General features: G+C 45.4%; 11 protein-coding genes, 1 long non-coding RNA gene and 2 pseudogenes across 14 annotated transcripts; 9 read left to right on the plus strand and 5 right to left on the minus strand.

Annotated features, from left to right (window-relative positions):
* Window positions 1–15989: 15989 nt before the first annotated feature.
* LOC133922803 (peptidyl-prolyl cis-trans isomerase-like) lies at window positions 15990–16941 on the minus strand. The gene has a single exon (XM_062368295.1). The coding sequence runs from the start codon at window positions 16863–16865 to the stop codon at window positions 16347–16349; it is 519 nt and encodes a 172-aa protein (XP_062224279.1). The 5' UTR covers window positions 16866–16941; the 3' UTR covers window positions 15990–16346.
* Window positions 16942–23264: 6323 nt separating this feature from the next.
* On the plus strand, window positions 23265–27410 carry LOC133922804 (uncharacterized; annotated as a pseudogene).
* A 1366-nt stretch (window positions 27411–28776) lies between these two features.
* On the plus strand, window positions 28777–30219 carry LOC133922805 (glycine-rich protein 2-like). Its single transcript, XM_062368297.1, has one exon. It carries the CDS (start codon window positions 29167–29169, stop codon window positions 29887–29889), a length of 723 nt encoding a protein of 240 aa, XP_062224281.1. The 5' UTR covers window positions 28777–29166; the 3' UTR covers window positions 29890–30219.
* A 1725-nt stretch (window positions 30220–31944) lies between these two features.
* Window positions 31945–36782, plus strand: LOC133922806 (glutamate--tRNA ligase, chloroplastic/mitochondrial-like; annotated as a pseudogene).
* Window positions 36783–37242: 460 nt separating this feature from the next.
* LOC133922807 (bifunctional protein FolD 4, chloroplastic-like) lies at window positions 37243–39977 on the plus strand. 2 transcript variants are annotated; one of them, XM_062368299.1, is made up of 5 exons: window positions 37243–37612; window positions 37937–38250; window positions 38478–38714; window positions 38799–38966; window positions 39558–39977. In XM_062368299.1, exons 1-5 carry the CDS (start codon window positions 37408–37410, stop codon window positions 39726–39728), a joined length of 1095 nt encoding a protein of 364 aa, XP_062224283.1. In that variant the 5' UTR covers window positions 37243–37407; the 3' UTR covers window positions 39729–39977. The 2 variants fall into 2 exon arrangements, with proteins under 2 accessions (XP_062224283.1, XP_062224282.1); XM_062368298.1 differs by having other exon boundaries at window positions 37247–37612; window positions 37925–38250.
* Window positions 39978–42469: 2492 nt separating this feature from the next.
* Window positions 42470–46110, plus strand: LOC133922809 (rac-like GTP-binding protein 6). Its single transcript, XM_062368300.1, has 7 exons — window positions 42470–42958; window positions 43960–44047; window positions 44408–44517; window positions 44848–44911; window positions 45386–45450; window positions 45559–45624; window positions 45710–46110. The coding sequence occupies exons 1-7, from the start codon at window positions 42860–42862 to the stop codon at window positions 45809–45811; spliced, it is 594 nt and encodes a 197-aa protein (XP_062224284.1). The 5' UTR covers window positions 42470–42859; the 3' UTR covers window positions 45812–46110.
* Window positions 46111–46888: 778 nt separating this feature from the next.
* LOC133922810 (ubiquitin-conjugating enzyme E2 28-like) lies at window positions 46889–48421 on the minus strand. The gene is made up of 4 exons (XM_062368301.1): window positions 48242–48421; window positions 47600–47727; window positions 47396–47500; window positions 46889–47289 (listed from the first exon to the last, which is right to left on the minus strand). Exons 1-4 carry the CDS (start codon window positions 48309–48311, stop codon window positions 47146–47148), a joined length of 447 nt encoding a protein of 148 aa, XP_062224285.1. The 5' UTR covers window positions 48312–48421; the 3' UTR covers window positions 46889–47145.
* A 3584-nt stretch (window positions 48422–52005) lies between these two features.
* Window positions 52006–57822, plus strand: LOC133923272 (transcription factor TDR-like). Its single transcript, XM_062368677.1, has 9 exons — window positions 52006–52143; window positions 52234–52743; window positions 55504–55694; window positions 55789–55893; window positions 55963–56044; window positions 56108–56208; window positions 56436–56988; window positions 57087–57509; window positions 57616–57822. The coding sequence occupies exons 1-9, from the start codon at window positions 52006–52008 to the stop codon at window positions 57820–57822; spliced, it is 2310 nt and encodes a 769-aa protein (XP_062224661.1).
* Window positions 57823–59328: 1506 nt separating this feature from the next.
* On the plus strand, window positions 59329–61531 carry LOC133920731 (uncharacterized). The gene is made up of 4 exons (XR_009910164.1): window positions 59329–59606; window positions 60024–60704; window positions 61082–61201; window positions 61340–61531. It is a non-coding gene; the product is annotated as an uncharacterized LOC133920731 (long non-coding RNA).
* A 16575-nt stretch (window positions 61532–78106) lies between these two features.
* On the plus strand, window positions 78107–83736 carry LOC133922811 (serine/threonine-protein kinase STY46-like). The gene is made up of 16 exons (XM_062368302.1): window positions 78107–78560; window positions 78645–78759; window positions 79224–79309; window positions 79411–79530; window positions 80122–80176; window positions 80503–80613; window positions 80732–80782; window positions 81036–81211; window positions 81290–81397; window positions 81558–81631; window positions 81734–81909; window positions 82019–82114; window positions 82202–82282; window positions 82392–82445; window positions 83071–83205; window positions 83398–83736. The coding sequence occupies exons 1-16, from the start codon at window positions 78349–78351 to the stop codon at window positions 83467–83469; spliced, it is 1722 nt and encodes a 573-aa protein (XP_062224286.1). The 5' UTR covers window positions 78107–78348; the 3' UTR covers window positions 83470–83736.
* Window positions 83737–84226: 490 nt separating this feature from the next.
* On the plus strand, window positions 84227–87462 carry LOC133922813 (pentatricopeptide repeat-containing protein At2g17033-like). 2 transcript variants are annotated; one of them, XM_062368303.1, is made up of 2 exons: window positions 84227–84554; window positions 85267–87462. In XM_062368303.1, the coding sequence occupies exons 1-2, from the start codon at window positions 84282–84284 to the stop codon at window positions 86422–86424; spliced, it is 1431 nt and encodes a 476-aa protein (XP_062224287.1). In that variant the 5' UTR covers window positions 84227–84281; the 3' UTR covers window positions 86425–87462. The 2 variants fall into 2 exon arrangements, with proteins under 2 accessions (XP_062224287.1, XP_062224288.1); XM_062368304.1 differs by lacking the exon at window positions 84227–84554 and adding an exon at window positions 84563–85129.
* LOC133923274 (GDSL esterase/lipase At1g71250-like) lies at window positions 86548–88350 on the minus strand. The gene is made up of 4 exons (XM_062368678.1): window positions 88166–88350; window positions 87158–87323; window positions 86863–86995; window positions 86548–86738 (listed from the first exon to the last, which is right to left on the minus strand). The coding sequence occupies exons 1-4, from the start codon at window positions 88294–88296 to the stop codon at window positions 86548–86550; spliced, it is 621 nt and encodes a 206-aa protein (XP_062224662.1). The 5' UTR covers window positions 88297–88350.
* A 357-nt stretch (window positions 88351–88707) lies between these two features.
* LOC133922814 (choline/ethanolaminephosphotransferase 1-like) lies at window positions 88708–95404 on the minus strand. The gene is made up of 18 exons (XM_062368305.1): window positions 94958–95404; window positions 94031–94040; window positions 93892–93942; window positions 93333–93410; window positions 92866–92941; window positions 92759–92781; window positions 92581–92681; window positions 91964–92058; window positions 91722–91790; window positions 91444–91513; window positions 90641–90704; window positions 90517–90557; window positions 90289–90373; window positions 89985–90047; window positions 89824–89882; window positions 89688–89740; window positions 89271–89343; window positions 88708–89184 (listed from the first exon to the last, which is right to left on the minus strand). Exons 1-18 carry the CDS (start codon window positions 95092–95094, stop codon window positions 89163–89165), a joined length of 1170 nt encoding a protein of 389 aa, XP_062224289.1. The 5' UTR covers window positions 95095–95404; the 3' UTR covers window positions 88708–89162.
* Window positions 95405–96789: 1385 nt separating this feature from the next.
* LOC133922815 (uncharacterized) lies at window positions 96790–100845 on the minus strand. The gene is made up of 2 exons (XM_062368306.1): window positions 100207–100845; window positions 96790–97828 (listed from the first exon to the last, which is right to left on the minus strand). Exons 1-2 carry the CDS (start codon window positions 100687–100689, stop codon window positions 96986–96988), a joined length of 1326 nt encoding a protein of 441 aa, XP_062224290.1. The 5' UTR covers window positions 100690–100845; the 3' UTR covers window positions 96790–96985.
* Between the last annotated feature and the right edge of the window lie 12636 nt (window positions 100846–113481).

A 113481-nucleotide genomic window follows, 5' to 3' on the forward strand; every position in this document is an offset into this window, starting at 1 on the left:
ACGAGTGCGCTGTGCTTGCCGAATGTTCTCAAGATGCCTCGTGGATGTCTGACATCCGAGGGTACTTGAAAAAAAAGTTCCTACCCGAGGATGAGGCGTCTGCCGAAAGGGTTGCCCGGCAGTCCAAACGCTATGCCATTGTAGATGGGGATCTCTACCGACGTAGCGCAGGAGGTATCCTCCTGAAATGCATCTCTCGGGCAGAAGGCGGCGATCTTCTCGCTGAGGTCCACGAGGGCGAGTGTGGTGGCCATTCATCGTTCCACACGCTGGTCGGGAAAGCCTTCCGGCAAGGTTTCTACTGGCCTACAGCTCTCCAGGATGCTTCCGAGCTGGTTCGGCGCTGCAGGGCATGCCAGTTCCATGCAAAGCAGATTCACCAGCCAGCTCAGGCTCTCCATACCATTCCCCTGTCATGGCCTTTCGCGGTCTGGGGTTTGGACATTCTGGGTCCATTCCCCCGAGCAGTCGGGGGCTATGCATACCTATATGTCGCTATCGACAAATTCACCAAGTGGCCGGAGGCGGTCCCAGTCATCAAGGTGACCAAAAACACGGCGCTCCAGTTTATCCGCGGCATCACTAGCCGCTTTGGCGTCCCGAACCGAATCATCACCGACAACGGCACCCAGTTCACAAGTGCCTTGTTCGGGGACTATTGCGAAGATCTCGGCATCAGGCTCTGCTTCGCTTCCGTCGCTCATCCTCGGAGTAACGGGCAGGTCGAGCGCGCCAACGCGGAGATACTAAAGGGCCTCAAAACCCGGACCTATAACGTGCTCGCTAAGCACGGGAAGGGATGGGTGGACGAGCTGCCAGCCGTGCTATGGGCCAATCGGACTACGCCAAGCCGCGCTACCGGGGAGACTCCTTTCTTCCTCGTCTACGGCGCCGAAGCAGTCCTCCCCTCCGAGCTCACTCTGGGCTCCCCTCGAGTACATGCATACTCTGAGGGTGAGCAGGAGCATCAAAGGCGCGACGACGTAGACTACCTGGAGGAGCGCCGGCGGCGTGCTGCTGTCCGGGCGGCTCGGTACCAGCAGAGTCTGCGGCGTTATCATCTGCGCCATGTCCGGGCCCGGTCTCTCGAGGTGGGGGACCTAGTTCTCCGACGCATCCAGTCGCGCGAAGGAATGAATAAGTTGTCCCCTGTGTGGGAAGGTCCCTTCACCGTGATCGCGGTCCCCCGGGCAGGTTCTTTCAGGTTGGCGACGGAGGAAGGACAGCCACTCCCGAATCCGTGGAACATCGAGCATCTTCGACGCTTCTACCCGTAGATGGTCGTGCTCGTGGTTCAGGTTAGTAAGGCCGGGGGCTTCTCCCCGCCCGAGCAGTCTGAAGGCTTCGCCCCGTGGGGTAAGTCGATGTCACCCAACCTTGTAAATATTGCACATTAAGTTTTTCAATAAGCAATCGCTATATCAAAATACTTTTTCTGGATTCCGTATGTTTAATATGTCTGGTGAGGAGCTCGGTTGTGCGAGAAAAAGTTCGCTCTCTCTTTTTTCCCGCTGACAAAAGAATCCCGATCGGTATGCATGCGAGCAGTCGCCGCTGACCTATGTCCGGCATGGTAGGCTGTGGTGTTCGGTGTCGTGACAGGCTCCCGGGCACTGCCAAGTTTCGGGGTGCTCTGGGTAATCCAATCGCTCGAGCTGCTCGAGTAGTCCGGAGCTCGGGCCCTCGGAGCGGGCTGTCGGTGCTCGGTCTGGTCTGTCATACCCGGACGCCACCGAACCATAGGACCTCTAGGTTATGCCTCTATCCACTCTTGTTCGCCGGTTTGGGTATTCGAGAGGTCTCGGGTCAAAAACGAGAACAGTCTATAGCAAGTACCGCACTAACAGAGCGCACCAGACAAAGAAATTCTATATTCTCTCTCAAGTCACAGGCTGGCAATCACGAGCAGTTCGGCCGCAAGGGCTTCAATGCCCCGGTCCCTGGTCGGCACCAAGGGTCCTCGGATGGTCCTACCACTTAGGCTTGGGTGGTCGAGATCACCCGACCTTAGGAGCCTCGTATGCCTCTGGGCACTCGGGCGCTCCGTTGAAAGAATCAAGTCCTCGGGCACCCGAGCTCGGAAGCACATCCCTCCTGGATCGATGAGCCAGAAGGCCGACAGCTGTCCGGTGAGTGGTTATGTTCAGATAAGTCTGCTTTAAGTAAATTTATGTCCTCGAGCCGCTCTCGGGGGCTCTCGCGGTTTAATCTGTTCGGCGAGGTGGTCTCCTCGCACGCAAAAACCCTGCCGCGTGTCTACTTTTTCCCAGAACGACATAGCGGTTTGTAGAAAGGAGTACCGTGCGTGCGGTAATGTCTGACCGAAGCCCTTCGTGGTGGTCGTGGTGTTCGGTCCGCTTTTAAGGACCCCGAGCACTACCGAGTCCTCGGGTGCCCTGGGTAATCCTATCGCTCGAGCTGCTCGAGTAGTCCGGAGCTCCGGCCTTGGGGGCGGGCTGTCAGTGCTCGGTCCGGCCCGTTTTGAGCCCGGGCACCACCGGACCGCGAGGACTTTTGGTCACATTCTCGCCCGCACGCGTCTCCCTTCTACTAACTGAGTGGTCGCAAAGTGAAAAAGTGTTCACTGGGCACGGCGTGTTCCGAGCAGGATCGATCTATCTCCCGGGCAGGGGAGTCTGTGTCTTCGTTTCTTAACCTAGGCAGTGCGGACTCGCGAGAGCTTGAGGGCTGGCTGCGCCAACGTCAGCAATCGGAGCAACTTCATTTCTCGGGGATGGGAAGGTCGGGAACGGCCCGACTAAGTACTCCCCGGGACTTCCAGGCAGAATACCAAAAGAAACATCAAACACACAGAGAAATTGGAGTTGCGAGCCCAAGGAAAAGCTGCCATTATATTCACAAGGCATATACAAGGCGTTTTTCTAAGGGTTCACTCCTAATATTCACTCCTACATCTACAACAAAAGAAAAGAGGGCACAGAAGGCCTAGTCGGCGGCAGAGGCGTCGGCTGAATCCTCCGAGTCGTCCCCGGGGGCTGGTGGTGGCGGCACCTCTCGCCTGAAGCCGGCCGCCACCACGGAGGCGGTACTCCTAACCGCTGCCCGGGCGGCCTCCTCCTCAGCCTCGACTACTCCCTCTCGCGTCGGCTCCAATGGGAAGTTCGGGTCCCTGCTTCGGTAACAGGCCAGGACGTGCTCGGCCACGGCACGTGCCAAGCCACGTCCCTCCCGGGCGGCAAGTTCCTGAACTGCCCAGGGCAGGGTCTCGAGGCGCTCGCAGACCTGCTGCAGCCCCAACACTTGTCGTGCGGGGCCGTCGCCCTTCTTGTCGTCGACAAGCCGTCCAAGACCACCCTTCTCCACGGCCCGTCGCATCCGCCGGAGTATGTCCTCCAGCATATGCTCGAGGTTGACCCGCGAGACAAAGGCGGTCTCGAGCTTCTCCCTGGCGGCCCGCAGCTGTGCCTCGAGTCCCTGGTCCCCTGCCGGACCAGAAGAACCGCCAGCCACGGTGGAGGCGGCAGCCTGCTTCGTCTTGGCCACCATCTCGGACAAGGCGCGTTCATGCTCGGCCAGTTCCGCCTCGTGCTTCGCGTTCTCCTCCGCCCTGGTAGCCGCGGCGGCCGCCGCAGCAGCAGCTTCGCCCTCTCGGCGACTCAGTTCGCCTTCTCAGCGACTCAGCTCATTCTCCCGCCGGGCCAACACATCCTCCTGCTGGACCACCGAATCCTCCCGGGCACCGAGTTCAGACGCCGATAGCTCGTTGTCTACTTCCCGGATGGAGACTTCCTCTTCCCAGCGCTTGATTTCTTCTCTGATCTTCCGGAGGTCGTCTTCCCAGCGCTGGAGGTCGGCGCGCGTCTTCTCGGCCGCGCCCTCCCGGCGGGTCAGCTCGGCTTGCCGCTCCTCCGCAGCCTGCTCCCGGGCTGCGACTGCCACCTCCCTCTCCTGCGCCTGCCCCATCCTGGCAAGGGCCTCGGCAGCTTGCTGCCTCGACGCCTCGGCCAAGCGGGCGGCGTCTTCTCGTTCCCGCGCGGCTTCTGCCCGCGCGGTCTTCAGAGTTTCTCGTTCCCGCGCGGCTTCCGCGCGGATGTCTTCTAGGAGCTTCTGCTCCCGCGCGGCTGCCGCACGGGCCTCCTCCTGGGCGCCCGCCAGCTGCGCCTTCTCCAGTGCCAAGCGGGCGCGCTCGGCCTCGAGCTCCCCCTCCTTGGCGTTCACCACTGCGCCCAGCCGCCCAACCGCTACTTGAACGCCTTCAATGGCGGCCAGGAAAAGATCGGCGGGCTGACCGGGCACCGGTGGGGCCCAGGCTTCTCCGCAGAGTGCCTCCAGGGGGGCCGAGCTCTCCGCAGGGCGTTGCACCGCCATCCGCCCCGGGCTCTGCCTGCCCGGGGTTGGCTCCGCCGGAGCCAAGGTCTCGGACGGCGGCCGCGTTCCCGCATCGGCCGCCCTGTCCACCGGCCCCGGCAGAACATCCGCCTCCACCGTTATCCGCCCCGGGCTCTCCGCGCCCGGGGTAGGTTCCGCCGGCGCCCTTCTCTTGGTCGCCGCCTCCGCCTCTCTCCCCACGTCAATTGGCGCCTCCGCCGTTCCTATGCCGGCCTCCGTTGGCGCAGCGGGCGGGCTCGGCTCTGGCCCCGGCGCCTGTTCTCTCTCCGTCGCAGCAACGCCTGCGGCCGGCCTACGGGAGACAAGTGAAAATCGTCAAAACTTAGTTCGGGCCGGAAATGCCCATGGAAAAGCAAGAAAGAAGACTCACCGATGCCGCCATTTGGCCGCTGGAAGCCTGACGTCCGGGTCCGGCGCCGTCGGTCCGGACCCCTCCCGCCGCCTCTTCCGCTGGGGGCTCGGCTGAGCCGCTGCACGGGCCACGGGCGCCGTCGTGCGGGCCTCGGGCGCCGTCGTGCGGGCCTCGGGTGCCGCTGCACGGGTCTCGGTCTCCGCCGTGCTGGTCGCAGGCGCCGGCGCAGGCCCCATCCGCACCAGGCGCGGCTCCAGCACCGGAAATGCCGCCGCTGCCGTCGGCGACGGCGGAGAGTCTGGCACTAGGATCAAGGCCCGGGGACGCTTTCCCCGGTCTCCCGGCGCCAACTCCCCAACGACTTCAGTGGCGCCCTCCTCTCCGGCACGGCGGCTGCTGCTTGCGGCGGCCCCGTCGCCAGCCCGCGCCGAGCTACCAGCGACCTCCTCGCCAAGAAGTTCCTCCAGCCCGGGGAGGTCGGAGGCCTCGGGACTCCGGCTTCGTGGCCGGTCCACGGGCCCCTGGGCATCGAACTCCGGCAGCCCCGCCATGATGGCCACCCGGTTGGGATTGGCGCAGAGCGCCATCTCCGGCCACGGGAGCTCTGCCCGGCTCATGTCCTCCGTCCCGGTGATCACTCGGGTCATCCCTCGCAGCTTCGCCTGCCCCAGATCCCAGCTCGCGCCAATCTGGGTCCTGGTGATGTCCTCCGGCTCGGTGTAGAACCTGCTTGGTCGGGCCCGCTCTCGCAAGGGTGCCAACCGACGACGCAGAAAGTCCACAACCACCATGACTGAGGTCAGCCCGCCCTCGCGCAGTTCCAAGATACGCTCCAGCACCGGCTTCAGTCTCGCATCTTCTGGTGGCGGCGCCTCCCACGTCGATCGCCGAGGTTCCGCCGCTTTCTCTGGCAATTCGAGGCGCTCATGGGGGTCGATGTCGATGAAGAACCAGTCCCGTCGCCATTCCTCCCACTTGCTGCGCATCACCTGGGGAATATAATGGTCCCCCAGGCCTTCCCGGAGCCGAAGGTTGCAGCACCCCGCGACGTCCGCCGTGGAGTGCCCCCTCTTCTTCCCCACCGGCCGAAGGACGAAGAAGTGGCGAAGCAGCGTCGCCGACGGCATCACCCCCACGAACATTTCGCAGAGATGCGCGAAGACCGCCAACGCCACGACGGAATTGGGGCTTAGGTGCACCATTTGAATGCCGTACGTCTCCAGCACTTGCAGAAAGAAGGCGGAGAACGGCGGCACTAGCCCTGCCGCCACGAAAGAGGTGAAGAGAACGGTCCGCCCAGGGACGGTCGTCGCCGGCGTCAGAGTCACCGGCCTCACCACCACGGCACCTTCCTGACCCTCCGGTACCAACAGCTTCCTAATCTTATCCGCCGCTTCCTCGTTCCTCAGACGAGACTCCGGCAAGATGCTGTCCGAAGTCTTGTCCCGGCGACCTCCTCCAACCCTCGTCATCTCGTCAGGATAGAGGGTGTTTTTTAGTGGTGAAGAGAGAGAGAAGGGAGAACGCTCCGATCGCCTGGGAGTTTCCTGAGGGCTTCGGAGCACAAAGAAGGCAGGAGCGCAAGTGCGAGAGAGCGTAAAAAAGGGGAACGGTCCGATCCATTCCCCCTTTTTATAGCTCAAAATTCAAAAACTGCCGCCCCAGACGGTTCGCTCGGCGAAGCGTCGCCTCGATCGACGCAACTGTCAGGCGAATCTCCCGCCGATCGCGCGATGTCAGCAGTTGCCAGGCGTAGTTTCCTCGATCTGCGCGGCAACCGCGCGTGCCGCCCGTATGGTTATCATGCCCTTCGGAAGTTGTGTGGACACGCGTCCACTCATTTTCCCGTTGGAACGTACTTGAGGTCTAAGTCCGCAAGAGCCACCTCTCGAAAGCTTACCACATGGCGTCCGCGCCAGCCTTGGCCTCGGTCGCGACGAAGGGCCCCTTCGCAGTCTCCGTCCCATCGGCTACCAACGGGCCCGGGGGCTACTGTCGGTGTATTTAGAACCAGGGGTCCCTAAGTCCCGAGGCCAGGCCGGCCATCCGCCACATGCTCGGGAGAGAGTGCTCGGGGCTGCACGTGGCAGCCCCCGAGGACTCGGTGCCCCGAAGGTCCCACCGAAGTGCTCGGGAGAGAGTGCTCGGGGCTGCACGTGGCAGCCCCCGAGGACTCGGTGCCCCGAAGGTCCCACCGAAGTGCTCGGGAGAGAGTGCTCGGGGCTGCACGTGGCAGCCCCCGAGGACTCGGTGCCCCGAAGGTCCCACCGAAGTGCTCGGGAGAGAGTGTTCGGGGCTGCACGTGGCAGCCCCCGAGGACTCGGTGCCCCGAAGGTTCGCGCAAGATCATTCAACGACCCGAAGGGTCCCGTCGTCAGGGTGTCATCCAGTCAAAGGCCCAATGCCGCATTTAATAGGCACGCGCGGTCTGACATCCTGACATCCTGACATTCTCAGCTGCCCACGCCCCAGTGTCAGACCCTGCCATGCACTAGCAGGGGGCCGTGGGTCCATTAAATGCACGGGTCCCGTCCCATTTCATCCAGGTGCCTCGGGATAACGTTGCCAGAATCGAAGCACTCCGCCTGCCACCCTGCCCTGGCAGAAGAACAAGACAGGGTGGGCGCACTGGGCACCTCTGAGGCTGACCGGTGGGCCCCTTTTAGGGCGCCCCGAGGCTTCCGCAGCGGCTGGTGGTCGAATGCGCGCCGCATTTCTCCACCGCCCCTGTCACTTCACCAAGATGAAATGATTACGCCTTTCTCCATGGCACCTTGGCATTCGCGTCCCCTCTTTCCCATTCAGGATATGTTGAGGTCGGCGCGCCTATAAAAGGAAAGGATGGAGAACACTAAAAGCAAGGAGCAAAGGCCCCCGACCACCAGACGACCAACAATCTCCGACGAACCAGGCCAAAGATAGATCGACGGACACTCGAACCAGCTCAAGTTAAGTTAGAGCATAAGAGCTTCAAGCTCTTTGTGAACAGTTCTCCCCTTAGAACCAGATACCTCCTTGAAGAATTCCCTTCAAGGATAAATATAGTGCTCATACAGGAGTAGGGTGTTACGCCTCCGTGCGGCCCGAACCTGTCTAAAACCCGGCGTACCCACTTTTTCTTGCATTAGGGTGATCGTCTCCCGCCAGCCATCGCATTTATTTCCGTTCCCGCTTATTTCCCAAACAAGCTTTTCCAGGATCATCCTCCCGGCCGAATCTCTAAGAAGGGGTCTCTCGGGATCCCTGCGACAGGAGTTTACTCTCCGACAAACTTACTGATAAAGATTCACTTGTTCTTTGAAATAAATGGAAAGAAAAGTACAATCATCAGAAAATAGTAACTCTCCCCAAAGCTCATTATGACTTATTGAACTTGAGGTTGCATGATTATAAGAGTGTTTCTGAATACAATTCAACCATGTCTAGAATCACTTCATAATTATTATTATGTAGAGAAAAAGTTACTAATGAGAAAATATTAGAGAAAATATACTCTACATTAAATGCTTCAAATGTGCTGCTTTAGCAGCAATATCGTGAGAAAGGATTCAAGAAATATTTTGAACTTATTTCTTACTTACTAGTGGCTGAACAAAATAATGAGTTTTTATGAAAAACCATGAGTCCCATCCAAGTGGTTCAAGTTCAATCCTAGAAGCAAATGCAACTAGAAATGATAATCAAAATAGAGGATGTGGATGAGGTCGCAGTCGTGGTTGTGGTCATGGTTATGGATTTGGACGTGACTGTGGTAGAGAAAATCAGGGTGTTCAATTCAAGAACCCAGTCAATCCTCATAAAAAGCAAGAAAAGGGAGATAAAGATAAATGTGAAATAACTAAAAATGCTTGCCACCGTTGTGGAGGAAGAATTAATTGGGCACATAAATGTCGTACACCAAAACACCTTGTTGATCTATACCAAGAATCACTTGAGAAGAAAAAGAAAAAGATAGAGACAGACTTTGCAAGCGGCGGTGGTAATGATATTTTCAAAGATTATCTTATTGGTGTAACAGATTATAGAGAACATGGCTACGATGATGCAACTCATTTAGATGTTGTTGATTTCTTCACATAAGAATAGATCATCTAATTGTAACTTATTTATTCATATATGAATAAATATGATGTAATAATAGTAATTATAAAACATGTTGCACCTTATTTATGTATGGGTAATTTTTATTATGTTTGTATTTAGTATTCATGGCTATATTGTTTCAGTACTTATAAATTTTTTAAACGTATTAGTATTTATTAGTATATTTTCTTTTGAAGTGAATGAATGAGTTGTTGGCTCAAGAGCCTGTATATGAAGAAGATATATGTCTTATAGACAGTGAAACAATACATACCATATTAAATAGTAAAGTGTATTTTTTTATTTGTGACATAAGATGCAACTATTCATACTATACCTGGAAGTGTTAAATTGATACAAGGCTCTGGAAAAGCCATAATTATATTAGCTTGTGGGACAAAGGTAAACATACACGAAGCACATATTCCCCCAAGTCTCAAAGAAATCTGTTTAGCTTTAAATATATCCGACAAAATGGATATCGCATTGAGACAATATGTGAGGATAATTTGGAGTAGTTCAACATTACAAATATGTCATTGGGGAAAAATATGTGTTCAAAAAATTATTAGCATTGCCTTCTAGTTTATACTATACAAATCTCAATAAGAGTGAATCATATATGGTGGTAGAACAAAAGTTCACCAACTATAACAACTTTATTATTTGGCACGACCGGTTCGGCCATCCTGGATCTGTAATGATGTGAAAAATTGTTAATAATTAATGTGGGAATATGTTGAAGAATCAGAGGATTCTTTAATCTGTTGACTTCTTATGCATCGCATGCTCTCAAGAAAAATTGATTGTACGTCTATCACTGGCTAAAGTTGGATATGAATCCCTTGCTTTTCTAGAGCACATACAAGGAGATATATGTGGACTCATTCATACACCAAGTGAACCATTTAGATACTTCATGGCTGTAATCGTTGCATCAACTAGATGGTCATATGTCTCCTTGTTATCAACCCACAACCTGACATTTACGCGGTTGTTGGCTCAAATAATCAAGCTACGATCACAATTTTCGGATAATCCTATCAAAGCTATACCAATTGGATAATGTCAGTGAATTTACATCAAAATGTTTCGACGATTATTGCATGTTAATTGGAACAAGTGTTGAACATCCTGTAGCATATGTTCGTACACAAAATGATCTTGTAGAATCACTTCTCCATTCAACCAAATTTTGTCCTGGCTACGGTGATTTCTTAATCTATTACATTCATGAGACCTACTAATATATATTCTTGACAAGCATGTTAGTCTCATTGACTATGTTATCATTAATCATCAAAATCACAATCATAACCTAATAGGGTTATTTTCGCTATAGTGGTGCATCTATCTCATGATGCTTAATGAAACAAACTATAGCAACAACTTTATCTAACCATGCAAAAAAATTGGCAATTTATGAAGCCAGTAGGGAATGTGTGTTGTTAAGAAATATGACACATCATATTCACAAAGAATGCAATTTACTTTTTTTTTAAAAGCACCTACAGTCATACGCGGAGATAATATGTATTGCATCACTAAATTAAAAGATTGATATATCAAATGAGATAGAGTGAAACGTATATCGCCGAAGTTTTTCTTCACCCATGATCTTCAAAAGGCTGGTGTTATTATACTCCAACAAATTTGTTCAAACGAGAATCTAGCATACTTATTCACGAAGGCACTCTCCACTTTAGTATTCAAGAAATTAACTCATGATGTTGGACGGTAGCGACTCAAAGACATTAAATGATATTGCCATCAGGAGGAGTGAATATGTGTGTACTCTTTTTTTCTTAACCATGGTTTTTTTCCACTAGGTTTTTTCTTGGCAAAATTTTTAATGATGCATACATATTCATAATTAATGGACATCCATGGGGGAGTGTTATGAAATCTTCATTTATGTGAATATCTATAGCCCTTATACCATCAAATCTTTAACCTCCATAGCATTAGTGATGTAACTCTCCTAGCATCAATTTTTGAAATAATATATATATATATATAGGAGTTTGCATGCATCTGATAGAAAGATAATAAGAATATCTGATTTTATCTCTTATTTTTATCTATATTCTTGCATATCAATTTTTGATAGGCAATAATTAGTTAGTATATAATAATAATAATAATTTATCTTGTTCTTGGTGATCGAGGCCTTGCTTGGTGGGCTTCCTTCGGCACAAAATGAGCGAAACCACCTCCTCTAGAAGTAGTGCAGTGCTGCCCCTCACATCCACTGGAGTCCCAACTAGCTCTATTAAAGTCCTCTCTTCTCGTGTAGGTATGAGTGTAGTTGTGCGCATGTAACTTGTACTTGAAAAAGAGGAGGGACGGTACTGGGGAAGCCAAAGCCATCGCATCCTTTCCCTGGCATGCCCGTGCTCCGGATCATACTGTAATGATCCGACGGTTCTTCGAAAGACGAGCACTAAATTGGAGTCCACGGCCGCCTTGTCCAACAACACGTCAAGAAAACGACCCTCATCTAGAAAACAACAGGTTGCCGAACGAAATGTACTCATCGCTTAGTTAGTAGACGTAGTGGTTACTGGTACAAACCGCAAGGGATTAAGGAGTTCAAAATAAAAAAGAAACTGCAAGGAACAAGAGCAAGATGAACATGTAATCAATTCCCAGTGGCAGTAGCCCCAGTTGGTAAGCGAAAAGGTCATCCGATTGATTTCGAGACGTAGCACGACAAGGTTTAGGCCTGTTTTGTATCGTGGAATTTTTATAGGAATTTTGAAGAGTTTCAATCTTTAGAATTTTTTTCTATAAAGGTCATTTGTAACAAAGGAATAGGCTTACCAAATTCCTATGACAATCCTATGGAATGTCGAATGTTTTTTTCATAGGAATTTTAACATAAGGTCCAACCTGTTGGTATTCCTATGTTTTTCCCGTGCTTCGTTCAAACGGCTATTTCTATGGTTTTTCTGTATTTTCTTATTTCAAAGGATTAAAAATGCTTAGACATTCTAATCCTATGTTTTTCCTATCGTATTACTTTGAGAATCCTATGTTCCAAAAGACCATCGGCATCAGATTCTCTGTAGGCAGTGAAAGATGAAGTGGCGATTATGTTGTAATATAAGATACTTTTAGGTTTAATTTAATCTATAAATAATTTATGACCGTAAACTGCTAAACTAACATATTTTATAAGAATATAAAACACTTTTAGATTTAATTTAATCCATAAATAATTTATGAGCGTAAACTGATAAACTAGCATGTTCATATTATCATAGCATAATTTAGACATATGTATGAAAACACTATATATATATGTCTAGATCTATTATACTCAAAATCAAGAATTGTGAGAAATAAAGTAGGGCAACATGGTTTTTATGTACTGGTCATGCATTGTGTCAGTTGTTGAAGATGCTGATTGCACCGTGTTGATGACACGATCGATCCTGCTGACGACGCGCAGAATTTGTTGACGATGACAACGGACGACGTCCAAACAACTAGGAATACAAGCCTTTGTGAAAAACTTGAGCAGTCACATATAGCTCTTCTCAAAAATATTATCCGTCCTCTCTCGGTGTAAGATCTCAAGAGCGAGGGTTTCGGAGACCTACTCTCCTGGTTGTCGATGTACACTGACGTCGGGATGAAGTAGGCTACAACAGCAGCACAATAGAAAGAGAAAGAGGTAAAAAATTTAATTCTTATATAGACTCATATAGAAAAAACGTTCTTAATTTTAAGGTTACTCTCCCTTAGCTGTTTATATTATTTGTATATATAATAAGATGTGGTTCTTTTATATATATATATATATATATATATATATATATATATATATATATATATATATATATGGTGTGAAAACCTTCACTCCTATTTTTATTAGCAATATGATATTAATAGATAATGTAATTCAACGTAGACTAGCTCTGCATAATATAAATATTTAAATTTTATTAGAAATTATTACATATATATATATATGGTGTGAAAACCTTCACTCCTATTTTTATTAGCAATATGATATTAATAGATAATGTAATTCAACGTAGACTAGCTCTGCATAATATAAATATTTAAATTTTATTAGAAATTATTACATACCCCGATTCAATAATTATAACAGATTAAGGGAGGGGCGAGATGGTTGGAGTAGCATGTAGTCAGTCGTACTCTTCTAAGTATTACTCGAGCAAGGGAGAGGAGCAGTGCAGGTGAAGTGATGTCCTCTTCTGGGCCCGGGCTCGGCTCGGCATTTACGGCGTTGCCGGTAGCCGCGGCATCAACCCTCCGCTTACCAATTCCTGCTTCACCCACTCACTTTACCTACCCATCCTGTCTCCGTCTCTCTCAGATCTTGGCAGTTGGCACCCGCCAGCAGCGTTTTATAATTTTTTTCGTTCACAGCTAAAAAGCCAAAATTTACGAAATTTAAACCATTGTTTTGTCCTCTACTTTACGAGTCTCATATATATTAATGATTTTTAAAAAATAGATATTTAGAGGCTGTTTGGATCCTCAAGCAAGACTTGCCTCTCCAAGCTGAGTAAGGAATTGGAACTAGCTGAGTGTTTGGATCTCTAGCGAGCTTTCCTCAGTTGGTAAGTTTTTTTCTTGCTACCTCAAACTAGTAAATTTGGCTCTCCTTCCCTGGCAAGGCAAGGTTTGCTCGTGATAGCAAGTCAAGGCCAGTCTCGCTGCAAAACCACACTGACCCTTAGTTCTTCAAAATTTCTAAAATTCACTAGATTTTATCAGCCTACTGAAACAAGTACTCAACACCGGCGGCGATGAGACATCAACTTGCAACTGGTATTTAGTATTTGTTCCTCCTGTTAGGAAATCAACATGGCACCCTCCTGCAGCAGAGTCAAAGGTGAGCATGTGTGGGAGTGGTTGCTCTCAAGTGGAATCTTGTGTCTCATCTCTTTTGTACGTCCTACTACAGTACTACTCTTTCGCTCATAAGTATTTATTGTTTTGCTCTAGTTCTAGTAAAATTTTAACGGTAGATAGTTTTTTACAATATTTAGTTTGAAAATATAAAAATCGCATGTACAGATTTTTTTTAAAATATTTTCATAATATTATACTTTTATTAGATATTATAACTATATTTTAATAAATAATAATAATTAAAATTACATGTCAAAGACTAAAAAATTAAAAATTGTAAGTATTTATGATAGGAGAAAATATGTGATTAGGAAGGAATACGAGATAAGATTGGGGAGTTAGAACAAGACAGCAAGGGCATAATCGTTAGACCATTTTCAGCAGAATCGGCATTTTTAAGATCCGGTTACTACAGTACTTTGCGGCGTACTGTAGCAACACCAGCAGAGTCGGTTCCGGCGCTACAGTACGCTACAGTACTGCAGAGAGAGGAAACGGAGCAGCAAATCTGCTAAAAGAGACTGCCGGTGGGACCGAAGGGAGAAAACAATGTTTGTACTGTAGCAGCGGTATAGCAGTACTGTTCACAGAGGCTGACAGCAGATCTGAAGAGAGAAAAAGAAGAGTAAAAAGTAGAAAATAGGGTAGCTGTTGGAGATGAAAAAATAAAAGACGCTGTAATAATAATAAGGGATGCTGTAATAGTATTTTAAAAGATAAAAATTTAAGATAACTGATGGAGATGATCTTATGGCTTGGCACTGGCATGCGAAAATGGCTTGGCGCTGGCATGCGATTTGGCGCGGCCGCAGAGCTAGTCGTAGCAGTACGGAGCAACGATTATTTTGGTGGACGCCAATCATTTTCCCGTCCGGCACGGCAGGATACCCCAAATGATAAAAGCGAGCGACTGGGTGCGAACCCCGAGGCGAGTCAAAACTGCGTAGCACCAACGCGACCCTGCAGTCCTGCTGGTGGTGGCCCCGCTCGCCGTTCGATGCCGAAGGACAGAAAGGAGGAAAGACGCATCTGCCCTTCCCACGCCGGACATGAGCTTCTACTGTGCTACACGTTACAGTAATATATATAATTACTAATATGTGAGTCGATTTTACATGTTAATGATGGTGTAAGCCGATCCTTATATGGGGGTGACGGTTCTGACCATGCGATCGATCCCATTTCCTTTTGCTTCCACATCCACAGCACATGGATCGATCCTTCTGGGGCGTGCAGGTTAATTAGTTCCATCTTGACACGGTGCTTGGAAATTTGATCCGGTGAGTAGTTCTTCCAGAATTTGTACCGTGATTGCGTCAAGAGCCGTCAAAAGTGTGCATGGAATCGCCTGAGACAATTACACGGGGAAACTTCCTCAACTCTGTGATCCTGGAGAATTATACAAATGAGATCAAACGAAGCAAACATCATCCTCGCACAGGAATAAAAACAAAACGAATACTGGCGTAGCAACTGGATCGCAGCTCGACATTGTCGTGGTAGTAGCTCGTAGTTTTACATTAACACTGATCCATGCAGGGTTAGCATTACCTGTAAGCACACAAAAGTAAATGCGTGTCGACACAAGACGATAGCGGCGGCGGCGGCGGCAATGATGAGAACCTCCGTGTTACTAGTACACTAGCTTTTCACTAAAAAAAATGACCTGGTTATTCGGCTCCCTCGGTCAGGTTAGGTCAGGTCAGTCCTTCTGCTTTTTCAACAGATCAGCAGTCGACAACTCCTGACTGGAGAGAACCAAATTGAAGCTTGCAGGATTATCTCTTGTCTCGAGTACTAACACGAAGTAACTGAGCAATCTACACCTTTTTTTCAGCAGAGGCTGGCTGTGAGTATCACCATATGTTTCGGACAAAACGGTTTCAGTAGATGATCCAACGTTATGGGAAAACCAAACCCAAGATCACAACTTACTACATCCGGTTTCGTTTTAAAGCTTATAGATATAAAAAAAATTAGTATCATTAGATTCATCATAAAATTTACTTTATTAATATTATATACTTTTACATATTAATAATTTTTTAAAAATAAAGTTAAAATTATTATAGTAAAAAATCAATGATAAGTAAACAAAAATGGTAGTAGTATGCATTGCGCTTCTGACAACACCAGCAAGCAGCAAGGTTTCAGATTCCTTCTGCATTCTTGATAAAAATCTCCAGTTTTTAATTTTCAGATCAGATGCAGAAAGAACTCACAACGGATCGAATAACAAACACTCCAACAGATCAGATGCAGAAAGATCCAACTGCAAGTGCATCCGCGAAGATAAAGAGAGGAGAGCACGAGATGAACAGAACAGAGTTGGGTTTCTTTCTTTATTCCCCCAAAGACCACAGTGCTTCACGAGATAACAAACGCGAGCCTCTATCGCGATTCGCAACGAAGACCCAAGACGCATCCCACGAGCAGCGATTCCCAGACACCAAAGCGGAGTTGCATCATCATGGACACCAACACATCGGATTCGCAGATCCATCCCTAAACCCTAGTAGTACTTAAAAACCACGGACGCACACGCACCAACATGAGAGAGACTCGACGCGACGCGACGCGACTCGACCGCCCCAGATCACCATCTTCTTATTCCAGAGCGAACGGAAGGGACGCGGATTCGATGGAGGAGAGGCCGGCCGGACGGACAGATCTAGGAGAGCTGGCCGCAGTCGGCGATCTTTACCACCTTGGAGGTGGCTCCGCCGCGGGACCCCACCTTCTCGATGGCCTTGACGACGTCCATCCCCTCCACGACCTTGCCGAAGACCACGTGCTTGCCGTCCAGCCAGGGCGTTGGCACGGTGCAGATGAAGAACTGGGACCCGTTGGTGCCGGGCCCGGCGTTGGCCATGGACAGCACGCCGGGCACCGTGTGCTTGTGGATGAAGTTCTCGTCGGCGAACTTCTCGCCGTAGATGGACTCGCCGCCGGTGCCGTTGCCGCGGGTGAAGTCGCCGCCCTGGCACATGAAGTCGGGGATCACGCGGTGGAAGGTGGAGCCCTTGTAGTGGAGCGGCTTCCCGCTCTTCCCCGTGCCCTTCTCGCCGGTGCACAGCGCGCGGAAGTTCTCCGCCGTGCGGGGCACCTTGTCTTGGTACAGCTCCATCACGATCCGGCCCGCCGGGGCGCCGCCCACGCTCATGTCGAAGAACACACGGGGGTTCGCCATCTTGCCTAGGGTTTGGTTGGTGGAAGATTTTTTTTCCCCTTTCTCTGGCTTCTTCTCTCGGCTTGCGATCTGGGAAGGGGAGACCTGGTGCGATTAAATAGCCGGCTCGGAGGGGAGATATCCATGGCGGACGGGGCTGGCACCGTTGGATGCGGACGCGTGGCGTGATCTGACGGTGGGATAGTAACTACTTGGGTAAGGCGGTGGGGTTAGCGCAACCATGGTTAAGTCCCGGGGTAATGCGAGGGGCACGTGACGCGCCCGAACCATGCGTGTGACTGACAAGCGGGATCAGATCACGAGGGACTCTCTCGGTTGGGACCGCGAGGAATGACGCGGGCGTGGGGCCCGCCCGTGTATGTGGGTCAGCTTTGTCAGCCGGGGAGGTAGCGGTCCGAGAGGCCCTTGGATTCTTCTTGCAGTGACTCGGGTTCGGTTAAGGACCGGGACTCGGGTTGGGGCGGATATCTGTGTAGGTCGGTGGACGTGGTCCAGGAAAACCTGGCCACGCGGCACTGCGTGGTTGGCGTAACTGCGTGGTTGGCGTATGCGGCGCACGGATGGGGTCTACGGACGTGGCTACGTGGTAGGGACAGCACAGTAGAGACGGGAGGAGTGGGCGATATTCTCGGCGGGGAGGGCACGTGGGAAATAAATTTCTATTATCTCTTTCATAATGATATATATTTATTTTTTCTTTTTAGTTGAATTATTGATCACAGGATAAATGATATAGATCTTTCTATACATATGTCTATTTCTTCTCTCCTCTTCAATTTAACTATTAAATTATAAGATAAATGATATATATATATATATATATATATATATATATATTTTGAGAGAGAGAGAGAGAGAGAGAGAGAGAGAGAGAGAGAGAGAGAGAGAGAGAGGAGATCATTGGCTTCAACACACAAAAAACCGCGACCACTTGAACTTGTATTTTCATCGAACCGATACGCCCTCCGTAGTGTAAGTTGCGTTGCAAGTTGTAAGATTCCTTTCAACTTTCTCCCCAACGCGTTGCGTTTAGAATCCAAGACATTGCAACTGGTGTGGTGTCTGAGATCGCCAATTCCATTCTCATCTCTGGAGTCGGCATTTCCGATCGTCAGGTCCATATCTCTGGAGTTCTTTTTCTGATGTTCATATCGCCAGAATAAAGCAAGGTACATAGATGTTCTTTCAAATGGAATCACCCGTGATGCTAAAGATGCGGTACACCCGTTCCGTTCTTGCCTTTTGAATTCATAAATACATATCATTTGGTAAAAAAGTTCGCTCAAACTTTAAAATCTTTGACTAATAATAGTTTTTAAAATAATTAGTTTTAAAACCTTAAAATTGTATGAGTAGATTTATTTTGAAAAAAGTTTTTATAAAATTATAATTTCAATAAAATTTAAAAATATATTCTAACAAAAAATATTGATTAAAGTTGTGTATTGGAGGTCATATCTTATTTAAAATAATATGTATTTACGACTAAATGGATTATAATCTGTAGTTGTGTATGTAACCTTTGACATCAAACCTCCCGTGATTTCAATTGTCATCTTTCTGGACTAGCAACCACACACGTACTATATACACGTGAAATCAATAATATTGTGATAGAGAAAAAATTATGAGACAAATAATAATTAAAAAATAAAAAGCTAAGAATGCATAGCTAAACTTTCTCAACTTAAAATAGTGAAAACATACATATCTTTGCACAGAAAAACAAATGACACAAAAATGAAAGTAAAGAAAAGAGCAGGAACCTCTGACACGTAGCATGGCGAGGTTTGGAGTTGGATGCGACCAAGCTAAGTATGAGAGGTGATTGGTTGTTGCCTAGGAGAGAGGATCAATGAATTTAATTGTGTTATGTAATTACTATGGCCCAAGTATGAATTTGAGTCGTGTGACTAAGATTCATGAACAGTAGATATCAAAAGCTTTTGCACAACTATTGCATTCTATATCTAAACATACTTAAAAAGTTCATGATTTTCCTTCCGTCGTGCGTCCCATCCGCGTTCTAACTCCCAATTCTCCATTCCCCTACATCTCCTCCGCATCTCTCCTATCCATCTGGTAGTCCTCACTCGCCCCTCCCCTCTACCGCCTCCCGATCCCTTTCGTCACCACTTGTCGCACCCATCGTCGATGCAGACCTCAGCAGTGGCCTCCACGCCACCCACCCCGGCCTCCATGCCTTACTCACGCCTCACATCCATGCCATCATCCGGCCTCTCGTCCAAGCCGCCGGACCCCACGCGAAATCCACCTCATTTGTGTAGCTCCCCTGCCTCATATCTTCCTCTCGCCCCCCCCCCTCCACGACCAGATCGTGACACCGTGCGATCCGAGTGCTGACGTCGATGACCCCCTTGCCGTCGCCGGTCATGGCGTACGACGACCGTGTCACCACCTTTAAGGACTTCGAGAAGGAGAACGAGTACGGCTATGCCCGCAAGGTCCACACCTTATCCCCTCCTCCTCCTCCCTCCCTCCCCTTTATCCCCTCCTGCTGCTCGTATTGCTCCCACTTAGATCTGGCTCCTTGCTCCCACTTTGATCTGGCTACTCGCTCCTGCTTAGATTCGGCTGCTCGCTCCTGCTTAGATTTTAGCTTAGTCATTGTTTGGTCTGTGGTGTGTGGTTACTAACACTTATGGTTGTTGTGATTAGGAGTCGTCTCATGGGTTTTGGTCACTTCCACGCTTATGAATTATCTGAGTATTTGGTTTGTTTCGCTATATACTTAGCTGAATTATTGGGAGATGTGCAAAACTTTGCTGTTTTGATAGAAATTACACGTGTTTTCGAGCGAGGGAGGAAGCTGAGTGTTGACAACCTTCTTAAGTGAGGTGTGAGATCATACCATTGCATTTTGGCATAGGTGTACTACACAATTTGTGCGATCAATTTCCAAGATTACTTGGGGTAATTGATACGCAATGAGTTGATGTTTTTATCACATTGTTTGTACAAGCGATTTTTGTCACATGTAAAAATTTAGTACAAAGACAAACATCTGTATTATGTGAAATGGAGAGCATAGCATCGCTGTAACATCCCAGTTTTAGCCAAATTTTGAATATAGAAAATCTTTGCAAAAGGAATTAATTTCAAAGCCAATCCAAACAAAATGTTCAAATCTATTTTTCTCCCTCTCTCTCTCTCCTAGGCCAATCCCCTTCCGAGCTGGCCCATCCTTTTTCCCCTCCTCTTTTCCTTTTTACCGATCGGCCCATCTTCTTTCACCAACCTAGCTCACCCTCTGGCTGTCTTTTCCTCTCTTTAGGCCCACTCGCCTAGCCGGTCCGACCGCCTCTTTCTTCTTCCTCTCGCACGCGTGCACACGCACACGCCCGAGCTTGTTGTTGTTCTCTCCTGAGCTGTCGGTCACTGCAACACCGGCACCCTCCCAACCGCCAACCGCCAACCACTCCAATGTCGCCTCGTACCGCCACCGAGGTCACCGGTTCACACCGCCGGTCGCCGCCCCTCTTCCACTTTCGCGCACACGGTGACCACAATCGAGAGACCCGCCAGCACGAGCCACGTGCAAGAAGAAAGCCGTCACCGCCTCGGCTGTCGAGTCAGACTTCCTTGCCACACGTTGCGCGAAGTCTATTGTGCTATACCGCCGCTCTTTAACTCTCTTTGACAAAGCCTCACACCGTACCGCACGCGCATCGTTGTCGTGGACGCCACCGTCGGCCACTGTCGCTCCTCCGCCCCTCTATAAAAGCTAGCTATCCACTCGCTCTACTCCCCACCGTCGCTCACAGAGCCAACTGAGGCAAGCACCACTCCCCATCGTTTCTATCCCCCCCTCTCTCTCTCTCTCTCTCTCTCTCTCTCTCTCTCATAGCCACGCACCAAGCCCTCCCCATCGATCTCCCTCACCGGCCTAATTCCGCCACCATTGCGCCGCCCAGACCACCACTTCACCCCCTCTATCTTCCTTTGCACCCACGTCCCCCTCCATGGCCTCCATCTTGAATCTCCACAAGCTCACTGACCTGCTCCCATGGCGGCTCATCGCTAGCCAGTTCTACCCCCTCTCGCTCGGGTCTCCGCAAAAATGGACTCCCATCTCCCTTACTGTGCCTTCTCCGTCAAAGATGGTGGCCGAAAAGCCTTCTTTAGCGAGCTTTCAACGAGCCCACCACCACAAGCCAGCGATTGAGTGGCAGTGCCACTTGGTACCCTTTCAACCGGGTGTCAATGCCCCTGGGTCGGACGAGGTCGTCACGATCCAGCAATCTACTGAGCCCAGCCTAGCCCACCAGCCCAAATAACGGAGTCCAGTGAACAATGATACATAGTACCATTTCTCTATTTCCTGAAAATCCGATTTTTTTCTAAGGAATATCTCAGGGAATATTCCTCCCTTTTCTTTTTCTCAAATTAAATTCCCGACAAAATTCCGAAGCCCATAACTCCCATGTTTCAATTCCGATTTCGACGATTCTTTCATCAATATTCATCTAAATTTGTATGCTCTCACTTAGATCTGGCTGCTCGTGCCTGCTTAGATTTGGCTTCTCGTTGGTATCAGTGATTTGCCGACCACCCTTAATCCACGGTGAGGTGAGTTCAAGTTTCAAACCGCTTCTCTATCAAGTATCGAATTCTCGCATGAGAAATGGCTCACACTGAGCAACTTGATCTTAAGCCGGAATAGAACAAGAACTACTCAATACCTTGATTCTACTAGTGTAGCACTTTACCGCTCCGGCAATGCGTGCTCAAGCCTCTTACAATCACCGTTGTGGCTCCTTCACAATCTTCTTTAAAAGGCCTCAATAGCGCAACAATCTCCAAGCTGTCTAGGAGGCGGAAACCTCCAAAAGTAAGAAGTCGACGATACTTGCTTGAAGGATTACTAGTGCCTTAATGCTCAAACTCTTCAAAGTCATGCACTAGAAGCTCTCACACTCTAAAAAATGCAATCACTAAGTCAATAGAGTGAGAGGAGGAAGGCAAGAGCTCAAAAGAGTTTTAATAAAATGCTAGCTTACCTCCTTGAACCAGCTAAGCTCTTATTTATAGCCTATACTCCAAAACGTGGTAGTTGCTGCTGAAAAGACTGCTCTGCGACTGGCGATCTAACCTTAGGTCACCTGGCGGTCGGACCGAAGCCTTTACCTCTGCGAAATGGTGGAGCACAGCTTGCATGGGGATGGAGTTTGGGTGAAATTGGTATCGGGTCGCGTATTTGACATAGTATTACCAATATTTGACAAACATAAAAGAGACGAGTGACATTAAATTCAGTTTTGATAAAAAAGTCAAGGGCCTAAGTGTTATCTCTGGGTTCATGTTTTGTTAACCTTGTGTTGGGGAATAAAATAGATTTTGAATGTGATATTTAGGAACTGTTGTAAAGTATGGGTACTTTGTTAGTCTAAATATTATAGAAGATCTAGATTAATTTTAATTATTGTATATAGGTGGAAGGAAATAATGTCATATTAATACTTTTTAATGTGGATAATATCTATTAATTGTAGGTTTACAAGTAATTGAGAGTGCAAGAGACAGGAGTCCAATTTTAATTATAAACTGTTTGATTGTGTAAGATGTATGGTGAAGGTTATTCAAAATTTTCATAATTCGTCTATTTTATAAAAGTATTAGATATGTACTTGAAAAAGCCGATCATCAAAGAAAGACGACTACGGAGATGATGACTAGTTTCGTTAGAACACAAGTGGTCAACGGGGAATTAGAGGCTGATCATTTTTTTTTTTGGCCAGTGCAGATGCTGATCAGCTCATTGCTAATTCTCCCCTGATGTTTTCTCAAATGCCCCCCCCCCCCAAAAAAAAAAATTTAGAGGTGATGAAACATATTCTTTGGTGTTGAATAGCGGATATAATTTTTTAGGAATAATACTATAGAGATTTTATCGTGTAACTGTAACACAAATCAGTTTGTGTAATCAATCAATAAAAAACCCATGTTAGTAATCGTGAAAGAATCCAAAAAATATAATAGCATAGATCATATTATCATCTACCATCTAATAAAATTTGAGCTCAAACAACAATTTATATTAGGAGAGAAAAAAGATTTCATCTATAAATAGTACATACGTATGAATGGCTAAATAAAATGTAGTGATCCATACATATGTACTATTTACAGATGAATTTTCTCTTTTTTTTATTCCTGTACAAACTTATTGTTTGAACTCAAATTTTATCAGAATTTTTTATAACTCTTAACATAGGATTTTGCTTGGTTGGTTACAATAATTTTTTCATAATACTCCACTAGATAGATGATTGATAAGATGAATGGGCCAGGTCAGGTGCAAGTTTACAAGGCCCAGGAAAATCGAGCGGTACTCCATTTGCTCGCCGCCCGCGTCCACCGCCGCGCCTCGCTTCCCCGTGTGAGCGAGTGACTTCTTCTCGCCCAGCAGCTTTCAGGGCTCCACCCATTCTTCGATGGGCGGCGGCCGGAAGCGGCGGCGGCGCGACGGCTCGGAGGCGCCGTCGATCCACCCGCGGAACCGGTACGCAGCCGTGGCGCCGGACTTCGCCGCGCTGGCGGAGCTCTACCCTTCCTTCCGCCCCTTCGTGTCCGTCTCCGAGCGAGGCCGGGCGTCCATCGACTTCACCGACTTCGCCGCCACCCGCGAGCTCACGCGGGTCCTCCTCCTCCACGACCACGGCGTCAACTGGTTGGTGGCGCTGGCACCCCCATCACTCGCCTTCCGCCCTCTCCATATACCCTAACCTAAGCGACCCTTTTCTGCTAATTATACTGCACTTGCTGAATTGTTGAACCGCAAAGGGCGTTCCTGAAAATTTATGGATACATGAAGTGAAGTTGACTTGTTGCATTTTCATGTACTCGAGCTGCATACATGATTTTTGGCTTGTTGCATTTTTCATGTACCTGTGCCTAATCCGTGCTTCCTGAACTGCTGATGCTACTATGTCAAGTGAGTTCAGAGCTAGAGAATTTGACATTTAGGTTCAATTTCAGTATTGGCTACCACTACATTTCGTAATTTGGAAGATATCGTCTAGGTTGTTTTTCTGCGGTGCCCACATGAAAAAAATTGCTCAACACAAGCTGTCAGATGATATGCTTAGACTTTTTTTTTCACCTTGTTATCAGTGTCATGCTGCATTGTACTGTATTTCCATTGAATTGAAAAGCGTGTTCTCCGTGTTGGGTTCGTGGCAATTAAAACTGAGCTGCTTGTGTACATCTTTTCTGCCAGACATTTCAGAAAATATTTCACACTGTTTTCCAAGTTACATCGATCAATATAGAAATGCATGCTTGTATTACCAAACTGCAAGTAATCTCTTTCTTAAAAAAAATATCACCTTCCATAATTGCTAAAAGTAAAAGAAATTTGCTTGAAAAAACCCATCAAATTTTGTATGCTGTAGTGTGCACACTGTTTGTTTGTGTATGATGGAGAGGTAACCATCATGCAATACACTTTATGACTGGATCATTGTTTAATACAGTTACTTCTACTCATTTGATCATCATTTATATCTTAACTACTGTCAGGTGGATTCCAGATGGACAACTTTGCCCTACTATTCCAAACAGGTCCTACTACATCCACTGGATCGAGGATCTTCTCTCCTCAGATCTGATACTGCCAATACCCAACTCATGTGGGAGGGTGAGGGGCTTTGACATAGGAACAAGTGCCAATTGCATCTATCCTCTCCTTGGGGCTTCTCTACTGGACTGGAGCTTTGCTGGATCTGGTATGCTTTTGAGCTTGTGAACTAGAATTTTTGCGAAGCATTGGCCAAGGGTTCGTCTCTCTTAGTTAAATGAGAAAGTTGTATACTCAAGTAGGCAAGTGTCCTTTTGTTTGTAGATGTGACTGATGTTGCTCTTGAATGGGCTAAGAAGAATGTGGAGAGCAACCCACAACTAGTAGAGCTAATTGAGGTCAGAAATGCAAATGCAGCATCCTTTTCCTATGAATCTGAAACATTTTGCAGCGAAGCTGTCAGGGAGAACACTTTAGAGCCACTGGATCATGTAGCAACGTTAAAACCACCTATCCTTGCAGGTGTTGTAAAGGAGGGTGAGAGCTTTGACTTCTGTATGTGCAATCCTCCATTTTTTTGAGAGCATAGAGGAAGCTGGTCTCAACCAAGAACATTGTGTGGCAGGACCGCTGAAAAGATGGTTTGCCCTGGTGGCGAGCTGGCCTTTATAACACATTATTGAAGACAGTGTTTCTCTTAAGAACTCTTTCAGGTCACTCAAAGCTTATCCTACTATGGTAATGCATGTTATGTCTTTGTGCTAGTAATCAGTCCTTGACATTTCTGCATTTTTATATTCAGGTGGTTTACATCGATGGTGGGTAGAAAAGCAAACTTAAAATTATTGATCTCAAGAGCTCGTGAGGCTGGGGTCTCAGTCGTGAAAACTACTGAATTTGTGCAAGGTCAAACAGCAAGATGGGCCCTTGCTTGGTCATTCATTTCTCCAAGAAAAATGGTTGTTAGATCCAGTACTCCAGCAAAAACCCACCATTCCTTTATGCTTCCGGTTGGTATCTAACTTTATTGTGTGTTTTGTCATTCAATTTGAATCACCTCTATAAGTTTGCTTTAAGATATGGCGGGCGTTTATGTTCTTGGTCCTCATATAGTTTTATGTGTAGTTATACTCACCCTGTCCAATCCAGCTGACATAAACTGGTGCATGCATGTTGATTTTTCGCTGTTTATATGTCCTTTCCATCTACTGTACAGAATAGTTTTATCAAATGGAATGATCTGCCATGCGTAACTCTTGATTCATGAGATTTGAAATTTCAACCTGTTATTCCTAGTAACTCTTGCATGTCTCAAGGATGACGCCTTGCTTTTGTATTTGTAAATTGATGCTTTTAGGGCCCGTTTGGCAGTACTCAGAGTGAAATCAGTGGGGATTCTGTCAAACGGCAGTTTGCAGTTTTCAGCTCCCAGAGTGATTCTGTGGGAGTGATTATCTGAAATGAACTAGATGCTGAGAGCTAAAAAAACAGCTTCTCCTAATCCACTTCTCCTACAGAATCACTTCCTATATAGAGAATCACTTCAGCCATATAATCACTTTCTTTAGATAATCACTTTCCTCGGAGAATTTGGATAAGGGGGAGCTCTCTCAAACATGCCCTTGCTATGTCATGTGCACTGTATTCTAATGAAATCTGTTGATCGAGAAAGAAGGCTTGATGTGCAATATGGTGGCAAATGTACAGGCTCGCATATGAAAATCCTGTAGCATGTCCAGTCCAACTTTGCCAAGCTGTGCTGGGCGATAGTCATTACATGGTCCTGAAGAATAGTGTCTGGCTGGCTCTTGCATATGATTTGTCACTTGCTCTAGACAACTGCTAGTGGCTAATCCCACGATGGAGACATAAATGACACCAGGGTGTCTTAGGGACCATTCGAGGTTGGCTGCTGGTCTGTAGCAGTCAGATCCTGTAGATACGGATCATATGGCTTGTTGGTTTTCTAGTTCTTCTTTTGTTATGGACTGTCCTTGACATGAGGATGCAATTATTCAGGTTGTAGATAGAAGTTAACAAATCTAGAAAATAGGACAAGCCTACAAGAACCTCAATTAATTTCATGGCCGAATAGAAAAAAACATCATTTTTTTGGATGTTATTCTTCTGTTTTTATTGCATGATGCTGACACTGCTACAAAACGCCTTGTTCATGTGTACTACATAGGCATACGTTAATATGCAGAGAGACGCAGTTAGAAATTATGAGCCAAACAGCACTGTAATACCTCAGATGTGTTGTCTGATGACTTCTGTTGCTTGTTACTAAGGCACCTAAAAATCGGGTGGTTTTGTCCTGGTGACCAGGAAGCTTATTCTATTTTTTCTGCAGGTACATTCTCATCATTATTCTCGCAGCTGGAGGACACGTTAAAGTATAAATTCGTCGGTAAGGCGCGATAGTTGAAGGCCATCGTCAGGTCCTTAATTACGAGCTTTGAGCAGGCGAATGTGTCGGCTGCCTCTGCATGGATAAGTCTTTTGGACGCCAAGGAATGCGCAAGAGGAAATCATGAGACAACAGTAGCTTAGCCAGTAGCCACAAACAGAGATGCCGAGCTGTGATGGAAACATGCACCGCAGAAGCCCTTGTTGCTCACATCTTTCTTGATGTGTGCTGATGGCAAGGTTGTCACCTGTCAGGATGCCAACAAGTATGCTGGTGCGTTGGCCTTATTCCTTACCTGAATCTGGAAAACGACTTGACAGTGCCGTATAAGAGTCTTGCTTTCAAGACTCTGCAGTCGGACGCACGTTGCTGTGACAGATTAGGAGATTGGTGATGTATCCAAACCCTCTATAGAATACACTGTACTTGCCTCCGGTGTTTTTTTTTATTGGCACGGCTACGCAAGTCGATGCTTTTTAACATCAGTAAACCGGATGGTTCAAGAAACCGTCACTTGGAGTTGATGTGTTTCTGAAACATCTTTTGTATGGTACCTTGATCCTTTTTTGTTGATAGCCCGTGCGACTTTTGTGTATCTCCAAAATCTGAATTCGTGACCGTGGACTGTGACTTGTGAGCACCGGGGCGGGTAGCATTGCATGTCGACAAGCCCACGGTGCCAACAAGCACGGCTAGCTACACGCACATAGATTACAAGTGTTTGTGTGTTGTAATAAAAATATAAATATTGGATGTAACAAATATTAAGCACAAATTTTAGGTTTAAAGATATCGATATGTTATTGGAGTAATGTCGAACAAATACATAAGAAGCGATGCCGTGCTTTGATTTAGATAGGATCCGAATAAAGAAGAAGTACTTATCCGTTAATTAATTAATTTATTTTTATTAGTAAAATATGTCTTATATCTGTAGCTGGTCACGAGACGATAAATTTGAAGGATGAGAGTGGGAGTCAAAAGTAGATAAATTATTTAAATTTTAGAAATTTTTATTGATAGGAAGAGAGTGATACGGAATTAACTTATATTTTATATAGCACAGAATATAATACTCTTACAGCTTTTTTAAAAAAATGATACTATAGCATGAGGATACTTTCTCCGGGGAAAACGTACATGACAACATAGTGCTTTTTGTCCTCGGCATGATGTGTCTGGACCTGGATACCAAACCCGCCATGTGTTTATGATGTCGCCAAAATGAGCTCATCGTGTCAGTTCTCAAGTGTCAACAACCTCCCCGTCCTCAAAATGGATGCAAGGTCATCGGCATTTCGATCGGCCGCACGGGCATGGAGCAAAGGCTGGCGTACCTGCAACGGCAAAGCTAGCTCGGGCTCGGGATACCCGCATGTACGTATTCCTCCTCCTCCTCCTCCTTATCAAGTAGTATATGACAGGGAGTTTTGTTCTCCAACTCAATCCCCAGGTGAATCATTTGCACTTTGAGAGTCCATCTTATCTTAACTACCGGTAAAATCTAACAGAATCTATCATCCAACAAACTCTACGGAGCTCGTCTAACCTCGAGATATATCTTATCTCTAGTGTTATAGGTAGGGGGTCATCTTGCTTCCTAAATAACCTATTGGTCATCATACTAGACTATAGATTTGATGAATGGGTTATAGTGTGGTGGGATAATTATATAGCCATTTATATTATGATGTAGTATTAGATACTATAATATAGTATCCGATTATATAGATTCTTGAAGATAATGGTAGATCTAGAATCACCAACTAAGGATGTTCCCTAAACCCTAAACTCTGAGGCTCCTCCTCCTTCCTCTTTTTCCATGTTAAAAATAAGGGAAAGAAATGTGTAGAGGGCTCCGGGGAAAGAAAATTTTATAAAATTAGATCTTCCAAAAAATTCTCTCTTCTAACCTAACATGTAAATAAAAAAAATAGCATATCAAAATCAAAAGACCATTCTATAAAGATTCCTTCTGTGACCGTCAGGATCCTCTATGATAGAATTCATTCATCCGGTCAAAATCTCGACAGAAACCAACAGAGCTGCCTCCATGGCGCTGGCGGAGTCCACTCGGCCCGCTCCTGCCAGGTGGGCCACACCACACGTGAGACACGCGAGCGGAGCCCACCACACCACTGCTCGCCCACATCGCCCGTCCGTGCAAATCTCCGAAGCGATACCAGCCGTCCGATGCTCCCGCGAATGCTCTCGCCTTCCTCGCATGCCCCGCCGTCCGCTATAAATATGCTTCTCCCTTGGCCGTCCCGAGCAGATAAGATCATCGCGCGGCGCGGTGAAAAAAAAAAATTCCAACCGAACCAACCCTAGCAGTAGTTAGGGTTTCGGCGATGGCGGCGGCGGCAAGGCAGCGTGGGACGGTGAAGTGGTTTAACGACACGAAGGGGTTCGGCTTCATCTCCCCCGAAGACGGTAGCGAGGACCTCTTCGTCCACCAGTCCTCCATCAAGTCGGAGGGTTTCCGCTCCCTCGCCGAGGGCGAGGAAGTCGAGTTCACCGTCTCCGAGGGTGACGACGGCCGCACCAAGGCCGTCGACGTCACCGGCCCCGACGGATCCTTCGTCAAGGGTGGCGGCGGCGGCGGCGGCGGCGGCGGCTTTGGATCCCGCGGCGGGGCCGGATCTGGCGGAGGTGGCCGCAGCTACGGCGGTAGCTGGGGCGGAGGGAGGAGATCCGGCGGTGGAGGCGGCCCCGGCGCGTGCTACAAGTGCGGCGAGCCGGGCCACATGGCCAGAGACTGCCTCAGCGCCGACGGCGGAGGTGGTGGTTATGGCGGAGGTGGTGGTTATGGCGGTGGTGGTGGTTATGGTGGTGGCGGCGGCGGCTGCTTCAAGTGTGGTGAGCCTGGCCACCTGGCTAGGGACTGCTTCCAAGGCGGAGGTGGCGGTGGAGGAGGAGGCGGCGGCGGCGGCGGCGCCTGCTACAACTGCGGCCAGACCGGACACCTGGCGAGGGACTGCCAGAGTAACTCCGGCGGCGGCGGCGGCGGCGGCGACCGCTCCTGCTACAACTGCGGCGAGGCCGGCCACATCGCCCGCGACTGCCGCGCGTGATGGATCACATGGTCTCTCTATAGATCTCGCCTAATTCTTCATATTTCGTCGGACTGTTGCTTTAGTTTTGCCGATCTGGGTTCGAGCGCATGCCTCCTTCGTATAAAGGAGGCTTTTTTTTCTTTTCTTTTCCGTTCTTGTCTGGGATTTGGTAGGAGAACTTATCATCGTGTGGTGCTTTTGCTATGAGTTGGGTTTCGTCGTCGCTAAGATTAAGAAGAAGAGGTGAGATGGATTGTTTTTGTGTGGTGAAGACTGAGGAGATGACAAATCTGCCTCCTTTTTTGTGGTTTGCTCCAGATGAAGAAGGTGATTACTGTCCGTCATAAATCCTTGTGGTTGCCTTTGTATGTGACATGTTGTTCTACATGATTGTTGTTGTGATCTGCATGTGCCAAGCTTTTGTGGCATTTGTAGGGCGTGTGGTTAGATCATCACAGCTGATCTGTTGTGATGTTGTTACTCATCTGGTGGATGTGAGGGCCTGATGTGAGGTGAGGGAGAAATGCATTACTGCTCGTGCTGCGTTGCTACATGAAGCTGTTTGTTTGGGCGTGAGAGCAGAAAGTTCTTCTGCTCCTGCGGTTTAGCTTTTTGCCGCATCTTGGTATCTGGGTGACAATGGTGTCAGTTCGCCCAGCCATGGCTGTCATCATATTCTGTCTGGCTAATCTGTCGTGATCCTTCCTGCCTCATGGAGTCATATGGGTACGGTGGGTACTGGTCGTGGGTCTGTTCTTTGGTCTGCGGCTGCCTGAAGGAAATAAAATAAAATACAGCAATCAGTTGATGAAATCGCTGATATTTTTGGTGTTATCCTTGAAGCAAGAATAGGTTGGTAGGATATCATCGTATCGGAGGTTGCATTTGGTATTGTACCATGCTCCACAGTACAGGATATTGCATTGCTATTACCGTTTGATTATTGGAGAGGAATGCCTTAGATGCATCCTTTCAGAGCATATTGTGATTCACCTGTGATTTGTCTTCACTTAGGGCACCTCCAATCCATTCACCTGTGATTTATCTCCCGTTTTTTTTTTTTTTTTGCAAAATTGCTATAATATATGGAATCTATCTTGGTTTTAAATTGGACCCGCACCTCGATTAAAATATAAAAAATGTCCCTATTGTTGCCGTATTGAGAGGGGAAAAGAGTGTTGTTTTCTATTCTCTAAAATCAGATCTTAAGACTGCATTAAATGTTTAGGATCAAGTTTTCTTGCATATTAGAGACGCTCTTATATTTATTGATACAACACCTACGCTTAGTAAAGATCTGAAGTATTGATACAAGATGCCTAGTTTATCATCATCACTTTTGGCTGTGCATGATGAAGAAACCACTTGCATGGTACGGTACTCCAGTATGCGGTGCTGCAGTGACAATAGCATGCATAGCTTTGCAACTCTACACCACCAGATCTCAGGTGGCTATGAAAGTCTTTTGTTTTTCGGCTGAGATTTGGTGAAGGTGAAATACTCCTCACCTGCTTGCTATAAATGGTTGCTGTACTATTTACCCCCTGGCGATCTGATCTGATCTATGAGCCGTGGGGACCTTCATCCTCTGACCTTGCAGGTGGTATAGTAATTCGCGTGATTTTGAAAGGGTACTGCAGCAGTACTGTACTGCAAATTACTGCAGCACCTCTATCTTTGCCAAAGCAGTGGATTCCTCGTTCTTGTGCAGCCACGCACAGAAAGAAAACAATGGCAACACGAAGGAGGCGTTCCACAAAGATACTACAGTATGATGTAGCTCTTAAATTTTTTTTTAACAAAAATATGATATGTATAATGAGAAACAAACAAATATTTGTTTGAGTTGATCTTTTTAAAGCTATATTATAGCATCCCATACACCATACATTTTTAAATTTTTATAACTATTTTAGTAGTGTTCTGAATTTTGAAAGTATTGGAATACTGTTCTTTTTTAATTTTTAACATGTCGCCCTGTTTTTTTAAACCTGTCTCGCGTTGGAAGTTGGAACAATGACATGTGTTTTTTTTTTTTTACAAATATTCAATTTAAGAAATGTAAAAATAAAAAATTTCGGTTTCGTATGGCCTGCCTGTCGTTTGGGCCCCCAACCTAACCATTCCACCCGTCGTCTTCGTCTTCCTCCCTGCCTCGGTGGCCGTTGGAATCGCGGAGATGGCGGCGACCTCGCTGCTGATGGGCTCGCCGTGGCTGCGCATGCGGCTCCTCCCGGATGCGCCCACCCGCCCCTTCCGCCACCTCCACCTCCGCCGGGCTCTCTCCGTCCTCGCCGACGCTGCCGCGGGCGCCGGCGACGACGGCCCCGTCCGCGTCCGCTTCGCGCCGTCGCCCACCGGGAACCTCCACGTCGGCGGTGCCCGCACCGCGCCCTTCAACTACCTCTTCGCGCGCTCGAAAGGGGGCCGCTTCGTGCTCCGCATCGAGGACACCGACCTGGAGCGCTCCACCAGGAAGTCCGAGGAGGCCGTCCTCGCCGACCTCTCCTGGCTCGGTCTCGACTGGGACGAAGGTGAATTGCTTGCTCTCTCACCCTTCTCTTGCCCCGCGGTGTCATAATTCCGAAGTGCTTGTCGCTATTCCGTCAACTCAAGAGTCTAGCTTTATGCCTTTATGTGGTGATATATTTCGACCTCGTAGTTCGGCAGTTGCAGCTATCCTTAACTTGATTACTTCCTAGGTTTAGCTGATGGATTGCACTACGATTTTTATGCTGTTACCTCAAAGATCGGCTGCTAGTCTCATTTAGTGTGGCAGCTCTAGAAGTCAACATAAATTCTTTAGGCGCAGGGTTAACTTGTTTGGTGAATTGGTTCCACTTGAAGGTTTAAGAAATACTGTTTCCGTGCTTCTTCTCGAGTGTTATGTTCCCCTATGGTTGCAGAGCATTAGATGCAGCGCCGGAGATGCGTATTTGATTCTATTGGATCATTGTAAAGCATGCTATGTACGATGGTAGAGGAAATGACTGCTCCTGTGCATATTTGGTTAGGTCCAGATATTGCCGGGGAGTTTGGGCCTTACCTCCAGTCAGAGCGGAATTCACTGTGCAAGCAGTATGCCAAGAAGCTTTTGGATTCTGGTGCGGTTTACCGCTGCTTTTGCTCCAACGAGGTATTGTTCTACCCTCGCATGATTTGCATGATACATGTGTTATGAATTGCAGTTGATTTACATGATCTCAGCTTCACATGCACATGTGATTCTCCTTCTCTTTATGAACTAAGAGCCAAGTAAAGTTCTTCTAAGGACTTCTTTTGATTTTTTTACTAAAATATCTGAGTTTTTGTGTTTTAGAGAAAGAAAATTCAAAGTGATCAATCCTACCACGATTCACGACCCTAAGGAATAATCAAATTAGAAGTCATTTGACATGACATGCAGTAGTTTCTAGTCACTTTCTACTAGTCATATGTTCTCTGTTTCTATAATGGTTAATCATTACTTCAGGAACTTGAGCAAATGAAGGAAGTTGCAAAGCAGAGGCAACTGCCTCCTGTGTATATGGGGAAGTGGGCAATTGCTTCAGATGCAGATGTTAGAGAAAGGGATGCTTTATACCTACCGCTTCCGTGTGCCAAAGGAAGGGTCATTGAAAATTAATGACCTTATTCGTGGCGAGGTAATGAGTGAAAGCTCTAGAAAACAAGCTTCAGCTCTACCATGCTGTTTTACTACCTTTAAGCTTACGTTTGTTGATAGTTGCATATTGTCAAAAAGAGATATACATGCACTGATCATCGGATAGTTTCATAAAGGTCAGTTGGAACTTAGATACACTTAGTGATTTCATGATCATGAGAAGCAATGGACAACCTGTGTATAACTTCTGTGTGACAGTTGACGATGCTACCATGCAAATCTCTCATGTTATCAGGTAATAAAAAGAAGTGATCTTTCTTTTGAATGGTCTAGCACCCTTGGAGTCACGTGTTTACTGTTTACCTTATTTTCTGACAGAACTGAAGAGCATTTACCAAACACATTGCCGCAAGCTCTAATTTATAAAGTATTCTCCTCTACCTGCTTTTATCTTCTATATCATAATCTATAGTCTTGACACTTCAAAAATATCCCAACGTGATATGTTTTCTGTAATGTTATGATCTTCTCCATGCTCTTGGATTTCCAATGCCTTCGTTTGCTCATGTTTCACTTATTCTGGCTCCTGACAGAAGTAAACTGTCTAAACGCCACGGAGCTATTTCTGTTTGGCAGGTAACTTATTTATTATTTGCAAGACGTTGTTTATCTTCATCAGATTATTTGATTGGATGGGCATGCTCTTTGTGTGCTTCTCTCTTCATTTGTCGTTATTGCTGCTGGTTGCAGCTAAATACTTGCAACCTCACGTCTTTGCCAACATATCTCCCTTTAAAGAGGTATAATAACGAAATATGATGTTTCTTTTTCTTTGGAAAGTATAAAGAGATGGGTTATCTACCTCAGGCAATGGTAAATTATTTAGCACTACTGGGCTGGGGTGATGGCACTGAAAATGAATTCTTCAATATTGACGACCTAAGTTTGTTCTCAATAATTCATTCTGTTTTTTTTTTAAAAAAAAAATCATAATGACAACTTGTTTACGTATCCTCACATTGGTGCTATTTCTCATTTGCAGTTGAAAAATTCACTATAAATCGTGTCAATAAAAGTGGAGCAGTCTTTGATGCAACAAAATTAAAGTAAGGTCCTATCTGTCAAGTTCCTCTTTGGTAAAGATATTGTGACAAAGCTATCAAGATCATAGAATTACCTGAAATATTTAGTGCAACTGATTTAACCTATGAGTCTGCTATCACTTACTCTTTGGTAACTTTAAGTCTTATACTCATGTATTTGAATTGTGTGAAAACTATAATTATCAATAACTTGCTTGGATACTATTTTATGGACTCTTAAGTCTTAAGTAAGTTGCCTGCAAGCATCTCTAGAATCCTGATGTCAAATGAATTGAAGTGGACAGTTTTGAAAGTTGTCATGAGGATATCCAACGGATTGAGCTAGGAAGCATCTAAATTCTATAGCCATTTTCAAGATTTTGAACTGCTTGATGCATAAAATGGGCCCAATGTACACTTTTCTTGTCTGCTCTTTTTAGTCTGTTGAAGCACAACACATCAAACTGTATGCTGGGATTGACCCATAGGCCATAGTTTCCACTAATTGCTATCCTTTTGATACTCTCTTGGCCTGTCCAGTATTCCCTTTAAAAGGAACAATCTCTTTGTGCTTCACCGGTGTATTTTGGAACTGAACTTCTGTACTTGTATAGGTGGATGAATGGACAGCATCTAAGATCATTTCCACCAGAGGAACTCATCAAGGCTTTTGAAGATCATTGGAAGAAAACAGGCATTCTCCAGGAATCTGAAAGTGGTTTTGCTAAGGTAAATATGGAAGCCCTTTTTTCCTCGTGCACCAGGGGGTGTCTATATTTTGGAAGTACACATTAAAGGGATATATGCCAAATCATTTAGAACGCTATTTGGTTCCAGTAGTCGTTGTTCATTGTGACTATTACAAGAGTACAGCTACCAAGAAGAGAGTGTGCCTGTCTATTTTGAAAGCATAATCAACAACTCTGTTTTGCTTTCATTTCTTGTAATATTTGGAGTAATTAGGATTATATGCTATCTGAAAAGTTGCTATCTAGGAAACCACTAATTTTGGTGTACACGGTTGTGTTCAGGAAGTTGCCGAGCTTTTGAAGGATGGTATCAATTTGATAACAGATGCTGATGCAGCTCTTTCAAATTTGTTGTCATATCCCCTTCATGTTACTTTAAGCAGGTCTGGAAAACAATGTACTTTATTAAATTTAATGGCTTGTGATTCCCTTATTTCCCTTGCTCCCGAGACTTTCTTGTACATGGTCGCCAATGTTGTCATCTTGGTAAATTCCTATGATTGAGTTGCTTGCTGTGGTTTGCCACCTTCAGTAATAATCTACTCACATGCTTGTATTCTCCAGTGACGAAGCTAAACCTGTGGTGCAAGGCAAGATTTCTGAGGTTGCTTCGGGTCTGATTGCCGCGCATGATAGCGGTGAGCTCACTCAAGCACTAGCTGAGGGCCTTGATGGTTGGCAGAAGTGGGTGAAAGGTTTTGGCAAGTCTCTCAAAAGAAAGGTTGTTATCATCCTATAACGTTTTTTCTGTTATGATATTGACTTTGTTGCCACTGGATTCGTGACTTCGTATGTAAGTGATCTATCTCCCCTGAACAATGATTGTTAGGAATCATGAAATTGCAGCTGAATCATTTGATGCAAACCTTGACAGTCCTAGCAAGCTTTTATATACCAGTGAACTTATTAACAGCGAACATTCAACATGCCTTTTTCTGATTGTATCCATTTGTAACCAGGGCAAATCGCTCTTTATGCCGCTCCGAATACTGTTGACCGGGAAGTTCCATGGGCCTGACATGGGTGGCAGCATTGCCCTTATACACAAAGCAGGCATCTGTGGAGCGGTGACTCCTCAGTCCAATTTCGTAAATCTAGACGAGAGGTTCAGAATCCTCAATGAGGTCGACTGGGAGTCACTTGTGAAGGAGTCCCCTGCTGAATCTGCCGTCCCCGCAGCTTCATAGGTTATGCTTGTAGGTATTCACGTCTATCAGGGATAGCTTTCGTGTTGCGTAATGTCGAGCCTGAGGAGGTTTTTCCATTTTGCTATATTTTACTGCCTATATGTCCATCCAGTGGCAGCAGTTGAGTAGGTCAATAATGCGAAAATTTTATCACAGGGTGATGCTGTAATGGATAGAATTTTAGATGACGAGGATGCTTTTTTTTTTGTGGCATGTGTGTTCATACACTTTCATGTTTGCTGTATTAAAATGTTCCGAAGCAAGTTCAATATATGTTGCTGCACCTAAAGCTAATCTTTCTCCCGCATCTTGTTGGACTATGTTTATGAAACCTGCTGGTTACAAGAAAAGAATAATGCCTCACTGAAGAATTAGGACATATTTGGTTTATTTCTAAGTTGGTCATGATTAAAGTTAGTTATGTTAAAGATTTTTAGGTAGTTATTTATTTTATTATCTTAACTATAATAAATCATATTTTGTTAGTCTTCTGACTCACACATTATATATTCAATTTTTTAAACTATACTTGTGATTAAGAATTTTTTAATCATATTTTTTTATAGCAAGTCAGACTTAGCTAATCTTAGACGCTAACTAAACAATCCTTGATCAAATCAATGTAAAAAACCCTTAAATTTGTTTCAGAAAAACCTCAAATTTATGAAGAATGGATGGATCTTTTTTTATTTCCAATTGTAGCATATCTAAACCTTATTATAGATGTTAGTTATAACTGCGAACCCCTAAACCCTTGTTAGCCCCTGATTAGTCTGCCGTTTCGAGATTCGTGCCGGAACAAGCGATTTATGCCCTATATTTTTTGTGCGCCCACCTCTCCTTTCTTCCCCCGCGAAAACCTCGCCGCCGCCGCCGTCGCCTCCTGCGCAGCTCCGGGGCTCTAAATCCTAGCCATGGCGTCCTCCATACTCTCCGACTGCTCCTCCGCCCGCCTCCTCCCCCTCAGCCGGACGCTCCTCCCGCCGCTGCCGCACCGCCTCCGCCCCTCACCAGCTCTAGCTTTCCCCAGGCGCCTATTTGTAGCCTCCCCAGCCCAGCTGCTCTCGCGCCCGCGCCGCATGGATTCGGTCCTCGCCGCCGGCTCTTCTGCCGACTCAGGTGCGTGCGCTTCGCACTTCACTTGGCGTTCTCTTCTTACCACGCTAGTGTGTTTTCGTTTGCGTCGAATTGTGGGTTCGGCTCTTCATGTGTTCACCTTCTCGTCTTATTAGTGGTTTGGAGAAATTTCAGGTGACTCTACCGAATATAAGAATGCATTTTCTGCAACAAAATCTGGGTTATTTGTCAGTTTAAGTGTAACAACAAATGGAACATGTCAGCAGAGTTCTTTACATGTGTAACATTGTACGTCTTGCTATACTCCATATTATTCTGGTTTTAACAATTAATATATCTGTTCTGCATGTGTAGCAACCGTCTCAGCCGACACATCTTCCAAAGTGATTGACGGCAAGCTGGTGGCAAAGCAAATAAGAGAAGAAATCGCAGTTGAAATCGCCAGGATGAAGGATGCTATTGGGGTAGTGCCCGGCCTGGCAGTCATCCTAGTCGGCTCAAGGAAGGATTCACAAACTTATGTGCGGAACAAGAAGAAGGCGTGTGAAGCGGTCGGTATAAAGTCTTATGAGGTCAACTTGCCGGAGGACAGTTCCGAAGAGGAGGTTATCAAGCACATAGCGAGCTTTAACAGTGATCCATCTGTGCATGGCATCTTGGTTCAGTTGCCCTTACCTCGTGTGAGTTTGTGATTATCGCTGCTCTATTGACTACTATAACTTTATAACCCATGGAATTGAAATCTAGAATTGCATTTTTGCTTGTGGCAACTGACATTTAAATTTATTTATCTACCTAGATAGTATATGGCTTACCAGGATAATTTTTTTATGCGTGCTATATCTGGTAAAAGCTTCTAGAATGGCAGAATTTTGCAATCACATTTATATTGTGAAACCATTTGCAGCATATGAACGATGAGAACATTTTGAATGCTGTTAGTATTGAAAAGGACGTTGATGGCTTCCATCCACTGAACATCGGACGACTTGCAATGCAAGGTCGAGATCCGTTCTTTGTTCCATGCACCCCAAAAGGATGCATGGAGTTGCTACGCAGATATGGAGTTGAAGTAAAAGGGAAGAGAGCTGTTGTAATTGGAAGAAGCAATATTGTTGGAATGCCTGCCGCATTATTGTTGCAAGTATGAACTAGTTCTTCTTCGTTTCAAATTGTTAGAGCAACTTTACTGGAGTGTTCAATTGATCCTTATTTATCTGATTTTCAGAAAGCAAATGCAACTGTCAGCATTGTACATTCACAAACTAAGAACCCTGAAGAAATAACAAGACAGGCAGATATTGTTATTGCAGCTGTTGGAGTTGCTAACTTAGTCAGAGGAAATTGGATTAAACCTGGAGCAGCTATTATTGATGTTGGCATCAACCCAGTTGATGTAAGACACCTAACTTTTATTGCTCAAGGGATCTGTCTGTTTTAGGTAGATTCATATTTCTAGATGAAAAAAGTTTCACACATGAGAAATCACTAAAACCCCCTGCAAATTATCAATGCTAGATGTGTCCCATTAGTTGGTGCACCTAGCGCTTCTTGTTTCTAATGATGTTTGGTTTAAGATATGCGCAAATTTGGCTATCACAGAACACAAATTTACCACCCTCCTGCCAGGGATCCAGCTCGGATCAGGAGCTGCACACTCTTGTGGTCCTGGGAACTCATTCATGAATATTTAATTTGGCTTCTTAAATTTTATGAACCCCACATTAAAGTATCCCAGGTGACATTTCTGCACGTTGTATTATATGTTTTGGGTGGCATGTGATGATCAATAAATTGAGACTCTTCATATGTTTTGTCCTATACACGAGTTATGTTCTGGATGTTGTGTCCTAACTATATTAATCCCTAAGAAGGTGAAATGTGATCCGCTTCTTTCAGTGGTCATTCTTTCTTTTCTTGCCCTCTTTTAGGCGCACATATTACGGTCCCTGCCTGAGATACTTACTAGTGATTTGAAATGCTGCAGGATCCAGAAAGCCCTCGGGGTTATAGGCTCGTTGGAGATGTCTGTTACGAGGAGGCCTCCAAGGTTGCAGGAGCGATCACACCAGTTCCTGGTGGTGTTGGGCCGATGACTATTGCAATGCTTTTATCGAACACACTTGAGTCGGCTAAAAGGATCCACAAATTCAAATAACTGCACAATCCAACACAAAGAAGTTGGATGGGTGCCTAACCTTTGATGTAGACTAGAAGCAAAGGTTTTGCGCAACTGTTTTATACTTTTATGTGCCTTCTCTTGGACCAGAATAGTGCAACAGGAGTCATAAAATAATTTTTGACACAGATGTGACATGAACCCCGGCTTGATACAGTGTTGTATTTTATAATGTTACGTGGAATCGTATTTGGCCATCAGTAGAATTGAGGTGAATTTGGGATGTCAGTATGCTTGGGTGAATTTTACTGACTGCGTCAGAGCAAATCAGCAGTATTAGTTTGCATCTCTTGATTGGGTACCTGTGACTGGTGGGTGCCCTTGTCGATGTGGCAGGACAGTAGAGGGATGCAAACAAGAGCTCCAATCTAATCTGTCCAGTTGGATCCTGGATTTTATTAGCTGTCTCCATCCTTTTTATATGTTTTATATGTATGGTGTTTGGTTCTTCCCAACTGCTCCCTACTCACAGCTGGATTTTTTTTTGGGGGGGGGGGGGGGGGTTGCTCATGAGGAATGTTAGGCATGTGAATTAGCAGTACAGTACAGTTTTGGATCAAATAACATGTACGAACTGTGTGATAGTGTCGGAGTGCTTGGCCTATTTATCAATGGAACAGACAAAAGCATGCTGGTTTTCTTATGTGCATCGACATTTATTAAACTTCAAAATATCAGGAAGTGTGGATGCTTAGAGCAACTCCAGCGGATTCCTAAATCTCCCCTATATTTTTATATAGGGAGCCTATCTAAAAGATCCCTATATTTTCAGATAGGAAGCCTATCTAAAAGATTGTATCTTTATTTCTATAAACGTTTTAACCTATTTTTAAATCTTACTCTTTACATTCTACTCATATATATTTTATTAATATTTTATAACTAAGTAGATCAAAGTTTTGTTCATCATCACTGCTCAGAGAGCATAGCTAGAGAGAACTAGAGAAGGAAAAATTACCGATCAAATCACATCCATGCTACCGTATAGGCTTGTAATCAACACATAAACATAAAAAATAACAGCCCTGGAAGGTAATAGCCTCAGCCATTCGCACCAGAACCACCTAGCGCCATATTCCCATGCTCCTCCGCCTCCTCTCGTGCTCAACGGCGAGCTCGATTTGGCCAGCGCCTAGTTTCGATTTGCTGTGTGTGAGCTCGATTTGGCTAATTGGCTATTGAGACGTTTGATTTGGTGGAGAAAGAAGAAACCGAGGGGAAGAGGGCAGCCAGGGCCAGTGAGAATGGCGTCCGGATGATCTGGAGAAGGCTCCGGATACCTGCGGCGGATGAGGACTCGAGGACGAGGAAGCCGAGGACACCTTCGAATCGTGTTCGAGCCGATGGCAACCGATGGCGCGAAGGCTGAGGCGGGCGGATGGTGACTGAAGCGGAGGGCGAATGGATAGCTGGCGGATGGCGCGAAGGTGGCGCTGGTTGGATTTGGAGGCAATCGATGGCGCGAAGGACACTTCCGTCGATGCTCCGAGATACCGAGTTCGCTTGCCATTAGACGAAAGTGATGAGCCATGGGGATGAAATGCCGAGCCAAGAAAATGGCGAGGAGAGTAGGGAGCTTTTGTAGCCCAATCGCTATATCTAGCAATAGGAAACAAGGTAACAACTCAGCTCAAGTTACTCTTATGCTCTAGTAGCAAACAGAGCTCAGTTTGGAAGAAGTTTATTCTCATGGTTCATGCATCATCCTATAAGACTGTCCCCAACAATATTTCTTTTATTTCGTTCCCTTTTCGATTTCCTTCCCCATTTTCATTCCCTTTATTTCTTCTCATCTCCAACAGTTTCTCTTCGAGGGGAATCGTGAAAGAAAAGAAGAGAGAATCCCGACCTGGAGGGAATGACCCTGGGAATCCCTTCGCGACGGAAACCGTGAAGAGAATTCATTGGAGCGCTGAAAGGAACGAAAATCCTGTCGTGAAGGGATTTTGGTCCCTGAAGGAAAACCGTTGGACACAGTCTGAGATAACGTCCAGCACTGAATCCTGTGTTTTGTGCCAACAAACACATCTTACTTTTCCTATTTGGTTCTATATTTTTTCTATTATTTTTATTTTGAAAAAATATTTTCTATTGTATTGCCTTCTGGTGTTAGTTGGACGTGTAGCATCTTTATGTTGCAGAAATGTTTACCCAGACGTAATGGCAGCTGAGTCGTTTACTGAGAAGCAAGAATGCATAGTACCTAGATAACCCCAAATGGAAGACACAATAAACCAGAAAAATGATGGTACTGTATGGTAATAGTAATAATAATTAATTTGTGTAATAGTTTACTATTATATAAAACACAATCTGGTTATTGTGCCACATCTTTACATACTCTTCTCACATCTACTTAAAAACCTTTAAAATTTGAACAATTTATCCACTTTTATCATCCATCCTTATTACTAGCTACAGAAATAAGACATATTTTACTAATAAAAAAAAATTAAAAGAGAAATTAGCAGATAATTCTCTACTCTTTTTTACCACATCAGAAATCAAACTATAGCACCGCTTTTGACGTATTTATTAGATGACGCATCCTATATTAAGTTTTTTATTAATATTATTATATTTAATATTTATATTTTTATTGTACGTATGGTGCGTTTAATCAGTACTTTAATAATAATAATAGAGTGTAGTAGGAGGAGTAGGACAGTAGTAATAACGCTGGAGGGCAGGGGAGCAATAAAGAAGCAAATGATGCGCGCGCACGCCGGCTCCACTCCACTCCATCCTCCTCTCCCTCTCCCTCCGCTCGGGTCTGGCCCTCACCACAGCCCCACCCACCACCTCGGCGCCGAGACCGCTTCCTCCCCTCCTCCTCCGCAACCCTCTCCTCCCCTCCGCCTCCTCCGCGCTTCCCTCCATTTGTCCCCGCTTCCCTCCCTCCCGATCTTAACCACCCTCCACGCCCTCCCGCCACCCGGCTTTGTTCCCTTCTTCCTCTCTCGAACCAAACATTCGCCCCCTTTCCATCTCTCTTCTCGTTCTCCCTTTCCAAGAGGAGGAGGAAGAAGAGGAAGAGGAGGAGGAGGCTCCCTGCCTGGCCTGCCCGCCCCTGTCCAAGAAAAGGGTAGAGGGGGCGGAAGAGGAGGAGGATGAGCGCGTCCAGGTTCATAAAGTGCGTCACGGTCGGGGACGGCGCCGTTGGCAAGACCTGCATGCTCATCTCCTACACCTCCAACACCTTCCCCACCGTACGCCCTCCTCTCTTTCCTTCCCTCTTCTTCTTGGGCGCAGAGATTGTTGCTTTTTGCTTCTTTGAGAGGGATTTTGGTTGGGATGATGTGGACTTGCGGGTAGGGGAAGCGGCGTTCTTGATCTGGATGGATTTTGGGGGTAATAGGGGAAATTCCCTACCTTTCCTTAGCCCCTGTGCTTGATTTGCCCACCGCTTGTGAATTTGGCCCCTATTAGGACAATGCGGCTGCGAATTGCGATCTTTTTCTTGTTTAGGGTTGGGTCGCATACCGAAACAGCTGTCAGTTGGTTAGGGAAAAGGGGGATCTTTTGTGCAAAATCACCAAATCAGACCCAAATTGGTAGCTTTGGCAAATCGTTGCACGCTAGCGTTGACGGAGTTGTCTTTGGTGAGTCTCAAAATGATTCTTACGGCCGCAGCTTGATGGTAATTACATTTAGGAGTAGCGAACAACATTGGGGAAATGGTAGGTAGATTCTCTCGATCCGTTTCAAACAGACCAAGATCGCTTTCCCGACTTTTTAGTTACCCTGCCTGTACCCTCCTCCACCACTCACGCCTTCCGTATGGTTGGTGAAATGGATTGCAATTGTCTCACTTCACGCAAATCCACACCGGTTGTTGCACCAAAAGCATCGCTAGCTTTTTACGCATGGCTCCTTTCCAATTGAAAGTACGTTTCTTTCGAGGACTTTTTTTTTTCCAAAAGAAGTGATTTTCACGATTAGCTTAGAGCCCTAAGTAAGTGTGACCATGCTGTAGTGTATCCAAAGGACCACTGTGGACCGCCCAGCACGTCCGCGGGGGTCTGGTGAATCATTTTGGTTAAGGTTGTCCTCAGACAATCAGACAAACTCTCTAGTTGCTTTACGTTTACAATGGGCATGCTTTGTCTCTCCCATCCTCTTCCATGGGCCTGTTCCCATTTTTGGTTTATGAATTGGTTGTGCCTTTAGGTGATATGTGCACTTACTATTGTCACCATTGTTTTGCCAGGATTATGTTCCAACGGTGTTTGACAATTTCAGTGCTAATGTTGTGGTTGATGGTAACACTGTCAACCTTGGGCTATGGGACACTGCAGGTGACTATATATTTTTTCTTACTCCCTCCGTTCAGAAATAGTAGGCATATTTTTTTTGAAAAAGTCAAATTTTATGTACTTTTACTAACATTTAATCAAGTTATAAAAAAATGTCTAGTGTAAGTAAATTATACAACTAGGTTCACAATTCAAAATGGTTTCACACTATATAGGTTTTGTAGCTATAAATGATATATTTTGTGAGAAAACCTTAGTCAAAATCCAACTTCGAGCCTAAAAGAAATACGCCTACTATTTCTAAATGGAGGGAGTATTTTGCTACTTGTGGTGCTTTTCTTTTCTTGTGCATATTTTTGTTTGTTCAAAGTTGTAAAATTTCTGTCTCTGCGACTGCAACAGGTCAAGAGGATTACAACAGACTGAGACCACTGAGCTATCGTGGAGCTGATGTTTTCCTTCTGGCCTTCTCGCTAATCAGTAAGGCAAGCTACGAGAATGTTTCTAAGAAGGCAAGACTCTAATTTCCTCTATTTGTTTTTTTGCCCTGCAAGTTACATGTCCTGGTGTTCTCTATACATGCTTGTTTTTGGATCATTTATGCGATAATCTTCCTTAAGTTGATTATCTGATAAAATTTTCATGCTTCTGGCTTGTCCATCATGTTCGGAGTGGTTACCTTTTTCAGTAAAAGAAGTTCTACTAAATGGAACTGGAAATAAATCTCCGAAAACCAATTTCTGAATAGGCGTTAATACTTAATACAGGGGTGGCACCCAGACTTCTGTTGCTGATTATCTTGACTTCTTGTTTGCTGACTCTGAACTCCTTTTATTTTTCAGTGGATACCTGAGCTGAAGCATTACGCACCCGGTGTGCCAATAATTCTCGTGGGGACAAAGCTCGGTAAGAATGATGCAATCCCAAACTTTGAGAATTCCAACCTTCTGTGCCTATAAGGTTCATTCTGTTAGTTTTTGATGGAAGTAGTCATTGGGGTTTCTGGTTAGTCAGAGTCTTATTTCGTGGTTGATTTTTGATAGCGATGCATGAATTTGCCAATTGTTATGACATTGTGTGATGACAGTCTGCACACTATAAAAGCAGGGATGCTACTCGGATTACAAAATATTGTATATATACCTGTATGAATCGACTGTTTAGTTTCTATTATTGTTTTGTTGAAACCAATGCAACTGGTAACTGTCAGTTAGATTATCCTGTTGTGTCCAGTGCATTTATTTCTGCTTCTGGTGCTCTAACAGTGCTTAGGATTCAACTAGTGCCTTACCTTCTAGATGAACCAACATATCACATAATGCTTCAGATCGCCAGCCACGCTGCATCTCACATTTTTCACAATGTACATTGCACTACCAGATCTTCGAGATGACAAGCAGTTCTTTGTGGACCATCCTGGTGCTGTTCCTATCACTACTGCTCAGGTATGGTTATAGGTGTTTTACTTCCTTGTTTACTCTAGGAGTATTACATCCATACTTTGAAATCTTGTGGATTGTTAGACACTCACATGGTTACCTTGCCACTTGTAGGGAGAGGAGCTAAGAAAGCAAATAGGCGCTCCATACTACATTGAATGCAGCTCAAAGACCCAACTAGTATTGCTATCTGCTCAGTCGTCTGCGAAACATGCAATATCATGGGAGATACTAACGGATTTTTTTCTGCCCACTTGATTTTCAGAACGTAAAGGGTGTCTTCGATGCTGCGATAAAGGTGGTACTGCAGCCACCCAAGGCAAAGAAGAAGAAAAAGGCGCAGAGGGGAGCTTGCTCCATTTTGTGATCTAATCGTCTGTAGACAAAGAACAAGGGCGAACAAGGGCGAAGGTGGTACTGGCAGCTGCAGCAAGTTCTCTTTGTCGAGGCATTGAGCGATCCATTTGTTATATTTTCTTCTTCCTGCCTTGTGATTATCTCATGTGACTGACAAATCGTGGCAATTAGGTAACTTGCTTAGAAGGTATTTCCCGTGTTTGAGAAAAAAAATATCTTGTTATCTCTGTTCCATAAGTAGACATGATGTAATCGTACTAAGTTTATTTTTACTTATTTCACTTAAATGGAAAATTACGCTTCCCTTTATATGCTCATGCTTGTATGCGATGCAGCATTTTTGTGTGGCAATTGGAGCATCTAGTGTTTTGACTTGCTCATTTGGATACAACAATGATTCTAGGGTTGACAGCCATTTGGGGTTTACAGCTTGCACTAGAAATATGATATGGTACCATTATCTATCATATGATATCTGAAGGAACATAATCTTTAAGAAATGTATAATCTTGCCATGTGGGTAACAGCTATAGTCGGTGAATATGTGGTGCACACGTCCAGGTTTCGAATATGTGCATTCTTCTTGGTTGGTTGCCACTGACCAGAACCGGGCCATCATTGTGATTTCAAGATAAACTTGCTGCTGCTGCAGCAGACTGCGACTCAGTTAGTAAACAATTAATTCGTATTATAGAAAAACAAGTGTGGAACGCCACGTTGTGCGTGTCAAAATTCGCATTTGTTGGGGAAAAGAGCTGAATGCTTCAAAATTTCTCCTACCCAAAAAAAAAAAAACTAGACAAAATGCGCAATCAGGTCCAGAAGCTATACACGAAGCAGGAAAGAGAAGAATTTCCGTTGCCGTGACTCGGAGCTGCAACAGAAGGGTAATTTGAGGTTTGAGCTTTTTACACAAACCATCCTATTCCTGGACCAGCAAACGGCGCTAATAATTGAACTCCACCAAAAGCTCAAGAAAAGATCGACTCTTTCTGACCGTTCAATCGGCGATCCGCGAATCAGGTGCTTGATCGTTGCGACGATGTTTGGAACAAGTCGTTTGGCACCCAACTCCAGCTAAACTGACTAGACAAGTAGACGCCAAACTGAATTCACAACGATGACTTGTGATTCCTTGCAAAGTCTGAACTTTATACTCGACTCAAACGCAAAAGGGCCATCAAAATTTCATATTCTTAGTTATCCTTCATCAAGAGGACATGAATGCACTCATCATCAAATCTCAACTCTAGCCCTGGTTTAAGCAAGACTGTTAACAATTCATGGTTATTTATGTCTGCTGTTCAGTGTGATGTTGGCTCCCCTGCTCTCACGCTGCGTCAGCTAGCCCATGGCATACTTCTGCGTCCAGCTCCGCGCGGTGGACTCATACCTCAGCCGGTCAGTCTTGCACATGTGCGCGATCTCCGGCACCAGCGGATCGTCCGGGTTGGGGTCCGTCAGCAGCGAGCAAATCGACAGCAGAACCTGACATGATTCAGCAATTCTCTCAACCAGATTGTTCAGAGTGAGCAGAGAATTGAAGGATACTGGAATGATCAGTGAAGTGGTTGGTAAATGTTGGCTTGCTCACCTTCGATATGGTGAGGGCTGGGCTCCACTGGTCCTTGAGGATGTCCAGGCAGATGTTGCCGTTGCTGTTGATGTTCGGGTGCAACACTTTCGTCTTGAACGCCACCTGTTGTTTTTATTTCATCTTCCTTAATTACACAACTCTAATCTGAGATAACATTGTTCGGTTTGCGATTTCAGTCGGATGAACAGGTAGGTAAGGTACCTTGGGAGGTTTGAATGGGTAGTCTGGAGGGAAATGGATGGTGACAAGGAACACGCCCCCAGAGTAGGGGCTGTCACTGGGGCCCATGATGGTCGCTTGCCAGTGGAACATGTCATCAGACACAGGGCCTGAACAAAAACAACCACAGCAAACTCATCAATCAGAATTCAGAACGATCTTAATTTTGATTTTTTTTTTCTTGCTGAACTTGTTTATCTGATCATGTCTAGATCAAATTCATATACATATGTAGTAGGAGTGTGGTTTGGTCTCTAGGACACCTTTCAGTTTGATTTTGCCTGCAGGACACTGCAATTTTGTGGTTTTGTCCATGGGATACTAGAGGAGGGTCAAAAGACAATTATACTCTTAGCTTCATTATGCAAAAATTCCACGGAAAATCTGAAAAAAATCGCACGAATGGAGAAATAGTGTATTGCAACATTCTGCAAAATTTCAGGATGAATTATAATCTATGCATGGAGAATAATTTCAGGAGGGGTGAAGCTAAGGACATAATTGTCTTTTGCCCCTCCTCTAATGTCCCACTGACAACCACAAAATCGTCGAACTAAAGGGTGTCATAGAGACCAAACCACACTCTTTTAGTGTCCTAAGACAAAAATCCCTATGTAGTATCACCTGCACTGCATGAAGTTGGTGGATCCCTCTGCAGGTCCTTGAGCTCCTTGATTATTCTCCTCAGCGCCATCTCTTGCACTGGTTCCTGATCAGTCCTTGAAATCGACAGTGCCTTCTTTGAAGGTCTCAAACTGCAGAAATAATGGAACCGGTTTGTTTCGTTGTTCGGGAACCAAGGATCGCTGGGTTTTATACACACACAATTTTGTTCTTCACAGCCAAAAGAGCCTCTTGCAATGGTCAAATGGCATTCGATTCTGGAATGAGATGGGAGAAAGCAAAAGGTTAAACAATGATAATATCACACCTAGTATTCTCCATAAAGTTTAAACAAGTGGCTGAAAATTTGCGCTTGTGCCTGAAATGAAGCTAGGGCTCCAAGAGAATTCACCATGAAGCTGAAGAGGCGGGATTCTGACCAAAAGGGCAAGTGCAAGTGGGAGAATAGTGCCAAACTTTTACTACTGATGGCTCTAGTTCGTGGAAATAAAAGACCACCTTTGCATCTCAGATCGATCGAACAAACGATCGATGACTGTTCTTGATAGCATATGCTTAAGATGTGGAACTGTCGAAAATATTCGAGCTTATCACAAAAAGAATCTTGACTGTTTGAGGCCAAATCATATACTAGTACCTCTTTTGTCGGATCCTTTCTTTGAGGTCACCTCGTGTAGCTTATACCAGTCCTTGGATCAGCAGCTGTTACGCACGAACTCCAACAGAAGTAGACATCACAGTCATACATCGAATAAATACGATAATAGAGTACAACACAGAGTTCATTATAACAGAAGCCCGTATGCATAAAATTAACAAACCCTCAAAGCACAGCAAAAACACACAAAAGCGACCCAAGCCCTACAGGCAGCTTGAGTTCAGACGAAACCGACTTCTCTAATCTTCATCTTCTCTTTCGACGAAGTCAGCCTCTGGATCATCTGGATCCACAATTAGCAAGTGTGAGTACGTAAGTTACTCAGCAAGTCCTACCTCAAGGGGGGAAAATTAAATGCTTAAAGGTAGATCAAGGATAAGGCTGTAGAGTCTTTTAGGTTTTGCGGAAAGCTAGTTTTATTGATGCAGGGTTCATTTTGCAAGGACTAACTTTAAAAAAAACACTTCCGAAGAGGATACATAAGTTGAGCTTATGGGGGGTTGACGGTCCTAGGGGAGATACATCCGTCCCGTCAGTTCCCACAAATCTTTTGCCAACGAACACACAGTCCAGGAGGCTTAGAGCACAAAGCCAAAACCCTTCTTTTCGAAAACACGGGCACATAGCCCACTCACACACCAAGGAGATACTCACACCGAAAAGCTAATCATTGTGACCAAACCATAGCACGTCCTTGACCGAGGACACGACTATCCGGATAAGTTTAATACTCTGCAGAGGTTGTATACTTTACCCACAAGATATGCACATGCTCCCACCTTAGCAACTGGTGAAGCCGCCATAACGAGACACAACGACCTCACAACGAAGCCACAATATCCACCCATGGGGCACTAAGATACCAGGGGTCTTAGAAGATTCACGGGAAGGACCACTTAGCAATCCCAAGGCTTTGACATAGCCTCAATCAATATCACCAGCCGGACCTTGGGCTACACACTACCCAAGTCTTCTCCTGGTCCCCATTGCCGCTACCGGCCTCCGGGTGGGTAACGCACTAAGTCAGAGGGGTTAGGACAAATCCTGCCCATACAGGCCATGTGGTTGTACGAGTGAATACTAGGTGAGATGTCACAGCGAACCGGTCCTTATATGATCGAGGCGAGAGTCTCCCAGCAAGAACACCACAAAGGAGAACCTTGCTCCAAGGTAGTTCCCACCTTTGTGGAACACCTTACTCACCCTCGTCAACACTACTCTAGAGTTTCCCCAAGAACACAAGTTTTACACGCACATGCACCAAGCACAAATTACTCCACATTGTAAAGCATGATTATCACATGTAAATAATCTAGTTCTTTCTTTTGAGCAAAGCAATCCTAAGCATACTAGTAAACAAGAATTCATCCAAACAGTCATTATAGTTGATGTTGGGATCCTTCTAGAGTTTCAACGGAATAAAGGTAACAATGACAAGGCATGGGATAAACAAGCTGGGTCATAACTATTCTAGCATTTCTTTAAAAATCACAACTATTAATCTAATCATGCGTACTCCTATTGTTTGAAACAATGGCTCTACGGGTTGTATTTAAAAACATAGGATCAACATGATCAACGGTTGTAGGACTTGCCTTCGTTGAAGTCCTCGTCTGCTCCTTCTTCAAACTCCAGGTCCTCGGGGTCTTCCTCGAATGCTCCTTCCTCTAATAATCACAACAACGACAGAGGTACACAATCAATCAAACGATTAAAACAAGGACTAAACAATTTACAAAAATTATGAAATTGACATGATTGGATAGATCTCGAATTTAGATGAATATCGGTGGAAGAATCGACGAAAACGAAGTTAGGACGGAGGAGAAACGGGCTTCGGAAGTTTTGCCAGGAGAAAAATTCAGAAAAGAGAAAAGGGGAGAATATTCCAGGAATATTCTGTTTGGGTCGGCTCACGGCTCGGCTCAGCTCGGTTTCACGGCTCAGGCTCAAGCTCGGCTCGGGGCTCGGTTTTGGGCTTGGCTCAGGCTTAGCGGAGTCGGCTCGGCCCAGCTGTTGGTGGGCTCGGCGGCTCGGCTCGGCTCGGCTAATGTGGGGCCCACTCGTTAGCTGCGGAGAGAGAGGGGGTATAAAAGAGAGAGAGAGCAGAGAGAGGAGAGGGCCGGCCGGCTCGGCTGCGGAGAGCACGAACGAGTGAGAGAAAGGGAGGGGCAACAGGCGGCGGCGGCGCGCCGGTGGAGGGCGCCGACGGGGCGCCGACGGCGGAGGACGGCGGCAGGCCTCGCCGGCCGGATCTGGCTGGCGGGCGGGCGGCGGCGGGGAAGCGGCCTCGGCTCGGTGACAGGAAGGCGGCGGCGGTCGGGCGACGGAAACGGCGGCGGCCGGCGACGGAAGAGACCCAGGTACGCTCGCGAGGGGAATGGAAAGGAGGGAGAGGGAAGGGGAGAAGGGGGGCCGGGGAGCTCACCGGCGGTGGGGGTTCTCGGAGTTAGGCGGCGAGGTGCTCGGAGGGGCTCGGGGAGAGAGAGAGTGCGAGGAAGGGGATGGGGGGGGGGGAGAGCTTGCACTGTTCATCGCTTATATAGGGGTCGGCGACCGGGCGGCGCGCGAGGCGATGGCACGGGGCGCGAGGACTGCTGGGGCGGCACGGCGATGGGATAGCGCGGCGCGGCAGCGGCGGGACAGGCGAGTCACGGGGAGGGGATGGAGGAGAGAGGAAGAGAGAGAGAAAGGGGAAGGGAAATTTAGGGATTTGACATCTTTGTTAGAATAAACCTTGTGTTCAGTTTTTTTGTTTTGCTTTACTTAGTGTCGTGCACACGAGTTCACGAGCTTGTGTGATTGCCGTGCACAAGTAGTTTAGGCCGTGGCAAGATTAGCTCGCGTGCGTGCCCAAGTCCGAGCGGCCCGCAGTACGTGCATGTACACAGTCACGGCGTGGAGCGAAGGACACTCCAAGTAGTTAGGATTTCCGTTAAAGTACAGAGAGAAAAACAGAAAAGGCTGCAGCTTGTTCAGCAGCGCAAAGCTTCAGGTGTTCGACAGTACTGTGTTCGCGTGAGTTTCTTTGGTTAGATCGTGAGCGATTCTGGGAGTAAATCCAACATCTGGTATCCAGAGTCTGTGTGATCGTTCCGGGGTAGGCATGTCGCTCCCTGCACACAGTACCCACTCGAGGACGCCTCCCCAGCATGGCCTCGGACACTTGCCGTCTCCGACGCACCGACCATGGCACCACGACAACAGTGGCTGCCAGCTGATAGTCCAGCGCGTTGCGAAGGAGGTCGGTGGCCGCGAACCCAAGGAAGCGACTTACGACGTGCAACGGGACAAATAGACCCCAATTGTGGCAAAAATCAACCATTGGGTCAAGGACTACCGCCAGCCGAAGCGCAATGCTGAGGCCAACCTCGTGCAAGGGGAGGACGATGAGCCTGCTCTACTCATAGCTCAAGTGTGCTCTCTCACAAAGATCACTCGGGGAGCGACCACCGTCGTCGCGCTAGAAGAGTCGCGCATCCAAGTGCACCTTGACAAAGAGGGTGTGGTGGATACCGACGACGCATGCACCGACAGATGCTACCTCGACACCGATGAAACAAACCATATGACCAGGAAGAGAGATGTCTTCGTCAAGTTCGACACCTGCGTCGTGGGTATCATACAATTCGATGACAACTCCTTCTTCAGCATCCAAAGCTGTGGGACGGTGCTATTCACATGTAGCAACGACGAGCATCGTGTCCTCACTAGTGTTTACTACATCTCCATTCTATGCAACGACATTATAAGTGTTGGGCACCTCAACGAGAATGGCTCCCGCGTGCTGATCGATGTCGACGTTCTCCGCATCTGGTATCGACAGCTCCTCCTCTTCGCCAAGGTAACATGGGGACAGAACTGCCTCTACATTCTCAAGCTTCGTGTCACACACCCCATGTACCTAACAACACGTAGTGATGACAAATATAGCAAAAATGGTCATATTAGGTTATAATTATGATTTTGATGATTAATAACAACATAGTTATTACGACTAACATGTTTATTAAGAATATATGTTGGTAGATATCATGGATGTAATACATCAAGAATCCACCATATCTAAAGCAAAGTTTGATTGAATTGGAGAAGTTCCGGGACAATTGACCTCACCGGAAGATCCGGTGCAGAGGAGTTTGCACTTACCGGAGTATTGTGCACAGAGGTGATAGCCTCACTGGATAGTCCGGTACTCTGTGTGTTAAACTTACCGGAGTATTTCTGACAAAAGGGAAGAAGGTTGATGACCTCACTGGATAGTTCGGTGATCAACATCAGAGTATTTCTTGCAGAGAAGAATGCAAGTGCAGAAGACTAAAAATCAACATATCGGAAAGTCTGATACTTGATTTATGCACACTGGAGCATAGCACTGGAGTATTTCTTATAGAGGCGACTGCAATTATTGAAGAATAAAAATTAACTCGCAAGACAGTCCAGTGATCACAGAGATAGTTGCACCGAAGCATTTCCAGGAAAAAGAAGATAAATTTTAACTCACCGGATGGTCCGATGTGAATGGAATGAACACCGGATGAATGTATCGAAACACTTTACACAGAGAGGCTGCAAAGGCTCAGATGATTAAAGATAACTCACTGAAAGGTACGGTGATAGATTTAAAAGTACATCGGAGTGTTCGGTGTTCACAGAGCCTGTGAGTGAAATTTCAATGGTTAGTTTCTGAATTTGTACTTACCGGATGATCCGGTGTTAGTACTACTGTTCTAACCGAATCATCCGGCGTTAACAGTTTTTCTGAACCGTTAAAAAAAGGGCTAGTTGGTGGGTTTGACACTGTGTTGGCAGCGCAAAACTTCAGGTGTTCGACACTGTCTTCGCGTGAGTTTCTTTGGTTAGATCGTGAGCGATTCTGGGAGTAAATCCAACACTCTTGATTCTTTGTTATGTTCTAGAAGGACCGAACTGTAGCTCTCACCGTCTTGCTGATGCAAACTGTCATGGAACTCATATTTCAGTTTGGCAATTAGTTGTTTATGAATCTATGTTCAGGTGTAGTAGTTCACTGTTCTGCAGTGAGAATTACCATGAGCGTGTAGAAATTTCAGAAAGAACAAAAAATGAAAACTTAACATAATCACCTCGAGCATGTTTCTTGTTTCTCCAAAATTGTTTTGTCATCGTCATGTTTCCAATCTATATTCGCCAATCTTCGCGTAGCCCCGACCAGTTCTTCACTGAATGAATTTTCCTGTGCAGTTGTAGAAAGGAGGCTGCTGCTCTTATCATTTTCTGCAACTGTCAGCTAATTTAAGAAACAGCATGCTGTTTGTTATTAGTACCTGTTAACAAGAGGTTATTTTGTAGTACAAGTAGCAACACTGTTGCCTTTGCAATTCTCCTCTGATATATTCAGATCCCTCTTGTAAGTTGTAACCGTCCTTTCTGTTGTGCTTGCCCTTTTATGCCACTATTGAGCTGAGAACCCTGATGCATGGACATTGCATCAGCAAAGATATGACCAGCTAAGCTCTTCTCCTTCCAACCACCTCTAACGTTTGCTGTGCTGCCACTGAGAAGGGACCAGAAGGCTCTCTGTCCCCCTGCCCATTTGAACCAACTCGGTAGGCAAATTACCCCTCTCAGATCACAAGTCCATATATAATTCCATTGCTTCTGCCAGAAACAAAGCTCTTGGTTTCATTCATGGCTCATGAGAACTCATCAACATTGCAGGTTATTAACAGATTAGACACCAGAGTGCATTTCTATAACTGATCCATGAAGTTGACCTAGAGATGGAATTGGAGATTTTTTTTAAAAAAAAAACTCGTGCAGTCACGCCTTTCTTGCAACTGACCTACTCATAAGTCATAACAACCTTCACAACAATATAGGTGTATTAATTGAGTAAAGCATGGTCTGCTTTCAGTTAATCCCAAGATTGCACTAAACAAATCTCTTGTACGGAAGAACCCAAGGGGTAACTCAGAGAAGGAACACATATAAGCTGCCAGTGACTATATATACACACATGGCTGCATGATGCAACAGTCCTGCAATACAAATGATTCTTCAGTTAGCAATAGCTTTCAGCTGATTCACTTCTCTCCCTCTGTTGAATCATCACCGGATTTCGTCACCGTGTTCAGAATTCAGAGAGAGATCACCAGAAGCTAGAAAGGTAGCTTCTCTCTGCTTATTGCCATGGATTACCTAGGCAGGACTCCAGATATCATCATCCAGGTGAATCACAAGGATGCACCTTTGTTTCTTTCATCGCTTGCACATAAAAGTTACTCCTATTTGTAGACTTCTTCAGTTCAGAGTTATTCAGACATGAAGGCTAGAACAACAGCGTTAATTTTATTGCTTTTATTCCAAGTGTGATATTGTGATCATATACAGACTGTACTATTAAGTACTGATGATACATGAACATGACAGTAGTGAGCGCATGAACAAGTCCACTGGGCCTGATTGTACCCTTGCAAGAATCATACATCCTTTTCAAATTGATGACATCAGCAGATCCTATCCTGACAACATGAAAGCAACTCTTGTCCATGCCTTCACCTACATCTGCATGCAACTGACGCTTACGTTACATGGCTTGCCTTGATGTGCCTGCCACTCCTAGGATAAGGTGATCGGTCACCAGTGCACACTGCTCACTGCCATGGGAGGAGGAGATCACCAGTGCATGGCCGCCGTCGCGGCCGCTGCCGCTGCCGCCAGTGGAGGCACCAGTGTGGAGGCTGCGTTGAGGCCTCTCGTTGGTGCAGACGCTTGGGATTACTGCATCCACTGGAGCCTGTCTCCTGACCAGCGGTTGGTAGTATCAGTGATCCGACTTAACTTTTTCACTTAGAATCATGCGAGTAGTGTGCTGACCGATTGTGTCTGTGACTGACGCAAATGGCAGGTTCTTAGAGATGACTGGGTTCTGCTGCAGCCGTGAGTTTGAGGCGCAGGTCTCTGCACTTGGCGACCTGCCCTCGTCGATCCCATTGGACTCCTCATCCACTGGGTAATTAACACAGTGCATACTAGCTAATTACTTCTCGATTCCATTCTGACACATGTGCATATTGATCAGGATGCATGCCGAGGTAATGGTGTCCAGCCAGCCGATCTGGCAGACCAGCTGCGTGTCAGAGCTCCCAACAAGCTACTCCCATGTAAGCACACTTCTTCAGCTGTCAGGCACTGTCTGTGCACTGAACTGCCTGATCAAGTAGTAGCCATGGCTGCAGGAGCCCGGATCAGGCGGCCCGAGGACGCGGCTGCTGGTGCCGGTCGCCGGCGGCCTCGTCGAGCTCTTCGCCTCGAGATACGTATGCGACTGAACATTCAGGATTAGTTTGGGTGATCAGTTTCAGATAGGCTAAGGGTAGTTAGAGAGTGGAAGCGCACAGCTTCTGCGTGAGCCAACGACGCCGGCCGACCGGCCCGCCAAAATCTCTCGGTTAACCGCACGCAACAGCCACAGCCTTTGCATTTGCATGCGAAGGCACGCACAAACACGTGACACATCTGACTCTTATATGTTTGCGCGCGCTGCTGGTGCGTGCGTGCGCAGATGGCGGAGCTGGTCATGGCACAGTGCGGGGTGCCCGCCAGGACGGGCGCCGGTGACGGGAACGAGGACGGTGCCGCCCAGGCGTGGGCGGAGGCGCCGGGCTTCGCGTGGGACGGCGCCGCCGGGGGTTATGATCCGCAGCTGATGTACACGGCGGAGTCGTCGCTCAACCTGTTCGACGCATCGGGCAACGTCGCGGCGGACCCGTTCCTGGCGGTGCAGCAGGCACCGGGCGCGGCTGTCGACGACGCGGCGGTGGCGGGGTGGCAGTACGCTGCGGCCGGGAGCGAGCCGTCGGTGGCGGTGCAGCAGGAGCAGCTGCACGGGGCGCGGGATGGAGGCGCCGAGTCTGGGTCGGAGGGGAGCGACATGCTTGGCGACCCTGAGGACGACGGCGACGGCGAGATGCAGGGACGGGGCGGAGGAGGCAAGGGTGGAAGCAAGCGGCAGCAGTGCAAGAACCTCGTGGCGGAGCGGAACCGGAGGAAGAAGCTCAATGACAGGCTCTACAAGCTCAGATCGCTCGTCCCAAACATCACCAAGGTTCGCATCGATCGCCATGGATGCCATGCTTTCCTTCTTTGATCGATTCTTGCATGCGAACTGATCCTCGCATCTGCGCGAACAACATTGGTCATCAGATGGCCCGTGCGTCGATTCTTGGGGACGCGATCGACTACATCGTGGGGCTTCAAAATCAGGTGAAGGAGCTGCAGGACGAGCTGGAGGACCCCAGCACGCCGGCGGACGGCGACCCCGACGTGCTTCTGGACCACCCGCCGCCGGCGAGCCTAGTCGGGCTGGAGAACGACGACTCGCCGCGCACAAGCCAGCATCAGCAGCCGCTCGCAGGCAGCAAGAGGGCCCGGGTGGCGGAGGACGAGAAGGGGCAGGATATGGAGCCGCAGGTGGAGGCGAACGAGTTCTTCCTGCAGGTGCTGTGCGAGCACAAGCCAGGCCGCTTCGTCCAGCTCATGGACGCCATGAACGCGCTCGGCCTCGAGGTCACCAATGTCAGCGTCACCTCCTACAAGACCCTCGTCCTCAACGACTTCCGCGTCGTCGTACGTATAGTATCCCCTGCCTGCACCATTGATGCAGTTCGTTCGTACTCGTACTACGTCGCACGTACGCACCAACCGTTGGTTGGTTCGTGTGATTTTCCTGCAGATGCGGGACAACGAAATGGCGCTGCAGGCGGACAGGGTGAGGGAATCGCTTCTGGAGGTGACGCGGGAGACGTACGGCGGCGTGTGGTCGCCGGCGCCGCCTGGGGGGAGCAGCATTGATGTCAAGCTCGACGGGCAGGATGAGCCGCGGCAGAGGATCATTACGGCGGCTATAACCATCTTCTGCAATACCTCGCCTGAATGGTAGTTCAATCAGCTAATAAACTGGTTCCATGTAAACTGTGAACTTTTTCAAAAAAAAATTATATATAAACTGTGAATTGTGATTGGTGGCATGTTGTTGGTTGATTTAAATGCGTTTAATTTATATAAAAAATTATGGGTATTTCTGATTACTTTACACTCTTTTTTTCTCCTTTTGTTGGTTCAATGAGGACGGAATAATGAAGTTTACTTCGTATTGTTTGGTGGAAACAAGTTTCAGAGGTAATTTGTTATCGTGTTGCTCATTTATGCTAAGTATGTGTTTGGTTGCTTCTTTTTGTTCAATCTAAGGTTCTGATGTGATTATGAGAAAAAATCATTTAGCCATGAAAGAACGGAGGGATTTTGAAATCCCTCCGCCCCCTCCCCTCTCGTGGTGGATCCGCCCTTCTCCCTCTTTTGCCGACTATATGGTCTCAATTGGTGCTGACTCGGCCACTTTGCCGCCTAGCAAACTATAGACTTTTTGCTTGCTTCGTATATCCTAATTTCTATATTCTACTTCTTCTTAAATAAAAGAGCAGTGCCTCTGCTCAAGGTTAAAAAAAAAAAGTCTCAACTTCTAGCATTAACCTAGACTTTGACCTTAAACCGGTCATCCGGACATAAATTTGGAAGCAAAATCTAAAGGTTAGAAATTTTAGTGACTACAAAATTTAACTTTAGTGATGTATAACAAAATTTTCTTTATGAGTTCACTTCGTTCTCCTAGCGTGTGATTGATTGATCGTATGAATCGTATATGCAGGTTAAGGAGGAGCAGTCTGAGTAGAATCATATTTATTGAAAAAGAAAAGTATTTTGTTGGTTATATTTATTTGGATAGACTGAGCTGAGTTTTTGTTTGATTGATCAAATATAAGGCTACATAAATGAATACAAGAGTTAAGATTATGATTAGTTACTTGTATAAAGATGACTTTGTGACACTGACAACAGAATATAGTATTTGCGGACAACTAAACACACTTCTCTCTAAGATTATACGCATCCGCAATCCAGGAACCTTCCATATGGATAACCAATCACACCCTATTGGTTGCCCACATGTGTTGTTGCCTGTATAGACCATATACGCAGGTTGAGGGGAAGTATGTTGAGTAGAGTTATATTTGTTAAAAAAAAATATTTAGTTAGTTGTATATATCTGGATAGATTGAGCTAAGTTTTTATCTGATTGACTGAATTTGATATCGTGTGAGCGGATGCGAGAGCTAAGATTCTAATTTATTGCTTGTATGCATGTGATTTTATAACATTGATAGGAAAGCCCGCTGCACGAGGAAGGTTGCATCTACCGAGTCAGACTATAAACATATATTTATATCTACCTATCATTCATTAAAATAGACTAAAACAATACATACAAATACGTTTATCAATAAAATTATGCATATAATATATTAATGTGCGGGCAACCAGTCACCCTAGATTATATATGAAGCACGCGGACGTGCTTCCATGATTGTTGCATCAGGCGATCTGACGGTCTAGATGCTCCCATTCCTGTATGTGTGCCCCTCTCCCTTGCCATTGCTAATGCCTCAACTTGTCTCGCCGCCGCCGCCACGACGGCGAGCTCTGCATCAGATCGACCATGGACGGTGAGGCCTAAGAACCCCACTAATGGCGGAGGAAGCTGCAACCCTAGAGGCACCGCCAGTTGACATGCCCCTGCTGCAGGAAGCCGCCGTCAACGATGAGACGCGAGCACTCATCGTCCCCGACGCCGCTGAACTCCCCGCGTGTCCGCCCTCCGCCGTCGAGGTATGCTTGTTCTTAGAGTAGAGAGAGTGAAATTTGTCATCCTTGTAAGGCTATGGAAGCTTATGAATGTTGAGGGCTTACTTTATTTTATTATTATTATTATTATTATTATTGAACAAAGTGTTTAGCACTCTCTCGTGTGATTGAGTAGGGCCAGTAACATGGAGATACAAACACTGTGACAGTATCAGCATCCAACTTATTTCTTCAAGGAAATTTTTTGTGTCCCACATTCCAAATTGGAAAAGGATCATGGATTTCGTGGTTATTTTTTTTTCTTTTTTGAGCCTCTTATGTCTGCATTCTGGTTCTCTAAGTTTATACCATTACGTTGAGCCAGAAGAACAAAATGTTTATACTGATTTTAAGAATTCTGCTTCAATTACTCTAATTAGACCCCATCGCTTTCTTGGGCAGATTTTCTCAATCCAGGACATGATCAGTATGTGTACCGCCATCCAGACGGGTAGGCTTTCAATATCAAAAGGTCAATATTGAGCTTCTTAGAGAAAAAAGTTATAATGGATGATCTTTTGGTGAACTTTGCATTTTCACAACATGGATCTAAGGCCGACAATAATTCACTATGGCGTGTGTCTCCTCAAAGGGGATTGTCTCTCAGTAGTAAGTAAGGATGCCAAATGTGTACTTTAATACATAATTGTGTTATTGCTTTTATCTACAAACAAATTATCTGTTCTTGTGTTAGGTACTTATTTTCTGTTGTAACTCTAGTTGAAAAATGTCAACACCTTCTTGTTTTCTTATTTAGTGCATATTGAGATTTCTAATGAGCCTTAACTTCTATTCTTATAGTTGCTTCCTTTTTCTTATGACTTAGATTGTGTGTGGTTGGTTTAGCTCCAACCCATGCTGCTTTAAAGAGGAAGTAGGAATAACTGGGCAAGTCACATCACAGGGAGATGAAAGTAACTGGGAAACGCAAAAGGGTAACTGGATTGTTTGAGTCATGTTTCCTGGTTATATAAATGGCAGCATGAATTGATATGTTGATTCTACATTGCACAATGCACAACATTTGCAAGAAAATTCAGCATTATGCAAAGTTTGTGCAAATGATGAATCCTTTGTTGTGAGGTTAGTCCCCTTGATCTTACAACCAAGCATGTCTAACATCATTGTTTTCTGTAGTAAGTGTTGCTCATGCTAAACTTTTATAGATGCTGCGTGAAAGGCTCACTTTTAGAGATCAATGGTAGATTGATCAAACAATCAGATCTTCTTAATACCTCTGAGTATATCATGTTGTTCGGCAAAGTACCTGTATTTTTTTACTCTTTTTGTATACTGCTTTGCTGTTCATTCTCCTTTTTCTTTTAAATTGTGTTTGAGTTTTTTGTTTGGGATAAAATATTAGGATAGGACTTCTGCTTATTTTTTATGGGTATGTTTGTTTTGTTTACTATATACTGGGCAGCACACATGTTTACTCCCTTTTTTCCCCCTTTTCACAGTTAGGCTGACAGATAAGGATATATAGCAATCTTCCAGACAAAACCAGCTGACTGGCTCAAAGTTAAGGATAAATTTCTTAGTTAGGAGGACTACAAGAACTTGAGACTGAGACCCAAAAGGTATCTGGTGCCATATATTTCACCCTGCTTCTTTCCTAACAGCAATGATCTAAATCTTTATAGTTATATTGTCTTATTGCATCATTTTTCGTGCTGTGCAATCTAATTTTGAGCTTGTACATGGGCTTTGCTCGGCAGCTTGATACAAGTTTCCATCAGCTCCACCTACTGTTACTCAATACTTCTCAGCCAACCAAACTGCAATGCAAACATGGAGATTGGAACTATGTGAACCTCGAATTGAAGGAGTATCTATTTTGGGCTCATAAGTTGTACAACATATCAGTCGATGAACGAATGCGAGCTCATTTGATGCAAGGGCACTAATGATGCTTGCTTAGTTTCTTCTGTTGTAAAATTGAAGTACAATGTTTCAGTCATTTCTAACTTTACTTTCCAATATATCAACTTATGCGACGTCTCCAATTTATCAAAGCAATAATATTGTTCGGATTTACATCATTCAAAAATTGACAGTAGATTAGTGTACCCTAGAAGTGCACGTGAATAACGAGAGTATTGTAATGGAATGATTCATGCTTTTGCGACAGGGAAATGCTGTCATGCTGCATTGCATCTAACGAATCAACAAACAGTACATCTGTGCATATTCTTCACTGTTGGGGCCATGTATGCTATTTTCTGTTTGAGCACACGCTACCACCTGTTATCTGTTTTTGCTTGCACAAACTATGGACTCATAGTACAATGCATGCTGAATCACGAGAAAAGTTCAAAGAAGCGACCCTTAGGATAAAAAATCCATAGGAATGTTGTCACATGGCGTTGCTCCTAAAATTACATACTTGTATGCAGAGAAGGACCAAAATTTCCAATCCATTTCCTTGTTGGCTGTGCTGTCAGTATGCCCCTGTAAAATTGTAACACATGGAACAGAAGACATTCTGAATCATAGCTACAGAATTTTCTTATTCACGACTCTAAGCTAATGTAGTTACATCACCTGAGAGTAGACAAAAGATTGGACAGCATGCTACCACCTTTTTTTGGGTTTTTGCTCGCATGAGCTATTCATGGTATGGTACAAAGCATGTTCAATCACTAGAAAAGTTCAAAGTACCATCTGGGACTTTACATGGCGTTGCTCCTAAAATTACATACTTGTGTGCAGAGGACAGAATTTCCCATTCCATTTCCTTGTTGGCTGTATCATTCAACTCCTGTAACATTAGGAAACAGAAGCCATTCTGATTAACAGCTAAATATTTTCTTATTAATGACTCTAAGATAATGCAGTTACATCACCTGTGGGTCATTTATGTAGGTTTTTTCTTGTCTAGTGCAATATCAACAAGCTGAATGTTTCCCTGTAGTGAAGCAGCCTTGCATGATGACAGGAAGGAGAAACCATCCACAAGTTTCAAACACTTACAAGCGCCACTTCACCATAAAAAAAACTCGATCAAATGATGACCACTGCATAGAGGAATCCAACTGATTTATCAGAAATGAGTGTAGTTTGCCACACTTCTTCCAAGCGAAAAGGGATGAAGCGATTCTTTGGGACCTGCGATTGTGGTATGTGGTTATGAACACTGCCCCAGGAGAAAGGTAACCGTCGGCGAAGAGATAATCAAAATCTTACCAAATAGATGGAGTGGTATTGTTAGGGCATGTACAATGAAGGTGCTCAAAGAGAGAGAGTGAGAGAGAGTGTTGCCAATCATCAAGCACCTGCATAATAATTTTTTCCTTCAATGCAAATTGAGCTTACAGGTACTCCTTGGTTTCAAAATATAAGACACGGTTTGACTTGACTGATAATTGCTCTTGTAATTTAGTGTCATAAAAACTTTCAAATATGAATTCGACTGCGCCATTTTTTTAAGAGAGTTGGCTAATTGTTAGCCGAAGTTTGAATCTTGAAATGCGTCCATGCCTTATAAAATGAAACGGGGAGTAAGGTGTAGTTTTGTGACCGACAATTTAATTAACAACAGGAACTAGAATATGTAATTAACAAAAAAAATAGTAGTCACAAAAAACTGTTAGAGAACGCATGAATTCTGCAGAAAATCTACAGAAATTTCACGTGAAACCGTGTTCGTCTTTCACGTACCCCAAAATAACTTGTGTTCCAAATTGGAATTAACTAAGAAGCAGCGCGCAGGCTTGAGCCAGTTTAGGTCGCCGGCCGGTGGTGCGCCCTCGGACTGGGAGTCGGTCAATGATAAAGTAGCCGATCGGGTGCTGGGCTGGAGTTCTCGTGTCCAACACCTCATCACTCTCGATTAATTAATTTGATTTATTATAAGCATATTCTAATCCGAGGCGACAAAGCAGTGCTTATCCTCGATAGTTTATGATTAACCAATTAACTAATCACCTGCTTAATTACTTTATTATATATGGATCGTGTTGTGATGCGGCGGATCGGTCTGGGCATATCCTCTAGAGCTTGCATTTGCATGCATACATGCATGCATCCAGATTATGATAGTTGATGATTAATCTATTTACTATAAGCATATCCTAATCCTCGAATAGTTTATGATTAATCAATTAACTAATCACCAGCTTAATTGCTTTATTATCTATGGATCGTGCTGTGATGCGGCGGATCGGTATGGGCATATCCTCTAGAGCTTGAATTTGCATGCATGCATCCAGATTGAGAGCATGCGGTAATATAGAGGCGCCGGTCATGCACGGCAACCCTCCTTTAATTTGACTCCATTTGATCCAAATAAAAATATATAGCAGCATCCACGATAGATGCCCATGGATGATGCCACTTGGAATTGTACACAGTGGGTCATTATTCTATGTTTGGAATGGCCCACAGCTTCGTCTCTTCCCCGCTTCCCTATTTTGTTTGTGTTTTTCACCGTCTCATGACACTTGAATATTTATATATCGACTTTATCGACAGCAACAACCAGCACTATCCTAAAACACCTCACCGTTGCCAGTTTAAAATCGTCATCAGTGACGGATTTTGAACCGACGCTGATTACTCGGTACTGATAGTTACTGACTATCAGTGTTGGTTCGATTCAATGTTTTTCAGGTTAAAAAAGTTTTAAATTTTTTTTTCGCGACTAGAGGTTGCCCACCCAACCACGTCCAATATTCATAAAGTCACGTGATATTCGTTCGCATGCGGCAATAAAGACTCAAACTCAAGATCTCACAGTATGTGAGTACGCATGACCCCTATAACCATCTCAGCTATCGTCCGTTCATGAGTATAGTAGCAAAATAAATCATTTTGATATCTTCTGACCGAACATTTGAATAGCTATTTAGATGTATACATTATCTTAAATAAAAAAGTGATCAATTACAAAGTTGTAGATCTCGTTGAGAGCTACAATTTTCATATAAAGTTTTCCCCATCCGACTTCATGTGAAAAAGTTATGATTTTTTTAATGTGATCTGTCATCGACCACTGCTGCAACTTTATTATAATTATTTGGACATTTAAATGACCTTAAAAAGTTTTCAACTAAAAAGTTGTAGATCTCATCAAAAGCTATAATTTTCATATAAAGTTTTTTCCCATCGAACTTCGTGTAAAAAAGTTATGATTTTTTAAGATGAGTTGTGATAGTAACGATTATCAGTGGCGGTTCATAACTAGAACCGGCACTGATGTATCATTATCAGTGCCGATTCGTAGCTGGAATCGACACTTGTGACTATCAATGCCGATTCTTATCTCCTTAGCTGTTGTTCGCACGCAGGAGTTTAAGAACCGGCACTGATACGTCTTCAGTGCCGATTACTATCAAATCGGTACTGATAAGACGCTATATATGTGATGTTTTATAGTAGTGCAGAGGGTCTGCCAGCGTATGCCTCCCTTGTTCTAACTTCTTGAGAATTGTTATCTCTCCTCTATTTTGTCCATCTTTCAGAACCTGAACTTAGATTTGTCAAACCATACTAGGGCGCGGAGCCAGGATTGGCCACACAGATCATGTACTAATTATAAACCATCATGTAAATAATGGGTGATAACCGTTATGAATAACAGGTCACACGGCTATCAGCTCGAACGCATCATTGATGACTAATCATAGTGATGGAAAAAAGACTCGTCAATGACGAATCATAACTTGACTGACACTAATAAAGATCATAAGTGATGGGTCATTATGACTTATTACTTATGATTGATAAATGTTTTTCGTGTTTTATATGGCTCGTCACTTATGACTGATGAACTTTTTTATGTTTTTTGGACAAAAAAGTTAAAAAATATATATTTTTCACTTGAGCCATCCCAATGCAGGGCCCATCACCTCTCGCTACATGGCACATGCTATTTTTCACACTGTTTTTATACTCTACATTCCGTATAAATCGAACTCGCGACCTCCGGTTGTGTGTGTTGCCCCTTACCATCTCACCCTCGCGTGTGTTCTGAAGGAAGCCGAATATTTTATCCTTTTAACATTTTTTTGCCGAAGGTCATGATGGGTCACGGTTATGAACCCATCACTTATGACTGATTTTTTGCCGAATTGTAATTTGATAAGTGACCCGAAGTAACCTTCAATAAAAATAGGCATAATTTTTTCATTTGGACCTTGATTTTGACATATTTTACTCTACAAAAAAATTACATCTGTTTCTCCCCGAATTTGTCGGGTTCAACGAATTTTTTGAGGCCAAAAACAGACTGTAAGATTGAGTTCTCACCCCTGAAGTTTCTGCATCGTTTTCGAAACGCACGTTTGTGTCCACCCCTTACATCAAACTTGAGCAGAAATGTACAATAGTTCATATTCTAGTGCTACTGAGGTAAGAAAAAGTAAGAGAAGATAAAAAAAAAATAGTATCATATACATATATTCTCAAGACTGTATTGTATATATATATACCTCTAATAATTAGAGAAAAATAACATAGAATAACTAGAGTATATGGATATATCACTATATAAATAAATATATATATATATATACACGCACACATATGGCATAAATCAGGAGTACATGTACTTTTGCACCATATGAAATGATAGCTCTATATACATATCGATCGTATACATCTATAAAAATAATTATAAATGTCACTGATGAGTTAGTTATCAGTGACGGGTTATAATTTGACTCGTCACTAATGACTGACTAGGATGACTTGTCACTGAAGAGTTAGTCATTAATGAGTCACTAATGATTAGTTATGATAACACATTACTGATGAGTCGTCATAGGTGACAGGTCATAACTTTAATCCGTCATCTATGACTGGTTTAGGATGACCCGTCACTGATGAATCATCATTAGCGATGTGTCATAACTACAACTCGTTACTATTATCATTATCATCAGTGACTGGTCATCTAAACCAGTCATTTATCTGTTTTCATGTAGTGCATGCTTTTTCATGTAGTCATTATTTATCTGTTTTTCATGTAGTGCATGCTTTTCAGTGCAATCAACATGAAGAAAATTACATGTGTAATTCCTTGAATTGAACATGGGAAATTACTAAAATCAAAGAGACAACGTTTTTAAATGAAATCATGTTTCTGATACAGATTCATGTTCGCAAAAAGTTTGGTCGAATTAGAAGTTTATATCTCGATAGTGAAATCTCAATTCCTATATACTGAAAGTTTGATTTGTGTGTTGTCTACCAAAAAAAAAAGTTTGAGGGTCAAAAGCTTTGGAATGAATATGGTGGGGTGAACTCCACGTTTGTTAAGTTAGATTGAATACCCTAATCAATATTATCACTATTTTCATAGCTAATTAATAAAGCAGCTTGTGGAGAACATATATATGTTTTTTTACCTGATCTTTTTTTTTTCAGTAGTGAGTTTTGATGCTCTGTTTACCATTTTGTGACACGTTTCTCATTTGATTGAACTTGTAGCATATTTTAAAAATACAAAATACATAATTAAGTAGCAAAAAATACATCATTCGTATAAACTTGAATTTTTATCCATAAAAATATTCTCCCATAAATAATATACTCTCTCATAGCAAATAAAGTATTAGTAAAATTATCACAAAAGATATTCATATTTCCCTCTTCATCTCCTAATTCGTCATTATCATCACTCTCTGAAAATGAAGATGCTTCATATATTGGCATATAGTTTTCATCTTTCCACTGCAGTTTGTGATCACATGACGCCCAAATTGCTTTCTATTCACTGAAATTACGAGACTATCAACTTTAACATTAAACAAAATTCCATGTCATTTTTTCTCTGAGCTTACCGTGCTTGGGATTGGACTGTGTCGGACGCACCTGGGAGGGGAGCTGCGTCGTCCACCAAGCCTGGGAGGCTGGGAGGGGACTAGCTTCGGCCGTCGCGCGAGAGGGCTGAGGCGCCCTGTACCTAGCCGCGTCGGGGATGTCAGGTCACGCAGGAATGCCGGGCATCGCAGCCATGCCGTCGCCGGAGAAGTAGGCTGCCCTGCGAAGGAACCCATGTTTTGCCTCGGAACAAGGCCGCCGCCGTTGTGCCTGGGAACCACGTCGTGCCGCGAAATGCTTCGAACGAGGGAGAGCCGCCATCGCTGGAGAAGTAGGCCGCGTCGCCGTCGCCGGGGAACGAGGACGTCGCCACGCCTCGGAACAAGGCCGCTGCAGCGCCTTGGCCCGCCGCCGTGCCTGGGTCCAGGGGCTGCCACGACAGTCCCGTCGGGCTCAAATACCTTTGGACCGACTGAGCTAGGCTGGGCCTACGAACGCAATCCTAACGTGCAATCCAGTGCCAAGGCGCATCCTATGCATGTCCTGCAATCAGCGCGATTCAGGTACAGCAATGCATGCAAGATTTCCCTCCAAAGAAAAGAAAAGAAAAGAAAATGCATGCAGCATCGTAAAAAAAATAAAAAAGAAAGAAAGAAAATGCAAGTGTTTGACCATGTTCTCCCGGGGCAAGACGGTGATGCTTGCTTAGCAGTTAAATACTTCTTCCAGTCTAAAATAAATACCGTTTTAAATCTTAACATATTTCTAAAATATAATTTTGACTACTATTTTTTATTACAATATATTAATAAATAAAACAAATATATACTATCATAAAAAATACTATTCAAGACACATATATACGTATTATTTTTTAGTATGCAAATTAATATATAAAAAAATTATAACTAAAGTGTAAAATAATTAAATGCAGAACCTAAAATGACACTTATTTTAAATTAGAGGGAGTATATGTCCCACTAAATTTGTTTTTGATATAAAGAACACCATAAAACCATCCGCAAAAACCAAAATCACTCTAGTGACGGAAAGAGAGCAATAATGGATAATATTTTATTGTTCCGAGAATCGCAGCCCTGCCGATGGCGCTCTCCAAGGCGGCACCATCCGGCAACACACGGCCCTGCCGCTGCCGCTGTCCAACAAGCCGGCGACACACGGCCCCATACTGTGATGAGATCCTCAGGTTGCGACGCGGCCAGTCGAGCCCGTACAGTTGCTAATAGAGTGACCCGACTGCCATGCTTGTCGCAGAACCACTGTAATCACAGGTCCTGCTTAAACAAAAATGTAGTTTGTTCCTTATATAATAAACTAGCTATTTAAGAAATCTTAGATAATTGTGAGATAATAAATTATTTTAAATACCTCAGAAAACAAGCAACATATATGCATATATTAAAATTTTATTTTTAATATCAATTTCTTACTCTCCTTTTAGACATCACATATAAAATAAGGTATCGAGAGTGGCCTCACTATTATTCAAGTCGCAACGAAGCGGCTGGATCCAACGTCAATCATATTTCAGCCTACCCTCACAAAAAATCAATGTTAAGCATACTACTCTCTCATTTTTTAAGGTGCGCACGCAATTCAAGGTTCAAACTTCTTAATCTTTGACTAACAATTAGTCCAAAAATGTGTAGTTTATATGATACAAATTTAATACAATTGAATTCATATTTGAAAGTGCTTTCTTACGATGCCAATTTTAGGCTCATTGGCAATGTATTATGAAAAATATTAACACTCAAAGTGTAGCCTTATAGACGGACGGCACCGGATCAAATCGCGCCTTACATTTTGAAATGGAGGGATACTAGTTCTAGTAATTGTTTTGTGTTTTGTTAATTATGTTGCTCCAACGTTAGATTCGATCTGTCTATTTATTCCGGTGCTCGATCGTGTGTTAGAAAGCAAATTATTCAGAGCACTGTGCACATGCAAGATACACTATTTCAGTACCTAAAGATACTTAAGCCAGCGTTAGTACTACTAGACACACATTTCTTTTTCAACGCTATAGGAAAATGGAAAAGGAAGCTAATTTTCAGCTAGTCAACTACGTAAGCTACTATATGTCGACATATCTGGATCACCCCTCCTCATGCATGCACCTAAGGCACTTCTAACAATTCATAAGTTATAAAGATGTTCACATTATATATTTATCTACTTGTTAGAGAGTTAATATGAGCAGAAAGAAAAGCTAGTTATTAACGTATAGTCAGACTATAGTAAATTATATGACGTATGCGGACTTTTAATACCCTATTACATATGAATTCGTATTAAATTAGGGGAAAATAATATAGCTAGTTTATTAGAAGGGTTTATCTATTGTGTTAACATATATAATTTTTATAGTTAATGGTTGATTATAGTGATAGAAACGCTCTAAGACCACGCCACGTGTCATGCATATTTTATTTTTCCTTTGATTTTTTTCTTCGTTTGGGTGCTATATATAACTCATGCACGTTATTTCTCAGATGTAAAGTACTCCTTGGTTTCAAAATATAAGACACAGTTTAACTCAACTGATAATTGCTCTTGCAATATAGTGTCATAAAAACTTTCAAATACGAATTCGACTGCACTATTTTTTAACAGAGTTGGCTAATTGTTAGCCAAAGTTTGTATCTTGAAATGCGTGCATGCCTTATAAAATGAAACGGGGAGTAAGGTGCAGTATTGTGACCGACAAATTAATTAACAACATGAACTAGAATATGTAATTAACAAAAAATAGTAGTCGCAAAAAACTGTTAGAGAACACATGAATTCTGTAGAAATTCTACATAGATTTCACGTGAAACTGTGTTCATCTTTCACGTACCCAAATTAACTTATGTTTCAAATTGAAACTAATTGTGTGTTTGGTTGGTTGAATGAACAGATACATGAATGAGTTAGGTGTAGGGTCTAAGCACACTGTGGGGTTTGGTTTGTTTCGCATCATTTCATCTGGAATATGATGGTTCAGATTAATAGAATATACGGAGAAAATATTGTATCGAGTCGTGCGGCAAAATCGGCCGAACCAACTATACAAGTTTTGTCAACTGTTAATCACTTATGGTTAGTGATGATTAGTGACTATCGGTGGTTATTAAGAATTTTCAGTTAAACATTAGTTACAATTAGATGTTATTAACCATAACTAATTATTGTTGTGAGTATTTAATGATGATTATTGATAACTTAAATTATGATTAATTGAAATCAGTAATAATTAGTACTAATTAGCATAGTTTGTTGATAATAATAAATATAAAAATTATTATTTTTATAAAATAATTAAGTTATATATGAATAGAATATATAATTTTTAAGAAGTAAATATGTTCTCGTATCATCTAATACATCAAATTAAACACATTCTCGTCATAACATATTTATACAACTCATGAGGACGATCCTATCCATCCAGGGCGATTATGTCCCATTAAACTTAGTTCAACCAAAAGCAGGGCGCAGGCTTGAACCGGTTTAGGTCTCCGGTTTTCTAATCGAGCCGGTGCTGCGCCCTCGGACTGGGAGTCGGTCAATGATAAACTAGCCCATCGCGTGCTGGGCTGGAGTTCTCGTCCAACACCTCATCACTCGATTAATTCAATATATTTATTATAAGCATATTCTAATCCTCGAATAGTTTATGATTAATCAATTAACTAATCACCTGCTTAATTGCTTTATTATCTATGGATCGTGCTGTGATGCGGCGGATCGGTATGGGCATATCCTCTAGAGCTTGCATTTCATGCATGCACCCAGATTGAGAGCATGCGGTAATAATATAGAGGCGCCGGTCATGCACGCGGCAACCCTCGTTTAATTTGACTCCATTTGATCCGAACAAAAATATACTGCAGCGTCCACCATAGATGCCCATGGATAATGCCACTTGGAATTGTACACAGTGGGTCATTATTCTATGTTTGGAGTGACCCATAGCTTCATCTCTCTTGTCACACCTTGATTCTCAGAGAAAAGAAAGCAAAATTATTTTTTTCTCTCTCTCCCTCTCCTCTCCCCCTGACCGGTGCCGCCCTACCCAGCATCGCGTCATCCATCGCCGCATGTCGCAGGCAGACCTCGCGCCTCGTGCCGCCTTCTCGTGCCCCGTGTCACCCCCCCCCCTCACGCTCGCGCAGCCCCGTCTCCGCCCCTATAAAATAGGTGAACAGTACTACCATCTCCCTCACCTCCGCCGCCTCCCTCCCTTCCTCTCCAAGCGTCGTCGCCACCGCCGGTGAGCTCCCCGCCCCCTCTCTCTCTCTCTCTCCTCTCTCTCTTCCTTCCCCCAGAGGAGCATACCTGGGCCTTCTCCGTCATCGCCGGCCGTTGCTTCTTGTCGCAGGCCGATGCCCTCGCCCCCTCTCCGTTGGCCAGACCCGCCCCGCCGACCGAATCTGGCCACCGCCGTCTCGATCCGCTGGCCGGCAAAGCCCACCGCTGACCTTCGTCGACGCGCTGCCGCCGCCCTTCACCCCTCTCTCTCTCCCTCTCGCCCTCTCGTTCTCCGCATCAAAACAGCCGGGCTGGCTCTCCCTCCTTTATTCCTCTCTCGCGGTCGCTGACAAGTGGGCCCTGCCGAGCCAAGCCATCAAAACCGAGCCGAGCTGAGTCGACCCTGAGCCGAGCCGATTTTTTTTAAAATAGAATATTCCAAGAATATTCCTACTTTTCTTTTTTCTGATTTTCTCTCCTAGCAAAACTTCTGAAGCCTGTTTCTGCTCTATCCTAACTCCGTTTTCAATGATTCTTCTACCGATATTCATCTAAATTCAAGATCTACCCAATCATGTTAATTTCATAATTTTTGTAATTTATTTAGTTTTTATTTTAATCTTTAAATTGATTATTTATGTGTGTGTTTTTGTCGTTTGTTGCGATTGTTAGAGGAAGGCGCGTTCGAGGAAGACCCCGAAGATTCGGAGTTTAAAGAATGAGCGGATGATGACTTCAACGAAGGCAAGTCCTATAACCATTGATCATATTGATCCTATATTTTCAAATACAACCCGTAAAGCCATTGTTTCAAACAATATAAATATGCATGATTAAGTTAATAGCTTTGGTTTTAAAGATATGCTAGAATAGTTATGACCTAGCTTGTTTATGCCATGTCTTGATGTTGTTACCTTTATTCCATTGAAACCCTAGAAGGTCCCTAACATCAACTATAATGATTGTTTGGATGAATGCTTGTTTACTAGCATGTTTAGGATTGCTTTGCTCAAAAGAAAGAACCCAATTATTTACATATGTTAATCATTCCTTTTTCAAAAATATGAAGTTTTGTGTGCTTAGTGCGTGTGCGTATAAGATTGGTGTTCCTGAAAAACTCTAGAGTATTGTTGACGAGGGTGAGTAAGGTACCCTACAAAGGTGAAAACTACCTTGGAGCAAGGTTCACCTTTGTGGTGTTCTTGCTGGAAAACACTTGCCTCGGTCGTATAAGGATCGGTTCGCTGTGGCATCCTACCTAGTATCCATTCGTACAACCACATAGCCTGAATGAGCAGGATTTGATATAACCTCTCCAACTTAGTTCGGTACCCACCCGGAGGTCAGTAGTGGCTATAGGGACCAGGAGAAGACTTAAATGGTACATAGCCCAAGGTCTGGCTGGTGATATTGTTAATGCTATGTCAGAGCCTTGGGATTGCTAAGTGATCCTTCCTGTGGATCTTCTAAGGGTCCTGGTATCTTAGTACCCCATGGGTGGATATTATGACTACGTTCTAAGGTCGTTGTGTTTCGTTATGACAACTCCACCAGTTGTTAAGGTGGGAGCCTGTGCATATCTTGTGGGTAAAGTGTACAACCTCTCTAGAGTGTTAAACCTATCCGAATAGCCGTGTCCTTGGTCAAGAACATGCTATGGTTTGATTACAATGATTAGCTTTTCGACGTGAGTACCTCCTTGGTGTGTGAGTGGTTAGTGTGGCTGTGTTTTCAAAAAGAAGGGGTTCTCTATGTGCCTTGAGTATTTTGAACTGTGTGTCTATCGATAAAATAAGTGTAAGAACTGGTGGGATGGAAGTATCTCCCCCATGACCGACAACCCCCCATAAACTCAACTTATGTGTTACCCTCAGAAATGCTTTTAAGATAGCCTTTGCAAATTAAATCTTGCATCAAAAACTAGCTTTATGCAAAATCTAAAGACTCTACAACCTTATCCTTATCTACCTATATGCATCTAATGTCTCCCCTTGAGGTAGGACTTGCTGAGTCCCCGAGTCCCGAGGCCAGGATAGCAGAGTGCCACGTGGCGCTCTCCCTAGGGGATTATCTCCCCGAGGTCCGAGAAGACCCTGTTCCGGGAGAGGGTGCTCGGACCTATGAACAGTGGTCCTCGAGCATCCGAGTTCCCCGATGATCCGAGTAGACACAGTTTCTGGAGAGGGTGCTCGGGCCCATGAACAGTGGTCCCCGAGCACCCAAGTTCCCCAATGACCCGAGCAGACACAGTTCCGGGAGAGGGTGCTCAGGGCCATGAACAGTGGTCCCCGAGCACCCGAGTTCCCCGATGACCCGAGAAGACCAAGTTCCGAGAGAGGGTGCTCGGGGCCATGAACAGTGGTCCCCGAGTACCTGAGTTCCCCGAGGACCAAGAAAGAGCATATCCGGGAGAGAGTGCTCGGGGTTATGAATAGTAGTCCCCGAGCACTCACAGTTCCCCGAGGGTCCGAGAAGTCCTTCGCCGGTGGTCCCCACAAAGGCTCAGTGGTGAGATGTCAATTGGTAAGAGACCCGATGCTATATTTAAGAGGACGCGTGGCCTGTCACTTCCAACCACTCCCCCCACGCCTGCTGTCAGCCCCTGCCACTCCTTGGCAGGGAGGCGTTGGGTCATTTAATGCGGCGGATCCCATCGCGCGTCATCCGACGCGCCTCGGGATAACGTCACAAGGCTCGAGGCATATCGACTGCCACTCTGCTGTGTCAAGCTCGCTTTGACCGGACGGGCACGCGGGATGCTCGGTGGCTGCCTGGCGGGCCCTCCCCGCAACACCCGCCGAAAAGTAGGATGATGACGACAAGACCGGATGGGGGCACGTTTTCAACCCTCTCCGTAACATCAAGCTGCAGCCCATGATGGTTGCTTTCCATTTATGGTGCCTTGGAGCTCGCGCCATCCTTTCTGGGCACGCTACCCGCCCCGACGGGGTATAAAAGAGGGGCGGGCTCCCCGGAGAAGGAGGACAGAGAAGATCGAGACACACAGAAGACAACGGCTTCTTTAAGACCGAGACAAGCTCACGAAGCTCTAGATTTAGACAAACATCTTTGTAACACAAGAAATCTTCAGAGAGACATTCCCTGAGCATTTATAGCATATACACAGGAGTAGGGTATTACGCTCCGTGCGGCTCGAACCTGTCTAAAATCCCCTGAGCATTTATTTCCCACCTGCATCTCATTTACTCCCATTTATTTCACGTACGAGGTAGATTCATGATCATTTCTCGGCCGAATCTCAAAGGGGGTCCCTCTGGATCTCCGCTTGTGGAGATCCAGAGGTCGACTTCGTTGAATGGGAAGATGAAGAATAGAGAAGCTGGTTTCGTCTGCACTCAAGTTGCCTGTAGGGCATGAATCGTTTTTGCGTTAATTTCCATTGTGCTGTGAGGGTTTAATTATGCCGACGGGTCCTTATTGTACTGAACTCTGTGATGTATTCTAATATTGTACTTAATCTTTTGTATGTCTGTAATGTCTACTTCTGTTGAAAATTGTGCGTACCAGCTACTGATCAGAAACTGATATGAGTAGCACAAGGTGATCCGAAGAAGGGATCCGACATCTCTTCCTCACTTCACTGTCTTGTTCGGTTCAATTTTCACCCTCTTATAACACTTGAATTTTTATATACCGACTCTATGACAGCAACAACCAAATGGGATCTGCCACCACATGCTTTTCTTGTTCTCACTTTCTTAGAACTGTAATATCTCCTCTATTTTGCCAATCTTTCCCCACTTCACTGTCTTCTTTACGTTTTTTTCATGCTCGTATGACACTTGAATTTTGATATACCGACTCTATGGACAGAAATGACCAAAGGGAATCTACCCGTACATTTATAAATAAATGAAGTTTTTATTAAACTCAGATAATTATATGGAGCTGAAATAATCGTGCTGAGAGTATTCCCGACCTTTACATGACTAAGATGCACATAGCTAAAAACGAAAAGGAAAAATACAGTTATAGTTTATCATAAGTGGTAACATGAAAGCTAAGGCGTGCCAATTCTTCGATTAGGCTGTTACGCATAGACCTGGATAAAACATTCCCTAACCACCTGCTCTGAATACTGACACGTCACTGCAACCATATCCTGAGAATTCGGCTTTTGTAATATAGCTCAGGTACGGAATGAATAAGTACACGAGTAGATAACTTGCAAAGAAGAAGAAATATTTATTTTATCAAACACCATATCATTCTTGTATAACCAAAACGATCAGTAAATAGTAGTCACCTCCAACAGGACTTTTGGTTTCAAAGTCGTTTGTAATATCCCTCAGCTATGTACAAAACATATATAATACACTACAGGACTATAAGAGTCTTGAAATCAAATATATGATGGACCATACGGCCATGCCTTCCTTGTTCTCTCTTCCTTAGAACCATTTTCTCTTTACCCCACTTCACCGTCTTCTTCGTGTTTTTTTCATCCTCTTATGACACTTGAATTTTGATATACCGACTTTATCGACAGCAACAACCAGAGGAGATCTGCTACCACATGCCTCTCTTGTTCTCACTTCTTGAGAATCGTTATCTCTCCTCTATTTTGTCCATCTTATAGAACTCTAACTTAGATTCGTCAAACCATACTTATTGTGCGGAGCCAGGATTGGCCACACAGATCATGTAATAATTATAAACCATGCTTTTCAGCGCAATTAACATGAAGAGAATTACATGCGAAAATTCCTTAAATTGAACATGAAAAGTTACTACAATTAGGGGTGGATAACGAGCTGGCTCGGCTCGGTCCAGCTCGTTAGTCTTGCGAGCTAGATATAGTTGCCGCTACCGGCTCCGACGATCACCTACATGGCCCTGCTTGACATAGTGAGCTGTTAGGGCCTTTGGGGTGAGCCAGACTGTGACATTCTATAATGCGACATTGTGTATTGCACCAACACCATTTGTGAGTCTATCTACCTTCATCGGCTCCCTGACCTGCTTTGAAGTTACAACTGCACTAACACCAATTGAATAGGTACTATCTTATAAATCCATATTAGTAACAAGTAATAAAGCTTATTAATGAGGGGTAAAATCTACATTACTTTGAACACGTCACTAATATGAACTTATTAATGACGAGTATAGACCCGTTACTAATGATATACATCAGTGACAAGCCAACTCATTAACAAAACAAGCTAAAATGTTAACTCGGCTTGTTATAAAATACAACAAATCAATCTGAGCCAAACTGGCTCACGACTTTTTGAGCTTTCCGTCCACCCTTTACTCCAATCAAATAGACAGCTTTTTAAATGAAACCATGTTTCTAGTATAGATTCATGTGGCAAAAAGTTCGATCAAATTAGAAGTTTATATCTCGATAGTGAAATCTCAATTCCTATATACTGGAAGTTTGATTTGTGCGATGTCTACCAATAATACAAGAAAGTTTGAGGGTCAAAAGCTTTGAAATGAATGTGGTGGGGAGAACTCCACGTTTGTTCGGTAGCAACCAATCTTGTCATAGGTTGAATACCCTAGTTAATACTGTCAGCTAATTAATAAAGCAGCTTATGGCGAACATATATATGTTTTTTTACCTGATTTGTTTTGCAGTAGTGAACTTAATTAGGAGTGCTTGACTCATGCAGCTGCCCAAGTTCCAAAACAGCTAGGGTGGTTCTAAAAAGTTGTTGCCTAGATTGTTTACAATATCCTTTTGATTTATTTATATTATCATTTCCAAGAGGGATGAACTTAGAGCTAACCTGCATATATGAGCTTTTTTTTATAGTACAAACGCATGCACTACAACTACTCTTCCAGTGCGCACACGCGTCGTTCTAAAACCTCGAACGCTCAGTTCTGCAGGTTGCAGAAGCCTGGTAGACCTAGCAAATTCATGTCCATATGTAGTGTTCCCTGATCTGAACGTGGAGGAGAAAACAATGGCTTGTCTCCCTCTGTAATCTTTTTCGGTTCTCCACATCACATTTGACTTAGTTTCCCATATTATTTTATCACGGGCATCCAAATCCTCCTACAATAGAAAGGTGAGCTAGCCAGGTCATGCAACCTTATCTCTAAATCTCATTAAACCAAGATTTAATTTCCAAAGTCTACATTTCTACTTGAAAATTAATACAGAGTACCACAAATATGAGTATCTCCAATAATATATACTAGCTAGCTATAAGTTTATTCATATCAGATTTTTGTTTAGTTAGAAAAGAAAGGTTACGTAAGAGAAAAATTAGCTCTTAATTTATAGATAGGCTATAATGCATAAAACATTAAATACATGATAAAAGGTATAGGATAACAGGCTAAGAGAGAATATGGATATATATATATATATATATATATATATATATATATATATATATATATATATATATATATATATATCAACTAGCTTTTCTCTGTTTCTTCTTTAACCTGATCTTAGTGATTTCTTTCCTTATTAATCCGAGGCGCCGTAGAAAGTTCTTCCCCCTTCTCTCCTCTATTTCTTCTCCGAATTCGCCAAGGCGTCCGCCTGCGACTCACTGTCTCCGTCTCTCTCTCGCTATAAAGGTATCGCCTTTGTCGCCGTCTCTTCACGTGTGCGCCACCACCTTCCATGCAAGGGCAGTAGAAGCACGGCTGTCTCGTGTGTGCGCACGCCGCGCGTCGCCTCTCCATCGACTCGCCGCCGCCGTTCCTCGTCAGATCCATGGCCGTGGAGGAGCCCCCGCCGCCGCAGACGCAGCAGCGGCGGCAGTCCGAGGCCGGTGCGGGGGGACGGCGGACGGACAAACTCGGCCGCCGCCTCGAGGTGTACAACGAGGTGCTCGGCCGCATCCGCGCCGCCACTGCCGCGCCCGCGGAGATCTCGCCGGCCTTCGAGGACGCGCTCTGTGCCCACTTCAACCGCCTCCCCGCCCGGTGAGCCGCTCGCCCGTCCGCTCTCTCGTGATCTACCGGGCGTTGTGTTGGGTATTGCTTCGCGTGACGTGTTGGGTTGGGCAGGTACGCGCTGGATGTGAACGCGGAGAGGGCGGAGGACGTGCTGACGCACCAGCGGCTTCTGGAGGAGGCACGCAACCCGGAGCGGCGGCCCGCCTTGTCGGTGCGCGTCGTTCAGGTCAGAGATCCATCCATCCAACCGTCATATCCACTGTCATCACATGCTTGCATGTCGCACACGCGTCCTTGATTTCCACAGTGATTTTTGTTCTTGATTAAGGAATTCATGCGTCGTCCTCCGACAAATTATCTTGTTCGATCATACCGAAGACTAGAGCTTGTAAAGATGCATTTTTTTTTACAGAAGTTATTCTTTGTTCCAGGAGTTTACACACCCTTTTAACATGTTCGATCATACCAATGAGTAGAGTAGAGCATGTAAAGACGGACCATTCTGTTTTATTATTCTTGGTTCAGAAATTTGTTCACGAGTACATCTTTTGACCTGCTTAATCATGCCAAAGTCTGAAGCTTACAAATCTTGCATCCTTTTGTCTTTAAAGCCATTTTTTGGCTTAATGGTGATATGTAATCGTCCATGATATCTGAAGGAAAGTTGTTCGTTTCATGCTTGGTCATTAGGTTTCTAGGATTCTCGATGGTGATATGGACGATTCTTTCGATCTGGAGATGGAGACGTTTGCTTCCAATCACACGGCTAGCCAAATGTACGTATGATCTCCCTCGATATATGTAGATAAAGATTTCATCTGCCTATAGCTTTTCTTGCTTTTGTATATTCATGGCGTGATTGCACATCGCTCTTCAGGGTTCACCCTCCTCCTGCATTTGGTTCTTCATCCAATCTAGAGGCTCTCGGGCTCGAAACTGGTGAGGGCAATGTAAGGAGCACCAACGATACTGATACCAGTGTTCATCTCATTTCCAGGTACATAATTTCCTTTCCAGTGCATTTGACATTCTTGCCATTAGGTTGTTTTTCGTTTACCATTTAAGGATTCAATCATAGGCAGGTGTAGTGCTTATATTTTACAAAAAAGCAATTCCCCTTTTAGACCTTAATAATCTGTTTGTGACATTCTCCTTTATATCAGTTAGTTAATGAACATGATATTTTGTTGTTGCAACTGTAGAACTTATCATAATGTCTTTGTGGCAGAATGATTCAAAGTGTCCTCTAAAAAATGATTTAAAATGTAGATATATGCATAATTTTCTTTTGAATTTGAGCACATCCCTACTTTCTTTAGGCGGTATTGCAAAGGGACAAAAATTCTACCAAAAAGCTTATGCCTTGCCTGAGCTTTGTTATGTGCTGTTTTGATCATATAGTATGAAACTGTTAAAAGACATGCTTGGAGGGCCTTCATTTTTCCCGAGGACATAACCTGAAGCCTGTATCATTTATGGACATCTAGAACTTGCTAGTTTGCAAATAGTTAAGAGATGATGCGTGGATCTGTGCTTTCTATATATTCTTAGTCAGTTGATAGCTCTCTGTATGTTCTGAAACTTTCAGGCCAATGCATGAGATAACTTTTGCAACCATTGATAAGCCAAAGCTCCTTAGTCAGGTATGCGAACTTCTTTTTCCCTTGCAGTGTGGCAGCTTTCGTAAAGGCTTATACCCCCTCCGAATATACCTGATGCATTGCAAGTCTACATACGGAATTGGGCACTGTATACTCTTAATAAAGCAAGGGGAATTCAGTAAATTCATAAGCTGGCATATAGTTAATTAACGTATACTAATAAAAAAATAGTTTTAATAAAAACATGATAATATGAGAAAGAAAACTAGATGCAGTGCATCACTTGTATTTCACATTAAGTCACTTTCAGAGTAACTTTGTTGAGCAACTGCTTGCATTCTTATGCTTTACCATTTATACATTTACAGCTGACCAGCTTGCTTGGTGAGTTCGGTCTTGACATCCAAGAAGCACATGCATTTTCAACAATTGATGGTTACTCATTGGATGTATTTGTTGTCACTGGATGGCATCTTGGGGTATGCACTCTCTGCTTCCAGCACATCATTGCAATCGGTTATTTGCTTGCTGATAAATGCTTAGCAACCGGTTCTCAATTTTCATGTTGTTAATTTGCTCTTTTCCTGCAATTTCTAGGGTACTGAACAGCTACAGGATAAGCTACTTCAGAAATTTCACAATACTGAGGTATAAGTTTTTCCCTCCCTTTCTTCTGTGAAGTTGGAAAAATTCCAGCTGTGCTAAAATGCAATCTACTTATCAATATGTTGGTCTTACGAAAAAGAAAGATGTTATTACGGATATATTAATAAAAATGTCAATTTATCCAAAAGGAGGAACATTAAAAGAAAAATCATGCGGTCTTCGTGCCTTCATGATACTCTGATGTTCTCACATTACAAGCAAGTGCTTAACTGTAGCAAGTTGGGGTTGTGTACAGACACAAGCTTGGTCAGTATCAAGCTCATCATCAGCATCATTGGAAGGTCTGCAAGGTGGAGAAAGTATGCCATCTAAAAGTGTGGAAATACCAACAGATGGACAAGATGTTTGGGAAATTGATCTGAAGCTGCTCAAGTTTGGAAACAAAGTTGCTTCCGGATCAAATGGCGACCTGTAAGTTCCAGTTTATTTAAGCCATAAAGTAGAAACAGCAGAACCTTCAAAACTTTATTTGATACTTGGCTTCCCTAGGTATCGTGGATCATACTGCAGTCAGGATGTTGCCATTAAAGTAGTGAGGCCTGAGCGCATCAGTGCGGATATGTACCGAGATTTTGCACAGGAAGTGTACATCATGAGGTTAGTTTGAAATAGCTCCTGACTATCTTAGCTGAGAATGTTGCATTGGGCATTTGTTGAGCATTCAATAGTTCCTATAGTTTGACAAATTACACTTATCTGCCTACAAACGTTATTAATTACATATGTAATTGTTTATTTTTTTTATCCATGCTTGCAGAAAGGTTCGTCACAGGAATGTTGTGCAGTTTATCGGTGCCTGTACAAGACAACCAAACTTATATATAGTAACAGGTATTGTACTACAACGAAATTCATGTTTATAGTACACGTGTAGATAAATTTCTGTTGTGTTTGACCCCCTTCACCCTTCTTTTGCATATATACTTGTCTTAGATTTCATGTCAGGAGGGAGTGTCTATGATTACCTCCATAAAAAGAACAATGCTTTCAAGCTTCCAGAAATAATGAGAGTGGCAACCGACATCTCGAAAGGAATGAACTACCTGCATCAGAACAACATTATTCACCGCGACCTCAAGACTGCAAATCTTCTCATGGATGAAAACAAGGCCAGTATTTCTTAGTCATAAATCATGCTATTCGTTTGATCAAGAAGTGCGCAAAGTGATCTTTGCTGCTATTATTGAATCTCAGAAAAGAAAGGGACATATTTTGCAGGTTGTAAAGGTTGCAGATTTTGGTGTTGCGCGTGTCAAAGATCAATCTGGAGTAATGACTGCGGAGACTGGAACTTACCGTTGGATGGCACCCGAGGTGCGCCATCATGCTCATGCATGTGTCATAAGAAAGCAATGACTTTTTCCGTATTCCAACATGCAAATTTTATTATTGTAAATTCAGGTGATAGAACATAAGCCCTACAATCACAAAGCAGATGTTTTCAGCTTTGGTATTGTTCTGTGGGAGCTGCTAACTGGCAAGGTAACTGCAATTGTGTTCTTCAACATGAGCAGTCTCAGTATTTATTTTATTTTTAGTGAGCACATTACTTGTAGAATTAAGTTGATGCTCATAACTATTCATTTCGCAGATCCCATATGAGTACCTAACACCACTACAAGCAGCAATTGGTGTTGTCCAGAAGGTAAGTGCACTTTCAGCAGCTGCTTGGTTTTGCTGCAGTTACATTAGTACCAAACCCACAATGAATATAACTTGATGGATTCTATATATAGCTGTAGTCAGGAGATTTTGTATTTTCTAAGTTCTTATTTTAGGTAAGGGGCATGCGCATAGAGGGAAGGGTAGAATTCTTTTTAGAAACAGTCTTTTAAAAATGTTTCCATCTTTGCTCCTTTCAAGGAAGTGTTTTTAAATGGTAGAGTTGACTCTTTTGCTGTGCATTTGTTTGTTAATTTGTTATACTACATATTCTCGTGAAAATAATAAAAGAAGGCACAAATTCTCATTAAGCCACATCAGTATAGCCTTTTCAAAAAAAATGTGTAGGAAAAACACGTAACCTTTTTCTAAACCAAGGAAAGCCCATAACCGTTGATTCGAAACAAAACAGCCAGCCATGACCGGCTAGTTCTTTTCAAGTGCAAGTTTGTTTTTTCGGAGATTTACGGTTCCTAGTAATTTTGAGTAAAAATTATTCATGTTGACTATATTCTGCGCATATGTGGAGTATAACTACTTGCACATTGTGGAGGATAACTTAAATAAATTTCTGAAGAGCTTAATTTACCCTAGTGCATTCTCTGCAGGGCATTAGGCCAACGATCCCAAAAGACACCAACGCCAAGCTCGCCGAGCTCCTTCAGAAATGCTGGCATAGAGATCCAGCTGAAAGGCCTGACTTCTCCCAGATATTGGAAATCCTTCAGAGACTCTCCAAAGAGGTCAGTTCTGCATTTCCGGTCCTCCTAATCCATTTATCACATGTGTTAACATGGTTTTCCAAGATTGTTCTACGACACGGAAAGTTGTTCCCTTCTCAAATTGTTGCTGACTTGCTGTCTTCTCCTGTTCAGTAATTTATGCTCCAGAAATGGATATTGTGATCTCATGATTCTCATCTCACTTGAAAACAGGTGGGAGCTGACACTGAGGGTCGCCATAAAGCAAAGTCAGGTTTTCTTTCTGCGTTGAAGAGAAGCCACTGAAGGGCAAAATAGCTACTCCAATGTTGGTGCTTGATGCAAAGTGTAGTTGCAGCATCCTGGTGGAGCAAACGTGCATTGTAGTGTACAGTCATAATTTTCTCATGTAATTTCAGCAGTTTTGGGCTTTTTTGTTAACTTATTTTTCTTCCTTCGTCTCTTTTGCTTCAGTCCTCTCGTTCAAGTTTTGTTGAATGTTCCTAACAAAGAAGATATGTGCTGAAAATAAATATCTGATGATTATCCTCTCCATCAACTTGTTACTGTTCACGTAGTGCTCTCCCAGTTAGTTGGTGTCGTTGTTTTCCTCTTGAATGCGGTTTGAAGTGGCATCGTAAGCAGTGGTGTTTGCTTTTCGGGATATGTGTGTGGTTCGTGTGAGCTTGACTTCTTAAAAAAAAATCCTGTCGCTGTTGTTCCGTTCCATGCAGCGATGCAAGCTGGAACTAAAGGAAGATAGGGGAGGCCGTGCGATTTTTCAAATACACCCAATTGTGATGTTTGAGTCAAAGCCAAAGATGTATGGACTAAGGAACAATGTAGATGGGGTGTTGAAGTCCTGTGAGCCGTTTCCATTCAACTGAGTTTAAATTCCGTTGTTTACTATTTAAAGCCATGTGAGCTCGAAGATGTAGAGTGTGGTATAATGTATGCAATGGTGTATATGACATGTCGTTTAATCGGGGGTTTTTTTTTTTTTTTTTTTGATAAACGCTAGATAAGGCATCGCTATCTCATCCGTGAGACCGTAACACACAAGGACAGTATAACCCCCCACAAGGCCACAGCAGCTCACACGCCAGTGTCGAAACACAATGCCGGCGGTGGCGTCCCTATCGGCGCCGGTGCCGGCGCCGGCGTCGCGGCGGCGAAGGCTCGCCGTCGCGGAGGCCTCGCTGCGGCGGGTCGCGTCGGGCGGGGGCTCCAGCTGGCGTAGCGAGCGGCGGCTGATGTCGGAGCTGGAGCGCACGGTCACGGCGGGCGCCGCGGAGCGCGTCATCCGCAGCTACGTCGGCACCAAGTCGGAGCGCGCCGCACTCGCCGCGCTCTCCAGGCTCCTCATGGACTCCGACCCCCTCGCCGTTCCGGTGCGCGCGCGTCTCCTCCTAAGCTAAACCTCGTTGTCCTCCTCTCACCTTTCCCAGAGATCTTGGAAATCTTGGACCCAGAGATCTTGTGCTTTGGTAGCTAGGTTGGAGGAATTCGTATAAATTTACCATCTTTATGGCTAACCAAATACCAAAAAGATGCAACTTTTTCTGCATAATTTGGTGAGATGCATGTGAAAGATGACGTCCTTGTAAGTAGCATCGTAACTTACGCATTATGATAAAGGCCTGAAGGGCAGCAAGGTACATTCAAAACTCTTATTACCCGTGAATTCTAGTAATCGTAGTGTTTAAGTGCTCTAACATGTGAAAAAAGGGATAAATGCCAATTTGGAGTAGCTTTTGCTATTTTTTTAAGAAAATGGAATATCATTATCCCTGTCTCCCATCAGAAGATGCACACAACTGTTTCATCATTACAGTATCATAGCCATAGGCCAATACACCACAAGGCAACAAAGATTCTTTTGAACACAGAGCCATGGAAACCAAACTATCAAGCACAAATCCTAGGATTGAACTTCCACCCATGCTTGGCGAAGCTCATTCTTTCTGTAAGTTCATGGCAAGAACACTTAAAGGTCTGACCTTGAATTGTATCTATCCATGTAAGGGTATGGAGCGTTAAATGTCACATTTCAGCAAACCAAACTATCATCTGATTCATCACAACTTTGTATTTTTTCTGCAGTTCTATGAGGCAGTGACTCAGGCCCGGTGGTTCAAATGGAGTTCTATTCATGCCGCTGCAATTGCCGCCTTGCTCGAAGTCAATGGAAGCACCAGAGCATCAAGGTCCCTCATCTCTGAGTCCATCTCGCAGCACCTCCAATCTGCCAATGAGGTGGCTCTCTTCTACTGTGACCTCATGGCTGCTTTTTCATCTCGCGGGCTGAAAGACCAGGCAATGGATTTCTACACGGAGCTACGGTCCATGCCGCTCTCCGGGCGCAAGACCTACATGGCCATGATCAAATCCTTGTGTTTGATGGGCCTGGCCACTGAGGCTGAGGAAGCACTTAGGGAGATGATCTCGTTAGGCTACCAACCTGAGGCCTTCCAGTTTGGATCGGTTGCGAAATGCTATGGCAAGTCAGGCGCTTTAGTTGAGATGGAGAGGGTTATTGCATCCATGTCAGACGCTGGCATCCGCCTGGGCACCGGTGCTGCAAATATTATCCTCTCATGCTACAGCTCCTGTCGTGATCATTCCAAGATGCTGGCATGGTTAAAGAAGATGCGGAAATTGCGTGTTGCACCAACTACGAAAGCCTACAACTTTGTGCTCAACTCATGTCCCACACTTGCTTCAGTAGTTCAAGAATTGGGTCCTTCACTCCCACTATCAACAACGGAGTTGGTCAAGAAGCTCAAGTCTGGATCTCCATGGCCAGCAGAAGCTGACCTAGTGCTCGAGCTTCTGGCCTCCTCATCGGTGCTCGACAAGGTGATGGAATGGTCGGAGACAGAGGTCAAGCTGAACCTGCACGGGTTAAGCACAGTTGCAGCCTATGTGCTGATGCTGCAGTGGGTGGACGTGATGCAGGGTCGCACATTGCCATTGGAGGTGTCTGTGGTGTGCGGCATTGGGAAGCACAGTGATGTCCGAGGTGAGCCCAAAGTGCGGCAGCTCGCACAAGAGGTTCTGAGCCGGATGGGAAGCCCTCTTCGGCTGTCCACAAGGAACAAGGGGCGGCTGGTTGCAAAGCAAGACAGGGTGAAGCAATGGCTGGCCAGCTTTCCAGTGCCTGAGGAGAGCACAGATCAATCGCCTGATGCAAGTAACCAACAGCCATTTGTATTTACGCTTTTCAGAAAACTTGGACAATTCTTTTCCACCCTTATGTAGGTTTTCTGATGAATAGCAAGGTAGTTCAGCATATTTATTATGCTGTAGAATAATACAAAGTCTATATAAGGCGCTCAAAGATGTCTTGGCTTAATCCTTGTTCTGATGTTGGAGTGTTATCTGTTATGCCTCAACTAGCTGCTTGAAAGTTATGGGACTGACAAACTGTGCCGGTTCGTCATAGAAGGCAAGGCCTGCAAACTTGGAAGTAGCCTGGGTAGGGTGCAGGAGGTCCCATAAGAGGTACTTGTTGCGGTCACTGCAGCAGCTGGAGTTAGGGGTGCACCCTTCCTTGGCATTCTTCCTTAGCAACCCTGCTGGCGACAAGTGAGCAAGGATGCAGATATACTGAATAAAGAGGCCGCTAAACACAAATATTACAATGCCATAGGTGCGAGTTTCGGATCAGAATACTTCTGATAAGTTATTGCAACTTACCAGCGGCCTGTGGGTTTTCAATCAGACTAGAGACAAGCTCATAGGAACTGGCAATAAAGTACTTCATGCCCTGCATTTCAGAGCTGAGGTTGCTGAACAGGTCCCTGATTCCATCGTTGAGGCTCTTGGCCAACTGATTCAAAGGTTCAATGCATTCTCCGGTTGGATTCTGGTTTCTCCAGTACGGGCAGCATTCGATCAGAGGCACATTGATCACCGCAAATTACAATACACATGCAGTTGTCGTTAACAAAAAACCACTGGTTTGTCAGCATTTCAGTTTCAGAGCTCTTACTTTGACATGGCTATCATATGTCGAGATCACAGCTTCTGAGCATTGCTGAATTGCGGTGGAGTCTGGTGATCTGTTCTGTGAGAAGAAGTCGAAGGTGTCATTCCCACCTGCACTTATGAGGAAAAGGGATTTCGACAGCAAGGCTGCCGCTCTGTCAGCGCTCAATCTATTTGACATTTGGTCTTTGAGGTCTGAGAAGTACACTTATCTTCTTCGTCATGCTGATTGTAGTTCCCTGGTGTAGTGACCATTTGGAAATCTAATGTTAATGTTTAAAATTCAAAGATGCGCTTCACCAAATTTAATAGCTGAGTACAAAAGTTGTTACTTCCATTGAAGTTTCTGAACAATTTTGTCAACTCTAGGTAGTAACGAATCACATGGTGTACGACTACAATTAAATATTTCTCTACCAAGAAGTTTTGCAGTGACCATACATATACATGACTTGAAGTGCACATTAAAGTATCAGCCTAAATTTGCTAAAAGCTTCCTAAGCAGCCAAACCGAATTAATCTAAATTTAGGTAGCAGGGAAAGCAGAATTCAGAGCATGATTCCAATTCAAGTATCTGTGCAAGAACATACAAGAAAATAAGGTTAAATACACAATATGTACATACTGTGGAATCAAGAACACCAGAGACTCCAGAGGCAAAGTTGGCTCCGGTCGTGTAGGCTGCAGCCGTTGTCTTGTTCCTCGTCACCTCACTGCTGCTGCTGTTTGCAGCAGTGGCGATGAGAGAGAGGTAAGGTGGTGGACTCCTGCTGAACCCCATATCAGAGGCTGCAAAATTTATTACAACGACAACTAAAATGAATCATCCGTTCAGCAGAATCTATCTCTGTGGCATAAATATGCCAGAAATTACTATCGACTGCTTAAAATTTCGTCACAGTTTTGCTGTAATGATTTGCCAGATGCCCATGCATTTGTGAACACAGCATTTACAATGATTTCATTAGCTACGAAGATTACGTGTATGAAGACGAAGGAGCAGTGGCTAACCCAAGAAGTCGACCCCGATGGGCTTGCCGCCGGGGAAGTCGACGCCGTTGAGGTAAGTTGGCCCTGGCGATGGTCCACGGCAAGTAGTCGTTGTTCCTCACGTCGGCCGTTGAGTGGCCGAACACGTACATCGCCTGGACCTTCGCCGCCACCGCCACAAGAAGCAACCGTTGAGTAGGCGTCTGGGCTGGGAAGCTTGTGAAGTAAAGTTTAGTAACCTATAACTATTTGTATCTTTATGACAGAGAACTACAAATTCTCTGTTATTTTAGGTTTGCAAAAATGTATGGTTGACTGGTAAAATCAGATTAAAAAATTTATAGTTTTATGTTATTAAGAGTATAAATAGTTATAGTTTTATAAAATAAGTAACAAAAGTTATCTGTTATAAAGATACAAATAATTATAGATTTATAAAATTTGCTCATTGAAGGATGACGGGAACAAATTCACGTCATGTACCAACTCTTCCATTTGATCGATGCAAATCGTAACTGATAAATTCATACAAAATTTGGTCCACATTTGCACTCATAAGCTTATATCCAAAGCACCAACCCATTTTCAGAAACAAATGAAACTGTCATCCAAAGGGAACACGGATAAATGCATTGGGAAAAAATATAGCTCAAAATAGCAAGGGCATTCGTTTAACAATAACCGCTTCTTTGTGGGTGTTACAATGTGAAAAACCTAAAGGCATCATCTGTCAATTGGCTCAACAAATTCCCCCAAAAATGTTTTGGCGACCATTGCATGAACATATGCTCAAGGTAAGATACATGTCAACACAATGCTACCAATTGTTTCAAAAATACACTTCTCATCTGCGCAATTTCTTCACACTGATGTTAATTTCAAGGGAAATCATCCCTGTAATGACATGCAATTGTGATTCGGAGAGCAGCATCCGTGTAATGGAGAATATTTGCTTGTTCAAGCAGACACCACGTGTGAATGATTACCGACCAGGACAACACACGTTCATGGGTCAAAATTATGCTTTTTTCCTAGTGATCCTGCCACCAGACAAACTTTGTGTAAACCAATTGACTGATACAAAATAAGTGGAGAACTAATAGTAATGAAATGATGATCAACAAACCTGAAGCACTGAATCCCCAGTGCGTTGGTGATTTCATGAATGACAGATGTAACAAAATGTATGTACAACACCACTGCAAAATTCATCAAAATAGATGCATGAGCCTGTACAAGATAAGATGTGCTAGAAGCCTAAAGCCATTTTCTAATGATTCTTTTTGTTATGCGGACAATTTGACGTAAGAAACAGCTTTTAGCTACACATCTAAAGTTAACAAAGCAACAAGTACAACCAGTGCAACAATCTAATGCCTGACCAAATTCATGATGAAATTAGGAAGTTTGATCATACATAACAAAAGACTAGAAAAAAAGATACTTTTCTAGCAATATAAAAAAAGAAAATGATCAAAATTAGTACTTTAAGCACACAACAGCTTGTTCCTAGAAAAGATGAGTTATGATAACAATACAGTACCTGTAAATAAGCAGTACATTATGAGAACTAGTTGCTCATCAACAAGGGGATTTCTGCAACAATCAACAACCATAAAATAAGATGATATACAAAATTGTTACGTATAGAGCAATGGAAAAGGTAGCTAGGAACATACCCATCATAAAGCCTGGCAGTCAGTGCATTTGCAATTGCAAATGGATAATACGCTAGGGACTGTAAAAGGGAAGCATAGTATTTTAGCATACTATCACAGGGCATACATAAGGTATAAAAGAAAAAAAAAACAAAGAACGAAGGTGCTTTTCAGGCAAGTACCATGCACATCCCTGTTTTCAGACCTTTGGGTTCATCACATAAGTGAGCCAGAATCATTCTTCCCTGTGGAGCAATATAAGCAGATATCAAGTAACGGCCATACATTTGTACTGTATTTTGAAAAGGGCATATATCACAGCAAAAGATGCATATCAGCCTGAACCACGGTTTTTGCATAAGGACACAATGCTTTGAAGTCTTAAACATGAAAGCATCATTTATAAACAAGCAGGAGTACAAAGAAGCACAGAAATGAACACAGGTGTACAAGGCATTGATTGTCCAAATTGGCATAAAGTCTTACCACAAGAAAGCCAAACGCAGAACCAGTTCCAATAATTAGCAGATGTGGCTGATTTCTCATTATATCTGAAGGAGATAGGTAGGACCTGCATAAAAATGTGATATCTTTCAGCGATATACTAGAGGCTTTGCCTAAACTGGTACCTTCTATTGGCTCAAATTTCCTGGTAGTGCGATGAATAATTGCGTATACATACAAACAACGCCAGGAAGGGTTCAACAGCCTTACCAGACAAGAACCCCAGCCAAGAGCAAACCGAAAGGAAAGAGCTGGCACAAATGAAGAATGAAGAATATCACATAAAGAAAAGAGAATCAAAACAGTAGAATAGAACAATAAATTTAGATTTTACCATTGCTAGTGCCAGCAGCATACTTCCTTTTCTTGCTTCAACGACTTTATAAACATTGTGAATGCTGCAAAGTTACAAGTTACAACATTAACTTAGTTGACCTTGATTATATTTTGAATGTTCCATCAATTCAAAATTATGAAATATAATACACTCATAAATTAAGTAAATGAGGTACTTATTTCAACTCAAAATCGTTTCGTTGGCTTGGGAAACTTGCCTCGCTAACCAGTCAAAATAATACTAGAGCACATAACCAAGACCTGGATCTTATATGCAATGTGTCTGCTTAAGTACCAAAAGAGGACACAATTTAAAGGTTGGTTGGTTGTGCCTTTCCATATGTGGATTTAACAAGAGCATTAGAATCACTTACTACAATAAGGGGCTGTTTCAGATATATTGTGCAGAAACACATATCAGCTAAACGGCTATCAATTGGTCCATTTGCATCATTAACCAGATCCGGTACTATACTACATGTATCAGCTGGTTCATTTTGCAACGGTAACTAGTATTCAGTATTCACCATCAATCTCTTTAGCGGTTTTGCTTCACAACCAAATATCAGTTCACAGATAAATTAATCTTACACTTACAGATGAAGCAATATATGAAACAATAGATTTGTAGATGCTTTTTTTTATTTAAACTAACTGTTTCTGGATTTCAAAATTAACAAACAAGATAACAGCGAATGTAATTCTAGGGGGCTTTACAGAGATGATTGCAGGGTCATACAAACAATACAGAGTACAGCACAATATACTACTTACAAATAATACATGTCATGCGGAACTTACTTAGATCCAATTGTCGGGATTACAGCAAAAGCAATCATTAGACACAGCACGGTGCCATATACCGGGAATTCTGGGAAAAGAAGCAATGAGCAATTAACTTCAGTACAGGGAATGGCATTTTGTCATTTTCTGACTTTACAGTGTTGCTTTCACAGACAGAAAATGATACACTGGGAATAGGTGATATCGATGACCTTAAAATCAAAGGAATAGATGAACATATGATTATATAAAATATAAATACAAAAAGGAAATCATAAGCTTGGTAGTATCTATACCAGGAACAAGAGGCACCCAACCCAGTAGGGGCATTGACTTCCGGAAATCTTGTGCCCACCACTCAGCTCCTACAAAAGGAAAGATGAACTATCAATACCACCATGACCATACGACTTTAAGTAAAGGCCTCATACATATGCATATTGCATAGTGAATTAGAAGAGGGAAACTACAAATATTTACAAGTTCCGCATAGATCTGATAAGCGTGAAAGTTGACAAAAGTTTAAATAAAATTATACCTGTGAAAAAGGTGAAAAAATGGCACAAGTAGATCAGCATAAGGCCTTCAGTTGGTCCATTGACTATAGGAAGGATAAGTGTATTTGTAAAAAAGCTGCACAGAACAGCGAAGCGTGACATAAAATAGAAAGCATCATGATAAACAACATAAAGTATGTAGTTGGAAAATTTGACAAGACTAGTTGCCCAAATCTCAGCAGGGTAGTGGGTGGTTGCAAATAAAGCCGTGTTTTAATTAGACAACTGTGTCTATCGCTTTCTTGGAAAGCATTGAAGCACTTCCCACATGACAATATACATATTGTGCATAAGACTGAATTATTATCCATAATGAATCATTAGCACAAAGGTAAGACACCAAGTTTTAAGGTCCATAAGGGGAAAAGAAAATGGGTATCAATATCACTATCAAAACAGCGGAACATGAGAGACATTTGAAAATTAGAAAGCATCCAGAGGACTTGGAATCACATGAGACATTATTCAGAAGAATTGTGACTCATTTGGCAAGATATGAAGAGTATAAAACTAGCGAGTGTTAATTTTTTTAGAACAATGTTTGGTCCTAGGATAGTTTGATTTTCTAACATAGGAGGGCAAGAACTCATTAACTCACTGTTCCCAGGTTGCGCAGTAAAATGGGACAGCTGCAATGACCCAAAACCAGAAGGTAGCCTTTCCACACATTGCCGTGCTTCCAAAAGCCAAGGATTCAAACTAATAGGTAAAATAATCAGTCAAAAATTTCAGAGTCTTTGCATGTGAGAGAAAAAAAAGTTTACAGATAGCCTTACCGCACATGCAAGTGCATCACATCCTGGTCATTACAAAAGCACGTCAAGATAATTTATAGGATTTCTTAAAACTAAGTTCACCTATTTATATTTCAGGTGGAGATTACCATGGTCAAAAAGCTCTCCTAGAGGACTTGATGAGTTGGTACGCCTTGCTTGTTTTCCATCCACAGCATCAAAAGTCTGCATGCATATTATTCCATGCAAAGTACAGATTTGAAACTTTTACATAATAGATTCATAGAAAAACAATCATGAAGCTTGTAAATCCCAGGCAGCCAGGGGGAAAAACCATCACATGTCCAGAAAGACATTCAGGAACCTTGACATGCACAAAACTAACAGCAAGTCCTTGATAGCATGGGACATTAAATGCTATGCCTTAAAAAATTGCTAGAAGCCTAGAATTGCAGACTGATAACTATGAGTACTAGTTGAATGCTTATTCCGTGCTGATCTTATACTTATATTGCAAAAAAATGCAACAAAGAATATTGTAGTAAAATATTGCATACTTTGGTTTCTCCCAATAAAAATATTGCATACTTAGGCGAGCACATGAAGTTTGACAAACCTGATAAAGGAAGAGAAGTAGTCCATGAGCAAGATGAACCCATCTGGGGGGTGCTGTATCTAGATGAGGTGAATACAGCTGCAGGTAAAATGTAAACAGTAATAAAGTACAGGTACAATCTTACTAGTTACTCCCATATTAGTGCTGTGATCAACAAGGAACAAAACTGCCATATATATATATACACACACTCCCTCCAGTCACAAATAAGTGTTGTTTTGGGTTGTGTGCAATCAACCGTTCCAGATTTTGGTTACAATTTACTTATTATTTTCTCATCATCTTTTTAGTTGAATCTTGTGGGTTTCATCTCTAGCCTACCCCAACTTGCTTGGGACAAAGGCTTTGTTGTTGTTGTTGTAGATTTGTCTCGACAAGTAGTCAAGTAGTTTCATAATAGTGTACTTTTGCTATGTTTTATAAATATATTACAACAAAAAGTAGTAGTCAAAGTTGTGTTGGGGACCATATCGATGTCCAAAACTACACTTATTTATGACTGGAGGGAGTAGGTCAGTACAATAGAACATCATATAGATAAAAAAGTTCAGATACTTACGAAGCCAAGGAATGCCGATGTCAGCAAAAACATGAAGCCTGTCAGTGTAATCTAGAAAAAAAAAACGAGAAGCAATGTTCTATCATGCCTTAAAAAAAAGCAGTGTAGCTCATAATAACAACATGTGCAGAGCTCTCACCATGTTTGGCCTGCAGATCGTTCCAGCATGGATAGAAACCAACAAAGACAGTTAGCACCCAATGCATAGATTCAAAGAAAGAAAGCAACTTGATGTGCTGCAAGTATCAGCTTGAAGGCAGAATGTAAATATGGCATGCTTTATTAGATTGGTAAATGTTCACACTACAAAGCAAACAACAGGATTGGGAAAAAGAAAGAAAAGCATATTATGTACAAGGCTCACAAGAAACAACTGAATTACTACAGATAGGAAAGGAAAAAAGTCTTATTTCAAAGAAAATCAAGGTTTGAATTATGTTCCCCTATAGGAAGCAAAAGTGAGCACATTGGAGTTTATGGATCACAATGTTCAGATAAACCAAGAAGAAAGTCTCCGCATGAAGTATCACATTCACATGTGGTATGAAAATGGTTATAGAAGCTTTCTCAGCTTCCCCCTTCCCCCGCAGGATGCTTCGTAAGCTAAAGATAATTCGCCATGCAAAACTAACCCTTGGCATTGCGCATTACAACAAATTTTAACAAAGACCATTGGCCTGGCTTTATAAAAAGCTTAACAAGAGATACAATTGTTCTCAGCTGGGGAAACCAGCTTTTACATGAAGCACATTACAACAAATTACCACCACCCAAGGTCATAGTGCCCAAATAATGCACGTGTCACATGACGCATAACTTAAGGTCTCAGTTTAACCAACCAAAACGAGATCGAGATAACAGCCTATAGAAACAGAATGGCAAGATGCTGGAGCTAGTCACTCTGAGTCTGAAAACAATTTTAGCTTATTCTAACAGAAGCAGGCAAGCGGTCACTCACATCACGCATTTAGCACCGGAGAGCTTGAGCTTAACATGGTGGAGAAACAATGGAACAAGAATGAAACGGAAAGAAGAGGAGAGGGGAGGGCAGGATGGATGCGCTTACGGGAACCATAGCGGGAAGAGGTGAACAAATCGGGACCAGAAGGGCTGCAGGATGTACTTGGCGACGAGCGAGTGGTCGACGCCGCTGTACTTGTACCGCCGCAGCGTCGCCACCCCGTGCTGACCAATGTAACCCATCTCCCTGTCTCTTCCTCCTCTCGTCAAACCGCAATCCCCAAATCCAAATCCGCAATCGGAAGGAGGACGAGGGAGAGGGCCAAGGAGACGAAGAGAAGGACGCGTGGGAGGAGGAATTTATGCGGTGAGTTGTGAATGTGATGTGATTGGCGGAGGATCTAGGGGTGGCCGCCGGCGCCGCGTAGGTTGGGTGGGGGGGTGGTACGACGACGAGGGGAGCGAAGAAGTGGAGGAGAAAACCAAGGGTGGAAGAAGGGAACCGTTCCAAGGGTGCTTTTGCGTTTTGGTCCCTCCGCTTGCACGGTATTCGTGCCTGTTTGCTCGGCGGGACCAATTTTTCTAATTGGCTCCGGCCCGCCCCGTTCTTCCAAATTTTCTATTCACGCGCCCCTGCATTATAACATAGCCGAAATTTTACAAGAAATAAAGTTTTCCTTCCAACAAACATCTCTGTTCCAGTAAACCACCTCAAGGGACGGTGGCCTTTGGATTTGGGAACTCGGAAGTTGCTGAATTCGTCTAGATTGAAACCGGCGAAAGGATAGGTGTTTCGTGTTGGTGGTATTTGCTTGTCTGAACCCGGAGAGCGGACAAGCGGTTTTGTTCCAGCATAGCATTTTTTAGATAAGAATTAAGACGAGAGGATCATGTGATGCGGATTGCAACAGTATATAAGGAGAAAATGGACAGTATAATTGATATAAAATGGTCAATAAAAGATTTATGAGCAGACGATGTTGACTGACAACAGTGGGTGCAAATACTTGACCGCTCAATGCTTAACCCAATTGTGCATGTACTAACTATGTCTAATATTTTCAAAGGAGTCCATGTACTAACCATGAGCCATGTTTCTTTGAATGCTATCAATGAAATTAGCAGCCTTGCTAATCTAGTTATCCACATCTTTCCTATGATGCTCAGGGTAGAGTTTCTTGAAGATGTCAGTGCCTCAATTCCTGCTGATGTACATTCAACATACCTACCGAATGAGTTTTGTAATTTTCAGTTTGCTTTACATGATAAGCATACCAAGAACTGAATGAAAGCGTTATTGCATGTTACAGTTAATCAATCATAATGTTCCCAAAAGTTGTTAGTCCAAAATGGCACGCCAGTGTCATACTTGATGGGTCGGCGCCCACCTCTCGTAGTCGTCGATGAAGATGATCCCCGGCGCCTTCTCGCTGGCGAACCATCCTGGCCCCCTCGCCGAGGATTGAGGCAACCGACATACGCCATGCCTAAGTTTTTCTTAATTATGCCGTCCGTTCAGCAAGGAACCTGCACGGATGGAGACGTGCGTTCAGGTCTCGACAACCAGGGATCATCATATCCGATCGATCCGACTACATGAATGGCAAAACAATGTCCGGCCTGGGATCCATTCCAAAGCTAGAAATTAAGCCGAACAGTATTTAATTTGTTCAGTTTATTTATGTGCCATGCTTGGCTGGTGGAACAAGATGGAAGCGTAAACTGACCGGAAAGAATAGAGGTTGCAAGAAGGGAACTTGAGATCGAGATCATATCAGTGTTGGTGTGATGGGGTAACAACTAGCTGTGCTGCTTTTCTTCGCCCGATCTGATCTGAAGAACTCCAGCACGGCAGCAATAATCACCAAATTAAAGAGCGATGTGATGCCTCATCTTATGAGCCATGCATGCATGATTAGCTCCCTAAGACACCAATCATTACAAAGTAGTATATATACCACTGGAGTGTCAAGTATCTACTCCATTCATAGCTGATCTATACACTAGAGCTGTAAAAAATTTGTACAGAAGAAGCTCAACTCTCAATTAAGTATATATCGCTATGCCATTTCTTTCCCTTGGATTTCATTTTCCTAAAAATTAAGTGTAGGACAACCAACTGTCAAGGACTCGATTAATGTTGCTTAGCAGCAGTGTCACTGTTCGTCGTGTTCGTCGAATAAGACGAACCGGAGCGAGTCGCTGCGGATCGTGCTCCGATCCCGAGGCGGCATATCTCGGCGGGGCTCGGCGCGTCCCACCGCTCGGCCCGCGCCTTGAACGCCTCCATCTCCGCCACGCACTCCTTGGCCCCCATCCGTGCCACCCTTCGCCTGACCGCCGCGGCATCTGCGCCGGCGGCCTCGTCGAACATGGCCTCCCACCCGTCCTCCCACGGACCGCTGGCGTCGCAGAGCTCGAGCGTCCCGTTCCGCCACTCTGTCCAGCTCCACCCGCGGTCAAACTGCGCCGCGTGCTGCGCCAAGCACTCACCGCGGCAGGCCGGGCGGCAGGGCCGGCACTTGGCGCCGCTCAGCGGGCCGGGGCTCCCCAGCGACGCCACGGGCACGCCGTACCCCGGCGACGGCGGGAACGCGTAGGTCCGGTCGCTGAGCACGCAGAACGGGAACCGGCGCTCGCGCGCGGGGACGCCGGCCTCGGCAAGCTGCGCGCGGAAGGCGGACTCCGAGTTGAGGTCGTGGTAGCCCGCGGCGGCGAGGCGCGGGAGCACGGAGACGCGGGAGAGCGCGGCGTCCGAGGCGGCACGGCCCCCGAAGCCGAGGCGGTCGTTGAGGCCGCCGAAGCGGGAGCCCTCTGGGACGACGTAGGCGTCGGCGGCGGGGAGGTCGAGCGGGGCGGTCCAGAAGCCGTCGACGCGGGTGCGGAGGACCCAGGCGTAGGTGAAGTTGCCTCGGGACTCGCGGTCGCGGATGAGGTCCAGGCATCCCTCCACCAGACGGAAGTACTGCAGCAGACCCTGCAGCAGTGCAACGCATGACAAGCAAGAGGTCAGCTAGCTTGTCTCACCACCTCCATATCAGTCATGCATCGTCATGAAGCAGATGCATGCATGCATGCAAGTAGTAAAACACTAGTAATCTGCTCTGCTGCAGAAATATATAACCACAATGACGCTAGCAGTGTCAAATTCTCTTTGATAGTGACGGATCGAGAAGTAGACTTTCAAGGACACTTTGCAAAAGCATATATCTGTTCCTCTTAAGTATTAGGATGTGAAAGATGTGCATGCAGTGATGCAGATATATAGTTGTACTCACTTAAGAAGAAATCTCTCTCTCTCAAGTCGTACTATCTGCCTACCTGCCGTACGTCTTCGTTCACCACGATCGAGCTAGCTACTCCGTTCACTCGTTCAGAGATGTCGCTTGCAGTACTACCATCGAACAAGGAAGACTAATTGCATGCAAAATCAAAACACGGCATCGTATATCTCCCGCGACCTTGAACAAAAGCTGACGGCTGAAGCATCTGCACCGACCTTTTAAACGGAAAATCTCACCTTTCCCGGTTAGCCTTTTCTTAATCTCCTTTAATATATGCGTTATCCATTCAGAAATAATAGGTGTATTTTATTTTAAAAAGTTAAACTCTATATATTTAATTAATATTTAATTAAATAATAAGAATTTCTAGTATATAAAAATTAGTGGACAATTTTCTCTCATTTTGAATCTCATCTGAAATCAAACTAAGGTATCACTTCTGACGTATTCGTTCGACGATACTCCCGTGAAACACACACTATATATTTATTATGTGCCTAGACTCAACATAGTTCACCTCTACGCACAACACCAGTTACGATCTCAAAAACAATATAATTGTGATCCATAAGATACGTCAATTACTAAAAATATATTATCGTAACTCGGATAACTTCTCTCGTTGTAATTATATACTTTTTATCATGTGGTCGTAACTTCTTCACTTTTACGCACACCTCCGGTTACGATCCCAAAAGTAGTATAGTTACGATCCATTATATATGTCTGTTAATATAAAATATATATGGTCATAATTCGGATACATTCTCTAGTCGTAAATATATAACTATTGTCATATGCTCTTAACTCAAATATTTGTGATGTCGTAATTAATTATATTTTAGTTGTAATTGATAGTTTTTTAATCGGAGTGATAAAACAGTAAACTATAGTGTATCTATAAGCCAAATATATTCGGTAGTTTTGCCTTTACATGGAAAAGGTATATTTGCAAGCAACCGGTGGCAACTCTGCATGCATGCGTGATGCATCTACCTATGACGAAATAGCTCAGTTTTCTTTCAAGGGAAGGAAGTCTTCTTTTTGAGAGGTGGTTGATAGTAGGCTCCATCGACATGACCAGGACTAACCATGGACAAAAGCTAATACCTTTTCCATCGACATGACCTATCTAGCAGATGCAGATTGACCAATTACCCGGCCGGTCAGTGGTAATTAACATATCTCGATCAATTCATTGGTTTTAATTTACCATAATCGCCTTTTGGGAATCCATAACAGATCAATCAATCCATTATTTGCTACAGCAGCAGGCTTTTTATCCTGCAAAAAAAAGAGGCTACCAACCAAGGCGACAATTGTACATGTGGGCCCGCATTGTCAGCCAGGCACGATACTTGCAGCTTTAATTTCTCTGCGTCCTGCTCTTGGCCGGCCGGTTGGGCTGGCTCACGTCAGGTCGGTTAGATAGTTTCTTTCTTTCTTTTTTGAACGAGCGCGGTTACATAGATTAGATTAGATTAGATGCATGCCAATAAGTATAGTAGTAATAAATTAAGTCATGCTGTTACTCATCTTTTTTTGTTTCAAGCATCTATCTCTGTTTAGTATTTGCCTACTATCTAAGAAAAACTTTCACTATCCTTAATGGATGTATAAATTGTCGTAACCGTTCATTTATGTTTAGATTCGTAAAAAAATAAATGAGAAAAATCAAATATATATATCATATAAGAGAGATGGATGAAAGATAATTGTGGGTTCACACCCTGCCTTTCCCTGCTACCTAAAGCGCGCTATATACAATTTCTCGAAACAAACTTGGAGTTATATACAAATGTGTGTGAAACCGCCCTCTGAATCTGCAAAAGGGAATATAAATGTAGCTAGGTCGCATAAAAAAACGATCATGGGCATGGTGAAGGAAAGCACCGACCCGCGAGCAGTAAGATCGTACACAGCAAGACGAGAGCTAGCGGAGTCAAGGAAGGAATCGAAGCAATCTAATGCGATCCATGACGATGAGCAATTGGCATGGCATGCAAGCGAGGCAAGGAACAAAATAATATAATTAAGGGAAGCAACTGAGATGACGACGATGATGGCTAACCTGGATGCCGTTGGGCGAGTTGTCCGCGGTGAGCACCCGCGCACGCGCCGGCGTCTCGTCGATGGGTTCCGGCCGGAACACGCTCACGGCGGCGAGGTTCACCCCGGGCGGCGCGGCGCGCGCGAGGAGGGACAGCTTGTAGGCGTCGGCGTCCAGCGGGCTGTGGAGGAACACGTCGACCACCGCGTAGTCATCGGCACCTCCCAGGACGTGGCGCGCGATGGAGGGGCCCGTGAGCTCGAACCGCCGCGCGCCGCCCACCAGGCACACCGCCGCCCGAGGAGTGCCTGGCGGCGGGGAGGAGGAGGCTGAAGGAGGAGGGTCGTCGTCGCGAAGCCGGGCCGGAGCCGCGGCTAGGAGGAGCGAGGAGGGGAAGGAGAGCGCGGCGGCGAGGAATAGGAGGAGCGGCGCGAGGACGGTGGCCAGGCGGCGGCGCGAGGACGCGGGGAGGTCGGACGAGATCATGCCGGGACTGTGCTTCATGGGCGGAGAAGTTGCTGGTGATGGCTCGGGTCGTGTCGTGGAGGTGGTGGCGAAGAGATGGAGGAGGAGGAGGAGGTTATGAAGCGACGCGAGAGCCGAGTGGGCGTAGCGTTGGTGCGGGAGGGGCGAGGGACTTGGCGTGAACTCGATCTGGCGAGGGGCTTGGCGTTTTATTATTATTATTATTACTACTACTATTATTATTATTATTATTAACTTGTATATATTCAACTCTCCAGCAATATTTAAACGCCACGCATGCATGCATGTTCTTTCTAACTACTGTAGCAAGCGAAGCAAAGCCGGGCACGTCAACGTGATAGCGCACGTGTTGCTTCCAAAGCCAAATTTCCGGAACAGGATGTGCACACACCGGTTATCTACCCGTCTCTACATTTCACGTACTAATTTTCAAGTAAACTAAAGAAAATTGTTAAAATGGTAGATTTGTGTGTAGTCATATTTTGGTGGGATGTTGTAGTTATGTGGATTTATTAGCCACAGTTTTCTAATTTTTTATGATGTGTAAATATTTTAGATTTTTATGTGTTTATTTTAGTGGGATGATCAAACTTTTCAGTTTCTTAATATTTCAGTTTTTATGTATTTTTTAGTGAGATGGCCACACTTTTTCATTATTTTGTATGATATGTAAATTCTTTGGTTTTTATACGATTTATTCTGGTGTGATGTCCATACTTTTCCAGTTTTTTAATATTCCGGTTTTGTATGTATTTGTTTTGGTGGGATGGTCACATTTTCTAGTTTTTTATATGGCCCGTATATGAAATGGTTATTCTGCCCTCAACTATCGATGCGGGAGACATTTTTGGACGATGGGGGGTGGGGGCATTTTTGAATCTCAAAGCACATAAATAGTACAGATAAGAGGTATGTGCACACCCTGGTTTGGAGTTGTGTTGCTTCATTCGATGGGCTAAGAGCAAAACTATCCATTGATAGTTTTCATGGTCCAAAAGCTGGGTGCCGCTATATCGCGTCTCGAGTTGGAGTATACGTAGGAGTATCACATACAACAACGTATATTATTCCTCACATTTTGGATACAAAGGTACTTCTAGAGGGTTGTACAAATTTTTAAAATTTAGCAAACTCTTTATTATTGTACCTATCATTTCCTTGGTATTGTGGTCCATCTGCTTTAAATTATTAAGAATAGTATCACTTAGTCTATAAAATCATAAAAAATATATATTGACGTCATTGTTAGGAAGAACTTGGTACACATCACACTCAAAAACTACTTCTTCATGCATATCGCCATCAACCTTATTCACGCATTCTTTGCTATGCTTTATCCAACATATATAGCTCTCTATGAATTCACATATAATTAAGTGCCCATATATATTAGGTGTTTTCGAAATTTTTCTCTCATTTTACCATCAATGCTTGAACAAGACATAAAATTTCCATTCTTATTCAACATATCTACGTAGCTGAGGCGGCTGCGATTGCAGGAAGGCACTGCATGTACAGTTCTCATCTGAAAATTAGCGACCATACATCTGAACATCTCTGATATGTGGGTTTCAAATCCAAATTTGATGATGTTTGTGGCCGCCACATCCAACTCATCACAAATCGCTTGAACAGTTACAACTACAATTTGTTATGGTCAAGAACACCCGACCCTGCCAGCCTCATCGCCTCCAAATCCATGGATATCTCAAGTGGCGAAGCGCGCAAGTTCATCGCAATGTTTCATGCGCTTTGTTCTAATCATCTGAGGTAACAAATGGCGATCACTCTTGCCAAACCAAACTCAACTGAAAAAATTGATGCTTTCTCTGGGGAGAGCCTTCGCCAGAGAGAGCCCGCAGGACCACCATGGATGGACTCGGCTTGAGCTGCTAGCATAGCAACGGGGACAGACAACGCTCGACGAGCCCCATCTCCATCTCTGTCACCGGCGCCGTCAACCTCTCCACCTCATCGGCTCGAATCGGTTCCTGGTCACTCTGCAGCAGCTTAGATCCCTGTGTCGATGCGGGGCGGTGCGACGAAGACGATGTCATCGGGCTGGGACTGGGCAATGGCGGAGGAGAGAGGGAGTAGGAGGGGAGATCCGGCAGCCAAGGGTGGAGGGGAGATCCGAGGAGGAGTGAAGGGCTGTTAGCCACGACGAGGCGAGGTAGCCATCGCCAGAGCCGACTGGACGGGAAGGGGGAGCCATGAGCCGCCATGGGGAAGAGAGCACGGAGGGACTATTTTGTAAAAAAGTATCCGTTTTAGTGGGCATTATGCAAATTAGGGAGGGGGGGGGGGGGGTTATGCAAATATTTTGGTCGCGATTAATTATCGTGATCAAGGGGATTTATGCAAATATTTGGATCGCTATCAGTACCTTTTAATATAGAAAAAACTTGGTTTTTATTAAAAACCAATAAAAGGTGTTCATATATACAGAAAAAACTAAAGAACAAGGCGGAGAAACTAGATTGTCAGACTAGTACAAAAGAACCAAAATATGTTAGTGTTACAAAAGCAGAAGCACAGGGAGAGAACTATCCTATTACATCGAGATTCTAGGAGCCCTACAGATAGTAGACATCAAAAGCTAGGTCCTTAATAGGAGTGAATTCATGAATCCATTCTATTTTTGTCATAGCGCCATTCACTTTCATCTTATCATCTTCTTTGAGCAGGGAGCTCCACTTCTACAAGAACGAGATAACAAGGTATAAGATATCACGAGGCTTGTTCGGATACATCATCTTGATCGCCATTTTGTTCTTGGAACGCCATAAGGCCCACACCAAACATGCAAAAGGGAACAAACCTAATTTTTTAGAGTTTTAAAGATCACATGTAGCTAACTTACCCATAAGTCAGCCACCGATAAGGAAAAGCGTACCATCCAAAAATCTCTCGCATGGCGCTCCATATGCACTGTGCTATCACAAAGCTAAAGAAAATGTGGTTGATATTTTATGGTTTACCACATAGGCTACATCTCTTACTCCCTTTCCACCCTCTTTTCTTAAGGGAAGTGGTCGTGGGATGTTTATTGTGAATCTGTCGGTGTATTCAGAACCAGGGGTCCCTAAGTCCCGAGGCCAGGCCGGCTATCCACCACATGTCACCACCCTGCGAGGTAAGAAAAAGCTAAGTCCCGGGAGAAGGTGCTCGGGGCCGCCGCCTCTGGTTCCCGAGCACCCTAGTTCCCCGATGATCTGCAGGGTCCAAATACTAAGACCAAAGTGCTCGGGAGAGAGTGCTCGGGGCTACACGTGGCAGCCCCCGAGGACTCGGTGCCCCGAAGGTCCCACCGAAGTGCTCGGGAGAGAGTGCTCGGGGCTGCACGTGGCAGCCCCCGAGGACTCGGTGCCCCGAAGGTCCCACCGAAGTGCTCGGGAGAGAGTGCTCGGGGCTGCACGTGGCAGCCCCCGAGGACTCGGTGCCCCGAAGGTCCCACCGAAGTGCTCGGGAGAGAGTGCTCGGGGCTGCACGTGGCAGCCCCCGAGGACTCGGTGCCCCGAAGGTCCCACCGAAGTGCTCGGGAGAGAGTGCTCGGGGCTGCACTTGGCAGCCCCCGAGGACTCGGTGCCCCGAAGGTCCCACCGAAGTGCTCGGGAGAGAGTGCTCGGGGCTGCACGTGGCAGCCCCCGAGGACTCGGTGCCCCGAAGGTCCCACTGAAGTGCTCGGGAGAGAGTGCTCGGGGCTGCACGTGGCAGCCCCCGAGGACTCGGTGCCCCGAAGGTTCGCGCAAGATCATTCAACGACCCGAAGGGTCCCGTCGTCAGGGTGTCATCCAGTCAAAGGCCCAATGCCGCATTTAATAGGCACGCGCGGTCTGACATCCTGACATCCTGACATTCTCAGCTGCCCACGCCCCAGTGTCAGACCCTGCCATGCACTAGCAGGGGGCCGTGGGTCCATTAAATGCACGGGTCCCGTCTCGTTTTTATCCAGATGCCTCGGGATAACGTTGACAGAATCGAAGCACTCCGCCTGCCACCCTGCCCTGGCAGAAGAACAAGACAGGGTGGGCGCACTGGGCACCTCTGAGGCTGACCGGTGGGCCCCTTTTAGGGCGCCCCAAGGCTTCCGCAGCGACTGGTGGTCGAATGCGCGCCGCATTTCTCCACCGCCCCTGTCACTTCGCCAAAATGAAATGATTACGCCTTTCTCCGTGGCACCTTGGCATTCGTGTCCCCTCTTTCCCATTCAGGATATGTTGAGGTCGGCGCGCCTATAAAAGGAAAGGATGGAGAACACTAAAGGAAAGGAAAAAAAAGCCTTCGACCACCAGACGACCAACAATCTCCGACGAACCAGGCCAAAGATAGATCGACAGACACTCGAACCAGCTCGAGTTAAGCTAGAACATAAGAGCCTCAAGCTCTTTGTAAACAGCTCTCCCCTTAGAACCAGATACCTCCTTGAAGAATTCTCTTCAAGGATAAATATAGTGTTCATACAGGAGTAGGGTGTTACGCCTCCGTGCGGCCCGAACCTGTCTAAAACCCGGCGTACCCACTTTTTCTTGCATTAGGGTGATCGTCTCCCGCCAGCCATCGCATTTATTTCCGTTCCCGCTTATTTCCCAAACAAGCTTTTCCAGGATCATCCCCCCGGCCGAATCTCTAAAAAGGGGTCTCTCGGGATCCCTGCGACAGGAGTTCACTCTCCGACAGCTGGCGCGCCAGGTAGGGGTAAGTCGATGTCACCCAACCTTGTAAATATTGCACATTAAGTTTTTCAATAAGCAATTGCTATATCAAAATACTTTTTCTGGATTCCGTATGTTTAATATGTCTGGTGAGGAGCTCGGTTGTGCGAGAAAAAGTTCGCTCTCTCTCTTTTCCCGTTGACAAAAGAATCCCGATCGGTATGCATGCGAGCAGTCGCCGCTGACCCACGTCCGGCATGGTAGGCTGTGGTGTTCGGTGTCATGGCAGGCTCCCGGGCACTACCAAGTTTCGGGGTGCTCTGGGTAATCCAATCGCTCGAGCTGCTCGAGTAGTCCGGAGCTCGGGACCTCGGAGCGGGCTGTCGGTGCTCGGTCTGGTCTGTCGTACCCGGACGCCACCGAACCATAGGACCTCTAGGTTATGCCTATGTCCGCTCTTGTTCGCCGGTTTGGGTATTCAAGAGGTCTCGGGTCAAAAACGAGAACAGTCTATAGCAAGTACCGCACTAACAGAGCGCACCAGACAAAGAAATTCTATATTCTCTCTCAAGTCACAGGCTGGCAATCACAAGCAGTTCGGCCGCGAGGGCTTCAATGCCCCGGTCTCTGGTCGGCTCCAAGGGTCTTCGGGTGGTCCTACCACTTAGGCTTGGGTGGTCGAGGCCACCCGACCCTAGGAGCCTCGTATGCCTCTGGGCCCTCGGGCGCTCCGTTGAAAGAATCAAGTCCCCGGGCCCCCGAGCTCGGAAGCACACCCCTCCTGGATCGGTTGGCTGGAAGGCCGACAGCTGTCCGGTGAGTGGTTATGTTCAGACAAGTCTGCTTTCAGTAAATTTATGTTCCCGAGTCATTCTCGGGGGCTCTCGCGCTTTAATCTGTTCGGCGAGGTGGTCTCCTTGCACGCAAAAACCCTGCCGCGTGTCTACCTTTTTCCCAGAACGACATAGCGGTTTGTAGAAAGGAGTACCGTGCTTACGATAATGTCTGACCGAAGCCCTTCGTGGTCGTCGTGGTGTTCGGTCTGCTTTTATGGACCCCGATCACTACCGAGTCCTCGGGTGCCCTGGGTAATCCTATCGCTCGAGCTGCTCGAGTAGTCCGGAGCTCCGGCCTTGGGGGCGGGCTGTCAGTGCTCGGTCCGGCCCGTTTTGAGCCCGGGCACCACCGGACCGCGAGGACTTTTGGTCACATTCTCGCCCGCACGCGTCTCCCTTCTACTAACTGAGTGGTCGCAAAGTGAAAAAGTGTTCATTAGGCACGGCGTGTTCCGAGCAGGATCGATCTATCTCCCGGGCAAGGGAGTCTGTGTCTTCGTTTCTTAACCTAGGTAGTGCGGACTCGCGAGAGCTTGAGGGCTGGCTGCGCCAACGCCAGCGACCGGAACAACTTCATTTCTCGGGGATGGGAAGGTCGGGAACGGCCCGACTGAGTACTCCCCGGGACTTCCAGACAGAGCACCAGAAGAAACATCAAACACACAGAGAAATTGGAGTTGCGAGCCCAAGGAAAAGCTGCCATTATATTCACAAGACATATACAAGGCGTTTTCTAAGGGTTCACTCCTAATATTCACTCCTACATCTACAACAAAAGAAGAGAGGGCACAGAAGGCCTAGTCGGCGGCAGAAGCGTCGGCTGAATCCTCCGAGTCGTCCCCGGGGGCTGGCGGCGGCGGCACTTCTCGCCTGAAGCCGGCCGCCACCACGGAGGCGGTACTCCTAACCGCTGCCCGGGCGGCCTCCTCCTCAGCCTCGACTACTCCCTCCCGCGCTGGCTCCAACGGGAAGTTCGGGTCCCTGCTTCGGTAGCAGGCCAAGACGTGCTCGGCCACGGCACGTGCCAAGCCACGTCCCTCCCGGGCGGCAAGTTCCTGAACTGCCCAGGGCAGGGTCTCGAGGCGCTCGCAGACCTGCTGCAGCCCCAACACTTGTCGTGCGGGGCCGTCGCCCTTCTTGTCGTCGACAAGCCGTCCGAGACCACACTTCTCCACGGCCCGTTGCATCCGCCGGAGGATGTCCTCCAGCATATGCTCTAGGTTGACCCGCGAGACAAAGGCGGTCTCGAGCTTCTCCTTGGCGGCCCGCAGCTGTGCCTCGAGTCCCTGGTCCCTGGCCGGACCAGAAGAACCGCCAGCTGCGGCGGGGACGGCATCCTGCTTCGCCTTGGCCACCATCTCGGACAAGGCGCGCTCACGGGCGGCCAGTTCCGCCTCGTGCTTCGCATTCTCTTCCGCCCTGGTAGCCGCGGCGGCCACCGCAGCAGCAGCTTCGCCCTCTCGGCGACTCAGTTCGCCTTCTCGGCGACTCAGTTCGCCTTCTCGGCGACTCAGCTCATTCTCCCGCCGGGCCAGCACATCCTCCTGCTGGACCACCGAATCCTCCCGGGCTCCGAGATCCGACGCTGATAGCTCGTTGTCTACTTCCCGGACGGAGACGTCCTCTTCCCAGCGCTTGATTTCTTCCCTGATCTTCCGGAGGTCGTCTTCCCAGCGCTGGAGGTCGGCGCGCGTCTTCTCGTCCGTGCCCTCCCGGCGGGCCAGCTCGGCTTGCCGCTCCTCCGCAGCCTCCTCCCGGGCTGCGACTGCCGCCTCCCTCTCCTGCGCCTGCCCCATCCTGGCAAGGGCCTCGGCAGCTTGTTGCCTCGACGCCTCGGCCAAGCGGGCGGCGTCTTCTCGTTCCCGCGCGGCCTCTGCCCGCGCGGTCTTCAAAGTCTCTCGTTCCCGCGCGGCTTCTGCGCGGATGTCTTCTAGGAGTTTCTGCTCCCGCGCGGCTGCCGCACGGGCCTCCTCTCGGGCGCCCGCCAGCTGCGCCTTCTCCAGTGCCAGGCGGGCGCACTCGGCTTCGAGCTCCCCCTCCTTGGCCTTCACCACTGCGCCCAGTTGCCCGACTGCTGCTTGGACGCCTTTAATGGCGGCCAGGAAGGGATCGGCAGACCGGCCGGGCACTGCGGGCGCCCAGGCTTCTCCGCGCGATGCCTCCAGGGGGGCCGAGCTCTCCGCCGGGCCTTGCGCCGCCATCCGCCCCGGGCTCTGCCTGCCCGGGGTAGGCTCCACCGGAGCCAAAGTCTCGGACGGCGGCCGCGTTCCCGCATCGGCCGCCCTGTCCACCGGCCCCGGCAGAACATCCGCCTCCACCGTTATCCGCCCCGGGCTCTCCGCGCCCGGGGTAGGTTCCGCCGGCACCCTTCTTTCGGCTGCCACCTCCGCCTCTCTCCCAGGGGCCGCCACGTCGATTGGCACCTCCGCTGATCCTACGCCGGCCTCCGCCGTCGCAGCGGGCAGGCTCGGCTCTGGCTCCGGCGCCCTCTCTCTCTCCGTCACAACAGCGCCTGCAGCTGGCCTGCGGGAGACAAGTGAAGGTTGTCAAAACTTAGTTCGGGCCGAAAATGCCCATGGAAAGGCGAGAAAGAAGACTCACCGATACCGCCATTTGGCCGCTGGGAGTCTGATGTCTGGGTCCGGTGCCGTCGGTCCGGACTCCTCCCGCCGCCTCTTCCGCTGGGGGCTCGGCTGAGCCACTACGCAGGCCACGGGCGCCGTCGTGCGAACCTCGGGTGCCGCCGGACGGGTCTCGGTCTCCGCCGTGCAGGTCGCAGGCGTCGATGCAGGCCCCATCCGCACCAGGCGCGGCTCCAGCACCGGAAATGCCGCCGCTGCCGTCGGCGACGGCGGAGAATCCGGCACTAGGATCAAGGCCCGGGGTCGTTTTCCCCGGTCTCCCGGCGCCAACTCTTCAACAACTTCAGTGGCGCCCTCCTCTCCGGCACGGCGGCTGCTGCTTGCGGCGGCCCCGTCGCCAGCCCGCGCCGAACTACCAGCGACCTCCTCGCCAAGAAGTTCCTCCAGGCCGGGGAGGTCGGAGGCCTCGGGACTCCGGCTTCGTGGCCGGTCCACGGGCCCCTGGGCATCGAACTCCGGCAGCCCCGCCATGATGGCCACCCGGTTGGGATTGGCGCAGAGCGCCATCTCCGGCCACGGGAGCTCCGCCCGGCTCATGTCCTCCGTCCCGGTGATCACTCGGGTCATCCCTCGCAGCTCCGCCTGCCCCAGATCCCAGCTCGCGCCAATCTGGGTCCTGGTGATGTCCTCCGGCCCGGTGTAGAACCAGCTTGGTCGGGCCCGCTCTCGCAAGGGTGCCAACCGACGACGCAGAAAGTCCACAACCACCATGACTGAGGTCAGCCCGCCCTCGCGCAGTTCCAAGATGCGCTCTAGCACCGGCTTCAGTCTCGCATCTTCTGGCGGCGGCGCCTCCCACGTCGACCGCCGAGGTTCCGCCGCCCTCTCTGGCAATTCGAGGCGCTCGTGGGGGTCGATGTCGACGAAGAACCAGTCCCGCCGCCACTCCTCCCACTTGCTGCGCAGAACCTGGGGAACATAATGATCCCCCAGGCCTTCCCGGAGCCGAAGGTTGCAGCACCCCGCGACGTCCGCCGTGGAGTACCCCCTCTTCTTCCCCACCGGCCGGAGAACGAAGAAATGGCGAAGCAGCGTCGCCGACGGCATCACCCCCACGAACATTTCGCAGAGATGCGCGAAGACCGCCAACGCCACGACGGAATTGGGGCTTAGGTGCGCCATTTGTATGCCGTACGTCTCCAAAACTTGCAGAAAGAAGGCGGAGAACGGCGGCACTAGCCCCGCCGCCACGAAAGAGGTGAAGAGAACGGTCCGCCCAGGGACGGTCGTCGCCGGCGTCAGAGTCGCCGGCCTCACCACCACGGCACCTTCCTGACCCTCCGGTACCAACAGCTTCCTAATCTTCTCCGCCGCCTCCTCGTTCCTCAGACGAGACTCCGGCAAGATGCTGTCCGAAGTCCTATCCCGGCGTCCTCCTCCAACCCTCGTCATCTCAACAGGGTGGAAGGTGTTTGTTGGTGGAGAAGTGGGAGGAGAGAGAATGCTCCGGTCGCCTGGGATTTTCCTTAGGGCTTCGGAGCACCAAGAAGGCAGGAGCGCAAGTGCAAGAGAGCGTAAAAAGGGGAAACGGACCGATCCGTTCCCCCTTTTATATCTCAAAATTCGAAAACTGCCGCCCCAGACGGTTCGCTCGGCGAAGCGTCGCCTCGATCGACGCAACTGTCAGACGAATCTCCCGACGATCGCACGATGTCAGCGGTTGCCAGGCGTATTTTCCTCGATCTGCGCGGCGACCGCGCGTGCCGCCCGTATGGTTATCATACCCTTCGGAAGTTGTGTGGACACGCGTCCACTCATTTTCCCGTTGGAACGTACTTGAGGTCTAGGTCCGCAAGGGCCACCTCTCGAAAGCTTACCATATGGCGTCCGCGCTAGCCTTGGCCTCGGTCGCGACGAAGGGCCCATTCGCAGTCTCCGTCCCATCGCCTACCAACGGGCCCGGGGGCTACTGTCGGTGTATTCAGAACCAGGGGTCCCTAAGTCCCGAGGCCAGGCCGGCTATCCACCACATGTCACCACCCTGCGAGGTAAGAAAAAGCTAAGTCCCGGGAGAAGGTGCTCGGGGCCGCCGCCTCTGGTTCCCGAGCACCCTAGTTCCCCGATGATCTGCAGGGTCCAAATACTAAGACCAAAGTGCTCGGGAGAGAGTGCTCGGGGCTACACGTGGCAGCCCCCGAGGACTCGGTGCCCCGAAGGTCCCACCGGACTCGGTGCCCCGAAGGTTCGCGCAAGATCATTCAACGACCCGAAGGGTCCCGTCGTCAGGGTGTCATCCAGTCAAAGGCCCAATGCCGCATTTAATAGGCACGCGCGGTCTGACATCCTGACATCCTGACATTCTCAGCTGCCCACGCCCCAGTGTCAGACCCTGCCATGCACTAGCAGGGGGCCGTGGGTCCATTAAATGCACGGGTCCCGTCCCGTTTTTATCCAGATGCCTCGGGATAACGTTGCCAGAATCGAAGCACTCCGCCTGCCACCCTGCCCTGGCAGAAGAACAAGACAGGGTGGGCGCACTGGGCACCTCTGAGGCTGACCGGTGGGCCCCTTTTAGGGCGCCCCAAGGCTTCCGCAGCGACTGGTGGTCGAATGCGCGCCGCATTTCTCCACCGCCCCTGTCACTTCGCCAAAATGAAATGATTACGCCTTTCTCCGTGGCACCTTGGCATTCGTGTCCCCTCTTTCCCATTCAGGATATGTTGAGGTCGGCGCGCCTATAAAAGGAAAGGATGGAGAACACTAAAGGAAAGGAAAAAAAAGCCTTTGACCACCAGACGACCAACAATCTCCGACGAACCAGGCCAAAGATAGATCGACAGACACTCGAACCAGCTCGAGTTAAGCTAGAACATAAGAGCCTCAAGCTCTTTGTAAACAGCTCTCCCCTTAGAACCAGATACCTCCTTGAAGAATTCTCTTCAAGGATAAATATAGTGTTCATACAGGAGTAGGGTGTTACGCCTCCGTGCGGCCCGAACCTGTCTAAAACCCGGCGTACCCACTTTTTCTTGCATTAGGGTGATCGTCTCCCGCCAGCCATCGCATTTATTTCCGTTCCCGCTTATTTCCCAAACAAGCTTTTCCAGGATCATCCCCCCGGCCGAATCTCTAAAAAGGGGTCTCTCGGGATCCCTGCGACAGGAGTTCACTCTCCGACAGAATCATTTGCCACAACAAGACTTTAATTCTAAGGGGGAGTATACAGCTCCAAATATCCTTAGCACTCTTGCTGGATACACCCTCAAATGTGAAAAATCTATACAAAGATTTAACGGTAAATATCCTTAATTTATCCAGAGCCCTAAGGACTTCATCATCTTCCTCATTGAAGGTGCATCTAGCCCCTAAGTATGATTTTATTAATTAATGATAATATATATAGACTAACAATTATGTTGAGAATTGTCAGTAGGTTGTTCCATAGGTGATACATGGATTTATTGAGAAATGTCATGTGATCAAGAGAAATACATCAAGATGAATAAGCTCTAGATGATGCTCGGGTAAGTTGTGATAATACCTATAGACTAACAATTATATTGAGAATTGTTAGTAGATTATTTCATAGGAGATGTATAAGTGATAAAACATGGATTCGCTAAAGAATGTCATGAGATCAAAAGATATGCATCGAGATCAATTGAGCTCTAAGTGATGCTCATGTGATGAAGAAGAACCTAGAGAGGAAGAGACCTCGGAGTTTGAAGATGGTCTTAAGAATATTCACAATAAGCGTGAAGATCAAAGTTACGTATGGAGATCAAGTAACTAAAGGTATGTAATTATCAATTGAATTTTATGGACTAATATATGCGCTATGTGCTTGAGAGTAAGTTGAGGTTAGGTTTCATATGAAGGCAAATATTGAATTGAGATATTCAATATGCCGAGTTGGAAGAACAAGATCAAGATAAGCTTAATAACATCTTGTGTGCTTGATGCTTGCGGTTCATACCTTGGTGGTAAACTGGATGAAGATGGTGTGAAAAAGAAAAGTCTTCCATGCTTGATGTATGGAAAGCAATTAAGTGAACTTCATCAAACTTCCGAAAGATCAAGAGATGATCGAGATGAGAAGTGAGGATGAACATCATCATCAAGTATAAGTGAATAATTGATGACAAGCCTAAAAGAAGCATCAAGACTTGGATGATGTGTTCGTCAAGTCCAAAGGGATAACTAGATTAAGGCAAAGGTATAAAATGTAGGGTATTTTCTTTTACTGATCAATGGTGATTAGAGAAGAGAAATGACCAGATTGATAGGATAAATATTGTACTATTAAGAGGAGTCTAGACGATTGCTTAAGTTTTTACCATGTATTGATAAGCTCAATCTTGCATATACATACTCTCTTTGTTATGATGTTATAGTTTGCAAATGAGTTTTGCAAATAGCTCAAGTTTATGTTCCTAATCCGTATAACATGTCACTAAGTTTACAAATATGTTCTGCAAGTTATTATAGTGAATGCTTTAACCCTTGGTCGCATGAACCTCTATATTGCAAATTCGTTTTGCAAAAGATTATTCATGCAGTTTTCATTGTGGTGGATCTTTCAACTATATTCAATGTGTTTGAGATCAAACAATCAGTTGGCATGCATAGCCTTCTGAATAAGCTTTTCGTAGAGTCTAAGAACACCTAAATCGGATATCGGGTTAGAAAGTTCTCTCGTTTCTCTAAGTGTCAGATGTATTGGTCACTGAGTGGCGG

The sequence above is a fragment of the Phragmites australis genome, chromosome 6 (genome assembly GCF_958298935.1).
Source record: "Phragmites australis chromosome 6, lpPhrAust1.1, whole genome shotgun sequence".
NCBI lineage: Eukaryota > Viridiplantae > Streptophyta > Magnoliopsida > Poales > Poaceae > Phragmites > Phragmites australis.

What these genes read in the sequence shown, in the direction of transcription:
- LOC133922803 (XM_062368295.1), bottom strand. Translation starts at nt 16,865, where the DNA reads ATGGCGAACCCCCGTGTGTTCTTCGACATGAGCGTGGGCGGCGCCCCG.
- LOC133922805 (XM_062368297.1), top strand. Translation starts at nt 29,167, where the DNA reads ATGGCGGCGGCGGCAAGGCAGCGTGGGACGGTGAAGTGGTTTAACGAC.
- LOC133922807 (XM_062368298.1), top strand. Translation starts at nt 37,408, where the DNA reads ATGGCGTCCTCCATACTCTCCGACTGCTCCTCCGCCCGCCTCCTCCCC. An exon ending in CTGCCGCATTATTGTTGCAA is followed by an intron (nt 38,715 to 38,798) that starts GTATGAACTAGT and finishes TCTGATTTTCAG; the next exon opens with AAAGCAAATGCAACTGTCAG. An exon ending in TTGGCATCAACCCAGTTGAT is followed by an intron (nt 38,967 to 39,557) that starts GTAAGACACCTA and finishes GAAATGCTGCAG; the next exon opens with GATCCAGAAAGCCCTCGGGG.
- LOC133922809 (XM_062368300.1), top strand. Translation starts at nt 42,860, where the DNA reads ATGAGCGCGTCCAGGTTCATAAAGTGCGTCACGGTCGGGGACGGCGCC. An exon ending in TGGGCTATGGGACACTGCAG is followed by an intron (nt 44,048 to 44,407) that starts GTGACTATATAT and finishes CGACTGCAACAG; the next exon opens with GTCAAGAGGATTACAACAGA. An exon ending in TCTCGTGGGGACAAAGCTCG is followed by an intron (nt 44,912 to 45,385) that starts GTAAGAATGATG and finishes TTGCACTACCAG; the next exon opens with ATCTTCGAGATGACAAGCAG.
- LOC133922810 (XM_062368301.1), bottom strand. Translation starts at nt 48,311, where the DNA reads ATGGCGCTGAGGAGAATAATCAAGGAGCTCAAGGACCTGCAGAGGGAT. An exon ending in ACCAACTTCATGCAGTGCAG is followed by an intron (nt 47,728 to 48,241) that starts GTGATACTACAT and finishes GTTTTTGTTCAG; the next exon opens with GCCCTGTGTCTGATGACATG. An exon ending in ACCCATTCAAACCTCCCAAG is followed by an intron (nt 47,501 to 47,599) that starts GTACCTTACCTA and finishes TAAAAACAACAG; the next exon opens with GTGGCGTTCAAGACGAAAGT.
- LOC133923272 (XM_062368677.1), top strand. Translation starts at nt 52,006, where the DNA reads ATGTCGCTCCCTGCACACAGTACCCACTCGAGGACGCCTCCCCAGCAT. An exon ending in TCCAGCGCGTTGCGAAGGAG is followed by an intron (nt 52,144 to 52,233) that starts GTCGGTGGCCGC and finishes CATTGGGTCAAG; the next exon opens with GACTACCGCCAGCCGAAGCG. An exon ending in TCCCAACAAGCTACTCCCAT is followed by an intron (nt 56,045 to 56,107) that starts GTAAGCACACTT and finishes ATCAAGTAGTAG; the next exon opens with CCATGGCTGCAGGAGCCCGG.
- LOC133922811 (XM_062368302.1), top strand. Translation starts at nt 78,349, where the DNA reads ATGGCCGTGGAGGAGCCCCCGCCGCCGCAGACGCAGCAGCGGCGGCAG. An exon ending in AATCACACGGCTAGCCAAAT is followed by an intron (nt 79,310 to 79,410) that starts GTACGTATGATC and finishes ATCGCTCTTCAG; the next exon opens with GGTTCACCCTCCTCCTGCAT. An exon ending in TCCGGATCAAATGGCGACCT is followed by an intron (nt 81,212 to 81,289) that starts GTAAGTTCCAGT and finishes TGGCTTCCCTAG; the next exon opens with GTATCGTGGATCATACTGCA.
- LOC133922813 (XM_062368303.1), top strand. Translation starts at nt 84,282, where the DNA reads ATGCCGGCGGTGGCGTCCCTATCGGCGCCGGTGCCGGCGCCGGCGTCG. An exon ending in CCGACCCCCTCGCCGTTCCG is followed by an intron (nt 84,555 to 85,266) that starts GTGCGCGCGCGT and finishes TTTTTTCTGCAG; the next exon opens with TTCTATGAGGCAGTGACTCA.
- LOC133923274 (XM_062368678.1), bottom strand. Translation starts at nt 88,296, where the DNA reads ATGTACGTGTTCGGCCACTCAACGGCCGACGTGAGGAACAACGACTAC. An exon ending in CATCGGGGTCGACTTCTTGG is followed by an intron (nt 87,324 to 88,165) that starts GTTAGCCACTGC and finishes AATGTCAAATAG; the next exon opens with ATTGAGCGCTGACAGAGCGG. An exon ending in TGAAAACCCACAGGCCGCTG is followed by an intron (nt 86,739 to 86,862) that starts GTAAGTTGCAAT and finishes TGTCGCCAGCAG; the next exon opens with GGTTGCTAAGGAAGAATGCC.
- LOC133922814 (XM_062368305.1), bottom strand. Translation starts at nt 95,094, where the DNA reads ATGGGTTACATTGGTCAGCACGGGGTGGCGACGCTGCGGCGGTACAAG. An exon ending in TACTGCGCAACCTGGGAACA is followed by an intron (nt 92,059 to 92,580) that starts GTGAGTTAATGA and finishes TGTTCTGTGCAG; the next exon opens with CTTTTTTACAAATACACTTA. An exon ending in CTGCGTTTGGCTTTCTTGTG is followed by an intron (nt 90,048 to 90,288) that starts GTAAGACTTTAT and finishes ATTGCTCCACAG; the next exon opens with GGAAGAATGATTCTGGCTCA.
- LOC133922815 (XM_062368306.1), bottom strand. Translation starts at nt 100,689, where the DNA reads ATGAAGCACAGTCCCGGCATGATCTCGTCCGACCTCCCCGCGTCCTCG. An exon ending in ACTCGCCCAACGGCATCCAG is followed by an intron (nt 97,829 to 100,206) that starts GTTAGCCATCAT and finishes GCACTGCTGCAG; the next exon opens with GGTCTGCTGCAGTACTTCCG.